The 144,179-nt window shown below is 38.5% G+C and overlaps 2 protein-coding genes and 1 non-coding gene across 13 annotated transcripts in view; 2 read left to right on the top strand and 1 right to left on the bottom strand.

The window, feature by feature from the left end:
- Positions 1-53,700, bottom strand: part of dgkzb (diacylglycerol kinase, zeta b) — a 71,893-nt gene extending 18,193 nt beyond the window's left edge. The window contains exons 1-22 of one of the 4 annotated variants that reach the window (XM_051952179.1): positions 23,942-24,081; positions 15,815-16,833; positions 14,106-14,205; positions 12,759-12,854; positions 12,096-12,173; positions 11,961-12,017; positions 11,804-11,872; positions 11,576-11,647; positions 11,367-11,483; positions 10,488-10,562; positions 10,253-10,354; positions 8,506-8,588; positions 8,011-8,071; positions 7,512-7,625; positions 6,652-6,792; positions 6,484-6,562; positions 5,288-5,343; positions 5,143-5,205; positions 3,922-3,995; positions 3,550-3,661; positions 1,367-1,566; positions 62-162 (exon numbers count right to left, since the gene is read on the bottom strand). In XM_051952179.1, the coding sequence (XP_051808139.1) occupies positions 62-162; positions 1,367-1,566; positions 3,550-3,661; positions 3,922-3,995; positions 5,143-5,205; positions 5,288-5,343; positions 6,484-6,562; positions 6,652-6,792; positions 7,512-7,625; positions 8,011-8,071; positions 8,506-8,588; positions 10,253-10,354; positions 10,488-10,562; positions 11,367-11,483; positions 11,576-11,647; positions 11,804-11,872; positions 11,961-12,017; positions 12,096-12,173; positions 12,759-12,854; positions 14,106-14,205; positions 15,815-16,800 (2,836 nt within the window). In that variant the 5' untranslated portion in view covers positions 16,801-16,833; positions 23,942-24,081. Of the gene's footprint in view, positions 1-61; positions 163-1,366; positions 1,567-3,549; positions 3,662-3,921; positions 3,996-5,142; positions 5,206-5,287; positions 5,344-6,483; positions 6,563-6,651; positions 6,793-7,511; positions 7,626-8,010; positions 8,072-8,505; positions 8,589-10,252; positions 10,355-10,487; positions 10,563-11,366; positions 11,484-11,575; positions 11,648-11,803; positions 11,873-11,960; positions 12,174-12,758; positions 12,855-14,105; positions 14,206-15,814; positions 16,834-23,941; positions 24,083-53,085 lie in introns of those variants that run through there. The other 3 variants (XM_051952181.1, XM_051952178.1, XM_051952180.1) reach the window with 3 other exon arrangements.
- Positions 53,701-83,194: 29,494 nt separating this feature from the next.
- On the top strand, positions 83,195-142,406 carry phf21ab (PHD finger protein 21Ab). 8 transcript variants are annotated; one of them, XM_051951643.1, is made up of 19 exons: positions 83,195-83,701; positions 93,939-93,978; positions 95,727-95,778; positions 97,619-97,708; positions 102,215-102,247; positions 102,335-102,400; positions 110,147-110,299; positions 111,836-112,072; positions 114,027-114,119; positions 116,245-116,586; positions 117,829-117,945; positions 119,769-119,820; positions 119,903-119,982; positions 124,138-124,198; positions 128,597-128,703; positions 129,106-129,261; positions 129,575-129,650; positions 129,735-129,838; positions 131,791-142,406. In XM_051951643.1, exons 3-19 carry the CDS (start codon positions 95,737-95,739, stop codon positions 132,532-132,534), a joined length of 2,553 nt encoding a protein of 850 aa, XP_051807603.1. In that variant the 5' UTR covers positions 83,195-83,701; positions 93,939-93,978; positions 95,727-95,736; the 3' UTR covers positions 132,535-142,406. The 8 variants fall into 8 exon arrangements, with proteins under 8 accessions (XP_051807603.1, XP_051807602.1, XP_051807604.1 ...); XM_051951642.1 differs by having other exon boundaries at positions 83,196-83,701; positions 111,833-112,072; XM_051951644.1 differs by lacking the exon at positions 128,597-128,703 and adding an exon at positions 128,476-128,498 and having other exon boundaries at positions 83,199-83,701; positions 111,833-112,072.
- Positions 142,407-143,873: 1,467 nt separating this feature from the next.
- Positions 143,874-143,945, top strand: trnam-cau (transfer RNA methionine (anticodon CAU)). The gene has a single exon. It is a non-coding gene; the product is annotated as a tRNA-Met (tRNA).
- Positions 143,946-144,179: the final 234 nt, after the last annotated feature.

The following is a 144,179-nucleotide window of genomic DNA, read 5'->3' as shown; positions in this document are numbered from 1 at the left end:
GAAGCACACTGGAGGTGTTCTTGATTCAGCTGTAATTTAACCTCCATGAACAGAAACTCACAGGCCTCCTTCAGCTGGTCCTTGTCGTAATGCAGAGCCTCGTACGCCGCCATGCTGATCCTGTTCACTCTGATCTGCAGCTTCTCAGGAACTGGCTGCTGACTACACACAAACACACATATGTTCATTTACATACTGAGTTATTTTCTGACAAAGACTGAGTGAAGACACTGGTCTGTGTTGGAGTGAAGCAGGATGAATTCCATTGACAGGCTTCATCATGTCCACCACAGCAAGCAGCTGTCTCACTGAGAGCATCCTCAACATGACCGTCACTGACATGAGGCCTCTGTTGACGGTTGAAGACAAAGGCTACACTACAATGATCTTATTTGCTCTGTCTGTCCAAATCTTCTATTTCTGAATAAAGATACACAAATTAAAAATGTTTTTTTTAATCCAATTCATCGATCAATCGAAAAAATTATCGACTGATGAATCGATTATTAAAATAATCCTTAGTTGCAGCCCTAGTTTAACCTTAAGCTTCAGTGTACCGCCGGCGGTACACCTACTAATTTGCATAGGAATTTCAAGAATGTCCGACGGCTGCAAACGCGATTATACAAACACTATACGCCGATGGAAAGCTTAGATTCTCATGAATCCGCCGGTATAAACCACTTTCAGATGCGATTACCACAGCGGGTGAGAAAAACACATTTGTCCGACAAAAACGAATATTCATCCATCCGTTCTCTATACACGGCTTCAACGCACACAGCGCGACTCACATTTCCGGGTTTATTATTACACACAAAAAAAAGATTCCACAAAAAACGGCCATAATCCAACCTTTTACATCCAGACAACACAAGCCAGTAAACTATTTTGTCCAGAACATGTCCTGAAGTTGTATAAAATCCCCGAATCGGTCATTTTCAAGGAAATGCACCTCGCGATGCCCGTCCAATATTCCCTGTATTTTTCGTAATTTTTTTTATTTAAAAATAGAATATTAGCGATTTTTTGTACTGAAAATGGCTGGAATTGACTGAAGCTTAAAGGGTTAAAGTAACACTAGCTTCTTTCAGCTAATGGTAACCTATTTAGACTAGCATTAGCTTGTTGCTGACATAGTGATACCACACAACACGATAAAATCAGTTTAAATACATTAATTTGACTAATTTAAGATTGCTTGTCATCAGATTTGAGAATCCTGAGAATTGTGGGGTGTTAATAGCACCAACTACCAAAACTAACTTTTACCAATTGGTGGCATGGACCTTTAATGAGAGTGTTTTCAGCTGATTCAGTGGGATAAATGGAGGGCTATCACTGCTGTCAGTCCAGTGGGTCTTACTCGTTGAGATGGGGCATGGAGATCCTCCTCTTGGCCTTCTGCACCATGTTGGCCTGGTTCCTCAGGTTGATGTGGATGATGGATGGAGCCAGCTTGCAGGGCTCGCCGTCCACCTGCATGGGGATGGACTTGAAGGTGGTGAGGGTCACTTCTTTACACTGGTGGAGACGCTCGCCGTGGCCGCCCACCTGCAGCGTGGCCTGCAAACAAACAACAACGAGTCGCATCAGGTGGTAATGTTTAGCTCCGAGCTGAGGGAGGAGGGCGTTTGGATGACATTTACGATGCAGATGAGTGTTCAGAATGTCTCTGCAGGTTCAATTTAACACCTTTAAAGACATTTAATGCACACTCACACATTCATTTTATGATTAACATCTGCTTAATGATCAAGCTGTGCAAAGTATTAAAGAAAACACCAGCAATTTAATGACATTTATAATAATATGATATTTATTAAGGTCTGGTATGGTTTTATGAGGAGATTTCTGCACATTTTTTTAACTGATAAATAACGTCACAGAACTAAACCCATCACCACCCTATCTACCTATCTATCCATCTATCCATCCATCCAATTTTGTGAAGGGACAGAACAGTTTGTGGCAGGACAATACAGATGCAAACTTTTAATCTTTAAATAATATGTATGTAGTATTCACTGACTGCTCCACTGACTATAATGCATGCTATTAGAGTCAATGGGCACATGACTGTACAGTTTGGGGTCAAAAGTTTGGTTTCACTGAGAAATGTCCTTATTTTTGAAAGAAGAGCTGTTTTTTTCAAAGAAGATAACATTAAATTAATCAGAACTACATTCTAGACATTGTTAATGTGGTAAATGACTGTTCTATGTGGAAACGGCTGATTTTTAATGGAATATCTCCATAGGGGTACAGAGGAACATTTCCAGCAACCATCACTCCTGTGTTCTAATGCTACATTGTGTTAGCTAATGGTGTTGAAAGGCTCATTGATGATTAGAAAACCCTTGTGCAGTTATGTTAGCACATGAATAAAAGTGTGTTTTCATGGAAAACATGGAATTGTCTGGGTGACCCCAAACTTTTCATCGGTAGAGTATCTCACTGGGAAATAGAAACACTGTCCTAATTGATCCCAAGTCATCTCAAACACACAAGATCTGGCTAGAGGTCATAAATCATCATTAAAGTCTTTGTCATGGTGCCCATTGCTAGCTAAACCTCCTCATTGCGGTCCACTTGCCAACATGAACCTCTTGTAGTCTGAATAACCATCTCTTCTGGTCTCTACAGTATTGAACAATACTAGTACAACCAGGTACTACAGCTAATCTGCAATATATTTTCAGACGTACAAACAGGTCTTCATCGTCTTTTGGAGCCACCTTCTCCACACCAAAGCTACACCGTGTCCCGAAAGTTCATTCTCCCCAGAAAAACGAAGCTCAAAGACTGAATATGCAATATAATCAATTTATTCAATAACCAGTATTTCCCCCTTTCACTTTGATCATAGCTTTCAGTCTTTCAGGCATGGAACGTACAAGGTTCTATCATCCCCCACCAGAGCTGAGCTGTTTCATGGTGGTGGGTGGTGGACTGGTAAAGATGTTCAGGAGTCCCCACTAGTTCTCACTTACCCTTACTCTTCGCCATGGTAACGCTTCCAAAGTTTGGTTGTGAGTGGAATGCATTTAGGTCAAGCAAGAAATTAATATATTGGGACCTGACAGTTTGACCAGACAAACAACCAAACAGAACCTGACTGACCAGGTGGAACCAGTTTTGGTGGCAAACAATCAAACACGTCCAGTGGGAAGAACGTGTAGACGAGGTTCATGACCACGTATTTAACTTTGAGGAACAGCTGGAATATAGAAATGCCGGATTTTTTGGAATGCATTACAGAGCTATTTAGTTGTCAAGCATATACACTGGAATGATTTAGTATCACAAAACTGACCACCTCCCTTGGTTACTATATTAAACAGTAAAATGCTCCACCTGGAGGAAGAATGAGGTACTACAGCCAATTCACAATACCTGAAGTGTGCATAGCCTAAAAGTATGGTATCTAGCTGGGGTTCAGTAGCAGCAGATACCTAATAATACACGACTAAAAAGAATTAGGGGCAAAAGAGCTTGACAGACATCTCGTTTATGTGGTCTGATTGTGTACAGCTGCTGTAAGCTCACCAGAGAAGTCATGGTGAAGCCGATGACTTCAATGCAGCCGTCATCGTGGCGTTGAGGTTCAAAGTCTTGATGCTCGCTGGGGTGACCCCACGGCACGGTGCCGGCACAGTACCTGCAGCAGCAAGAAAAAAGCCAATGAAGAAAAACATATAGGCTGCTGATTTCTGTTTGCCGTCAGTCAATTTTTAAAATGATTCATGTGAAAATCACGTGCTTTGGAAACTCATGCTCGTTGAGAGACATTATTAGAAAAAAACACCAGCTTGAAATAAATCTAAATTCTCCTTTAAGTAAGTCTATGCAGACACAAATATTTTTTATCCCATGAAGTATTTTAAGACGTGTACTGTAGTGTAGTAGGCGAATGAATACCTGGGAATATTGAGGAAGAGCAAACACTGTAGCTTCAGCTCCTGAACTTTGGCCGTCAGGTCTGTACCATCACACTGAGGAGGCAGGAAAACACAAACAGATCAGGGCTTCAGATTCTACTGATGTTAAAGGCTCTTAAAGGTTGGCGAAATGTCGACCAAAGACTGCATTTTTAGGAGGAAATACGGATCCACCCACATCCATATATATTTAATGAGTTCATTTGCAAAAACAGATAACTCCGTTTTGATAAATATTCAGAAAACTTTTTTGTTTATTGTTTACTTGAGATAATATCAATCAAACTGAAGTTGAGTGGATTTGACTCAGTAGAAAAATACATGACAAAATAGAGAAAAAATAAATTATTAGTGTTTTATTATTATTATCTCAAGTAAACAAAAAAATTTGTTTTCTGAAAATGGAGTTACCTGTTTTTGCAAATGAACTCTACATATAGTCACTTATTGGAACTTTCTGGGGTCACCCTTGTTTAAAAAAATGGCAATTTTTTTCCATTTTTAAGGACCAATGACTACAAACTAGTTTTCTGCTTAAGGTCTTCAATCATTTGTATCTGATGGGAACTATTTTGTCTAGGTCAATACTACATTTCACATCAGTGGGAGCTATATTTCTGGAGATACTGAACCCTTGAAACGGCTTCCTAGGGTGAAAACATAAAAAAATCCTCTTCTGACAACACATGAAACATTCAAAATTCAGCCACAAATATTTCACAAAACTCTTTCTTTTGGATCCCAAACAACAAAAAAGCAAACCCTGAATAAAATCTTCAACAGTAGAACAAAATCACACAGACAGATCTTTCTATGTTCACGCAAAACTGCTCAAAATGACACCATTTATCAACCAGGAACTGTAAAATCAGAAACAATCATTGGACATCCAATCGTCAGATGGTCCATGAACGCATCATGTGAGACTCGTGGTTCTATCAAGAAAATTAACCAAATCTAAGCTGAAAATTGTGACATTTTAAGATAAAATAATTCAGATAAAATAAATGCAAACAGAGAAGCAAGTTGTCGGAAGATACATTCAGCATGGGGAAACATCTTTGTAGAGTGAAAAACAGCATTTGTAGAGCCTGTAAATGTGTAAACAGTTAAATATCTTTATAATGTGAAGCCTCTATTTTTTTTCTTCCCCATTCGGTGCAAAGTTTCCTGTATATTTTCCGTTTTTGTCTGGACTCACCACCACTTTGATGTGCTTGGCGAGGTCTTTGGAGCTCCCTGATAGGAAGTCTGAGAAGGCTGTCTGAAACACACACGTGTAAAAACATCACTCACATGTTCTTATTAACACAGATCAACAGAACATGGCTGATCGGGACACTCACCCCTGCATAGAACATCTTATTCCTGAAGCGGCTGTTGAACTTCTCTGGGTTCGCTTCTGAAAACACCAACGCGACAGTCAGACGCTGCATCAAAGCCATTTAATAACAGAATAATAACCTCCCTGCCCACATTTCCATCCATCATGTGGCTTCTCTGCTTCATTATATGAGATTTTAATCTGATTAGATGCATGTTTATTGATCCCCTAAAGGCTGATCGGGTCACAGAGCAGCAGAGGGAGGAAGAAAGATAAGAACAGAACGAATGCAGCAGCAGCTTTTTAGAGAACATGACCGATAATTACAGCAGTGAGGATCATGTGTTTGACAAAGTGATCAACTTATTTTGCACCTCTTTGACCCCATGTTTTGTCTCATTTTATGCCTCTTTGTCTCCAAGTTTCGTCTCATTTTGCACCTATTTTCCCCGTTTTGTCTCATTGTACACTTCTTTGTTTCGATGTTTCATCTCATTTTGCACCTTTTCCCCCCATGTTTTGTCTCATTTTGCACCTTTTTGTAGTTTTTTGTTCTCATTTTGTGACCCATTCTGTGCTTCATTTTGCGTCTCTTTGTCAGCATTTTGCATCGTTTTGTGTTGCAGTTGTCACTCTCCATCTTGTTTTTTGTCTTGTTTTGTGTGTCTTTGTAAACATTTTGCAACTTATTTAGTGTCTTCTTTTGCTTCATTTTGTAGTCATTTTTTGTGTCCATCTCATTTTGTGTTTTTCATGTGTTCATGGTTATTCTACAGCTACACAAAAAGTCGCAGAATATCAACAAAGAAACAAAATTACATGAAAATCGAGCTGCAGGATGAAGTCAAACAGACAAGCAGGATACAAAACTAGATGTAATGTATTGTACTTATCTGTTTGACTTCATCTTTCAGCTCAATTTGCATGTAATTTTCTGTTTTTTTGTTGATATTCTGCGACTCGTTTAGTGTCTCATTTTGCATCACTTAATTGTTGTTTTTGTTTTGCACCCGTCTTATCATTTTGTCTCATTTTGTGTCTTGTTTTTCATTTTCTTTCTGGTCATTTTTGGCAAAAATCTTCGTCTCGCTTTGCATCTCTGTCAGGAATTTGGATCTCGTTTTGTGTCTCATTTTTCTGGCCTTTATGGTAATTTTGTGGCTGATTCTGTATGTTGTTTTGTTCACATAAAAACTGTGTTGCTGTGGAGTTACTGACCTCTGGATTCGTGGAAGCCCAGTGTGACGTGAGCGTCGAAGCCCAGACTGAAGTAGTTGTTGAAGACGTCGATAGGAAGCTGAGAGACAGCAGCAGAAGAAACGTATTTACGGTGTTAGAAGCTTCGTCTAGCTTGGTTTCTGTTATTCCAGCAGATGTTAAACTCACCTTGTCTGTCTGGTGTTCGTCCCTCTCCTCGGCTCGGGCCTCTGGATTTGCCTCCACGTTCAGGTTCCATCGGTCCAGCTGGACGATGTTTCCGTCCTCCACATGCGAGAGGATCTTTGTGATGGGTTCATCGGTGTAGCCCTGACAGAGGATGACAGAGTGAGTCTAAAACTAAGCGGCCATTTAAACTCTTGTCAAACTCCAGTTACTCTACAGTTAAACTCTGGTCAAGGTCAAGTCAAACTGAAGTTATTTTTAATTTAAATTCCAGTCAAACTCCAGTTATATTCCACCTAAACTCTGGTCAAACTTAATTTAAGCTCAAGTTAAACTTTATTTAAGCTGAAGTTAAATTCCAGTGAAAGTCTAGTAACATTCCAGTGACACTAGAGTGTCACCTTAGTCAAACTCCAGTCAAACTCAACTGAAACTCAAGTTAAACTTTAGTAAAGCTCCAGTTAAACTCCAGTGAAATTCCAGTGAATCTCCAGTAACACTCCAGTGACGCTCAGTTCAATTTCAGCTAAGCTCCAGTCAAACTCTATTCAAGCTCAAGTCAAAGTAAAGTCAAACTTAAGTTAAGCTAAATTTAAAATCAACTCAAACTCCAGTTAACTCCAGCTACATTTCACTTAAACTCCAAACTTCAGATTCTGTCAAACTCAATTTAAGCTCAAGTTAAACTCCAATCAAACTATTGTTAAATTCCTGTTAAACTCCTGTTAAACTCCAAACTCCAGTCAATCTTCAATCAAATTCAAGTCAAACTCCAGTTAAACTCTAATCAAATTCTAATAAAACTCTGCTAAATCTCAAGAAAAACTCCAGTTAAACTCCAGTCAAGCTCCAGCTGAACTCACCCCTCCCCAGTTGAGGGTCCTGGCCAGGTCATTTCCGGTCCCCAGAGGAAGGATACCGACGGGAGGCTGAGGACGGAGCTTCAACTGGTCCAGAACCGACAGGATCCAGCCCACCTGAACAAACAGACTTTTTTTTCATTTCTTTAGTCACCGAGATTACTGAGAAACTACAACCAATAGCCAACATTGCTGCTACTGGAGGTGCAGAGATGCTCAGCTATTGTGTTCAGTTTACAGTCAAATAAAACAGAGAAAAACATAATATGGGAGTAACTAGAAACACTAAAGATTTGTTGATTAAAAAGGTCATGAAATGTGATTAACTTTCTCGATTGCTAATTAAACATTTATTTAATTAGTGTTGGAGAGTAAAAGTGCACACGCTTCACAAACTGCACAGAAAATTTAAGAAATAGAAAAAGCAAAGGACTACAAAGTTTAGAAACAAATAAAAGACATTAGCTACAGGAAGACTGTTGGTGAGATTATGTAGGCTCACCGTCCCGTCTCCTCCACAGGCCAGGATCCTCAGGTTGGGCACTTTGGCATATAACTCCAACCTGCAGAAAACACAAAGCAGAAACTGAGATAAACCCTGAGCCAGCAGGAAAAACAGTAAGATGTGTGGATGAAAGTCACGTTTGGGGTTCCTCAAGGCTCTGGTCTTGGACCCATTTATGTCTCCAAGCTTACGTGAATTTAAATTAAGAAAAAAGTTAAATATCTTATCACAGTTGTGGAAATGATGCAGATTTTTAACAAAATTCAGTTAACGTTAGTAAAACCAAATATAATCGTTTTTGCATCAGAAGAATCATTAAAATTTAATGCTGAGCTTCAGTCGTTAATGTTAAAAACAGATCCTCTCCTGATCTGCTTTGAGACACATTTACAGGACTGAGTTTTCTCCATGATGTCCATATTTATTTCTGGATCATTACTTGGGCTGCAGATGGAGGATGGGGAACTCAGGGATTATTGTGTCTGATCTTACCCCTCTTTTGGACCTCCCTTTGTCAGGTCAAACACCTGCCGAGGGTTCAGGTACCACATGAAGGACTGGATGATCTTTGCTCCCTGGAAGGAAGTAGAAAACAGAGATTGAAACTGTTTTAAGTGAACAACACAGACAGAAGCATCTGGTGTCTTTTTTCCTACTTTCACTATGTAGATTGTCTCGATCAGACACTAAAACTACAATCCTGCTCTGAAAACCAGGAATCACAGGTCTTTCTATTACAACTAAGTCTCAACCTTTTAGAATTTGGTTAAGGTTTTAGATGCAGAAGTTGGTGCTTGTTTGTTGTCATATTTCCTACATTTTTCCCAGATGTTCAGTCCATCTGTACCATCTTTCTGCAGCCATTGCTTCCATCTGATTTTTCATCTTTTTACAGTCTCTGCACCAATAAAACACAAGGATTTTATGGCTCGTCTTTTTTATTCTGCTGACCTTGTGAAGCACTTTGTAAGCTGGAGCTTGAAAAATGTTCTTTAAATAACAATATTATTATTACTTTACTTTCTTTGGCTTAATAAACAATACCTTGGCAGTTAATGGCTTAAATCAAAGAAGGCACTTACAGACCAGTAAACGTAGCATAAAGCATTTTATCGAATGAACATTTGTTTTTAAAAATAAAGAATACGGCCTTAAAAGTGCACTCTATAAAAACACAGACGAAGGTTTGAAGGATTTCATTCTATTTCCTTGAGGAATTGTCATTGGGGTAATCATTACTTATTTTGCAGATTTTTTCCCCCAAAATATTTTTATTGTCCTTCTCCGGGTTTCTTTTGTGAGAACGCATTTAGTATTTTCTTATTCGGTTACATTTTAAATGAGGCTTCTATACCTTAGTATGTTCAAAGTTTAAATATAGGTCGAATAAACTAATGAATGCACCGATAAACAGTTAATTACCACAGATGTTTACGGGTGCTAAAAGTGCTATAAGTTGCTAATCATTTTGTTGTAAACACTAGCGTGCATATATTCATGTTACATTTCAGTTAAATTCCAGTTAAACTTTAGTCAAACTCTAATTTCTTGTAAACTTCAATTACACTCCAGCTAAAACTCCAGATAAACTCCAGTTCAACTCCAACTAAACTCCAATTAAGCTCTAATAAAAAAAAATGCTAAGACTCCAGAAAAACTTTGCATAAACTCCAGTTAAATTCCAGTTTAACTCTGCTAGAACTCCAGATAAACTCCAGTTAAACTCCAGTTAAGCTCCAGTCAAACTCAAGTTTAACTCCAATTAAACTCTAAAAAATTTTGCTAGAACTCCAGAAAAACTCCAGTGTAACGCCAGATAAAATCTAGTTAAACTACATTTAAACTCCAGTTTAGCTCCAGATAAACTCCAGTTAAGCTCCAGTTATCATAACTAATTATTTTGTTGTAAAGACTAGTGTGCACATATCAGGGGGCAGAAAGAGCATTATCTGTGTATATGTATTAAACCATACATATAACTGAATATTAATTGCAAATAAACACATATTTTCAATGGAGTTTGAATCCAGAAAGAGGCAGTAGTACTTTAATCAGAGTGTAACCTGAAGGAACAAAGTCTGTAATTCAATAACAAAATAAATGGAGGTGAGTTACATCAGTTTGTCTTCTCCTTCAGATGCATTTTTAACACTATTACGAGAAATTCTGTTAGGAAATGAACTTTAAGCTCTGAATATTGGTGTATAAAGCAGGATTTTAAAGCAGAGCGTTAAACTACCTGGTTGCCGCCACTCTTTGGGTTCACAAACACCAGCAGAGGCTTCATGAGTTGAGAGGGAACCGGCTTCACCAGGAAGGGCTTCCAGCGGCCATCCTGAACCTGAGACAGAAATCCTGTTAATATCAGATTTGGAACTGCTGATTAAATTCACAAAGTGACACAACATTGAGGCTCCACCAGCTGCTAAGATGCAACAACATTTAAAACCAGTGTTTTATTTTCTCCTTCTCACCTCTGCTCCCTTCTTGCTCGACTTGTTGCACTTCAGAGACGTCCTTTTCTTCTTTTTACTGGACTTTAGAGACGTCTGTAGGGAAATAAGGAATAAGGAATAAGGAATATAAATTCTCTGATTTGAGCTTCTTAAGTTAGAATATTTGCTGTTTTTCTGTCTTTATACAAAACAACATTAGTGATCTTGGGCTTTTGGAAGCACTAATTGATCTTTTTCACCATTTGTACGACATTTTATGAACCAAACAGCAGATGTTGTGAAGTGGAAACTTCTTGAATGAATCCAGAGAGACTCCGTTCACAACTCTGCTCATTTCATTGATCATTAAACGTTGCAGCTACAGAGGAACACTATAACATACCTTTTAATTATGGTGATGATGCTAATAATGATAATGATGATATCCATAGTGATAAAGATGTTAACAATGATAATGATGAAGTTCATAATGTTAATAATGATAATAATGTTGATGATGATGATGATGATAATGATGTTAATACTGATAATGATGATAATAATGACAATGATGATGTTAATGTTAATGATGTTAATGTTGCCGATGATGATGATGATGATAATGATGATGATGATATTGGTGATGATAATAATGTTAATGATAATGATAATATTGATGATAGTGATGTTAAAAATAATAATGATGATCATGATGTTCATAATGTTAATAATGATAATGATGATAATAATGATAATGGTGAAGATGATGATGATGATGCTAATAATGATAATGATGATATTCATAATGATAAAGATGTTAATAATTATAATGATGAAGTTCATAATGTTGATGATGATGATGATGATGATGATGATGATGATGATAATGATGGTGATGATGCTGCTGTGTGTTTGTACCTGCGGCCGTCGGACCCTGATGATCCAGGTGGGAGGGATGATGACGGCAGCGTGAGCTCCGAGAGAGCAGCACTCCTCGATCTGCTGCAGCATGAAGCACGTCACCTTGTTGTGGTACTGAAACGCAAGACAGGAAGTGACATCGCTGTGACAAGGAAACCACAGGAAGCCACCTTTTCTCTGAGCAACGGTTTAAAACGTGAACTCACCGCCTGTTTGCACCACGAGCAGCTGATGGCGACGATCTCTTTGCTGTGAAATGAAAACTTCTGCTGGAAGCCCTGTGGATCAGAGACAGAGAAAGTTATATGTTATGATGCGGTACAGCTTGTTTCTCCTGTTTTTTTTTTTTATTCCACATTTTTATTTTGCAGATTTATGTTCCAGTAAGCCAAAAATATACATAATGCGAGGACAGACAGTAAAAAAAGTCTCACCTTGCCACACTGTCGACACTTCCCGGTCTGACGCCTCCTGTGGACCCAGTGGTGTCGAACAACGTTGGGCTGGAAAACAACACGTGTGTAAGACAGATTGTAAATCACGGCTGCTGAATTCATTCTGATCATCCTGTGGATTAAATCAGGCACTGACCTCTCGAATGGCTCGAGATCCTGGTTCCCTGAATGACGGTTTGCACCTGAAATTAATCTGAACACAAAGAAGAGACGCCGTGAGGAAAAACAGGAGGGAAAAACCTGAAAATAAAGCCGCTGATGCACAGTTTACCTTTTCTAGCTGCTCCATGCACATCGTGTGCACCGATATCTTGCATCCGGCACATTTTTTCCTTGCAACGGACTTTTGCTGCAGAACACAGCAAGAGGTTTACTGCACAAAAACACCTGCTACTATAAAAACTATTCACTCTCTTGGAAGTTCCCTCCAATTCCACCAAGACACCTATGACTCCCCTGAAGGAGTTACAACCTTTAATGCAACTGTTGTCTGTTCTTCACCAGTCAAAATGGTATTTGAGACAAAGAAGCTCATATTAAATCTGGAATAGAGTTCACCAGACAGCATCATGATGTGAAGAATGGAGGTGGTATGCTTTGATGAGAATTTGATGTTGAAAAGCAGCAAAAGGTGGAAACTTCCAATATGTTTTATAGGCATCGTAGACTGGAACTGATTTTTGGACAGACAACATTTAAAAATAGTTTATTTATTTACTAGTGGCTAATTTATCAAGGATTAATGATTTAAAGATCTGTTCTAATGTTGGCTCCAGTTTTGTCTTTATTGAGGTAAACACAGCTTCAATGACCTGAGCTGCAGGAAATCCAGACCATAATCCATCACAAACTGATTTATAACAATAACCGCTGCAGATTATTGCTGGTTTAATCCTTTATTAACTTAAGCAGTCCGAGCGGTCGCTGGACTCACCAGAGACTTGGCGATGCAGTATTGCTCTCCAACGTAGCAGAAGTCTCCAGAGCCGCTGGTCTCAAACCAGATGTGGTCTCCGAACTGGGCGTTATCCTGCAACGAGAAAACACAGGAACCGTTTTTAACTGCAACAAACCTGCAGGAGATGTTCACAAAATGTTGAAATAACAAAATAAACCATTAGTCTTTACCATTATCCCAAACATTCATCATCCTTCTATTGACAGAGCTGCAGCTTAAAACTCACGTATGAATAAAGCAAGTTATTATTATTATATATTTTACAAGATATATATAATCCTCCTCCACGACAGTAAACTGAATATCTTTGAAGTAAACAAGACATTTTACGGTGTTGTCTTATTGTGTCAAACTCATTTTTTGACTCATTTTTAATTTCTTGAGAAAATCTTCACTTTATCATTTGCACATTACAACTTACAGATCACAGAGTATCTACTATGGCATGAAACATTCAGTCACAGGTATCTGGAACTAAAAGATATATTATTTTACTTCATGATCAAAACAACAAAAGTCAGACAAAAAAGATAAAAACAACAAAAACAAGACAAAATATTACAAAAATCAGGCGCAAAACGACAAAAACGATGCAAACAAAACAAAAAACAAAAGTTTGACTGATATATATGGAATCACTTTAGATACTTGTAGATTTTTTTTGGAAGATTTTTGTTCATTTTTTGAAAATATTTACAATTTTGATATTTTTAAAAAAAATTTAAATTTGTATTTCTTGCCAAATTTGGGGATTTTTTTTAAAAAAAGTAAAACTTTTAAAGGAAACTTTTAGGGAATTTTCTTCCTGAAAATTTTGCAATTTTTTTTTAAATTTGGGTAATTTTTTGCTGAATTTTTGGATTTTTTTCAGAGAAGGAAACAATATTTTTTGGTGCCGTAAATGAGGACAACAGGAGGGTTAAGACACTTAAGCTCGACAATCCTGGTAAAATACAGCTTAAAATAAGTCTTCCAGCTAATTTTAAGATCTCAGTATTCTAAATATCAGATCTTATTTCAAGAAATCTTACCAAGCCATTTTCACATGTTCTGTTAGCAGATTGTTTCACGTATTTCAAGGTAAAAGTTCCTTGAAATAAATTATTTTCCCTTGTTTTGAGAGGGGCATTTTTTCCAGTGTGGTTTTGGCCCGCGGACCTCATGTTTGACCCTGGTTTAGACTAAAACTTCAGCTGTGTTTGTGGACCAGCTGACAGGACAAATCCTATGTAGAAATGAACCACAGCTGATTATATGTTGCAGTTTTCCTCATTGCTTGACCTGATTGACTCGGTTTGCTGAGTAATGATGCGTTAAACTCACCGTCCAGTCGATGCTGCTGCTCGGCTCCTGCAGCGAGTCGCTTTGAGACACGTTGGGTTGAGTCCCGGCGTGCTGAAGGCCCGACTTAGCAATGGCTTTCCTGAAAACACAAGAAACAAGAGAGCTTTTGACCTGAAAACTGAAAAACAGTCTGGTTTTCTGTCATGTTTCTGTTTCTGTGTGAAGAACAAACTGAGGTTTTGCTGCACGACGTGAGAAATTAGGTTGAATTTAGGATATAAAGCCTGATTTTCCTGTTTGTATGAACATAACGCTGCAGGTTTCTCAACATCTCAGTGTTCAGAAGCTGGATCAGGACGTTCTGCTGCTCATCCGACTTCTTTGAAACCAATTTCTTCTTTTACATCACATCTGAAGACTTTTGCTTGTATCTGAAGGTTTTTTAATATGTTCTATTTGAACTTGCAGATTATGAATGAATGACATGAAGAAAAATAACGGAGAAAATTTCAGGTTTTTATCTTTAACAGTTCCTGAGATGTTGTTATTGAAACATCATCAAAGTTTCAACGTGAGAAAAAATTGCATAAAGTGAGTCAACGGGCACTTTTGAAAAAAAACAAAAAAACAAAAACATTCATCTCGGAAGCTAAAACTTCCCAAATACCGTTATAAATATATAAAAAATTTAAGGAAAATCAGAGATGATGGAGCAGAAATTGTTCTAAAAATGTGATGATTTGAGATAAAAATGCCCCCATTTAGAGATGATCAGATGGTGCTTTAATGTCTGAACTTTTTACTCCCTAAAAGTTTCCATTTCTAAGATGCTGAACACGACTTTTCACCATGCAGCTGCTGAGATTCCACCAAACACACAAACATTGATTAACCTGAGAATTAGAGCTGCGATCAGTCGATGAGTCACTTTCTTTGTTAACGTCGCTGCTAATGAGTCTCGACTGCACCGAGGACCTCTGACTCAAAAATCATCATTTCATTGTTTATTCATGACAGTTTATTCCTCCTACAAGCTGCTGGGCGTGTCAGACTACCAACGACACATACATAAAAATATAAGTCAAACATTTGCATTCTGGAATCTCAGCTGTTGTGTAAAAAAGAAAGTTGAATTATTAATTTTGCAAATTTAAAAAAACGCGGAATCAACATGAGCAACTTTTTCCCAAATGATCACAGCCATAACCAATAGTGGGACAAAACGTTGACGCTATATATAACAGATATAAAACAGCTTTAAGTTTCTGTGCTTGCCTCCTCTCCACTCAGTCTACACCGCCTGCAGTTCAGTCAAGAACTCAAAATTTTTGTCAAGCGACCGTAACTTCTCAGTTGCTCAGAAAAACCGGAATTTCTGGTTTTTTGCAAAATCTGTTTGGAACAAACATATTCTTTATGAGGATATTTTTATATGAAACGTGAAATAAAGTGATTTAGAGAAATATCCAATTTTTGAAGCTTATTTTTGGTCAATTTTCCCAAGAGAATTCTATGTCACAAGAATTGCTGTCAGAAAGTTTACAATCCAGTGATTCTTTCTGCGTTAAAAGTTTCACATCTCTGATAATTGGTGTCATTTTAGTGATTTTTGAAAGACGAGATGCCTTTCGAAACCATTGGTAAGTTTCAGGATTCAGAAGATTAAACTGTGATGGAAATAAAACAAAACAACACTAAACTGAAGCATGTTTCTCTCTGCAGCCCTCAAACTGTAGCTCTCTACATACAGCAGGAAGGCGCTCCAGCTCTCCAGTCTGGAGTCGTAGCTGTGGGCCCCCAGTGGGCTCAGGGCCCCGGGGCCCCTGCAGAAGCCCGGATGGTTGAGGTAGTAGACGGAGGTCCTGCGGTTGGGCAGCGGGAGGCCTCGGCCCGGCCAGGGGCTGCCGGCCTTGGATAGGGTGGAGATCCTCCTCCTCTTCCTCTGGCTGGAGACTCGGTAGCAGCTGTAGGGAGCCGAGTCTGCGGCGTGGAGCTGAGAGGAGTTCCTCCTCAGGCAGCGAGGGGCCCGGATCAGGGGCCGAGAAGCCAGCTGGGGCCTCTTCACCTCCAGGACGGAGGAGCAGGATGGGGTGGAGGCTGGAGAGCAGCGAGCCTCAGGAGACCAGGAGGCGGAGTCCTCCTCGGCCAGATGCTCCGCCTCTGACGGCTCGCTGCTCTCTGATTGGCTGCCGTCGGAGTAATCACTGCTGTCGTCTCTGTCTGAGTGGAGGCTGCTGGAGCGGGAAAACATATGGATGTTGTTGGCTCCGCCCCTCACCTCCACCTGCTGCTCGGCCGCTGGTAGCCCCGCCCCCTCTTCGTCCTCCTCCTCCTCGGCCATCTGGATGAGGCTGGCCAGCAGCATGGACGGACCCAGCAGGTGGGTGTCGATGGTGCGCAGCTTCCCCACCTTCCTCCTCCGCACAGCAAACTTGGGGTTGAGGCTGGGGGTGGTGGTGCTGGAGCGCCTCCGACCGTGTCCCGCCCACCTGCAGTGACTCGAGGTCTTCGCCAGGCGGCCTCCTCCTGCACTTGGAGGTCCAGCCGGCAGCTGGACGCTGGAGCGCCGCCGCTGGGTCAGAGTGGTGGACGGTAACCCAGCGCTGGACCTCCGGCGGGCCTTACTGGTCGGAATGGCCACACTGGGCCTCCGCTGGTGGCAAGACTTGGCTTCAGCTTCCAACTGCAGAGAAGATTCCTTCCTCTTAAAGTGACGGCGGAAAAATGTGTCCATGATGGATGCCTGAGGGACTCCAGAGAGAGTCCTCTGTGGAACCAAATAGCTGTTAGCCCGAAGTATAGAGAAAATTGGACTAGAAGCTAAAAAAGACAGAAGGAAAAGGTGCAACGATAGTCCAGGACCGTGCAAAGGGTTCAGGAACTAACAGGAAGTTGTCAGTCAGGACTAATGAGCAGAGGAAAACGATGAAATTACAGCTCCTTGTAAAATCGTTCAACTCAAATTAACACAGTTTGTTAGAAAAAGCTGCAAATTGGGTGTAATTTAATTATATTTCTGACTTAAACCGGCACAAATAAAACCAGAGTTGGGGTTTTCCTGGTTCCTTCCTCATGATTCGAGCGATGCCAAAGGAAACTTTTAGTCATTCACCCATGAAGACCAGATATTTGTGGGGTAAACTTGAACAGTCTGGAGGATCTCAAAATGGGAAAATAAACCCTACCGTTCAAAAGTTTGGGGTCACCCAGACAATTTCATGTTTTCCATGAAAATTCACACTTTTCTTCATGTGCGAGCATAACTGCAAAAGGGTTTTCTAATCATCAATGAGCCTTTCAACACCATTAGCTAACACAATGTAGCATTAGAACACAGAAGTGATGGTTGCTGGAAATGTTCCTCTGTACCCCTATGGAGATATTCATTAAAAATAAGCCGTTTCCAGATAGAATAGTCATTTACCACATTAACAATGTCTAGACTGGATTTCTGATTCATTTAATGTTATCTTCAGTGAAAAAAAATGTTTTTCTTTTAAATATAAGGGCATTTCTAAGTGACCCCAATCTATAATTCTATAGTAGTGTAAAATTGAAATGTTGTTTGCTGTTTTAAGGAATAACGTAAATAGAGAAAAGCCGAGGACCCAGAACAGAGCCCTGGGGTTCTCCTCCTCAATACAGGAATCCAGAACAGCACCAGACTGATCGATAACCAGACCTGATCAGCGATCCCTACTTTAATGAACAGACTGCTTGAAAGATATACTATACTGTGGAATAGTAAAGTTGTTCTTAGGGTTTCTAAAGATGTATACAAGGTCTAAAAGAAACAGGAAACAATAAAATATGAGATTTACAGACATGTAGCTGGTAGGAATTAATCAGTTTAACTTCATCCTACTCATTTGCAGACATTACTTTAGGTTCTGCTTTTTGCTTTTCCTTCATTTTGTGTTTTATTCTCTCTTGTTTCTGCATTGATGACACTAATAGCATGATTGAAATAAATCTAATAAATAACAAAATCAGAGCACACTGAGCAGGAGATGAAGTGATGCGCTGGCTTTATATAAAATGTACTCTCTCATGCTCAGCTCTGCTCATGTTCAGCGTTATCATCCCACGTTATTCCCACGACTAGTGGGAACCTCCTCCACTTTCTACTAGGTTCAGTAGGTGCATTATTATCCACTTGATCAATAAAAAGCTGAAAGTAACTTCGAATGCCTCGTGATTGTGTGAATAAGTGGAATCGTCCCTCTGTAAAGCTACAAAATGGAGTTTAGTACCATAAAGACTGAGTTGTAACCCCAAACCTTTTCTAAACTTTATGAAGCAGTTTTGGTGTCAATCTATGAATAATTCAAAATTACTATAATTAATTTTGTACCACACAAAGACTCCTTTCCAATAAGTCTAAAACTAATCCAAATTTAACCAATTTTGAACAACTTTTGAGTCATTTAGGGGAAATACTGGGTCATTTTGAAAGATTTTTGTCATTTTTTGTACAAGTTTTAATAATTTTGGGACAATTTTGTGTAATTTTGGACATCTTTTCATCATCAGCTTGAACACTTGTGCTTACGCTGCCAACCATTAAGTATGTAGAGGAAAAGCTAAAACTCTTGACTCACTGTAGTCTATTGGTTGAACATAATTTCATTCTAAGTTGTCAAAACTCAAGTAGATTGATTTAAACTGATGAATGTGTTCATTTTTTAGTTGTTGAGCTCAAATAGTATTTTTACAAGTGCATGTTTGAACGCATTAAGCAGAAAGGTTTAATAGTCCATCATTCTGACCATCAAACACTTTAATTATCTACATTCTGATTAATAATTATGCACCAATTTGTGCCTTTTCTGCATCCATGAGGAACGTTAAATAAGTTTTTCCAAATTCGAAGTTTTCACAGAGAGACAACTGCAGGTGTTCTAAACTCTGAAGGGTCTCAAACCGTTGCACAGTTCTGTACATCATCATCACACAGTAAACACAACAGCAGAACCACACAACTACTGGACCACCACACTGACCGAACGTGATTTTATGACGTGTTTTTATTGTTTTACAGGCAGCAAAGAAGAAATATTCACACTAGATGTTGTACTAAATATTTTACCACAAAAAAGCCAACAAATCAGATGCTAACATGGTTCTAGAGAGCTCAAGAAATTCGGTTTGGGACTGTAAAACCACACAGACTTCAACAATAAGACCTTTATTCACTCCATCTCTGCTCAGACTTCTGCTGAGAACCAACATCTTCCCTTTGTGTTTATATGGTTTGATATTTAAATTATGCAGCACTTTGATTCACCTCCTGCTGTTTCTAAATATGCATTATAAATAAGTGTGAAATTTAGCCCTTTGCTGCACCATATTTCCAACTTTTTCAAGGACTCTTTCACAAAGCATAATTTAGAAATCCAGTTTAACAAAAGGGTATAAAAGGAAATAAAAAGGTGTCCGGTATTTATACATTGACCGAGCAAGGAGGAGAAAGTGCATCTAGGTGAAGACACTTGTAAGTAATTCAGACAAATGCATGTTAGAGGATTTCTTCAACAGACCACAAGATCGATCACAGATTTACTGATGCTGAAATGGATGAATCTTCAAGTCCAGTCAGCTATAGTTGCTAATTTGGAAGAAAAGCCTCCACATAAAATTGTAAACATCCCCACTGTGAAGCACGGTGGTGGCAGCATCATGATGTCAATAGTATCATAATGTGAAGCACGGTGGTGGCAGCATCATGATGTCAATAGCATCATAATGTGAACCACGGTGGTGGCAGCATCATGATGTCAATAGCATCATAATGTGAAGCATGGCGGTGGCAGCATCATGATGTCAATAGCATCATAACGTGAAGCATGGTGGTGGTAGCATCATGATGTCAATAGCATCATAATGTGAAGGACGGTGGTGGCAGCATCATGATGTCAATAGCATCATAATGTGAAGCATGGCGGTGGCAGCATCATGATGTGTAGGCTAATGAAAGGGCAGCATAACACTTCAGGTCATGGACCAACTGTAAACACGATGGGATTGACGGCTATCTGAAGAGGATTAATCAGCGCTGGCTGTTAGCCTGGTGTGGAACTGAAACAGTGTCACGGCTAAATTCAGCCGAGGAAACCGGAAAATCCCAACTTTAATCTGCTCTTCAGGAGCTGGCCTGAACACACCGGAGCTGCAGCCAAAGGGTGGAACATGACCTGGAGCTGCCGCTACCTGACTCGCCTGCACACCTGAGCATTAGCAGGTGAGGTGAGGCCGCTTTTATTGGCTGAGCTCCATTCAGAATAATCCAGACATTGCACCAAACATGGAGGTCCTGATTTCCCTGACTCTCCTGAACACACCAGACTGAGCAGTGATGAGCTTCATTCAGCCTTCCAGGCAGATTTGGTGTTATTTATGTTGTGGAGGCGAGGGACCCCCGCAGCATCATGAATTATAGAGCAGTCAGAGGAAGTGTCGGCTTTTCTCCACAGGCCGAGCAGCACGACAACAGGAGGATGTCGCCGCCGCCGCTGTGACACACAACAACAACAGTAATTAAAGCTTCGACGACCCGCTGGCTTCCACAAATAAAAACATCACACCAGCAATTAGGCATCACCGATCGACAACCAGCAACACAAACACAACTGACTGAATCAGTCTGTACTTAAGTATTCTACTATGAGAACCAATGAAAATGACATAATACAACTACATGCACAAAACATTGGCAAGGAGACACAAAACGACCACAAAGACCTGCAAAATCACCACGAAGAGACACAAAATGACCACACTTATATGCAATACAACTGCAGAGAAATGCAAAATGGCACAAAACAACTATGACAAGATGTAAATTGACTACAGAAAGATACAAAAATGACAACATAAGAGCTACAAAATCACCACAAAGACATACAAAACAACTGCAAAGAGCCAAAACACGGGTACGAAGAAACACAACAGCACAAAGAGAGAGCACAAAGAGAGCGAGAAAAAGACAAAAGCAAGAACAAAGACAAAGAAAAATAAACTGTGAAGAGACACAGAGCAACTGCAACACAACATAAAATAAAATAAGTACAAAGAAAAAAAACAACCACAACGAGAGACAAAATGAATGCAAAGAGACACAAAACATGAAGAAAGACACATAAAACCACTACAAAGACACAAGAAATGACCAAAGAGTAGTAAAACAAGTACAAGTAGAAAGAAAACAACTGCAAAGAGACAAAAAACAACCATGCAAAACAGATGCAAAATGACCACAAAAAAAAATCAACAAAATGGAAACAAAGAGTCAAAGCTTATACACAAGAGACACAAAACAAAAATAAAGACATAAGACAATCACAAAATGACATTAAACAAGAAATACACACAAAACAACTGCAAATGGACACAAAAAACCACAAAGAGATAAAACGAGAAGAAAGACACAAAAAAGTGCGAAGAAAAATAAAACAACTGCAAAAATACACACAACAACCTAAAAGAGACGCAAAACAAGTAGAAGGACTCAAAGTAACTCCAAAAAGGCACAAACGAATTCTAGACGCAAAACATGAAGAAAGAAACACAAAACAACTACAGAGACACAAAATGGCCACAGAAACACAAAACAACTAAAAGGAGATGCAAAACAACCACAAATAGACACAAAACAACAACAAAGAGAAACAAAACAACCACAAAGACACAAAATGGCCACGGAACCACAAAACAACTACAAAGAGATGCAAAACAACAACAAAGAGACACAAAACAAGAAGAACGAAATGCAAAACAACCAAACGCACACAAAACGACCACAAAGAGACACAAAACAACCACAAACACACACAAAACGACCACAAAGAGACACAAAACAACCACAAACACACACAAAACAACCACAAAGAGATGCAAAACAACCACAAAGAGACACAAAAGAGCCACAAAGAGACACAAAACAACTATAAACAGACACAAAACAACCACAAAGAGACACAATGCAACTATAAAGAGACACAAAACAACCACAAAGAGACACGAAACATCCACAGAGAGACACAAAACAACCACAAAGAGACACGAAACATCCACAGAGACACAAAACAATCACAAGGAGACACAAAACAACCACAAAGAGACACATAACAACCAAGAAGAAGCAAAAATGAGCTCATCGTTCTCTACTGTGACTAAAACGTCTGAGTTTGAACAACTTTGTGGTTTCATGATTTATGTTTAAACTTCTCCTCTGATGGTTTCATTGTGTTCAGGTTCTGGTAAAAGGAGGACAGAACCTCTTACAGTATTTTGTGAGGTTCTGTCTGAGGTTGCCTCTGATCTCTGCCCTCAGATCCAGTGACGGCGGCTTCACGCTGCCGATTAGCTGATTAGGGAAACGAGTCTATTTATAGCAGCTGCTTCACTTTCACTGCAGCCGCTCAGGTTCCTGCTGCTCCACCGATCACAGGTAACAGGACGCCGAGCTACAAGGCCTCTGTCGTCAGGTACAAGATACAGCAGCTCAGAGGAGACGGTCAGAGGGGCGCCACAACCCCAACACCAAGCTGATAAATACATGAAACATCAGGCTGACAGCTGTGGTTACACATCAGTACATCAGAAAAAATATATTCAAATATTTAAAAAAAAAAACAGATTCTACTTTCGGTCTCTTTGAACAACATCTAAACTGTGATGCATTCACTGACAGTTGTATGAATAAAGAGCATTGAAACAGTGCTGCATTAATTTACTGCTGCACTAACTAAATGCATTTGAATGGTGATGCGTTCACTGATTGCTGTGCGTAATAAGTGTGTTTGGGCTACGGTGAATTCACTTACTATTATAAAAAAACTGCCTGTTTTACGAACTAAGTGTATTTAAATAGCGATGTGGTCACTTACAGTTGTATTAAATAAGTACATTTGAATGGCGATGCGTTCACTTACTATTGTGCTTATTAAGCGTGTTTTAACAGTGGTGCATAAACTTACTGGTGCCACAAATCAAGTGCATTTAATCATAATAATCATAAGTACAATCCTAAGTACAAAATATAAACTCGTAACTGTAAACCAAGGAATAGTGTCTAAAAATAAAATAAATATAAATAAATAAATAGAATGCGCAAATAAATAAAACAAGTAAATAAATAAAGTAAATGAATAAATAAAAATAAATAAATCGAATGAGCAAATAAATAAAATGAATGAATAAAATAAGTTAATAAGCAAATATATAAAATTTTAAAATTTTAAATTAAAAATAAAATTGCATAAGTGCTCAATATAAACTCTAAACTGCAAAAGAAGAAATAGTGTCTAAAAAATGAAATAAAAAAATAAGTAAATAAGTAAATAAATAAAATATAAAAATGTAAAAAATTAAAATAAAATAACATAAGAACACAATATAAAGTCTAAACTGTAAACCAAGGAATAGTGCCTAAAAAATAAACAAAAAGGTAAATATGTAAAATTTTAAAATTGAAAAAATACAAATAATTAGCAAAAACTACACAATCTAAACTCTAAACTGTAAAGTCAACAACAAGAAACAGACGGATAATCATTAAGAGAACTGAAAGCAAACAGATTGGATTGAAAAAAGTTCCCGTTCTGCCGCTTTGATTTAGAAAACGATGAATGAAAACTGGATAATCAGTGTGGGAAGTGGAAAAGCGACTCGTTCTGAAAGCCTTAGCCGGCTGCTAACGGGAGAATCGGAGCGTTGGAGACGGAAAAAGACTAATCTGAGTGTAATCTGTGTCACTAAGTCAGTGATTTAGCAGCAGGTCGACGCACGACAAACTACAGGTGGTCCAGCAGGAGGACAAAAACACAACAACAAACAACAACACAAACAGAAACTAGACTTTGTTTGGATACAACCTGAGAGGCGTTCGGTCGGTCTTTTCTGCTCGGATGAAGAACAAACACTGGGAGGAGGAGAGAGTTTTCAAATAAGTCCAGCAGCTAAACCGCTCAGAGCGACTGACCCCAGACCAGCCTCTCCTCCTTTTGTAATCGCTGCAGATGAATGGAGCCGCCAGACATCCCAGAATACTCTTCATTAACACTTCAAGGCCCCCGCTGCATTATGGATCAGTTTGAAAATGGGGGGATAAACCAACAGGAAGCTGCATGTTAATGCGTCCGGACGGCGCTCTGACTCACCGCTTCCTCATTAGTCGCTTAAACGAGCAAATTCTGCCGCTGGCTTCTGCCGTTGCTATGGACGGAGTTCCATGGCAACCGCATCCGACGCTGTTTGTCATTTAGCGGCGAAGATTTTTAACATCGCTCAGAGAAAAACATTTAACTTTAAACAAGGAAAGTTGAGTCGTTAACGTGCTGGAATAAGCGGCAGCAGAAGGAAATTAGAAATTAAGAAGTAATAAAAAATGCAAACTATGAGAAAAAAATTATAAAAAAAACTCTTTGTAACTAAAAAATATGTTAAAAAAATGAGGTTCAAAAACTGTAAAAATGGTGAAAACAATGGGAAAAAGTCTATATTAATAAATTCAATTTAAATTAAATTCAGCTGATTCAAATACAGTAAGAAATGTGTAAATTTACAGTCAAACATTGAAAAATAAATTATTTCCAAAAATACAGGTCTTTGATGTAGAAATTCAGCAGTTAACATGTAACTTAATACTTTTATCCTGTTAATTTTACTAGACATGAATTCTAAATTAAGAGAACAAGAAAAAAGTTGTAAAATAACAGGTGAAAAAAAAATCTTTTTCTGTCCCTAACATTCTTTTTTAACAAATATCCATAAAATCACATTTGAAAAGAGTAAAAATTGTTTACTTATCGAGGTGAAATGTTGTAAAACAATAAACTATTATTTGTAAAAATACAGATTTTTAATTGAACCTGATTCTTCTGTAGTTAACATTTAAATTAATACTTTTATTCTGTCAGTTTTACTCGATATTCATTTAAATTCAACAAAACAAGAAAAAAGTGAAATAACAGCTGAAAAACATACTTTAACATACTTTAAAAAATGTCAAATATCTGTAAAATTATATTTTTAGCTGTAAATGCAGTAAAAATTGTGTAAATTTATTTTACATTGTAAAAGCAGTAATTATTATTTCTACTTACCCATTTTATTTTTGATGGGAACATTTACATTCTGTCCTGTTTCTTCTGTAGTTAACATTTAAATTTAATTCTTTTATTCTGTCAGTTTTGCTAGATATTAACTGTAATTTAACAACACAGGAAAAAATGTTAAATAAAATATTGTAAAAGAACAAAGCTTTATTTGCAAAAATACAGATTTTTTTTCTTTCTTTTAATTATGTGGATGTTATTAACAGACATCTATATTAATAATATCTAAAATATAATTTAAAGGACCCACCACTTAATTGAGTGCAGAATTGCAAGATTTTGAAAAATCGAATTTCTGAGTTAAAAAAACTTTTAAATTGCAAATATTATTCTGATAAGTTGAGTTGACATTAATGTTGGTAATTCAACTTAATATTTCTGTGATTTTTACTCTAATTTCTGCGTTAGATGGTTTAAAACTAAACTTAAGTTGAGGCAAACTTAATAAAATGGTCTTAGTAACTATATTTTCTTCACTTTGAGGTCAGGATTTGCAAAGTTTTATGTTTTATCATCTTTTTATTTTGCATTTTATCATCTTAACAACTTGTGTTCAGAATTGCAGAAGTTAAATAAACGCCACACAAAATTAATTCCAAATAATATGAAAAAAAGGTTGCACAATTCATTTTTTGAGTAATCCGCTCAAAAAGACCTGAAACTGCTTCTAACCCCCCCCCAAAACATTCAGTCTACAGTCAAGTAATAGGAAAAAAGCTGCAAATTCTCACATCTGAGAATCTGAAACTGTATAAATGTTCGACTGCACATTAAAGAAATGAGCCAGAAAACCAAACAGAAGAATACTTGTAGTATAATTAACGTTTAAATTGTCTTTTCTGTCCATCAAATAATCAGAAATATGAGTAAAACATACAGATTTCTGTTTTTCTCTGCTGGAATGAACCGATCTCGTCTCCTGTTGGACGCTGTCTCCCCCCAAAGGTCGCTGAGACGATTCGTCGTCTGAATCCTCGCTGGTACGTTTAAATTAGGAGACAGATTTGAAACCTGGAAGCAGCTTAAAAGATCAGCAGCTACGGTTGGATCTCAGAGTTCACCTCCTTCAGGATTACTGGAGACACGACGGACGCAGCTCATTTTATATTTAATGCCGTCACAGCCAAATACTGGACTTTATATTTATTCTGCTGTCTCAGCTACAGTTCAGGTCGACTTTATGCGAGTGGAAGATGCAGCTAAAAGGACTTTATACACACAAAAAAAAAGCAAAACACAGAATAAAATAATTAAAAATCTAATATATGCACTGAAATTTGTATTAAAATTGAAAACAAGACAAAACAAAAGAAAAAATGACACCATTTATCAACCAGAAACTTTAAAAAAGTTTAAAAGAAAATATAATAATTATTAACTAACGGATTCATCATTTAAGTTTCTACTAAAAAGGTTTTTAGGTTTTTATGCAGAAATTAAAAACTTGCTTTAAAACCTACAAATGATTTTTAAAAGACATGTTTTACTTTTTATTAATCTCCTAAAGGACATAATTTATCAGCAAGAATATATAAAAATAAATAAATGAATACACAAAAATGTCCGATTTTCAATTTTCAAACAGTCCTTGAACACATCACGAGTGATGCGTGGCTCCATCAGGAAAACTGACCAAATCTAAGCTGAAAATTGTGATTATTTTATCAACAATCTGCTTCATTTTACACGTCTCATTGGAATTTTCTCCAAATAATGACGCATTTATACCAGATTCTGTCAAAAATAAAAAATTCTGCACTTCTCAGTACAACTAAGGAACTCCGACTGACTCGGCTGTGATCGACCATCATGTGGCAAAAATCTGAGTTTTTAAATTGCTCTAAATAACACAAACAAGACACAAAACAGCTAAAAAGAAGACAATGCTTCCAAAAAGACAAAACATCTCAAATAAAAATAAAATCACTCGTTTCTGAAAGTCTTTGCTTTTTAAACGTGTTGACAGGATCAGAAAGAAGCTGCTTGGATAAATGAGGATCTATTCAAGTCCTAGAATAAAGACAAACATCTGGAAACGAGCATCCAGATGTTAAACACACACAGAAGCAGTGAACCCAGTGAGTGTTTAATTCTTAATTCCTCCATATTGGATTCCCCTTAAATAATAGCAGCAGCAGGAGGAGCTCAGCTTTCACCGCCGTAAGCTGACCCTGGATCAGCTGGAGACTCATTAATCCGTCCAGGGAACAGTCAGAGAGCAACTGATCATATTAATATCAGCTGATCAATGCCTCTGATCGATCAAGACCTCTGATCAGCTGGATCAATACCTCCTATCGGCTCTCTGCTGGTTCTTTGTGAGACTCTGCTGCCACCGTGTGGATTCGTCACGTCGCTGCAGGACACAAACAAACTGCAGCAGCTTCATTAAACAGGTTTAAATGTTAAAAAAAATAAACAAAAAAAATGTTTAAATGTGCTTGAACAGGAAGTGACATCACAGCAGTTCAGCTTCTCTGATTGGCTGCACTGCAATGAGCTCCTGATGATGATTTTTAGAAACAATCTGACGACACTAAACGCCTCCTGTCTTCATCCTCCTCTTCATCGTCCTTCTATATAATCCAGGCCCTCCTCCTCCTCCTCCTCCTCCTCCTCCTCCTCCTCCTCCTCCTCCTCCTCCTCCTCCTCCTCCTCCTCCTCCTCCTCCTCCTCCTCCTCCTCCTCCTCCCTCCTCCTCCTCCTCCTCCTCCTCCTCCTCCTCCTCCTCCTCCTCCTCCTCCTCCTCCTCCTCCTCCTCATGATGCATTCCTCTACTTCCTCCTCACCACCTATTTTTCTCCTCTTCTTCATGACCTCCCTCCTCCTCTTCCTCCCTTGGAACCACAGATCTTTTCCTCCTCCTCTTCATCATCATCTCCTTCCTGTTCTCTTTTTCCACACAATCCTCCTCCTCCTCCACTTAATAATCCACTCCTCTTCCACCTCTTCTTCTTTTTCCTCCTCCTGACCCTCTTTTCCTTTTTCTTTTCAACCTCTCAACCTTCTTCTTCTTCTGTCACCTCCTCTTCCTTCCTCAGAGCCTCAGTTCTCCTCTTCCTCCAGACCTTCCTCCTCATCCTCTATTCCACACAGTCCTCCTCTTCTTTTTCCTCCTCCTGTCATTAATCCAGATAATCTTCATTTCCTCTCCTTTTTTCTTCCTGCTTCTCCTCTTCTTCATCATCCAACTCTTTCTCTTCCTCCTCCTCCTGACCCTCCTCTCCTCTTTCCTCCTCCTCATAATCATTTTACTCCTAATAATCCAGACCGTCCTCCATCTTTCCTCCTCTTCCTCCCCCTGAACCAACTCCTTTTTCTCCTCTTTCTCCTGATCTTCCACCTCATCCTTGCCTCCACATGATCCTCCTCTTCCTCCTTTTCCAGCTTCCTCTTCTTCCTTCTGACCTCCTCTTTTACCCTCCTCTTCCTCCGCACCATCCTCCTCCTCTTTCTTGTATTCTTTTTCCTCCTCACCCTCCTCTTCATAGTCCTCTAAATATTCCTGGTCATTTTCTCCTCTCCCTTTGTCTTCCCCCTCCTCCTACTAGTATTCCAACTCCTCTTATTCCTGACTTTCCTGCTCCTCTTGATGTTCCTCCTCTTCTGCTCCTCATTTTCCAACTCCTTAGAATCCTTTTACTCTTAATACTTCTGACCCTCCTTTGCTCCTCCTCATTGTCCAACTCCTCACCTCCTCTTTCTTGTCCTCCTCATCCTCCTGGCCTTCCTCGACCTCTTCTTCATCCTCCTGCTCTAAATTATCCAGGTCATTCTTGCCTCCTCTCCTTTTGTCTTCCTTCTCTTCCTCCTACTCCTATTATAACTCCTCTTCCTCTTGTCCTTCCAACTCCTCTTCTCTCTCCTGATTTTTCTCCTCATTCTCCTCTTCCTCCTGATATTCCTCCTCATCACTCCTGTCTTTTTCCTCCTCCTGACCTCCCTCTTCTTCCTTGACCTCCTCTTCATCCTCCTCCTCTAAATTATCCAGGTCATTCCCGCCTCCTCTCCTTTTGTCTTCCTCCTCCTACTCATATTTCGACTCCTCTTGCTCCTCTTTCACCTGACTTTCCTCCTCTTCCTCCTTCTCTTCCTCCCTCAGAGCCTCCGTCCTCCTCCTGGACCAGACTATTTATAGAAACAGGGCAGCGAGTGACAAAGATAGCTGCAGGAAATGGGTCTGTGTAATCCCTGGGTCCTGACTGCATCACACACACATCACACACATCACGCATCACACACACACACACACATCGTTCTTTTAACTTGGAGTGCATGTAAACAGATGCGTCTCCATGACAACAGATGAGGTTCATGTGATTCGGCTGAAAGTTGAGAAGCTGAAAACACGGATCTGGAGTCTGGAGCCGTTTAGTTGAACTAATAAAATAAATGAAGCACAGAACACAGAGATTATTTCAGGTTTTCGAGATTCTGGGGATCGTTTAGTTTCCCGTCTGTGTCTATAAATAGAAACCGCACATAAATGATGAAAATTAAATTAAATAAATCGAGTCAGGGGCCTGTTTTATATGAATAGAGAATATAGCAGTTTATCTTTCTCTGTGTGAAAACAGAACTGTGACTCTGCTTCCTGTACACAGCAGTGGAAGAAGCATTCAGATACTTTACTTCACTGAAAGCACTGAAAAAACACAATATAATATAAAATAATATATCAAAATAGGTTTAAAAGACAATATTGGAAGCGTTTCCTGTAGTAAAAGTATCTGCACAGCACCTTAAAGTACTCACTGTCAGCTTTATGTGGTAGAAATATCAGCTGTAAATGTGCACAAGAAGGACATTGAGTCTAACGAATAAGAATACTACAGTAAAAGGAGAAAAACTGCTGTTCATATTATCAAAAGGGCGGCACAATTAGTTGTTTGAGGATCAACACTGTGATGTAAAATGAGGCAAATTAACTTTTTTCGCTGCTCAATGCAAAAAGAAAACTCAAACAGTTCTTATTTTTCACAAATAATCTGACATTAGAACTCATTATTTCACTCAATTCAAGCTAATTTCTGTTTGTACAGCAGTAACTGATGGAGACTAGAAGCTTCTCTGTGCACAGCTAACTGCTAGCTTCTACTGTATCACGTACATGAGGCGTTTAGGGAGCATCTGTAAGTTGTAGCTTCCATCTATAACCATCAACTGAGATATTGACATTTAAAATGCTTGTAGAAAGACAGTCAATGTAGATAAAATCATCTGGTTTTAGGTAAATCTGACAATAGAATGACTTATTTCACTCCTTTCAAACTAATTTCTGTTCCTACTGCAGTAACTAAATGGAGACTAGCAGCTTCTACTGATGCATATGGAGCATTTAGGGAACATCTGTAAATTGTAGTGCCTATTTATTAGGAGATGTTCAGTCAGTGAAGCATTTTGAGTGAATTTTAATTATTACTTTGCCTTTAGGGTTGCACATTAGCAGGACTGCAGCACAGCATGAAGGTGCAATAAGAACTTTTTTTTTCTAAATTAGTGAGCAAAATAATTGTGATTTTTATTTTAAACATAAAGCTGCAGCTTGAGTCAGTTGTGTGGAAATATTTAGACTCCAGAAAGGATGCTGAAGACTAAAAACAGACCCTCTGTCTGCAGCGTTTTGCATTCGTTTATCGTTTAAATCAACACCACAAAGCAGCATCTGAATGCCATCCAAAGAAAAATACTATTCTGGGTTTCTTTGTCAGTGTTACACCGTATGAGAAAGGATCCAAACTGCTTTTTTTGAAATTATTTATGCCTTCTACGTGGATGCACTCCCCTACAGAACCACAATAATAGACAGTTTTGTTCAAAATCATGCTGCCCGACTATAAAATCCACGATTATAAGCAAAAGTCCTGTGATTAAAAGTTAAAGAATGTGAGCAGAATCCTTCACTGCAGCCAGATAAGAGTCAATGACGTGATGAGAAAGTCTCAGCGTGAGCCGATAACCCAACCAATCGACATTTAAAGGAGCCGCATTAGCTGCATTTAGCAACACAAAACCTCAGTATCTCCCATCGACACCGAAAGCAAAGTCTGTTAAACACAAAACGACATTAAAGCGAACTTATATCTGAGCATTAAAATGAACTTATTTCTGACAATATTTCTTTCACAAACCCAAAAAAATGATCCTTTGGGTGAGGAGTGTCCAGGTTATTGTGTCTTTGTAAAGCACAAGGTGTAATTGTAATATTTTTACGATCATTATTGTTGTTATCGAGTATATTTCTGCATATTTTGCAGGCAGAATGAGAAAGAAGTGAGAAAATGTTTAGTTTTTAACCACACTAGTTTACATTGGAGGAGATGTACCCGATAGACTGAACTCAGGGAGGAAAAATTGCCTCAAGTTTCACTTCAAGGCTTCCCTGTAAGAAAACCCTGCAGGCCCCGCCTCCACCGGTGATGTCACAGCAGGTGTTTTCCATCAACTGTCAAAAGGTGAAAGACCTGCGGTGACATCACAGACGGGGGCGTGGCCTGGACCAGTGTCAGGCTGCAGGGAAACGCAACAAGAGACCAGAGAGTCAGATTCACACCGAAACACCTGATCTGTGTGTGTGTGTGTGTGTGTGTGTGTGTGTGTGTGTGTGTGTGTGTGTGTGTGTGTGTGTGTCTGTGTGTGTGTGTGTCTGTGTGTGTCTGTGTGTGTTGTACTTATTAATGGACATTAATCCGTCTACAAAGTCACACAGTGAGAACTCTACTTCATTGTAGGGACAAAAAAACAAGGCTCTAGAACAGAAATAATCACATTTTAGGTTGGTTTAAGGTTAGATGAGGGTAACGTCAGAGCACAACCAGGTTAAAACTGAGGTTAGGGCTAAATTTAGGTTATGGTTATGATATAGGTGATTCCCAAAGATCCACAACGACAAAAGAGATGCAAAACACCAAATAATTGCAAGTAGAAACAAAATGACTACAAACAGCTGCAATATACCACAAAAAGATGCAAAACAACTACAAACGGGACGGAATGACTACAAAGGGATGCAATGAATCCACAAAAAGATGCAAAACAACCAAAACGAGACACGAAATGACTACAAAGGCATGCAAAATGCTCACAAAAAGATGCACAGCAATCACAAAAACACAATGAATGACTACAAATGGATGCAAAACAACCAAAAAGAAATGCAAAAAAACTGCAAAAGGATGCAATATGCCCAGAAAAAAGATACAAAACAACCACAGAGACACAAAATGACGACAAAGAGACACAAACTGACAACAAACGGATGTAATATACCATAAAAGATGCAAAACAACTACAAACGGGACATAATGACTACAAATTGATGCAAAACAACCAAAAAGAAACACAAAAAGACTACAAAAGGATGCAATATGCCCATAAAAAGATACAAAACAACCACAAAAAGGGTTGCTGGCCGTTCCGATGTGAAATGTTAAATGAAATTATGTGTGACCTTTGAGAATGAACTGTTATCAGTGTAAACAGTCTGATGGAAAGCCAAAACAACCAAACATGATCATGACAGAGCTGAGCTGCAGCTACAAACGCTGGCTGATCGGTAGAAACACGGAAACATTCTTTAAGGTAGAAATTTCTGAGACCAAATTTAACAAATTACACATAAAATGCTCACTAACAAACATTTACAGACATAAATGCAGTGAGGAATCTGTTGGTCTGCATGTTGCTGCTGCAGTACAGCAGCGTGTTTCTCTATTTTGTTCTAATATTCAACATTTCTCTCTCTGGGGAATTAATAAAGTTACTTAATCCTAAAGATGATGACAGCGCATTACTAGCTTCTTTAAAACATTTCAGTTAAAAAACAACACGAGCCGCAAAGCGACTACAAAGAGATGTGAAATAGGTACGACAAGCTACCCCAAAAAGATGCACAACAACTACAAACATAAGCAAAACAAACACAAGAGAGGCAATGTTACTACGACAAAAAAACATAAAATGACTGCAAAGAGATGCAAACTGACCAGAATATGATGCAAAATAACAACCAAGAGACACAAAATAACTACAAACACAAAACAACTACAGAGTGACGCAAAATGACTACAGAGAGACGTAAAAACACTACAAGGAAACGCAAAACGGCAAGAAATGTGACACAGAACAACCACAAAGAGACTCAAAACCATTGCAAATAAATGCAAAAAGAAGACACAGCAACGTAAAAGTACAACAAAGAGTGGCTAAATGGCCACAAAAAGATGCAAAACAACAACAAAGACACAGAAAACTACTACAAAGAGACACAAAAGGACTACAAGAGATGCAAAATGACGTGATGATAAACAACTACACAAAGAGAAGTGACAACAAAGAGACGCACAACTAGAGAAACAACTACAAAGAATGTAAAATTACCACAATATGTTGAACACAAAGACACACAAAAGTACTGTGAAAAGACACAAAACCACCACAAAGTGATGCAAAACAACCACAGAGAGACAGAAAAACACTACAAGGAACTGCAAAAAATTAGAAAAATGACACAAAACTACTAAGGAGATGCAAAACCACAATAAAATGATGCAAGACTACTATGAAAAGAGACAAAATGACTACAGAGGGACACAAAAAGACGATAATATGATGCAAAACGGCTACAGAGAGACATTAAAACACAACAAGGAAATGCAAAACGGCGTTAAAACTGACAAAAAACAACCACAGACACAAAACAACAACCAAAACACGTGAAATGACTACAAAAACCTGCAAAACAACTACAGTGACACAAAATTCCTACAAAGAGATCTAAAACTACTATAAGAGATGCAAAGCGGCTATAAAAATTATACAAAACAGCTACAAAGACACACAAAATGACTATAAAGTGTCAACAGAGAAACAAAGCAACCACAAAGCGATGCAAAACAACGACAGAAAGATGCAAAGCGACTATAAAAGGATACAGAACAACTACAAAGATGCACAAAGCTACGACCAAGCAACACAAACAACAACCACACGATGTAAAATGAACATAAAAAGATGCAAAATATCTTCAAAAAGACAAAAAAGCACACAAAACTAATAAATAATAATAGAACTACTATGAGGAGACACAAAACAACAACAAAGCACCTCAAAACAATTACAAGAGACGCAAAACTACTACAAAGCAACGTAAAATTACTAGAAAGAGACACAAAACAACAACCAAAAGACGGAAAATGACTATGAAATGATGCAAAACGACTACAGAGACACAAAATAATTACAAGATTGGCAATACTACAACTACAAAAAACACAAAACAACTATAAAGAGACTAAAAATGACTACAAAGCAACTTCAAACAACAACAAAGTGACACTAAATGACTACAATGTGAAGGAAAATGTCAACAAAAAGACAAAATAACTACAAAGGGACACAAAATTGCTAAAAAGAGATGTAAAATGACTATAAAATGATGCAAAACCGCTACGAAGACACAAAACAACTACAAGATGTGCAATACTACTACTACAAAAAACACTAAACGACTACGAAGAGACGAAAAACAACTACAGGAGACGCAAAACTCCTACAAAGCAACACAAGACGACTACAAAGAGACGTTTGTGACAAATAAAGGCAAATTATTATGATGCAAAGACAAAACCTGACACAAAAACACCACAAGGAAATGCAAAACAGCTACAAAATGATGCAAAAGCATGACAAAGAGAAGCAAAACAACAATCAGAAGACACACAATGAGTATAAAAAGATGCAAAACAGCTACAATACTACTACTACTACAAAAACAGCAAATTTTTATGAGCTACAAAGAGACACAAAATGACTGCAGAACTACAAAACTGCTCCTCTCTACAACGGTTCGTTTCATAAAGCTGCAGATCTTTAACAATCATCTTCAAGGACCAAAGCTTCTTCTCACAGCTTCCTGCTGGACTGAGCGACAGATCGACGGACTCCAGAGACCGAAGCGAACCGAAGCAGCTTTAATGAGGTCAGAGGAAGGCAGCAGGTCCATCACCATCATCATCCTCACTGATTAGTCATCTGGACCATCAATCACATCCACTGACGGCTGCAGGAGGAGCTGCTGCTGTTGGTGGTTTAATATCAGAGCTAAAAACCAATCACTGTTTCTGCTGCCGGTTTAATATCAGAGCTAAAAGACCAATCACTGTTTCTGCTGCTGGTTTAATATCAGAGCTAAAAACCAATCACTGTTTCTGCTGCTGGTTTAATATCAGAGCTAAAAACCAATCACTGTTTCTGCTGCTGGTTTAATATCAGAGCTAAAAGACCAATCACTGTTTCTGCTGCTGGTTTAATATCAGAGCTAAAAACCAATCACTGTTTCTGCTGCTGGTTTAATATCAGAGCTAAAAACCAATCACTGTTTCTGCTGCTGGTTTAATATCAGAGCTAAAAGACCAATCACTGTTTCTGCTGCTGGTTTAATATCAGAGCTAAAAACCAATCACTGTTTCTGCTGCTGGTTTAATATCAGAGCTAAAAACCAATCACTGTTTCTGCTGCTGGTTTAATATCAGAGCTAAAAACCAATCACTGTTTCTGCTGCCGCTGGTTTCAAACCACAGCTGGAGGACCAGAATCACTACTTTCCTGCTGCTCAACATCTGGATTCTCTTGACGTCACCACCACTTTAACCTCCAGATCACTGCAGCAGTATTTATCTGGTAAAACCTGAGCATTACTAATACTTCTCCATCAGTATCTCGACTGAGAAGTAACATTTATATGTAAAATATTCTGAATCTGAACGATCTGAACCAGTGCTTCTGTTTGTTTTGGTTTATTTTGACTTGTCCACTGATACTTCTTAAATGTTTCGCTGTTAAAACAATGCAGATTTCTCCACTGTGGGATTTAAAAAGATATAGCTTATCTCTCTTACATGCTACGTGATTGTAAAGGCAGTTTTTAGATTAATAAAAATATTAAAAATATGTTAAAAAATTTGTGAAAATCTGGCAGTAAGAAAACGCTGAATACTGTGACCTTCAAAAACTGTAAAAATGGTGAGAAATACTGAAAATATCTGTAAAATAATTAGATTTTTAGATGATTTATGCAGAGTTGAAACTGCAGAATTTATTATTTGTAAAACACAGCTTTATCATGTGTACATTATTTACATTTTTTGACTGTTACTCTTTTTTTAACCACGTTTTTAACAGTCAATGTGCAGATTAATGCTTTCTTCTGTCATTTTTATTTTATATTGTGATTTTTCAGTCCTCAATATACACAATTTTTCTGACAAATAACATCAAACATCTTAAAAAATGATGATATAATTATATGTTCAGCTGACTTAAATACAGTTATAAACAGTGGAATTTAATATTTTCTGTGATTATTCTAGATATTATCTGTAATTTAACAAAACAGGAAAAATCTGTAAAATATATTCTGTAAAAAAGTGCAATTTTTCAATCTTTAATATATAAAAATTTCTTTTAAATAACAGCAAATATCTGTAAAATAATTAGAATAATTATTTTTAGGTCATTTAAATGGAATTAGAAAGAATGGAATTTAATATTTGTTCAAAAAATACAGATTTAGTGTGTGGACATTATTTACATTTTGTGCCTTTCACTTTAAAATAATAATTTTGACAGTCAACGTGTAAATGAATACTTTTTTGTGATTTAGTTAAATAATATCTGCAATTAAACAAAAAACTGGAAACATCTGTAAATTAATAATTTTTCATTTCTTAATAAACACAATTTTTATTTCAAACAGCAGTAAATATCTGTTATTTTGCTGATTTAAATACAGTAAAAAGTGTAATTTCATGGTCAAAAGTTGTAAAGAACAAATAAATATTTGTAAAAATACAGATTTTTGACGCAGATTTTTTTTACACCATAAACTGTTTTATTGTAAATTAATACTTTTTTCTGTCACTTTACTAAATATTATCTGCAATTTAACAAAAACAGGAAAAATTGTAAAATATAAACTGATAAAAAAAATAAATTTAAACCCTCGATAGACGGAATTTTTCTAAATAAAATGTATTTTGCTGATTTAAACACATTGGAAAACAGTGTCAATTCTACGGTCAAATGGTTCTTTCTACTTCTGGTTCTGATAAACGGTGGAATTTGGTGATTTGTTTTTTTAAAGATGAAAACCAGGTGACAGTTTCTGGCATCCAGAAAGTGAAAACACCTGCAGCAGTCGACGATTTTTATTTATTTCCTACGTTAAATGAGAAACAAAACGCCTTTGGCTCCATCTAGAGAGGAGGAGAGCGACCAAGGTGGACTCCTCCTCCTCCTCCTCCTCCTCCTCCTCCTCCACCTCCTCCTCCTCCTCCTCTTCCTCATCCTCCTCCACCTCTTCGTCATCCTCCTCCTCCACCTCTTCCTCATCCTCCTCCTCCTCCTCCTCCTCCTCATCTTCCTCCTCCTCATACTGATCCTCCACATCCTCCTCCTCCTCCTTATTCCCTTCCTCCTCCTCCTCCACCTCCTCCTCTTCCTCCTCCTCCTCCTCCTCCTTGGAGATCTGCAGATTGAATCCTTCCTCCGGAGTGAAACTCTCCCACCAGGCCCTAAAAATGACCGCTTTTAATTAATTGCTCTGCCAATCCATTAATAGCGGCTATAATTAGAGGACCCTGGGAGTCGCTGGGAGATTAAACCAACCACCTGACTGAACTTGAATCTGCACTTGTTACCTTTTTATTCACAGCAGAGACAAAATCCAGGAGCCAAAGTCACGGAAAGCACGGTAATCTGATGGCTTACTGAAGTAGAAGGACCTCAAAATACTCGTTTCCCTAACTAAAAATACTAAAAACATGTTGTAACACATCAAAATCTGAAAAACAGTCATGTTCAGCAGCCAAAATCAAATAAAAAAATAAGTATTCTGACCGTTTAGTGAAGTAAAAGTACCTTAAAATGCTTGTTTACGTCACTAAAAATACTAAAAAAAACACGTTGTCACATTAGAATCTGTACATTAGTCGAGCTCAGCAGCCAAAGTCACGTAAAACGCAGTATTCTGATCATTTATTGAAGTAAAAGTACCTGAAAATATTTTGTTAGATTCAGAATATGAAGTATTATCAGCGTCATGTAGTAAGTCTGAGCAGTAAGAGTACACGAGAAGGATAATGTATCCAACAAGTAAAAACACACAGCTGTGAAAGAAGTATTCAGATACTTTACTTCTCTAAAAGTACTAAAAAAACACAATATACTGCTTTAGTATCAGCATTACAACATGTAAAATATTCGAGATCAGCAGCAGAAGTCACATTAAAACGCAGAAATCGCACCGTTTACTGAAGTAAAAGTACTTTAAAATACTCGTTTACTTCATTAAAGTACGAAAAACCACATTATAATCTGTGAAACAGTCAAGATCAGCAGCAGAAGTCACGTAAAAAGCAGTATTCTGCCCGCTCAAAGAAGTAAAAGTACCTCCATAGCACCTTAAAATACTGTGTTAGATTCAAAATATGAAGTATTAGCAGCTTCATGTAGTAAAAGTAAAGAAAGATGAGTCTGAGAAGAAAGAACACCACCAGAACTATGAGAAAAAGTGGTAAATATTTGAAGAAATGCTGCCCAGTACATCGTTTCAGTAGTTTCTGTTCTTTCTTTTTTTTAAATTCCTCCATAGAGAACAAATAAAACATCTAATATATTTAATTTAACATTTTTCATGAGACAGTATGTTTGAGTTTTTTTTAAATCGTTTTATACGTAATAATTTAGACTTTCCACCTCATAAAATCACTTTCAACTTCACACAACTTTTTTAAATTAGGCTTCTCTTTCTACACTCATACATAGAATTTATTTCTTGATATTTAGATGTTATATATGACATTTGCACATTTCTTATCGTACTTTTACAATGTTGTGAATGCACCGACAGGATCTCTACTTTATGAATTGAATTATTTTGTATAAAACATACCATAATAATCAGCACTTTGTGCGGTGTTTGGGTGACTAACACACACACTGATGTTACTCAGAGTTCACAGCGGATCAAAGAGGAAGTCCGACGTCTCTGTGAGCTCAGGAACACGCCTGATCCGTGTCCTTTACGTGTCTGCAGCCCTCTGAACACGCCAACATGGTCTGACGTCTTATTAAAGGAGATTCTGTTCATCTGGGATTCAGTTTCTCAATTAACCCCAAACGAACTCTGAGCAGCAGTTTCTGGGTGCTTTTATTTCGCTCCTGTCACATTTTTACTCACCGTGGGCTCATTTTACACCATAACAAAGTCCTGCAGCTCAGTGGAAACAGAACCACCATGAAGAAGAAGAGAGAATGAAGAAATGATGTCTTCTGTCAGTAAGACGCTGTTAGGATGACACAAGGGGACAAAAATAGCACGAAAAGATGCAAAAATTTCATGAAAAGATGCATAAAAATGATCCAAAAAGATGCAAAAGCGACACAAAATGTTGCAAAAACATCATGAAAAATGAAAAGTTCACAAAGATGCAAAAACGTCCCAAAAACATGCACAAATTTCATGAACAAAAATGCAAAAATGTCACTAAAAGATGCAAAAATGTCACTAAAAGATGCAAAAGCATCACTAAAAGATGGAAAACATACACAAAAAGATGCAAAGATGTCAGTAACAGATGGAAAAATGGCACAAACCATACAAAAATGACAACGAAAGATGCAAAAATTCCCTAAAAGATGGAAAAATTAGCCAAAAAGATGAAAAATTTCACAAAAAATGCAAAAATGTCACAAAAGATGCAAAAACGTCACTAAAAGATGGAAAAATGACCCAAAAGATGTAAAAGCATCACTATAAGACGGAAAACGTACACAAAAAGATGCAAAAATGTCACTAAAAGATGGAAAAATGACCCAAACAGATGCAAAATTTCACAAAAAAACCCACAAAGATATCACTACAAGATGTGAAAATGGCACAAAAAGATGCAAAAATGTCAGAAAAAGATGGAAAAATTACCCAAATAGATGCAAAATTTCACAAAAAAATGCAAAAATATCACAAAACGTTGCAAAAATGTCACTAAAGCATGTAAAAATGTCAGTAAAAGATGGAAAAATTAGCCAAAAAGATGCAAAATTCCACAAAAAATGCAAAATGTCACAAAAAGACGCAAAAAGGTCACAAAACGTTGCAAAAATGTTACTAAAAGACGGAAAATTACTCAAACAGATGCAAAAATCTCACTAAAAAATGCAAAAATGAAACAAAAGGTGAAAACATTAAATTAAAACAACAAAGAAAGTAACATTGCTGCTTTGTCTGAACACTTCCTGCAGTTCAACCTGAAAACTCTCAGATTTTTTGGTCATCAGACTGTCGGTCACAGTCATGAGTTTACAGCTGCACAACAGTGTGAAGTTTTTTAGTTTTTACAGAATCAGGTTAAAGCAAATAATACATTTTTGGGAATTTTTTTAAATGAGACGTTGAATAAAATTTAGATGAAATCATGATTTTCAGTTTAGATTTGGTTGAGTTTTCATTCATTTGTCATGGTTTTAAAAAAGGAAATGATAATAAAAAATTATTTTACACACGTTTGATGCAACCTGTCCTCCAATTCATACGACCGCATCGGTCGTTTGCACCGTGCACCGGAATATGACCTATGCGGTCGTATGAACGTTTGCGCCCCTACGGGGAAAACGAACGCATTACGGGATTTAATTCGCGAAACTGCTTTTCCGTCGCAAAACGGCTTTTTTCTCACTTTCCCAACACGTTTTTAGGGTTATGGTTAAGGTTAGGGTTAGGGATAGGGACAGGGATAGTGTTATCTAAAAGTTTGTTCATGATGACGTTTCACCTGCGACTCCAGAGTGTCGATATTTACTCAACCGCTAGAGGTCGCATAGTCAAAACGTAACACTGGGTCGTAATACGGGCATGTACAGACGACCTATGTGGTCGTTTTTGGTTTGAGGACAGGCTCGTTTGATGTATTCAGTCAGAATTTTGATTAACAACATGAAATTAATGACAAAAAGTTAAAATTGTGACATAAAAACAACTTAAATTTAGGACTGGCCCAAATAGTGGTTTCTGGCCTCCAAATATCCGGGTCCTATTAAAGGCGAATATCCGGATATTCGTTCCGCCCCGTAATGTCCGACGGGGGCGGGGCTTGTGGCTTGTGGCGGAGACGGCCCGAATATTCAGATCCGTTCGTCTGGTTTCCTGGGTCCAAATTTTTCCTTCGTTTCGTCTTCAGTTAAACTGAAGAATTCTCAAACAGCGGAGGTCTTCAGCATCTTGTCTTGTGTTTATGCAACGAAGTGAAGCGTGACGTCAGAGTCGGCAGCAACCCGGCCATTCGGGTGGTAACAAACACAAATGGAGGAGCCGAGATGAGCCGAGATGAGCCGAGATGAGCCGAGATGAGCCGAACACGGCGGGATGAGCCGAAGTGGGCCGAAGGCGAAGGGAAGAGACGAGCTCCGAATATTTTTGTCTGAGGGGAAGGAAGGAGTGATCACATAGACATATGTGTATATGTTTATGTGATCACATGACGATGTGAGCCGATATGAGCCAATGTGGGCTGAAGGCGGAGGGAAGACAGTAACGCAGAATATTAGTGCCGCCCGGTAATGTCCGACTGGGGAGGGAGGGGGGGCGAATATTCGGATACCAAAATTAAAATCCGGATACCGCCGTAGCGAACGGATATTCGGGATATTCGGGTCCAGCCCTACCTAAATTGATAATTAAAGTTGATTTATGTGGAATAAATTTGATAAGAAGCCAAAATTTTGGCTTTTAAGCTCTTAATTGTGCATTTTAATCACAAAATTTTAACTTTTTATCTCAGCTTTGAGCCTCATTATGAGATGTTTTTAAAAATATAACAAACTTTGATTCTTAATGTCTTTTACTGGCAGAAATCAGTTTCCACAGTTTTTTATCGTGGTATTTATCCTCCACAGCAGCAGCAGCTTTTAATCAGATCAGATCATGTAAATCTGCTGCAGGACGTCAAAACAAACACGTTGGGACCGAATTAAAACCAGAACCTGAGAGCAGAGATCAGCTCCAACCTGGAGGTAGCAAATTTACTGATCATTTAATGAAGTAAAAGTACCTTAACAGCATTTTAAACGTACACAAGATGGAAAATACACAGCTGTGGAAGATGCACTAAAAAACATGTTATAACACATTACTATCTGTGAAATAGTCGAGTTCAGCAGCCAAAGCCCCGTAAAACACAGTATTCTGATGGTTTAATGAAGTAAAAGTACCTTAAAATGCTCGTTTATTTCACAACAAGTACTAAAAAAAACAGGTAAAGTGTACTATTCAGACCGTTTAATGAAGTAAAAGTACCTTAAAATGCTCGTTTATTTCACAAGTACTAAAAAAACAGGTAAAGTGTACTATTCAGACCGTTTAATGACGTAAAAGTACCTTAAAATGCTCGTTTATTTCACAAGTACTAAAAAAACAGGTAAAGTGTACTATTCAGACCGTTTAATGAAGTAAAAGTACCTTAAAATGCTCGTTTATTTCACAAGTACTAAAAAAACAGGTAAAGTGTACTATTCAGACCGTTTAATGAAGTAAAAGTACCTTAAAATGCTCGTTTATTTCACAAGTACTAAAAAAACAGGTAAAGTGTACTATTCAGACCGTTTAATGAAGTAAAAGTACCTTAAAATGCTCGTTTATTTCACAAGTACTAAAAAAACAGGTAAAGTGTACTATTCAGACCGTTTAATGAAGTAAAAGTACCTTAAAATACTCTGTTAGATTCAAAATATGATGTATTCAGCTCCATGTAAGAAAACTATAAGCAGTAAAAGTCCACAAGAAGGAAGACGAGTCTGATAAGTAAAAATACACAACAGTTGAAGAAGTATTTAGATACTTTACTTCACTACAAGTACTAAAAAAACATAATATTTTGCTTCAGCATCAACATTACAAACTAGAAAATAGTCAAGATCAGCAGCAGAATACTGCCTTTCATAATATTAAAACACGGTATTCTGATTGTTTTATGAAGTAAAAGTACCTTAAAATACTTGTTTACTTCACTCTAAGTACTAAAAAGCATATTGTAACACATTACAACATGTAACAGTCGAGTTCGGCAGCCAAAGTCACGTAAAATGCAGGGATCAGACCATTTAGTGAAGTAAAAGTACCTTATAATACTCTGTTAAATTCAAAATGTGACTAAATGCTTCATCGCGAACAAAAAACAAAACAGCTTATCTGCAGCTCTGCTCCAGACTTCCTTCATATTTCTGCAGGTTTAAACCCCTAAAGCATCAGCGACTCTGTGGGGCTCAAACAGATGTTTACAGCTGGAGTTCAACACTAAACTAATCTGATCTTAATATAGACAAACAACTCAAAACGATAGTGAAACCTGCCAGTGAAAACAAGACAGAAAGAGCCACAGATCTCTCATAAACCTCCCATATAATCAGAATATTTCCAATGCAGCCCCGGTACCAGACTCCAGTCAGATTTTTGTTGTTTAAGTTGAAACTAAAGTTTAAAAATAAAAGAGATCCCAAACACCAAAAACGGCTCTTTGATCTGAAGGTTGAACTCCTGCAGACAACATCTGCAACATCTGGTTCAAGATCTCTGGATAAATGAGCTCCACTGTGCAGATAAAACATTCAGATCTTCACGATTTAATGTTGAGGATTAAACTGCAAAAACGGTTAAAATGTGAAGGGACCCTGGAGCTGAAGGATGCTGGATTGAAAATTCATTGCTTTCTTTTATAAATTATCATCCAATCCAAAAGCAGATTCATCAAACATCTCGATTGGTCAAAACGGAACTCAGAGGAATTCAGTTTCCTCCCACATGAGACCCAGAAAGGCGGAGATGAAGTCTGAGAATCCGAAGGCATCACAAGAAGCTCTGCAGGAGGAAACTCTGACATCTGTCTTCCTGAGAAAACCTCAGACACGAGACGTGACGGAAAACGGCAGGTTTCACTTTCGACTCTGAGCCTGAAGTCGACATCGAGGCTCCAAAATCTGAGATCGCTTCAACGAATATCAGATTATATTCAGTTTAGAATAGAAGTCCAGCTGTAAACATCTGTAAGAGTGCCACAACATCACTGCTGGTTTAGAGGCTTCAAATGGCAAAAGTATGAATGGACTCTGGTATAGGGCTACAACTAATGATCGTTCTTGTTCTAGATTTACAAAGCATCAGAAAACTGTGAAGGAAGTTTATCACAGCATTCCAGAAAAAGGAAAAATATTGAAGATTTTGTACATTTTGACGTGGTTAAACTACAAAATGGAAAAAATATGAAGGGAGTTTGATCAGAAAACAGTGAAAAACTCCAAAACAACATTCAAGGAAATGTACAAGATCGAAGATTCAGTTCATCTTCACTTAAAATTTTCTGCTTCAGATGGTCAAACTACAAAAACGCTAAAAACAGCCACAAATCAACAACAGACAACAGTCACGCAAAGAAAGAAAACTGCATTTTCCAGGTAAATTTCATACCAGGTCAACTCATCACCAGAAGTCTATTCAGAAAATCCACATTTTTATCCAGCGATTTGACTTCAGGATGGTCAAATTCCAGCTGACAACATCTGTATGAGCTCCACAGTATTACTGAATCTGCAGAAATACGAAGGAAATTTGGTGCAACTGATGATTCATTTCATTCCACTAAAATACCCCAGAACCTGAACTGACTTTGAGAATGTCTTATTTGTCTGACAACACTCCAAATATTCTGTTCAGTTCCTTTTTAGACAAAGAAAAGCAGCAGATTTACTCATTTAAGAAGCTGAAACAACCACAAAAAGCTCTGCCATTTCTGTTTCCTCCAATAAAATGCTCTTTACACAGAATAAAGACAGAAAAAAGCAGCTTAACGCAACCAAAAAATGACTTTATTTCTATAGTCATAATACAAACATGAAGAAATATGAACGGATTTTGGTGGAAATTATTCATTTTGTCCTCGATTCATCTGCTGATTCTTTCTTCTACTTTAATCAATTGAAGACAATTAAAAATTAACTGAAAATTACTCTGAGAATGTTTTGTTTTGTCCAACCAGTACGCAAAATCATTGCTCAGTCAACCGTAGAAAAAGAAAAGCAGCAAATTTGCACATTTAAGAACCAGAAACAACCTTATTGTTGGTAAATTTTCAAAGAAGCTCTGCCATTTATGTGCTCTCCTCTATGAAAATGTCCTTCACACAGAAAAAAATCCATAGAAAAGCAGCTGTAAAATGCAGAAAAATGACCTTTAAAATACTCCAGAAGCTGAGATGACTTAGAGAATGTCTTGTTCTGTCTGACCAACGCTCTAAATATTCTGTTCAGTTCCTTTTTAGACAAAGAAAATCAGCAGATTTACTCATTTAAGAAGCTGAAACACCCACAGGAAGCTCTGCCATTTCTCTTCTACGAAAATGTCCTTTACACAGAAAAAAAATACATAAAAGCAGCTTAAAACTTCATTTCTAGAGTCTCTTTTTTGTTTGGCTGCTTGATTTGAGGTTCACACTCCAGCTGACAGCATTTGTAGGAGCTCCACCGTGTCGTTAAATGTGCAGAAATAACGTAAAGACACTCCAGAGCAGAGTTTTCTAGCTGCCGTATGAAGCTTCACATCCTTCCTGTTCAAGGCGTGAAGAGCAGCAGGTTCAGGAACTCTGAATCAATGAATGAAACACAGAGCCTGAAGGCAGGGTGTTCAGCTGCTTTCTACTACGGCTTCTCCTCACAGCATCGATCGAGCCGTTTTCTCCTGTCAAACTTGTGTTTAGAGGCTTAGAAATGCTAAAACACAACAAAATCTGGTTCTAAATCATTATTAGGAGGTAAATACTGCTGAAAATATACTCATAAACCATCAGACAGCTGAAAAAGATCATCACAATGTTTTAGAAATTCATCAAACGTTTCATTTTGTGTGAACAAAAAGCCGGAGAAAATAAATTTACTACACTAAAAATTAGGGCTGAACGATTAATTGCATTTGCAATAATATTGCGATATGATAAAACGCGATTTGCTAATCGCAACGTGCGCGATTAAAATGTGGTCACGTGACACAAACAAATGTGAGAGGAGCTGTGACGGATTCACCAACATCCACTGCCCTTTGCCTTAACCTACTGCGCAATGGCCTCTGGTCCTCAGAAACTACTGAGACATTAGTCCCGAAGAGGCACAGCACATCAGTTGTGTGGGATTATTTCGAATTTAAAAAAGATGATGCAGCGCAAAGTCGAGTGTTGTGCAGAGCGTGTCCTGCCACCATTGCCACAACTAGAGGTAACACAACAAATTTGTTCCAACACTTGAAAAAATATCACTGTGCCTCTTATGATGCCTGCAAAGCGAAAATGCTGAGCTGAAGTACCGTTACGCCAGGCACCAGACAGGAATCACTCCCCCAGATGTTTGAGAGCGTTACTCCGTATGAGCGCACTTCAAAGCGACACGGGGAAATCACACGGGCAATCACTCACTTCATGGCTAAAGACATGGCACCTCTCAGCGCGGTGACCAAGCCTGGGTTTGATAAACACCCTGGATAAACGGTACAGGATACCCTCCCGTACATACTTTAGTCAGACTGCCATACCAGAGCTTTACAAAGATAAAGTCGCTGCGGAGCTTAAAACTGTGGACTTTTTTGCTGCAACAACCGATTTGTGGTCAAGCCGCACAGCTGAGCCTTACCAGAGTCTTACAGTACATTTTATCAAAGATGATTTCACCCTCAAAGCTCGCTGCCTACAAGTCACCTACTTCCCAGACGACCACACCGGGGAAAATATTGCAGCCGGCCTGAGAGAGGGGCTTGCCAGCTGGGATCTCCCGGAGGAGAGAAAAGTCTGCATCACTACGGACAACGCATCAGATATGGTGCTGGCTGCACGGCTGAATGAGTGGATGAGGCTCCAGTGTTTTGGGCACAGATTACATCTGGCCATCGGTAAGTTGTCATTCGAGTGTGTGTGTGTGTGTAAAAGGGAGAGGAATGCACTAATTTAAAGTAATTAATGTATGCCTAAGTATAAAAAATCGAATGTGTTGATTAGTATTCAGACAGCCTAATAATAATAATACACATTTTTATTCATAATGCACTTTTCTGAAAAGTGATTAAATTCATACTTTCTCCCACTCCTTATGTTAATTGAAATGTGTATTGATTTTAAGTGCTCATGTGTCTGTATGTGGTGCCCACCTGCATTTCTCCTTTTATTTGTTTTGAAAGAGGACAGTAGTGTGGATGTATTTCAGAATGACAGAGAATTATATCAGAGTGCAATGATGACTCATAGCCTTGTATCACAAAACTCAAATTATACAGCTTTTTTTTTTTTAATTTCTTTCAGAAAATGCACTCAAAGATGACAGAGTGTCAAGGACAACAGCACAGTGCAGGACGCTGGTGGGGCACTTTTCCCACAGTTGGAAAAAAAAGGCTGCCCTGACAGAGGCACAGAGGAGCCTCAAGCTTCCTGAGCACAACCTCATCACTGAGTGTCCACCAAGACGGGGATCTAAAGAACTGATGATTGCCAGAGTACTTGAACAGGCCAACCCAGATAGCAAACTATGGGTGAATCAATGTTGAATCTATGTTGAGACCTAACATCGAAATTATACAGAAAGCGCAAGGTTGATAAAATGTTGAGTCAACGTTTGCTTACATAGATTACATGTTTGCAAACATAGATTCAACATTAATTAAACATTGACCTGTCAAACATTTTAATTAAACCAAAATACAATGTAGATTCAATGGTATCTTTTAAACACAAACTTCAATGTTGACAAAATGTTGTTGAATCAACGTTGATCCAACCATCAGTCTTCAACCGTAACCAAAATTCAACCTTCTTAACCCTAATTCAACATTGATTTAACATCTTTTGCTATCTGGGTAAAGTGTGATTTATGGTTGAAAAGCAAACGTTGGCTGAACATTTTATCAACCTTGCGCTCTCTGTATAATTTCGACGTTAGGTCTCAACATAGATTCAACATTGATTCACCCATAGTTTGCTATCTGGGAAGCCATCTCCCAGGTATTGTCCGGTGATCGATACGCACACTCCCTCATCCCAACTTGGCAAGACATAGATGTGTTGGAGTCAATCCACAGGGCACTGCATGCTCTACTTGAATTCACCGATGCTCTTTCTGGAGAGGAGTATGTGAGTATCTCCTACCTCAAGCCAGTGCTCCACCTTTTTGCCACTTCAGTCCTGGCTGAAGATGTTGAGGACACTGATCTGACAAAGTCAATCAAAAACAAAGTCCTGGCATATCTCAACAGGAAATATGGAGAACCAGACATCCAGGAGCTCATGGATGTTGCCTGTTTCCTGGACCCAAGGTTCAAAACAAAATGCATCAGCTCTGACAACATCCCTGTCATCAAAACCAGACTGAAGAATGAGATGGTAGACGGGGCTAAACGTACATATCATCAGGTAAATTATAATTATATATTTCACAAAAATGTTTCTGTAAAATCTAACTGGAAAACTAATAGCTGTTTTTATCATCTATTAGGAGAAGAGGTCTCGTACCGAACCAGCTCAGGTGCCTGAAAGTGCCCAGCCTGTCGGGGAGAAGGTGAAGAGGTCTCTAGGCAGTTTTTTCAAAAGCAGTGCACCCTCCCCTTTGCCTGCAAAACCTGAGGACATCGCAGAGGCAGAGATCAGCAGCTATTTGATGACTCCTACCATTGATGGAGAGGATGATCCCCTGGCTTGGTGGAGGGTACTCAAGATCAGTTTCCCACAACTGTGCACCATGGAACGCAAGTATCTCTGCATACCTGCCACAAGCGCTCCCTCAGAGCATCTCTTTAGTACAGGAGGGAATATTGTCACTTGCACTCGCTCATCTTTGAAGCCAGCCAAAGTAAATATGCTGATTTTCTTAGCAAAAAACCTGTGAGCCACGAGAAGAACACTGTTGAATCATTGTGGCTGGCAGTGCCATGCTCAGTGTGAAGTTTAGTCTGTGTTGTGTGGTATTGTAATGTTCTTTTGAAAAGTAAGGTTGATATTTATAATAATATTCAAATTGGTTTATTTTTTTTTGCATTTGTTTTTTATTACCTCTATGATTACCTATGTAATCACCGGAGTTTGTCTGTCTGTCCGTCTGTGTGTGTGTGTGTGTGTGTATGTGTGTGTGTGTGTGTGTGTGTGTGTGTGTGTGTGTGTGTGTGTGTGTGTGTGTGTGTGTGTGTGTGTGTGTGTGTGTGTTAACAGCATAACTCAAAAAGTCATGGACGGATTTTCACCAAATTTTTACAGGATGTCCGGAAGAGCAAGAGTAAGAATCGATTAGATTTTGGAGGTGATCCGAATCACCGTCTGGATCCAGGAATTTTTTGAAGGTCGAAAATGCCCTCAAAGATGACAGAGTGTCAAGGCGGCCATCTCTCAATTGGACAGAGACGGGACATCCTGTAAAAATTTGGTTAAAATCCGTCCATGACTTTTTGAGTTATGCTGTTAACAGACAAACAGAGAGACACACACACACACACACACAGACGGACAGACAGACGGACAGACAGACAAACGGCATGGCGGAGGTATGCGCTCTCCGAGTGCTTTTCTAGTTTATAACTTTATTCTGATTCTACAAAATATTTTCGAATAGAGTCAAATTCTATGCTTCAGTTGTGTGAAATGTTACTGATTTAGGAGCAGTAAGATGCCCTATTATTTTATATTTTTTTTGTTAAGTTGGTAAATTTTGCACAGTTTTTACAAAGTGCTTGTTCTTATGTTTCTTTGAGCATTTAAATAAAAATCCCATTTATTTAAAGTCGTACATCTTAGAATTTTATTCAAACAAATGGAAAGAACATTTTACACTAAATGGATTTCATGTTGTGTTGGTCATATTTAAAACAAACATTTTTGGCTTTTTGCTGGAAAAAAGAAGATAAAATAATAAAATCGCATTTTAAATCGCAATCGCAATATTTGGGGAAAAAAAAATTGCAATTAGATTATTTTCCCAAATCGTTCAGCCCTACTAAAAATGACAACTTTAACTGAATTCTCCTTGAGTATCAGATGGTGTCGGACCTAAACAAACATTTAAATTAATAAAATGTGGTTTTACAGCTCTAATGTGCAGCTCTGAGTTAGAATTAAGCAGCTAAATATTATTTTTTTGGTTGTTGAGTCCCAGATCCTTAAAATGCAGGACCGACAGGACGAGAAACTGCTTTTTCCCACGGTCATTCAGACACCTGATCTCAACACAATAACACACAGTGTCACATTTAACGGTTCTAATGCTGCTTACGTCCAATCTGCCCAGAATGATTCCACCTTATTACATTTCATTGACCTCCCACACGGTGTTGCACTCATCTTGCCTCCTTTGCAGATGTTGTCATTCTTAATATAGTCCTGTTTTACATGTGCATTTGATTTTATTATTCATTGTTGTTATTTCCTGTAGCTTCTTATCAGTGCTCCGTCCAGTGGCAGCTATTTGTATTTCCGTCATGCCCCCATTTATGATACAATAAACCTCTTCTATTCTATGTTTAGCATTAATGTGTGGCGAACAAAGAATCAGCCACTGAAGTACACTGTAAAAACAAATCTTGTACAAAAAAAAGAGGAAAATGTGAAAACTACGTTCAAAAACAGTGAAAGCACGGGCAAATATCTCTATAGTAATTATATTTTTAGCTGATTTTACCAGTAAAACTGCTTAATTTACAGTCACACGGTGTAAAATAACAAACTACAACTTGAAAAAATGCAGATTTTTATCCCAATAGAGCCCTGCGTAGGGATTTATGATTGGTTGGTGGTACATTTAAAACCATTTAAGATTGACCGATCTATGTTTTTGCATATAAAATCTGAGGAGTTCTGCTCATATTTCACGCATTCACCAGGACTCAGAGCACTTTTTCGTGAACGAATCATAACGAGAATCTTTATAAACGACACTACAGGAAACTGTGCAACTTTTCTACATTTACAAATGTGAGGGATACAGCGATGACATTTCTGGATTTTGAAACATGTGAAAAAAATAATCTTTTTTTAGGTTTATTGCACTTTAAAGCAATTTATTGTAGTAGTGAAGACACAAGTCAATATATATTATTAAAACTTGGGATACAAGCATTATATTGACGTAAAGCAAATAAAAATACTCCAAATAATTGCACTACAGGATGTAAAAATGTAAGAATGTAAAGGGTTAATGCAAAACTTATGGACCGTTTTGCCTTGTTTTTTATAGCCAATATACATATTTTTTATTTTTCTTCAATAGTTCAGTTTAATTTCATGTATATAACTATATTTGTATATTTATATATACTTATTTATATTTATTATATTCACATCTCACAGTGACCATACAAATTTATCTGTATTTTACACAAATTCGAAAAAAATATCTGTAAATGTAAATTTACAACAGAAAGATTGTTCACCATTTTTGAGTCCTAATACACAGAATTTTTTGTGTGAAATAAAGAAAAATATGTGCTTTTTGACGTGGGCGTCATGCACAGTTCTGGTCTGTGTTTTTTCATGGATAACATGTAAAATAATTCTTTATTCCGAATTCTACTACAAATCATCTGTAATTTAACAAAACTTATAAACAGGTAAAATTACAGTGAATTGTTGCAAGAAAAAAAAAGTTAAATAATACAGATTTGTTTGATGGTGTATTGATTTTTGTTGCAGTTTTAATGTTGAATGTTTACCATCATTGTTTGTGTTTTTTATACTTATCCTCTATTTGAGGTATTTATATTTATTGAATAAGAAACCGTGTATATTAATAATAAAAAAGGTAAATAATGTATAGGTTTTACAGATTTTTCCTGTTTTGCTGAAGTGCTAATAATATCAAATGAAACGATAAAATATAATGACTTTTTTACAAACAGTAATTGTTTTTGTACTGGAAAATTCCTGTTTTTGCTGTATTTAAATGAGAAAAAAATCTTATTTTACAGATGTTTTCCTTATTAGAAAGAAAAAATGTATATTAGGAATTGAAAAGTGGTAAATATTTGATTTAAACTTAATATTTATTTAAATCATGGACAATGAAATATTAATTTACCTGTTTACTGTAAAAAACTGTAACTGTAAAAACCTGTATTTTTATAATTGATCATTTGTTCTTTTACAGTGTTTGACTACTGAATTACAATCATTATCTTTTAAGATATTTTACAGTTTGTGAACATTACATTATTCCACCAAGTTTTATTTTTTTCTGACAACCTTGATGTCAAATTTTCATTGTTTTTTTTACAGTGTAGTAAAGTTTCACTGGTTTCTTCCTGCAGCTTTGAGTTTGGAAAAGTCAGACATTTATTTGCTTTTATTAGTCGTAGTCGAGTTTTTACTACAAAGATTCAATTCTTCTGCAAAGAGTTTACCTGAACAGAGATTTACCTGCAGCTCAGTACAGGTGAGTGTGTGTAGTTGAGTGTGTGTCCTGTGAGAGAGTGTATATTTGAGTCCAAGTGTCCAAGTGTGTACAGGTGTGTGTGTGTGTCCAGATGTGTGTGTGACCTGGTAAGTGTGTGTCCAAGTGTGTCCATGTGTGTGCAGGTGTGTCTGTGTCCTAGTTAGTGCTTCCAGATGTGTGTGTCCACATGCATGTGTCCAAGTGTGCGTCCACATGTGTCCAAGTGTGTGTCTCCAGGTGTGTGTGCCCATAGGCATGTGTCCAGGTGTGTGTGAGTCTTCAAGTGTGTGTCTCCAGGTGTGTGTGTCTTCAGGTGTGTGTCTCCAGGTGTGTGTGTCTTCAGGTGTGTGTGTCTTCAGGTGTGTGTGTGTCTTCAGGTGAGTGTCTCCAGGTGTGTGCAGGTGAAGCGGACTCACCTCCTGCCGAAGATCCGGAGGCCGGTGAAGGTCCTGCTGTTGTGCTGGCAGCGGGGGGCCGCGGGTGTCTCCGGGGGCGGCTGCGTGTTGGAGGGCGAGGGGGACGACGTGGAGGTGGACGTGGAGCTGGACTCCTCCGCTCCGTCCAGCTGCTCGGGCTGCGGCTCCTCCCGCTGCTCCATGGCCGCCTGGGTGGCTCCTCTCACAGGCGGAGCTGCTGCTGCTGCTGCTGCTGCTGCTGCGGGGTCATCGCGGAGCTCCGGCGGCTGTTCTCTCCCTCCACCACCATCCTCCTCCTCCTCTTCCTCCTCCTCCTCCTCCTCCTCTCTCAACTTTCAGCGCTCTTCCCCGCAGCTTCTCTTCACCTCACACCAGGAAGAGGAGCGTGCTCTCGGCCCGGGGTAGGAAGGAGGCCGGGGCCGGAGGTGGGGTGAGAGGCTTCCTTCCTGCCTCCTCTTCGCCTCCCAGCCTGCAGCCTCTGAGCTCCCCGCTCCGCCTGAACTCCGCTCCGGGTCCAGAAGTTTGGAGCGGCTCCGTCCCGTCCTGCTCCTCCTGCCTGTGGACCTGTTGCTGCTCCTCTGCTGTTCTCCGCTCTGATCTCTTCTCTTCTTTACTTTTTATCTCCGCTCTCAGCCCGTTTCCTTCGCCCCGCCCCCCGCCGGGCTCCTAGGCTTCTGATTGGCTGAGAGCGCTGAGGTAAGAGCCACCTGTCGGTAGTTCGGAGTCTGTGCAGCGACTAAAAACAGACACATGAGGAAATGAACTCATTTTCTCCTCCAGCAGCAGCAGCAGCTTCTTCTGGTTTTTAACCCTCTGAAGCCCAAAACTGCACTTTCTGAGCGTTTTTTTGTTGTTGCTGCTGACACGTTTTTATTCACTGTGACGTCTGTTTTCACCGCAAAACAATCCGGAAACAGGAAAACCACAACAAATAAAATGCAATTAATCAATAAAAAATGGAAAAAAAAGATCATTAAATTAAAAATATAAACAAGTAAATGTTGCCACCACCTGGAAGTAGTATTTTTTTAAAAATGCTACAGTAATTTTTATATTAACAAAGGTGCGCTTGCAATGTTGTGAGGATGTTTTGGGAAGGTTCCTAAGGGAGCAAATCATAGAACACTCTTTGATCTTTATATGTTCCATGACAATAAAGAGAGAACGTTTGTAAACCAATATTTATTTAATGTTTTCCAGATGTTACTGAGGCCTCAGATGACAGAACATTCTTTCTAAGACATTCTGGTAATGTAATATGTTAACAAAGGTGGAACATTCTGGCTGCAGTGTTCTGAGGATGTTTTGGGAAGGTTCTTGATGGAACACATAGTAGAACATTCTTCGATGTTCCATGATAACAGAAACAGACATTCATAAACCAATATTTATTTAATGTTTTCCAGATGTTATTGAGTCCTCAGATGATAGAATATGAATATTAACAAAGGTGCAACATTCTGGCTGCAATGTTCTGAGGATGTTTTGGGAAGGTTCTTGACGGAACACATCATAGAACACTCTTAGGTCTTTACATATTCCATAAAAACCAAGGAAAAATGTTCATAAACCAACATTCAAAAAATGTTTTCCAGATTTTATTGAGACTTCAGATGACAGAACGTTCTTTATAAAATGTTCCTGTAATGTGATATATTAACAAAGGTGCAACATCTTGGCTGCAAGGTTCCGAAGATGTTTTGGGAAGGTTCTTGATGGAACACGTCATAGAACATTCTTTGATGCTCAATGTTCCATGATAACAAAGGAAAAACATTTGTAAACCAACATTTATGTATTGTTTTCAGGATGTTATTTAGACTTCAGACGACAGAACGTTCTCTATAGCACGTTCCTGTAATGTGATCTATTAAAGGCAGAATATTTTGCCTTTTTGTTGAGGGACTATATCATAGAATGTTCTTCTATAAGACATTTCCATATTAAAGTTAGAACGTCTGTAAATCAACATTCATTTAATGTTTTCTAGATGTTAACGAAGACTCAGATGACAGAACGTTCTCTATAGGACGTTCCTGTACTGCAATGCAATGACAAAGGCGGAACATCTTGGCTGCAAGGTTCTGAGTACATTTTGGGAAGGTTCTTGACAGAATATGTCATAGAACTCTCTTCGATGTTCAGTATTTCATGGTAACAATGGAAGAACGTTTTCCCCATGTTCTTACAGATAACATACATTTCAACCTTGCTGGTGAGGTCAAAGGGTTAATCAGTTTCCTTGAAAAGTCCTGTGATGTGTCTTTTTCTGAATTGTTCCCATCAATGTTTGAAAGTGTGACTGGGACTGTCAGCAACATTTTGGTTTTAAGATATCGTCTAAAAATGACAATAACGACTCTTGTTATCGTATCATCTGCTGTTATAGTCACACTCAGTGTGTCTCAGTATGCGTCATTACTTCCTGCAATTCACCTGAGAACTCTCTGAATTATTATCTCGTAAATGTTGGTCACAGCTGAGTCACTAATGGTGAACTGATTGTGTCAAAGGGTGCAGACTTTTTTGTTTTTTAAGGAATCCAGTTTGAGCAAACTTTGTATTTTTGGTGAATTTTTAATTGCGATATTAAAAGCCCAGATTTATTTCCTGACAGACACATCACAGTTTCTATGATGCTATGATCTGTTTTTAAGCAAAATTCAGGTCAGATTTGGAGCTAAATTTACAAGTTAAAGATCAGAAAATGTCTGAAATCTGTGAACTGGTTTAGTTTTGTGCCGCATTTGAAGCAGCGACAGTTGGAGGGTTCAAAGTCATGCAGATTCTGACAGACGACGACATTTAGGTCACAGAAGAAACCGAGTGAAGAACTGACCTCAGAGATCAGAGGAGCTGTGACAGAAAAAACACACAAGTATATGTCCAGTATTATTTATTCTATTCTATACTTTAACTACAGTATATAGAGCAGTCTGCACAAACACCATGCAACAGTAACAATGAATATCACATAAATAATACAAGAAAATATGAAAAATTCAAAGTATTTCTGGATGATTTTGAGTCCATTTTTACTCATTGTTGTTTCCTTTTTTACTGCAATCTAAAGTCCTTCACCTCTATCGCACCAGAATAACCATGAAGAAGCAGAGAGAACTTACTTTAACATATTTAAGTTACATTACAACCACTCTCTCTACTCTGTTCTTTATCATCAATAGAAAGGTGTTTCTCCATGCTGAATGTATCTCCAACAGAATGCTCCTCTGTTCACTGTTTCTGAGCCATGCTGTATTTATTTATTCATCCAGTAGCTTTGAATTTCCTCTCAGTCTCTCTTGTTGTCTCAGTTTCGTGTCTTTTTGTCACATTTGTGTTGTTTTATTTCTAGTTTTTTGTTTATTGTGTCTTGTTATGTCTCGTTTTTGTTGCTTTGTCTCTTGTTTTTGTCGTTTTGTCTTCATTTTATGTCATTTTGTGTCTCTTTGTGGTGGTTTTGTCAACGCATTCTATCGATATTTAACTGTTTCCATGTTTCCAGCCTCTACAAACTCTCTCTACTCTGCTTATGATCAGTAGAAAAGTGTTTCACCATGCTGAATGTATCTTCCAACAACTTACTGTTTCTGAGCCATGCTGCATTTATTTTATTCATCCACTGTGCTTTTCTAAATCTAAAATCATCCAAAATGATTTGAAACTTGCCAACGTAACAGAAAATTTCCAAAATTCAATGAAAAATTTGTCCAAAATTACTTAAAACTCCATCAAAGTCACATAAAATTCTCCAAATTGACTTAAAACTTGTCCAAACTAAATCCAGAATTGTCCATAATAACTTTAAAAATACTAAAAATTAATTTAAATTTATTTAAAATTGCTCAAAATGAGTTTAAAATGATAATTTTGAAGTCATTTTGGACATATATTTTATCATTTTGGTCAGCTTTGAGTTACAAGTACTTTGTTCATTGTCAGTAGAAAGGTGTTTCTCCATGCTGAATATATCTTCCAACAACTTGCTCCTCTGTTCACTGTTTCTGAGCCATGCTGCATTTATTTTATTCATGCAGTAGCTTTGTAGCCAAGCCACGCTAGACAACCCACAGCAACGAATTTAATTCTCTGCCAGGGTGGGTCTAGTTACCCTCCATAAGGCTCGAGGCTGGATTCTCCTAAAACTGGCCGGACCAATCACCATGAAGTGTAGAGTCAGAAGGCGGGCGTAACGAAGAGACGACAGAGGCGCGACGATTCTGACAGAAACAACCAGCGCACAATAAACAGTTATCTTTCGACTCGGCTTTGGCCACAGCACTTAAAGATTTGAAGCTAAAATTCAACTTGAAAGATAAACAAAGGACGGCACTGAAGTGTTTCATTGAGACGAAAGACGTATTTGGACTTATGCCGACGGGATATGGCAAATCCTTAATATACCAGTTGGCTCCGCTGGTTGGGAAGCTAATGGGACTTAGTCACAATCCGGTGCTCTTAGGAACTACGTCAGCCTATTCGTTGCGCTGATTGGTTGTATACCTACCCAATTGCTGCAGAGTGATTTGATAGACAACCTTTTAGCCCGCCTCCCTCCCTGTCGAGTGGTCTTAGACCCTTGTGCCTTCAGAACATGGGTCTAGCGCGGCTAGGCTAGTAGCTTTGAATTTCCTCTCAGTCCCTCTTGTCTCAGTTTTGTGTCTTTATGTCACATTTGTGTTGTTTAAGCTCTCATTTTTGTTGCTTTGTCTCTCATTTTTGTCATTTTGTGCCTTATTTATGTTGCTTTGTGTCTCTTTGTGCTGGTTTTGTCTCCACATTCTATCAAATATTTAACTGTTTCCATGTTTACAACCTCTCCAGAGTTTCTCTCTCTACTCGGCTCATCATCTGTAGAAAGATGTTCTCTTTGCACAGTGACTATTGACTGTGTTTGACTGTGTTTTTACTGTCTTGGTTGGTTTTTATTGTCTGTATACTTTTATTCTGTACTTGTACTGTTGTTTTATGGTTTTATGCCCTGAATGTTTTTATTGTCTGTGCAGCAGTACCACTCGTAATCCGAGAAATATGAAGAACTTTGACTTGACTTTTATAGCCTCTGGTGACTGAAAATGCTTTATTTTGAACTTTTTGTTAACTGACATATGTAGAATCAAGTGATTTTGGTGAAATACAGAGGATAATGGTTTACGACGTCCTCGATCTATGGTGTTTTGTCGTTACGTTGGAACTGGTTACGTGGAACTAGTTGATGAGCGGAGCGGATGAATACAATCTAAGGTGCTTACATTCTCCGGTTGTACACCACCTTAGATTGTGCTACATTCACTAACTTTTTGCCCTTCATTACAGCTCTCAAGCGTAAGTCAGACTCTTCTGATGCTTCAAAGAAAAGGAAAGCCATCTCCATGGAGATGAAATCAGGTATAATAAAACACTGAAGTAATAAAAGCAGGGCAACGTATTCTGTTATGTTCTTGTAAAATGACTCATACCAAACCTCATACGTGCATGAAAGTGATTGGTATTTATGACTTTTATGTAGAACTGATCATATTGTGATGCATGTAACAGCTTTCTTTACATTTTCACCCGAGTTTCGACTTACAGCAAAAATCGACTTTTGTCGATCCGTAGGAATGGAACTCCAACATGAGTGGAGGACCCCCCCGTATATCATGATTTTAAGCTTAGACACAGTCATTTTCCTAATAGAACCACGCAGGATTAAGTTGAAAATCTGATGATTATTTCTGTTTTTGCGGTTTCTGGCAGATAAATGGTATAATTTATTGATTTTTTTCATATTATTTTGTTCCTGAAAATGCATTATTTTGGTATTTTTCAAACTGAGATCTGTAAATTAAAGTGATTTTAATGAATAATTGTGATTTTAAGCTTAGATTTAATTCATTTTCAGTCCTGAACCACAAAGGATTAGGACCAGAAAGGTGTGAAAGCTGAAAATCTGGTTTCTGTTTGTGCAGTTTCTGGCAGATAAATGGTGTCATTCTTGTGTTTTTAAAGGTAAACAACCCTCCGGCGGTGAGCGCTGGGGTTGGGCGGGTTAATACAAACAACAGAAGAAGGATTTGGGTCCCGAGGAGTCAAAGTGAACGCGGTGCGATGAGGAGATCTGCTCCTGCTGCTGCTGCCTCTCACTTGGATCACATTCCTGAAGCGCTGCTCTGCAATGTGCCTCCTCCCACATACAGCAGCTTTTACATAAAGATGCCGAGCGGCCCACACCGCCAGCGAGGTTCTGCAGTGAAGCAGAGGTCGCGGGCCGCACCGAGACCCACGCAGAGTTCTTCACCGTGAGCACGTGGCGGCGGCGTCCCCTGGGCTCCGGCTCCGAGGTGGAACTCAGGTTATTTTTGACAGCCAATTAAAAGAGAGGTGCAAGAGGACGGCTGCTCAGAGTCACTCGTTCCCCCTAAAAAAAGATCCTCCTCCCCTCCCAGATGTGTTTTAAGACTAATAAAAACCGCTCATGAGCTTCATCGTGAAGATCTGCCGGTTTGTGACTCACTTTCATAAATACTGAGCGAGTTTGAAACACATCTGGGATGTTCTGTTTGCTAAACGTTACACGGGGTTTCTCTAAACGCATCTTTTTTTCGAAAGGTGAGCCAGTTCCTCAGTCGTGGAGGATCTCATTGCACCTTAAGTTCTCGTCCAGTTTCATTAAGTGTCTTTCAGGACAGATGTGAAGTGTTCTAAATGTTTCCAGGATCTTTCCTTCCGGTTTTGTAGAACCCAACAGGTTCCAACGACTTGCTAACTCCAACTGAACCAAAACAACAACAACTAGAAGCTACTTGATGTAATTCTGTTCTATGACCACACAGGAAGTAGAACAATGTACTCTACTGTTCAAAAGGTTGGGATCACCTGGGCAATTTCATGTTTTCCAAGAAAAGTCACACTTTTATTCATGTGCTAACAGAACTGCACAAGGGTTTTCTGATCACCAGTTAGTCTTTCAACACCATGATGGACGCCTGAGGGACTCCAGAGAGAGTCCTCTGTGGAACCAAACAGATGTTAGCTCAAAGTAAGGAGAGATTTGGACTAGAAGCTAAAAAAAACAGAAGGGAAAGGTGCAACGATAGTCCAGGACTGTGCAAAGGGTTCAGGAACTAACAGGAAGTTGTCAGTCAGGACGAGTGAGCAGAGGAAAACGATAAAATTATTGTTCCTTGCAAAATCACTCAACTCAAATTTCATCCAATTTAACACAGTTTATTAGAAAAAGCTGCAAATTGGCTGTAATTTAATTATATTTCTGATTTAAATAAGTGTAAATAAAACCAGAGTTGGGGGTTTTCCTGGTTCCTTCCTCATGATCTGAGCAATACCAGTGGAAAATTTTTGAAAGCCATTAACTCGTACCACCATGAAGAGTAGATATTTGTGGGGTAAACTTCAGGAACAGTCTGGAGGATCTCAAAAACAAACCCTACCATTCAAAAGTTTGGGGTCACCCAGGCAATTCCACATTTTCCACGAAAACTCACACTTTTAACCATGTGCCAATATAACTGCACAAGGGTTTTATAGTCATCAATGAGCCTTTCAACACCATTAGCTAACACAATGTAGCATTAGAACACAGGAGTGATGGTTGCTGGAAATGTTCCTCTGTACCCCTATGGAGATATTCCATTAAAAATCAGCTGTTTCCAGCTAGAATAGTCATTTACCACATTAACAATGTCTAGACTGAATGTCTGATTTATTTAAAGTTATCCTAATTTCGTTCAAAAATAAGGACATTTCTAAGTGACCCCAAACTTTTGAAAGGTAGTGGTATTTTGCTAGTGATGTGATGACGACAACACGATAGCATCAACAGGACGGTACAACTGTAGTGTGTCATCAGCAGTGTTTAGTCCTACGCAGCAGTTTTTCAGAGTTGTTCAGAGGTGCCTATTTTGGGCCTGTTGTATAAGAAACACAAAGAAAAATGTGATTTAAAGTCCAACACCTGACTTAAACAAACCAAAAGAAAAACACCTGTTGGGGCTAAAGCGGTTCCATAAAGGTCAATTTAAGGTCTCATAGTCAGGCTAATTCGATTCAGGTTCAGGTAGTCGGTATAATTGCCTCGGCATGCTAGTCTTAGGTTTATTGTTGGTGAGCTAATTAAGTCAAATAATACGATATCAGACTAGAGAGTCGTGTTAAAGTCCTGAGTTTGCTCTTGGGTCAGTGTCTTATTTTTGTCATTTTGTGTTTTGCTTTATTCGTTGTTTTGCGTGCTGTTTTGTGTTTTTGTCTCGTTTTTGTCGTTTATCCATTTTTACCTCCGCCAGGAGGTTATGTAATCACCGGAGTTTGTTTGTCTGTCCGTCTGTGTGTGTGTGTGTGTGTGTGTCTGTTTGTCTGTTAACAGCATAACTCAAAAAGTCATGGACGGATTTTCACCAAATTTTTACAGGATGTTCGGAAGAGCAACAGTAAGAATCGATTAGATTTTGGAGGTGATCCGAATCACCATCTGGATCCAGGAATTTTTTGAAGGTTGAAGGACAATTGAGAGATGGCCACCAGGCCATCTCTCAATTGGACATGACTTTTTGAGTTATGCTGTTAACAGACAAACACACACACACACACACACACACACACACACACACACACACACACACACACACACACACACACACACACACACACACACACACACACACAGACAGACAGACAAACGGCATGGCGGAGGTATGCGCTCTCCGAGTGCTTTTCTAGTTTTGCTTTGTAACATGTTTGTCTAATTTTGTGTCTCTTTCTTTGTTTTATTTCGTGTCGTTTGTCTCATTTTTTTTTTTGACATTTTGTGTCTCATTTTTGCAATATTTTGTCTTGTTTTTGTTAGGGCTTTTTTTTTTTGCTTTTTTATCTGACTTTTGTCGTTTTGATCATATAGTAAAAACTGGTCTGGCATACTTCAGATCAAACTGGGCTGAATGTGACCCCTGAACTAAAATGAGTTTGACACCTCTGCTTTATGGGAAGCAGCATGTCCTGAAAACAAACATCATTTAGAGAAATGTCCATTTTCCACAACTCCAGGTCCACTAGCTCCCCTGATTAACCGCTGCTGTGGTTTAAATGGACTCTATAGCTCTTCAGGTTTCCTCTTCCTCCTCCTCACCTGCAGCTCCTCTTCCTCCTCACCTGCAGCTCCTCTTCCTCCTCCTCACCTGCAGCTCCTCTTCCTCTGTGCTGGCTGCTGTTATCTAACTCTGCGGAGGCCACACTATCAGCTCTCAGCTCTCAGTTCAGAGCTCCACTGAATGTTAGTGATGCGTCGGCTCAGCCTGAGATGCTTTTAACCTTTAAGTCTCCAGAGCGTTCACCGGGCCGCTGCAGGCCAAAAATGAGCAGCTCAACCTTTCTAAGTCTGATATCCGGTTTTCCTGCTGCCTCTTAGATGTTCAGGAGAGGTTTCTTTTCTTCTGGTTTGGTCAAAAACAACAGCATGTTGCTGCGACACCAGAAGAAAGAACAGCAGATCAATTTTACACTCTGAGATAAGATAAGAGGAGTTTTCAGTCCCAAAGGAAATTCTTGTGCCAGATATTGTCCAGAACAGCCAACACAGACACAGAACAACCACAAAGACACACATATTGACAACAAAGAGACACAAAATTCATTAAAAAGGCACATGACAACTTCAAAGACACACAAAACAATAACACAAAGACATAAAATGACCACAAAAAGACACATACTGACAACAACTAGACCCAAAATGCCATACAAAGGCACATGGCAACTACAAAGACACACAAAATAACCACAAAGAGACATATGATGACTACAAAATGACAACAAAGAGACACAAAACAAACACAAAGACATGCAAAATATCAACAAAGAATTGCAAAATGTCATAAAAAGACTAGTGACAACCACAAAGAGACGCAAAATTTCAGCAAGGAGACGCAAAACACCATAAAAAGACACAAAACAACTTCAGAAAAAGACACATAATGATCACAAAGAGACACATACTGAAAACAAAAAGACACAAAACAATCACAGAGATACATGTTAACGATGAAGAGACACAAACTGACCATGGAGAGGCACAAAACAGTCACAAAGGGACACAAAATGTCAACAGAGACGCAAAATGCCATAAAAAGACAAGTAACGAACACAGAGACACACAAAACAACAATACACAGACATAAAATGACAACAAAAAGACACAAAATGACAACAAAAGTCACAAAACCACCACAAAAAGACACAAAAAAACAAGATAGGGCAAATACCACAATGAAAGACACATAAAAACCACTAAGGGACACAAAATAACAATAAAGAGACACAAAGTGATCACAAATAGAGACAAATGTGGACAACAAAGGACACAAAGCAACCACAAAAGACACAAAAGAACAACTAAGGGACACAAATTAACCACAAAGACACAAATATAGACAACAAACAGGCACAAAACAACTGCTAAGAGACTCAAAATTACAAATAATAGAAACAAAATGACCACAATGAGTCAGAAAAGGGCAACAAATAACATAAAACAATTACAAAGAGACACAGAGAATTGCAAAATGTCATAAAACAGAAATGTGACAACAACAAAGACACAACCAAAAAAGGCAGAAAATGATAGCGAGACACGCAACATACCACACAAAGACACATGACAACCACAAAAAGACACAAAACAACCACAAAACGACAGAAAACAACCACAAAGAGACCGAAAATGACAACTAAAACACAAACCAATTTGAAAAAGACACCAAACAGCCACAAATTGAGACAAAATGAGCACAAATTTGCACTAAACAGCCACAAATATGCACAAAATGTCAACAAAGAATCGCAAAATGCCATGCAAAGACACATGACAAGCACAAAACAACACATAATAACCACAAATAGACACAAAATAACAACTAAGAAACACAAAACAGCTTCAAAGAGATACAAAATCACAACAAATGACATAAATCAACCAGAAAGAAACATAAAATGACAAGAAAGAGACACAAAACAATCACAGAGACTCAAAATGACAACTAGGAGGCACAAACTAACCCCAAGGACACAAATATGGACAGCAAACAGGCACAAAACAACCACAAAGAGACACAAAATGTCAACAAAGAAATGCCATAAAAGAAAAATGACAACAACAAAGACACAAAACAACTAAAAAGAGACACTAAAACAGCCAAAAAAAGGCACAAATTGATAGCGAGACACGCAAAATGCCACGCAAAGACGCACGACAAGCACAAAAAGACACATAAAACCACACAGGGACACAAAATGACAACAAAGTAAAACTGCACATAATAATGAAATATTATCCACAACAGTGAAACTGATATGAAAAGAAAACATCCCAGATGATATCAGTACTGCTGCTGAGTGTTCAGAGATGATTCATGCTGCAGAACAGGGAGGAGTTGGTTGTAAACAGTGAAGAGTTCAGGTGTTCAGAGGTTTGTTCTTTAAAGAAGCAGCACGGTCGCTGCTGGAGGAGCTTGTCCAGGTGAGGCTCTGAGGCTCTGAGGCGGGAAGAAGCAGCTTTTAGCATCCTCCTGTGGGTCAGCGGCTCGGTTTGATCTGGATGAAGTGCTTTAGCGCGGCAGTGTGGCGGTACTTTCTCTCTGCATTAGTCACTCCTCACCCCGGTGTGAGCACCATTCAGCGCTCAAGTAGTAGTAGAGTGCTGCTTCACTCCTGCAGCACAAACTCCAACACACCGCTGAGAATAACTGAAGTTTCACCGAGCTGAGGAGAGCCGAGAGCTGTGGGCTCCATCTAGTGAGAACACACGCCTTCACACTCACATGTTCTGCACAAACACACTAAAATCACAAATGCAGCAGAGTTCGGTTTGACGTGTTATTCGTCCCTCCAAGGTCAGTTAGAGGTAACAACAATGAAGAAAATGTTGGATTTCGACTCCATGTGTATCTGTCCAAATAGCGCGGAGCTGAAATCTGCATTTAAGTCATGTATGTAGATAAAACATTTACCATTTACCACAAAAAGACGCAAAATGACCACAAATAGACATAAATGACAAAAATCTACACACAAAGGACCAAAAAACTGTCACAAAAAGATCCAAAAAATGATCACATATGGACACAAAATGTTCACACAGAAGACAAATGACCAGAAAAGACAGAAAAAAATGACAAAAAACAACCACAAAAAGACAAAATGATCACAAGATTACAACAAAAAGACACTGAAGAGAAAGAAAATGAAAACAAAAATACACAAATGACTTCAAAAAGATGCAAAATAACTATAAAAGGACACAAAATGACCAGAAAAAGAGACAAAACAACTGCAAAGCAACATAAAATGACCACAAAGACCCAAAAATGACCACAAAGAGACACTAAAGGGAAACAAAGTGGTAATAGTACTCAAATGACTAAGAAGAGACACAAAAAACACAAGGAGACACAAAATAATAAAATTACAACAAAGGGCCAGAAAATGACCACTAAGAGACACAAATGATGAACATATACACGCAAAAGGGAACAAAAGGGAACAAAAGGGAAAAAAATAACCACAAAAAGACACAAAGTGACCACAAGGAGACACAAACTGACCAATAAAAGATACAAAATGACCACAAAGAGACACAAAATGACCACAAAGAGACACAAAATGACCACAAATAAATACAAAATGGGTGCAGAGACACGAAATGACAAGAACAGACATAAAAATAGACAAAAACAACCACAAAATGACCACAAAATTACAGCATAAAGATATAAAATGCCCACAGAGACACAAACTCACCATAAAGAAACAAAAAAGTACAACAAAGACACACAAATGCTTAAAAAGACATGCAACGACCACAAAGAGACAAAAACTGACACAAAGAGACACTAAATGACAGCAAAGAGACATAATAAGAAATAAAAATACACACAAAATGACCACAAAAACACACACAAAGATGGAGAAAATGTTGTCTTAACATGTCGGTCTGCTCAGAGTCTCAGTCACTAATGAATTGTTGTCGCGTTGTTGTGCTGTTGTTGTTGTGTTGTGCTGTTGTCGTTCTGCTCAGAGTCTCAGTCACTGATGAATTGTTGTCGTGTTGTTGTGCTGTTGTGTTAACTTGTCGTTCTGCTCAGAGTCACAGATGAATGCTGACATGAACCATGTTGTTGTGTATAATGTGATCAGCTGCTGTTGTGGGTCTGTCTGCTGAGCCTTGGAGTTGTGCAGCAGTCCTCTCTACACACAGACACACACAGAGCGCAGTAATCTGATTACTGCAGCAGTAACACACGCTGCTGTTTGATGTGCAGTAATCAGATTACAGTAATGAGCTGGTGAGAAGCTGCACGACACCAATAAAAACCGCCAGCAGCTTTGTGTGTCACAGTGTGTTGTTAATTGTCATCTTCTTCATGTCCCGCTGTGTGCGACCGTACATCAAACACTCCGAGAAGCCTGTCTTTGCTTTTGTTCGTTGTTTATTTTCCATTGTGTGTCTCTTTGTGGCTGTATTGTGTCTCTTCGTGGTTGTTTTTGTCTCTTTATGGTTGTTTTGTGTTTCTTTGTAGTTGTTCTGTCTGTCTTTGTTGTTGTTTTGTCTGTCTAGTTGTGTGTCTCTGTAGTTGTTTTCTGTCTCTTTGTGGTTGTTTTGCATCCCTTTGTGGTTCTTTGGTGTGCATTTTTTTGTGGTTGTTTTTGCATCTCGGTGGAGGTGATTTGAATCTTTTCCTGGTCATTCAGTGTCTCTTTGTGGTCGTTTTATGTCGTTTGTTGTTTATTTGCAGCATTTCTCCAAAAGTTACCTTAGAATTATCCAGAGGGGCATTTTCCCTTCGCTGTCTCCTGCAGGTACAGTTGCATATTTCTCCATTCCCTGTAACATAAACACACCTTATTGATTAATACTGATTGCTTGTTATCTGTTTCTTGCTGCTGGATCTTGTTCCTGTGACGTTGCATTGAGCTGGAGGAGAATGTATGGACGTCGGGGCTCAGCGTGGATTCAGGTGTGGATGCTCCAGTCCTCCTCCGGCGGTCCTCCGACAGTCCTCCTCCAGCAGTCCTCCTCCAGAAGGCCTCCTTCAGAAGGCCTCCTCCAGTGGTCCTCCTTCAGAAGGCCTCCTTCAGAAGGCCTCCTCCGGCGATCCTCCTCCAGCAGGCCTCCTCAAGCGGGCCTCCTCCGACAGTCCTCCTCCAGCAGTCTTCCTTCAATGGCCCTCCTCCAGCGGTCCTCCTCCAGAAGACCTCCTCCAGCGGTCCTCCTCCAGAAGACCTCCTCCAGTGGTCCTCCTTCAGAAGGCCTCCTTCAGAAGGCCTCCTCCGACAGTCCTCCTCCAGCAGTCTTCCTTCAATGGCCCTCCTCCAGCGGTCCTCCTCCAGAAGACCTCCTCCAGCGGTCCTCCTCCAGCGGTCCTCCTCCGGCGGTCCTCCTCCAGAAGGCCTCCTCCGGCGGTCCTCCTCCAGCAGGCCTCCTCAAGCGGGCCTCCTCCGACAGTCCTCCTCCAGCAGTCTTCCTTCAATGGCCCTCCTCCAGAAGACCTCCTCCGGCGGTCCTCCTCCAGAAGGCCTCCTCCGACAGTCCTCCTCCAGCAGTCTTCCTTCAATGGCCCTCCTCCAGAAGACCTCCTCCGGCGGTCCTCCTCCAGAAGGCCTCCTCCGGCGGTCCTCCTCCGGCGGTCCTCCTCCAGAAGGCCTCCTCCGGCGATCCTCCTCCAGCAGGCCTCCTCAAGCGGGCCTCCTCCGACAGTCCTCTTCCAGCAGTCTTCCTTCAATGGCCCTCCTCCAGAAGACCTCCTTCAGCGGTCCTCCTCCGGCGGTCCTCCTCCAGAAGGCCTCCTTCGGCAGTCCTCCTCCGGCGGTCCTCCTTCGGCAGTCCTCCTCCGGCGGTCCTCCTCCAGAAGGCCTCCTCCGGCGGTCCTCCTCCAGCGGTCCTCCTCCAGAAGGCCTCCTCCTGTGGTCCTCCTCCAGAAGGCCTCCTCCGGCTGTCCTCCTCCAGTGGTCCTCCTCCAGAAGACCTCCTTCAGCGGTCCTCCTCCGGCGGTCCTCCTCCAGAAGGCCTCCTTCGGCAGTCCTCCTCCGGCGGTCCTCCTTCGGCAGTCCTCCTCCGGCGGTCCTCCTCCAGAAGGCCTCCTCCGGCGGTCCTCCTCCAGCGGTCCTCCTCCAGAAGGCCTCCTCCTGTGGTCCTCCTCCAGAAGGCCTCCTCCCGCGGTCCTCCTCCAGAAGGCCTCCTCCGGCGGTCCTCCTCCAGTGGTCCTCCTCCAGAAGGCCTCCTCCTGTGGTCCTCCTCCGGCGGTCCTCCTCCGGCGGTCCTCCTCCGGCGGTCCTCCTCCAGTGGTCCTCCTCCAGAAGGCCTCCTCCTGTGGTCCTCCTCCAGAAGGCCTCCTCCGGCGGTCCTCCTCCGGCGGTCCTCCTCCAGAAGGCCTCCTCCGGCGGTCCTCCTCTGGCGGTCCTCCTCCAGAAGGCCTCCTCCTGTGGTCCTCCTCCAGCGGTCCTCCTCCAGCAGGCTGCGCTGCCCTCCCTTACATAAAGAGCGTTATGAAAGCCGTCAACAGTCTGCTTTGACTCACAGCAGCCCGGTCATGAGTCACTTCCACCAAGGCTGCTAAAAGTAATGTTATGTCATCAGAGGGCAGCGTTTTGGGTATTTTTTCCCAGCATGCAGCTGCAGCATTCAGGAGCTCTGTGGGCCGATCTCAGGACACTTCAGTGTCATTTTCACTGCACACCAGCAGCTTTTATCCTTTTTCTCATGCAGACTCATCACTTTTCCTCGTATTACTCATTTTTTTAATTCAATGTTTATTCATTTAATAATTACATGAATGAAAATTAGCAGAGCTGCACAGTGGAGCAGTGGTTAGCACTTTTGCCTTGCAGCAAGAAGGTCCCCGGTTCAAATCCCGGCCTGGGCCTGGGATCTTTCTGCATGGAGTTTACATGTTCTCCCTGAGCATGTGTGGGTTTTCTCCGGGTACTCCGGCTTCCTCCCACAGTCCAAAAATATGCTGAGGTTAATTGGTTACTCTAAATTGTCCGTAGGTGTGAATGTGAGTGTGATTGTGTGTCTGTATATGTAGCCCTGTGACAGACTGGTGACCTGTCCAGGGTGTCCCCTGCCTTCACCTGAGTCAGCTGAGATAGACTCCAGCACCCCCCACAACCCTAGTGAGGATAAAGAGGTGTAAAGAGAGTGGATGGATGAAAATGAGCAGAAACTGGTGAATAAAAAAAAAAATCTGATTCAAAATCATTTTGTGTGTCCTTATGGTTGTTTTGTGTCTATCTGTGATTCTTTTTAATCTATTTTTGGTTGTATTTTAATATCTTTGTAATTAACTTCTATGCCTTTTTGGTAAACCTGAGGTCGATTTGTCTCTTTGTGGTTGTTTTGTCTTTTTGTGATACACTTGTCTGCCTTTTTGATTGTTTTGTGTCACTTTTTGTTTGTTTTTTGTCTCTGTGGCAGTTTTGTGTTTGTTTTATGTCTTTTTGTGATTTTATTTGCATGGCTTTGCAATCATTTTGGGTCCCTATTTGTAATTTTTGATCTCTCTGTGGTCATTTTGTATGTTTTTGTGATTGTTTTATGTGTCTTGGTGGTGATTTTGTGTGTCCTTGTGGTTGTTTTGTATCTTTCTGTGCAACATTTATCTGCTTTTTTGGTTGTTTTCTCCCCCTTTTTGTTTATTTTTGGTCTCTCCAGTGGTTTTGGAGTTGTTTTGTGTCTTTTTGTGGTTGGATTTCTGTCTGTGGAATTTTTTGCGACGCTTTGGTCATTTTTGATCTCTCTGTGGTCATTTTGTGTCTTTTTGTGGTAGTTTTTTGTCTCTTTGTAGGACTTTTTAGTGTCTTTTTGGTTGTTTTCAGCCTCGTTTTATTTCATTCTTGGTCTCTGTGGTGGTTTTGTATCTGACTTTTTGTGACTGTATTTGTGTCTCTGTGGATTTTCTTGCAATGTTTTGGCATTTTTGATGTGTTTTCTGCTTGTTTTATGACTCTTTGTGAGTCATTTGGGGTTTCTGTTATTATTCTGTGTGTCTTTTTGGTCATTTTGGGTTTTTTACTCCTCTGCAATCATTTTATATGTTTTTGTGGTTCTTTTATGTGTCTCTGTGGTGATTTTGTGACTCTGTGGCTGCAGAAGGACTCCATATTGTCATTTCCTGTTTTTTTTTGTGGTCATTTTGTGTGATTTAGATTTTTTTTTAAATCTGTGGTTGTTTCATGCGTCTTTGCTGTAGCTTTGTGTCTCTTTGTGGTTGTCTTTTTGTGATCAGATGAACATTCTGTCATTTCACATTTTCTGTAGACTTTTTTTCTAAAAACTGTCAGTTTGAATGACCTAAAACATAATGGTGTGTGGATGATGAGGCCAAACAAAGACAAAAATGTTCATTTTGCAGAAAATCTGTATTAGTGTGGATGAATTACTCAACCAGTCCTTGATTTTGATCCAAAATAACATCAGATTTAACAGTTTTTAATTGTGTTTTGGAAAAACACGATGCTATTGTTAATTTAGCTCTACAGTAAATTCTAACATTCAAGACAAGCGGCAAATAAAAATAATGAGGCATGGCGAGAGCAGCACACAATATAAAAAGAAGCCAGTGTGTGTCTTGAGAGAGCATGTAAACCAGATCTTGTGTCCTATTTGTTTTTTACTTTGAAGATTTTCCACTTTCACGGCCTCATGGCCTCTGGCCAGACGCTGCAGCTCATAGCAGCATGAAAGCCCCCCGATTGGTTTAATGTGTTTAAATTCAGATCTGAACTTCCATCTGAGACGAAGCTCCTGAGAGCAAAGAGCCAGAGCTGCTCTTCAAAGGAGAGCAGATGCAACTGGAAAACTAATCAACACACAGAGCCGAGGAGAGCGCAGGACGGTAACATTGTTAGTACGACCTAATGAGGCCAGGAAGTTATTATCCTGCACATGATGGATCCGCTGCGCTCTGATTGGGTTACACCGAGCACAGCTGTCAGTCACAGCACCGAGCCAGCTGATTGGTCCAGGAGCATAAAACTGGGTCTTCCTTTGGCTAATACAGTGATTACAGAAAGTATTTACCCTCCTTAGAAGTTTTGAATCACGGTCAACTTAATGGAACTTATTTGAAAACAACATACAAAAAAAGAAGAATCTTGGTTGTCAAAGTGAAATGTTCAAATAAGTATTCACTTCCTTTACACCAGTATCTAGAAGATGTGTCTTTGACTGCAGTGACCGCATTAAGCCTGTGTGGAAAAGTCTCAGTCAGCCTTGAACAAACACACCGTCAGCAATGTGAAGCATGATGGTGGCAGCATCATGACGCGAAGCACGGTGGTGGCAGCATCATGACGTGAAGCACGGTGGTGGCAGCATCATGACGCGAAGCACGGTGGTGGCAGCATCATGACTTGAAGCACGGTGGTGGCAGCATCATGACGTGAAGCACGGTGGTGGCAGCATCATGACGTGAAGCACGGTGGTGGCAGCATCATGACGCGAAGCACGGTGGTGGCAGCATCATGACTTGAAGCACGGTGGTGGCAGCATCATGACGCGAAGCACGGTGGTGGCAGCATCATGACTTGAAGCACGGTGGTGGCAGCATCATGACTTGAAGCACGGTGGTGGCAGCATCATGATGTGAAGCACGGTGGTGGCAGCATCATGACGCGAAGCACGGTGGTGGCAGCATCATGACGCGAAGCACGGTGGTGGCAGCATCATGACGCGAAGCACGGTGGTGGCAGCATCATGACTTGAAGCACGGTGGTGGCAGCATCATGACGTGAAGCACGGTGGTGGCAGCATCATGATGTGAAGAACATGAAATGCCACCACCACGCTTCACAGTGAGGGAGGTGTGTTTGCGATGATGTGCAATGTTTGTTGTCCACCAAACATACTGTCTACACAAATGATAACACACAAACGATCCTCCTCGTAAACATGGAGTTTGTTTAGAACAGCTGATCTGTCGGACGTGTAGAAGAACACAGAACATTATTCAATCAGATCCTGTGTTCATGAAGGACCCGCTGCTGTGCCAAATGTGTAAAAATGATTTTTGATCCAGTTTTTGAGCCGATGTGGTTTAATACTAGTGGAGTTGCTGTTTGTTCTTTTCTTGTGTTGAATTATTGAATTTTTGACTATTGTACTTCATTTAGGTTTGTTGTAGCATTATATTTGAATGCAGATGTGATTTTTTTCTGAATAAATGATGGATAGAGCTGCTTTTTTTGTAATAAAAATAACTGCGAATGGATTAGTTTAATGGTTTTTGCAGAATTATAGGAAAACTATGAAAGAAAAACTTCATTCTGAGGCCAAATATTGTTTTTTTCTTGTCAAAGAGCACAAAATCAGGCTGCTGGGATCTATTTGTCTGTGTTTTATCGCCCTCTAGAGGCTATTTTCAGTCATTACATCCAAATGCAGGGCAGATTCTCACAAAGTAAGAGAAAAACTGAAGTAAAAGTGTACAAGACAAAGAAAACAACATCTCAGGGCCTCAAACCTTCAGAAGCAACAGGTTTACACCATTTAGTTTTGAGTCATTCAGTTAAAATCTAGTATTTTATCTCTTTAGCATGTCCAGATGCTGCTTTTATACGCTAAAATGTGTGTAATAAGTGCCACAAATGAGCATTTTCCATTGAAACCTCAGTGATACTTCATAATTTTCTAAATACAGATGCAGATTCCTGGAGATTCAGTTGTAAACAAACTTGAAGAACCGACCTGTCAGCGTGCAGGGTGGAGCCTTTCATCATTAATCTTTGTCGGTATTACATTCCAGTTTGAACACGCATGGCTGTGTTACTCCAGCATTATAACTGATCAGTGTGTGGATCTGAACTCTGGAGAGAAAACTAGGGTGGAAAGAAACACCTGAGACATTTTAAAGGCAAGAACGGACAATTTTCATGGAAGAAAGTGTTGAAATGTGTGAGTTTGATGCACTGAGATGGATTTTTAAGTGTTTAATTGATGACTAAAGAGGGAGTTTAATTAGAATTTAGTTGTAAATATCAGGATGTCCGACGTCTTGACCTGCCTTCAAACCAAAATTGTTTAATTTATGTTGTTTGTTGTTTAATTGTGTTTTGTGAACAGAAAATGGAGCCTGTAAAGTCGTACTAAAGGAGCACAGGGGAACTGTGAGGCTGCTACTGATAATTATCTTCATTATCAGTATATATCTGAAAGGTATTTTTGTAACCTCCTACACCTAAAGTGCTGCCTGAAGGTTGGAAAGGCATGATAACTTTAAAAAAAATGACCAAAATGACATAATTTATCAACTAAAAACTCAAATATTCATCTTTCTGATTACTTATGTCAGCAAATTCCAGCTTAAAATCATAACACTTCATCAAAATCACTTTATTCTACATGTTTTATTTAAATATTCTATAAAAAAATAAGGCATTGCATCTTATTCTGCAATAAAAATGTCCAAAAGCATAAAAATCCTTTCCAAAATAACTCAAAAACTGTTACTTTAAACACATTTTTCAATTTTCAGACAGGTTTCAAGTAATTTCGGACAGTTTTTGGTTGATTTTGGACTACTTTTGAGTAATTTTAGATTAGCTTTGTGTTTTTTCAAATAATTAAAACCTACGGTATTAATAAAATAAATGCAGCATGGTTCTAAAACAGAGAACAGAGGAGCAAGTTGTTGTAAGATACATTCAGCATGGAGAAACATCTTTCTACAGATGATGAACAGAGGAGAGAGAAAAAGTCCTGTAGAGGCTGGAAACATGGAAATAGTTAAATATCTGTAGTATGTAAAGACAAAATGATGCAAAATGTGTGATGAAATGGTAAAAACAAGATAGAAAACAACAAAAATGTGACACAAAATGTTGAAAACAAGACACAAAACAACAAAAAAAGAGAAATAAAACAAAAACTGAGATGAAAATCAAAGCTACTGGATCAATAAAATAAATGCAGCATGGCTAAGAAACAGTGAACAGAGGAGAGAGTTGTTGGAGATACATTCAACATGGAGAAACATCTTTCTACAGATGATGAACAGAGACTGAAAACTGGACAAAAAAATGTTACAAATTCTAAAAGATCTCGTCCAAAATGACTTAAATTGTCCATAACGACTCAAAAACTGCCATTTTAGCCAAATTTTGAGTTATTTTAAAAAAGAAAAACAAGAGACAAAACAGCAAAAACGAGATATAAATGGACAAAAATAGAAATAAAATGACAAAAACAAAATGCAAAACAACAAAAATAAGACATAAAATGATGCAGACGAAGACAAAACGACACAAGAGACAAAGCAACAAAAACGAGACACAAATAGACAAAAATAGACATTAAATGAGAAAATCAAAATGCAAAACAGCAAAAACTAGAAATAAAATAACAAAAACGAGACAAAATGACAAAAAAGGAACAAAACTGAAATGACAAGAGAGACTGAGAGGAAAACCACTCATACTGGATCAATGAATAAATGCAGCATGGCTCAGAAACAGAGAACAGAGGAGAAAGCTGTTGGAAGATGCATTCAGCATGGAGAAACATCTTTCTACTGATGATAAAGAACAGAGTAGAGAGAAAAAGTCTGGAGAGGCTGGAAACATGGAAATAGTTAAATATTGATAGAATGTGGAGACAAAACCACCACAAAAAGACACAAGCTGACATAAATAAGATGCAAAACAACAAAAGATGCAAAATGGCATAAAACAAAGACAAAAACAAGATGCAAATTGACAAAAAATAGACACAAAATGACAAAACAAAATGTATAACAACAAAAAACAAGAAATAAAACAACACAAATGAGACAAAAGGACAAAAAAGTGAGACAACAAGAGTGACTGAGAGGAAATTCAAAGCTACTGGATGAATAAATAAATGCAGCATGGCTCAGAAACAGTGAACAGAGGAGAGAGTTGTTGGAGATACATTCAGCATGGAGAAACATCTTTCTACAGATGATGAGCAGAGACTGAAAACTGACTAAAAAATGTCCAAAGTGATAAAAAAAATCTTGTATAAAATGACCCAAATTGTCCATAATGACTCAAAAACTGCCATTTTCACCAAATTTTGAGTTATTTCAAGCAAGTTCCAAGTAATTTTGGGTTGTTGAATGACAAAAAAGAAATACATAATTACTAAAACAAGAAACAAAGCAGCAAAAACGAGACACAAGCTGAGAAAACAAGACACAAAACAACAAAAAACGAGAAATTAAACAACACAAATGCGACAAAATGACAAAAAAAACGACCCTGAGCTAAGACAACAGCGGAGCTCATCAGTGATCTTCAGGCTGATTTGATGCAGGATTCTGTTGTTTTCTCTGCTGCTCTCACACTTCCCTCTCTGTGTAAATGACTTTGTGTATATTTTCCTTCTTGGGCTGGATGTGTCCTGACTTTCCTCTAATCCGCCGCTGACTCACCTCCTGTTTGTGCTCGTGGACACGGTTTGGCTGACAGAATGTGAAGCAGCAGCTACCTGAGCCTGACCTCACACCTGATTACAGAATATTAAAACACACCTCACACTTCCTCAAACCCGTTGTGTCATCTCTGCGCTTTGAACCTGATCGATGTGAATGTTTCAGCTGAAGCTTTGCCCTGATTCTCCTCCAGGATACGGAGCGGCCTAATGTGCTGCATTTGTGCATTTTGCTGTGATGTGCGCTCTGCTGTCGGGGATTCCTGTTGTTTATTGCACGCTTTAATGCCGCATTTTAACCTCTTTGTCAGGTTTTGTGGCTCAGATGGCTGCTTACCTTCTGCATTTTCGCCTTCTGTTTGTGTTCCTGAGGATAAAGTCTCTGATGAGTCGCTTTTTGAAAGACTAAAATCCTCAAAAAGTGGATTTTTATTGCAAACATAAATGTTGGAAGTACCCTGGTCACTCAGAACACAGGAGTTTACTCTTGAATGTCTTCATCTGCACTACTCTCATGTAGCCCCATATCATCACACTTTCCCCTCCGTTCTTCACTGTCAGGACGATGCATTCACTGTGGTAGTTCTGACCGGACAGGAAGTACTGTGATTCAAACCTCCTGTTGTCCTCATTTACGGGAACCAAAAAATATCGTTTTCTTGTCTGAAACAAATCCAAAAATTCAGCAAAAAAAATCCCTAAATTTCAGAAAATTTGCAAAACCTTCAGGAAGAAAATTCCAATAATTCCTTAAAAGCTTCCCTTAAAGCTTTTTTTTTTTAAACAAAGAACTGCATTCAGTCTGGCTGCACATGCGGCAGAATTACCTCCTTACTTATTTTTCCTCGTGCGTTGTTGGTGATAGTTTAGTGCCTCATGGACATATTCCATAAAAGTGGACGGAAAAAAACTGATCATGTTTCTGATTGGCCTCTCTTTGAGGAAGTTTCCATTAATCCCTAATGAAATGCATTGAACACCAGTGGGCACAGTCCATATATTATATTGATTTATGAACACGAAGCAACTGGAAACAAGAGCAATCCGAGATTTCTGACCTCCGCCAAGGGAAGATGTGGATGGTAAAGTTGGAAAATCTACATCCGGATCCAGAATCCAGATCCTTATCCGGATCAACACAAAATTTGAATGGAGTCTTCCCTGGGCCAAGATCCACCTCTGGTGCAAATTTCATGAAGATCCGACAAGTAGTTTCCGAGAAATCCTGTCCACAGATACGCACACAGAAAGACAAATAAATAAACGGACCCGATCGCATAACCTCCTTGGCGGAGGTAAAAAGCTGTTCTGCTGCCCTTATTGGTCCTTTAAGTCTTTCTCATGTGGTCTCAAATCGAACATTTTTCACATTAGTGCATCAGAACAACACAAACAAACGGTAGATGCTGGACTTCACTCTGATTCTAGAACTGTGGAGGCTGTAAACTTACCACGTAAACCGCCCCTGTAGAACCTCTTTTAGGAGACGCAAAGCATAACTACTCCATGGGAGGAACTTCTGAGAAAAGCTGATTAGTTAAACTTGGAGACGACAACAAACTCCATTTTTTGTCCTCTCAGTGTCCTCGGCTCTAACACCACCTTCAACAACACAAAAGTAACTTACAGATGCCGACATAAGAACCAGAGTTAGGTCCATTAACTATTTTTTATGGTTGTTTTGATGCACTCAGAGTTAATTTTGCAGTCGGAAACAGAAAGACTGTCAAGGTCAATTTGGGGGATGGTTGTGTAATTGTTTCTGCTGGTTTTCAGTTTTTTAGAGAGGAGATGACTGCCACTGGACGAGGATATCAAGAGGACAGAATGTGAAGTTTGTTCTCCTCTTGGGCGGTTCAGTAGCTCCTACTGTGGAGTGACTGGTTTCTGTCCTGAAAGAAGTTCTACAAAGGTCAAAGGTCAGGCGTCCCTAAAACAGCCTGCAGTAGAAAACAGCTTCCCGATCATCTATTCCAGGTGTTGCTGACCTTCATGTATCTGCAGCTGCTTTGTAGATCAGGAAACATCAGGTTACACTTTCCAGCTTTTCTGTTCTTCTTCTCCTGTAGTATTTTCTACAACTTCATGGTCACACCTGTAGTGAACGGTCACGTGGAATTACAGCTAGAAATGCAAAACTGAAAGCCTTCAAAAACACGTAAAACGCATAAAAAGTTTCCTAATGAAGACTTCAGTTTCTTCACTCCTGAATGAGTTTTGGTGTTTTGACTGACAGCGTGAGGTAGAGGAACCGATAGAACCTGAAGAAAGCAGATCAAACTAGAACCGATAGAACCTGAAGAAAGCAGATCAAACTAGAACCGATAGAACCTGAAGAAAGCAGATCAAACTAGAACCGATAGAACCTGAAGAAAGCAGATCAAACCAGGTAACAGTCAAAGAGTTCAGGTAAGAAAAGTCTCCAGAGCTCCATCAGTACCAGGGACCTCCACGGTTCTCAGTGACAATAAAACAAATACAAGTTCAATAATAAATCACGGTTAAATTAGAAATGGCAAAACTCAGAAACAGAATCCCAACTAGAACCAGATAAACATCAGGAAATAGAAGATATAAGACTGTAAAACATGACATTTGACCTCAAAATCAGAACGACAACCAGCTTTATGAATCTGTTTTATTCTTAAACGCATTAAAATGAAATAATGGACGACTGAAACTAACTGCTGAGTCTGTTGGCCTGAACTGTGACTCCAGTCAAAGCCTTAAAACCTGAATTATTTCACTTCATATTGGGTTAATTTTCATAAAAGTTGTGTTTTATGAAACGTCCTACATTATTTTTCTGTGTATAAAGAGACACTAGACACATGAAAACAATAATTCATTAATTTATTCAAACATTTTGCCATCAGAATGGCAGAAACCAGCAGTTTTCTTCAGTATTATTGTCAATATTTCTGAACGTGGGTTTTGTTTGAACACTGGAGGTCTTCCTACACTTAATTTCCTACATTTTGGTGAATTTCCAGCACCAATTTGTTCCTTTTCTGTATCAGTTTATGATGAAGATATATTTATTATTTAATGTCAAGGAGAACATAAAATTCAAAAACAATGAGAAAATGTTAGTGTTTTTTTTTTTAAGAAAGATCTTTATGCACCTGACAGTTATTTTCTCCAAAATTTCCTCTTTTATTGTTCCCTAAAGCCTAAACAAATGTATTCAAGTATCTTTTTAACAACAGTTAAACAATCTTAAAAAGCACATTTTAGAAGAAGGAGAATGACATTTGAGAAGCTGCGGATGGATTTTTAGTAATAAAATAATAATTTCAGCTCCTCAGTGCTGCTGGGATAAAACACTTCGAACTCGAAACTGAAGCTGCAGAAACACTGAAAGCAGAAATACGAGCAGATGAACCGACAGCCACCAGAAATGTGCTGCAGTTCTGTAGAGCAGCAGCTCCTCTCACCTCCATGTCCCACTTCCACAGTAAAAAACATGAGGTTAAATAAATGATGACATCGTGGCACAGAAGCTGACGCAGGAGAAGCCAGCAGGGTGAATTTATTTAGTTTACTAACCCTAAAAAAACTAATTTATGGGCAGTTTAACCACAGAATGACTTTTTAGCTGACATTATTCACTTTAAATTCGGTTTAAAGGTAAATTTATGCACTAATTTATGAGAAAAAGCTCAGATTAAAGGAGAAACAGCACCTTAATGTGGTGCATCAGCAGCATCTTTCCATTGTCTCCTCTCTGCAGCGCCCCCTACTGGATGGATGCTTGTCAACCAAATTTTTCTACAAAAGGACAAATTTAAAATGCAGTTAAACATATTTAGAAGACTTAATGTCGGAATTTGTAAATGCATCATATTGTAGAATCTCATTATATGATGCTATATGTGTAATAAATAAAATTATCGGATTTTATGTTTATATTTGTTGGTTAAAATCATAATTTTAATCCTATTCATCTATTTTCATAGCACTTTGGGTCGATGTCTGTTGTTTTAAATGTGATAAATAACCAGCAGTGATGCTTCATGTGTAAAATATTAATGTGAAAAGAAACTTTAGTGGAGCATAAATGTCCTAATATACCATTACAAGTGAAAGTCCTGCATTAAAAATATCACTTAAGCAAAAGTATGCAAGAATAAATAGGAAAATGTCCTTAAAGTTGCCAGTTATTCTTTATTTATGGAGGTAAATTTATTCTGTTTAAATAACAAAAATAACAACTCACAAACTAAAGTTCAATAAAAGCATTATTAAAAGTAAATTTAAGGTCACATTTAAAAAAATGCAAAAAATAATTTAAAAAAATATAAAAAAATTCAAAATTGCAAAAAATTATTATAAAAATATCAAAATAAACGTGGAATTATAACTGTAAAATAAGAATGAATATATAAAATGGAAATACTTGATTAAAATACCTCAGAATATGTCATTGTTTATTCTTTTGGATTTTTCTGCTAAAATTATTCTGCTGACACAACGTAACAGAACAACTCCCAAACAAAAGTTAATAAAAGCGCTGTCAAAAGTAAATTTAAGGTCATGTTTAAAAAAAAGTACAAAAAAATTATTTTAAAAAATCCAAAAAATTATTTACAAAAATACAAAAATAAATGTAGAATTTTTCATATTAAATAAGAATAAATATATATAATGGAAATACCTAATTAAAATACCTCAGAAATATCATTGTTCTTTTGGAGATCATCTACTGGATTTATTCTGCTGAAATAACAACAAAACGACTCACAAACTAAAAGTTTAAGAAAAGTGTTATTAAAAATAAATTTAGGGTCACATTTAAAAAAAACACAAAAAATTATATTTAAAAATACAAGAAATACAAAAATAAATGGGGGATTTAAATTATAAAATTAGAATAAATATATAAAATGGAAACATTTTATAAAAATACCACAGAAATATCATTGTTTGTTCTTTGGGGATTCTTCTGCTGAATTTGTTCTGCTGAAATAACAAAACAACCCACAAACTAAAGGTTTAACAAAAGCGCTATTCAGAATAAATTTAAGGTTAAATATGAAAAAACACAAAAAGAGAACACTAAAAATTATTTAAAAATACAAAATACAAAAATAACAATTAAATGTTAATTATAAAATATGAATAAATATGTAATACGGAAATATTTGATTAAAAATACCTCGGAAAATGTTATTGTTTGTTCTTTTGGGTTCATCTGTAGGATTTATTCTGATACAATAGAAATAAAAAAAAGAACAGCAGAATAAATTTTTAAAAAACAACAACAAGAGCAACTTGTAAACTGTGAATAAACATAAATTTAAGATGAAATTATTTAGAAAAGAAGTAAAAATATAGAAAAAATAACTACAACTAACAGGATAATAGAAAAAATAGGAAAATGTGCTATAGGTAAAAATATCACAAGTACAACTTCTCAATGCAGAAAAATATGACTAAATATTATATTTACTGAGGTACTTTGATGAGTTCATAACATTGTAGAGTATAAAAGCACCTCTAAGTGTCATACAGTGCAGAGAAAAATAAAGTAAAAGTACTCAATTACAAGTGAAAGTCCTGTACTAAAAGCATTATTTAAATAAAAGTGCGCAACTACAATCAGAGAATGGAAGAATTCACTGCAGGAAAATGGTTTTTAGATTCATTATTTTGCTCCTGCAGGAAACTGGAAGCAGCTTGTTTGTGTTGAAGCTGGTTTAGACGAAGGATAAACCTCCCATCGCTAATAAAGAGCGTTTATGCCGACGTCCTCGCTCCGCTCGGTGGATAATTTGTTGATGTACACAGAAACCTTCGAGAGCTTTCATTGTTTTATAAATTGTGATCAAGGTGTCCTTGTGAAGAGAACTTCCTGCCAGCGGCCCTCCCTGTTTAAAAAAAGGTTAAAGAACAACAGCAGATAAAAACACAGGATAAAATACATAAAATCTAAAATAAATGTGAGGTTAAATAAAAATACGAGCAATAAAGGGCATTGGAAAAAGAAACAGAAAATAGAAAAAAAAATAAAACAAATGTTGCACATAAATTTATGTTAATTTATTCATGTAAATAAAAATACATTTATAGTCAAATATTTTATAGAAAAGAAAGAAGATAAAAATATGAAGTTTAGAATAAAATACCAAAAATAAAACTTGCAAAAATGAAAATGCAAATTAATTTATAGGTAAATATTTTGAAATAATCAAATGTGAAATATAAAATAAGTCTTAATGCATTATTTTTTTAGAAGACTAAAATACAAAATGCAAATCATCAATAAAAGTTCATTAAAATACCAAGTTTAGCCTGACTGAACGAATATAAAAGTAAAATTGTATGAAAAATACCCAAAAAATTTAACTTGTAGCTGTGAATACAAATAAATGTAGGGTTAAATAAAATAAATAAAAGCAAAAAAATACATAAAACGAGAATAAAAAACTATTAAATGTTAATTTTAAAATAAAACAGAAACCTAAGAATATTTTATTGTTTGTTCTTTTGAAGTTTATCCAAATAATTTATCCTGATGTAAAGAAAATAAAAATAAAATGTAGTAAAAATACAAAAAATAAAGCTGTGAATACAAATATATGTATTGTTAAATAATGAACGGTAAAAAGTAATAAATTATTATTATTATTATTATTATTAATAACAACAATTATAAAACAAAAATGAAAGAAAATCAAAGCAATAAAGGACACAAGTCTGAAAAAATCTTTAAAAAATGATAATTAAAAATATAATCTTTGTTGTAAAATAATATGGAAGTTTATCTACCCAATTTATCCTGATGTAATGAAGACAAAAATAAAACTGTAGGAAAAAATATAATAAATAATAAGCTGTAGTCTGTGAATACAAATAAATGTAAGGTTAAATAATAATAATAACAACAATAATAATAATAACAATAATACAAACTTAAAGAAAATAAAAGCAATAAAAGACACAAGTCAAAAAATATATAAAAGTAAAAATATAAAAAATCAGAATTCTGAAATAAAATATAAACCTGGGAGTATTTTATTATTTGTTCTTTGGAAGTTTGTCTTCCTAATTTATCCTGATGTAATGAAGACAAAAATAAAACTGTAGGAAAAATACAACAATAATAATGACATAAACCTGAGAATATTTCATTGTATTTTTTTTTTTTTTTACAATAACAAGGATCAAACATCAAACGGAAGTAGTTGATCTCAGCACCTCAGAACACGTCTTTGTTTGTTGTTTTGGGATCCATCTGCTGCTCTGAACTGATTCAGAGCCAACAAATGTGACTTTAATCGCTTACATTCCTCCACTGATTCATTTATTTGTCACCGTGGAAGTCAGTGAGGAGAAAAACAAGAGGAGCAAGAGGAAAAAGGCCGAGCCACCTGTCCTCCTCTTCCTGCTCCTCCTTTGCTGCTTCTTCTTCTTCCACAAAGTGCAACAGTCCGGCGGCTCCAGCAGCAGCGAGCAGCCGAACATGGAGGCTGATCGGCGGCGGGCTGGCAGCGGACGGCCCGGCTGTGGAGGCTCGGAGCCGAAACACGGAGCCAGTCAGCAGCAGCAGCCGCCGCCGCAACACAACAACAACACAACAGCACAAGCAAGTGCTGCCGAGTTTCACGGTGTGTGTCCGTGGCCGTGTGTGTGTGTGTGTGTATGTGTGTGCTGACTTTCTCTCCATAGAGTTTCACTGAGTTTACATCCGGGTTTTTCCCTAGGCAATGGGAGTCGCAGCACCGCCGTTCCTTAGGCAAAGTGAAATAAATTCGCCGCACCGACACAAAAAGTAGTCCGCTCCTCGAACACCTCTCCCCGCCGCCCCGCCTCGCTCATCGGCCCGATTTAACGAACTTTAACGGCGACCCACACCGACATCGAGCCCCATGTCGCGGACGGACGGGCATTAATGGGACGTGCGGGTAGTTTTTGTCCCCCTTCCTCCAGCTCCGGAGCGCAGGGATCTGTGCTGTGCTGAGGCTGGAGCTGAATGAGATTGAAGAAGAGTTCTTCTTGTTTTGTAGCTTCAGTTTCTCTGTTTTCACACAAATTTCAGCAAAACTAAATCCAAAATACGACAACTGAACGCGGCTCTGCGGGAAGGAGGCGGCTGGGCTGTTTGTGTGCTGTTATTCCACGGCGGATCGGCTTCTTAGAGATATATATTTAATTAATCTAGAGGAGGACTGCTGCTGAGTAAGTAGTGCACATTGGGGCTTTTTTTAATTTCATAACTTTAATTTTCTCCCCTGTCAAACTTGCCTGCTGCTCGGTCGCCTTTGTCCCGTGTGCGAGCGGCTGTGTGGCGGCAGGTGTGTGAGCTGGCAGCCGGTGTGGGGCTGTGTGTTCCCCGGCTGCTTTCTGTGTGTTTAGCTGGTGTGTTTCTTATTCTAGGAGTTGATATTCTGGAGGACAAGGGGCCGATATAACTTAGACCCACCAACGCCTGCTCGGTGTCAGGGAGATATTTTATTATTATTTTTTTAGATGTTTTTTCAGAAAGATGGCGTCTTTCGGGACTCTTCCTGACACCGTTTCTCGCCCCTCGCCGTCCGTTTTTTCCGCCTCGCCGCCGCCGGAGACGTTAATATTTATCTTTGATGGAAGTTATCAGCGTGGCTCGCAGCGTTAGCCTAGCAGGACGGTTAGCTAGCGTTAGCTTTAGCCGCGGCTAGCACTTGTTCTCCTGGTAACGTATCGCAGCCTCTCTCTCTCTCTCTCGCGGAGCAACGTCGGCGGATTCCACGGAGGTTTTTTTTCTTCTTTTTCCACGCCGAAACACCCGAAAAAAACCCCACGATAAATCCAACAAACACCACCACCACCTCCCCCCCACCCCTCTCACCACCACCACCACCACCACCCTTCCTCCACCTCCTCCTCTCCTCTCCTCCGTGGAGAAACGTGAGAGTTCACGGTGCCGAGAGAGGACGCACCGAGCGAGGCAGGTCGGCTGGCTTCGTTGGAAGAAGCTCCAGACGGCCATAGTGGCTCAATAAGAAGGTTATAAAACATTCATCTGTGCGCTGGAACAAGGAAAACACACTTTTTGGAGTGTTGCAGCGGTATCGGCTCCGTGTCCAAACCTCCATTTTAGCTCCGTTTGTCGGCTCTCGGCCTCTGCAGCGGCATGTGATGCTGATGGAAGTTTATCCAGACAACTTCATGTCCCACCCAGGGAGCAATTACTCCAATTAACCGGCCGCCTTTACAAACTGCTGCGAGTACCACAGTACTTTTACTCACCTACTCGCCCCGGGGACGGTCTGCAGGTACTTTACTACACCCGAGTACTTTCATTTTCTGCTACTTTATACTTGCTCTCCACTACACTCTTTAGTTGTTTTTGTGTAATAGCAATTTGTGTGATTCTATTAAGAGTACAGCATGCAGTTTTTTGGTATCCCTATTGCAGTACTTAGTTTTAAGGTACTTGGAAAATGGAAGTACTTCAGTATCTTTCTTTTGTGTTGCTTTATACTTGCCCCCACTACACTCTTTAGTTGTTTTTGTGCAATTGCAATTTGTGTGATACTACTAAGAGTACAACATGCATTTTTTTTGTCAGCACTAATTTAGTACTTTCCCTTTTCTGGTACTTTATATTTGTGCTCCACTACACTCTTTAGTTGTTTTTGTGTGATTGAAATTAACATGATACTGTTTAATAATACGAAAAGCAGTTTCTTTGACAGTACTAATACAGTAGCTACTTTGTGTATAGGTACTTGGAATACACAAATACTTGAGTATTTCCATTTTCTGGTTCTTTGTACTTGCACTCCACTCCGCTGTTCTGGATTCTTTAGTTGTTTTTTGTGTAATTACATTTTACATGACGCTTATAAGAGTACAACATGCATTTTTTTGTCAGCACTAATCTAGTTCTCTGTTTATCGGTACTTGGAATATGAAAATACTTGAGTATTTCCATTTTCTGCTACTTTATACTTTCACTCTCTTCTGAATTCTTTAGTTCTTTTTGTGCAATTGCATTTTACATGATGCTATTAAGAGTGCAACATGGCAGTTTTTTTGGACAGTACTGAGTGTGTATATACTTGGGAAATAGAAATACTGCAATATTTCCCTTTTCTGCTACTTTATACTTGTACTCCACTCTTTAGTTGTTTTTGTGTAATTGCAATTTGCATGATACTATTAAGAGTACAACATGCAGCCCTAATGCAGCACTTAGCTTTTAGGTACTTTTATAATAGAAATACTTGAGAATTCCCACTTTTCTACTTCTGTATGCACATTTCTTAAAGCTTTATTTACTCAGGTGTCCAACTTAGATACACTATTTGGTTTTTAGGTACTCCTGAGTATTTCTATTTTTTGCTACTCTAATACATTCATCTGAATTCTTTAGGTACTGTTGTGTAATTACCGAGTACTCTGGTCCCCTTATTGTACTTGTTAGGTTGTGTCATTTAGTAAATAAGTAGTATTTCACAAGTAGTAATACAGTACTTAGCTTTTAGGTACTTGGGGATGGAAATAATGAAGTATTTTTCTCCTCATACTCCACCACATCTCAGTCAAAGCTTTTAACAAAGTACTCAGGTGTGTTGCAGGTTTCAGGATCTGTCTTTTACTAATTAGGTCGGTTTTTGTCAGCACTGCTATAGTACTTTATTTATTGATACTTGTAATATAAAACTACTTGCGCATTTCCATTTTTTCTACTTTATACTCGTACTTAACTACATTCATGTCAGTTCATAAATGTTTTATTGTGTAATTGCAATTTATGGGATGCTTTTAGAGTACAAAATGCAGTTTTTTTCCATCACTCATGCAGTACTTAGTTTGTGGGTACTTGGAAATGGAAATCATTTTTTAAATACTCATACTCCACTACGTTCTCTGGAGAAGCTTTTAGCAAAGTACTCAAGTCCTTTTATTGCTGGTTTCAGGCTCTGTCTTTCTCTAATTAAGTAGTTTATTTGTCAGCACTAATAAAGTACTTTGTTTATACGTACTTGGAAGATACAAATACTTTTCCATTTTCTGATACTTTATACTTGCACTCCACTCTTCTGGATTCTTTGGTTGTTTTGGTGTAGTTTATATGATGCCTTAAAGAATAAATAAATAAAATTCATTCAGGTTTTAGGTACTTCCAAATGAAAGTACTTGAGTGTTTTTATACTTGTACTTTACTGAAATTTCCCTAAAAGTTTTTAGCAGAGTACTCTTGTCTCTTTATTGTAGGTTTCAGACTGTGGCTTTTACTAATTCTCTAGTAAGTTCTTAGTTTTTAGGTACTTTGAGTATTTCCCTTTCTGATACTTTATACTTGTACTCCACTGCACTCATCTGGATTCTTAAGTTTTTTTGTGTAACTGCAGTTTACATGATGCTTATAAAAGTACAAAATGCAGTCTTTAGGTACTTGTAAATTAAAGTATTTGAGTAGTTTTGTATTTATTCTGTACTACATTTTTGTTTGTAGGAGCTTTTTAGAGTACTCTGGTGGCCTCCATGCAGGTTTTATACTGTGGCTTGTGGTTCAAAAAGTCGTTTTTTTATCTGGTTCTAATGTGGCATTTAGTTTATAGGTTGATGAAAAACAGAAATACTAGAGTATTTCTATTTTCCGCTACTTTATACCTGTACTTCACTGCATTCATCTTAGTGCTTTACTTCCTTTTTGTTTAACCAGAAAGCTTTAAGGAAGCAAAACAAAAGAAGTCGAGTACACAGTACAGTTTTAAGATACTTGGAAATGGTAGTAATAGAGTATTTTATACTTTCATTCCATTACATGGCTATTAAACAGAGAACTGAACCTCTCTTCATGCGAGTGTCAGGCTGTGGCTCATAACAACTAATTTACTAAGTCCTATAATCAACTAGTTTTTCTCTAGTACCAAAGCAGCTTTTTTTAGGTACTTTGAAATTAGAAGTACTTGAGTATGTCCATTTTCTGCTGATTTATACTTGTATTACGTTAAACTTAATGGAGACGCTTGGTACTTTTACACACACACACACACACACCGTACAAAACTTTAGAAGTTCCCTTATTCCTGCTTATTCCTGGTTTCAGGTTTGGCTTGCAGTAAATAGGTACTGTAGTACTTCTCAAGCAGTAATACAGTACTTGGTTTTTAGGATACTACACTCCTCTGGATTCTTAAGTTTCTTTTGTGTAATTGCAATTGACATGATGTTTTTAAGACGCGACACAAGAAGAAAGAATCCAAGATCTAGTTTTTATGTACTTTGAAATGGAAGTAATGAAGTATTTTGTTCTCCTACTTTACTACGTTTTCCTCAGAAGCGTTTACAAAAACTGCTTTGGTGCCCTTGCTGTATTTTATGGTAAAATAAGTACTTTCTGTCTGATTCCAATACAGTACTTAGGTTGTAGGTACTTGGAAAACAGAAGTACTTGAGTATTTCTATTTTTTGCTACTACATACTTGTATTCTACTGCATTTATTTATTTTATCTAAGTGCTTTTGTGTGATTATGTATTTCTACTACTGAGTACTCTGTGCACCTTATTGCACTTGTTAGGTTGTGGCTTTAAGTGAATCCGTAGTATTTCTCAAGTTGTAATGCAGTACTTAGCCTCTCAGTACTTGGAGATGGAGGTGATGAAGTATTTTTGTGCTCATATTCGCCTATACTTTGTGTAGAAGTTTTTAACAGAGTACTCAGGTCCCTTTAATGCAGGTTTTGGGCTGTCTTTTACTCATTAAGTACTTTTTTGCCAGCACTAATGCAGTACTTTATACTTGTACTCCATTACACTCATCTTACTTCTTTAGTTCCATTTAGTTAAATTTCATTTTACAGGAAGTTTTTACGAAGCAAAACAAAACAGCAAAGTGGAGTTTTTAGTACTAAAAAGTACAATTCCAAAAGTATTTCCATCTCTTTTTAGATTTTATGTAGCAGAGGAACATACAAGCTTTTATCAGAGTACTCTGATCTCATTGTTACATGTTTTAGAGTGAGGATTCATAACGGCTAAATACTTGAAAGTACTTCCTGCTGTACTACAGTCATGTAAATACTTTGTGTACTTTGCTTCAAGCTTTTAAAGACTAAACACAAAACAGAGTACTTGGGGTCACAGGCGTCATCCTGTGGAGTAAAGTGTAGTTTTGTGGTACTTTTACTTCATTACATTTCAGAGGGAAATACTGTACTTCTAACTGTACGACACTCATATGAATACTTTAGTTAGTAAGATTTACTTTATAAAAACAAACATTTTAGAAGTATGAAACAGAAATCAAAGTGCTTTGAAGCCCTACTTTGTTGCAGGTTTCAGGCTGTGGCTTACAGTATTTAGCTGGGTTTTCTTCAATATTAGTCAAACACAGCGGTATATGAGTGCACTTTAAAGTAGCTGTAAGTGAGAGGACTTGAGTATTTCCATTTTCTTGTACTTCACTCCATGTCAGGCAGAAATATTGTACTTTTTCTCAGAGTTCACTGTGAAAACAAAGAAGAATATTGTACTTTTTACTCCTTTGCATTCAGTACTACGTCTTTAGCGCTTGTTTTTCTTGAATGCTGACAGAGTACAGCCGTGTATGAGTGCAGTTTTGTGATAACTGATAAATTGAAGTGCTTGAGTATTTGTATGCTGGTATGTGATGATGTGTGGTACTTTTTACTGCACTTCATTTCTCTGACAGCTGCTAGTTTATGTGTAAATACAATTAATGTGCAATGAGTAGTGTTTTTTGTAAATATTAATACAGTACAGGTGTATTCAAGTACAGTTCTGTAGTATTTGTAACTTTTCTGGTACTTTATGCTTGCACTCCTCTGCATTCATCTGGATTCTATGCTTTTAAGATTACAAAACACACTTTTTAGGTGTTTGGAAATGAAAATACTTGAGTATTTTTGTACTTGTACTGAGTCGTACTCAGGTGTCTTTATTGCAGGTTTCAGGTTCTGTCTTTTACAAATGAAGTAGTTTGTTTGCCAGTAATCTGCAGTTTTTAATGTTTCTTGGTACTTTAAATGTAAAAATACTGGAGTATTACTTGTAAAGTTGTACTCCACTACACTCATCTGCATTCTTAAGTTGTTTTTGTGTCATTACAATTTACACGACGCTTTTAAGAGTACAAAATGTAGTTTTTAGGTACTTTGAAAAAGAAGTACTTCAGTGTTTCTATTTGTTGCCACTCTGTGCTGAATGTTCTGAATGCTTGAGCTGATTTTGTGTTTTATTGCTGTTTCAGGTTCTGTCTTTTACTAATTAAGTAGTTTATTTGCCCACAGTAGTAGTACTTGGAATATAAAAATACTTGAGTACTTCCCCTCTTCTGCGAGTTCATGCTTGTACTTTATTACATTCATCTGAATTCTTAAGTTGTTTTTGTAGTATTGCAATATATCTGATGCTTTTAAGTGTACAAAATGCATTTTTTTGCCATCCCTAATGCAGTACTTAGTTTTTTGGTATTTGGAAAATGGAAGTACTTGAGTATTTCCATTTACTTTTTCTAGTTTATTCTTGTGCTTTACTGCATTCATCTGGATTCTTTAGTTGTTTTTGTGTACACGATGCTTTTGATAGTACAAAATGCAGTTTTATGTACTTGCAAATTAAAGTACTTGAGTGTTTTTGTACTTGTACTCTACTGAAATTCCCCTAGAAGTTTTTAGCAGAGTACTCAGGTCTCCTTATTGTCGGTTTCAGGCCGTGTCTTTTATCCATGAACTCGTTTTTCTCTAGTAAGTACTTAGTTTTTAGGTGCTTTTAACTTAGAAGTACTTGAATATTTCCCTTTTCTGGTACTTTATACTTGCACTCCACTACACTCATCTGGATTCTTTAGTTGCTTTTGTGTAATTGCAATTTAAATGATGCTCTTAAGAGTGCAAAATGCAGTTACTTGCAAATAAAGTGCTTGATTTTTGAGTGAATACTATAATTTTACTGCACTAAATTCATCTCAGTGCGTTAAATTAGATGTCACTGTTCTAAACATGTAGTATTCTTATAAAATACGACACAAAGTTAAAGATTAAACTCATTTTCTGGCTCATTTCCTCTTTAAACTTCTCAGATGGGTTGGAGATAAATAATAAATCATTTATCCAGTGACCCTTGGGAGGAATTTGAACTGTAGACCGGCTCTAATTTCACACAGTTGTGACCTAAAAGTTGCTTTTAATCCTGCAAATTGTATTCATAAAATTCAGATTTGGGTTTGTTCTCATGTAACTCCACCAGGGGGCGCTGCAGAGAACTGTTACAGCCACATAGGATGTTTTTCCCTCCAATTTTTAGCTTTTTTTGGCACAGTTTCACCTCTAAAATGCCTTTAAATGAAACAAGGGAAGCTGAAATCTCCCTGTGTGGCTGTAACCGGCCCACTTCAGTTTGTTTTAAAGGGTCACAGGCGATAAAAAACAGCTAAACTTCTCACCTGGTCGTATTTAGACGGTCGTTGGAGGCGCTTTGTGGAGGCGGAGTGGGAGGAAGTGTTTCTAAAAGAATTACTGTCTGCATCGGTGACTTCAGGGCGTCTGCGTGACAAGTAAATACATCAGTGGAGGAGTGTAACTAAGTAAAATCTGATTTGTTATTATAGCAGGATTAAAAAAAATCCTCTAGATGAATCCCAGAACTCACATAACCGGTTTTGGAAGTACTTAAATACACTTTAGAGGGGATTGTACTTTATTAAACTCCATTCTAGGTGTTATAGTCGTACTAAACTGCATTTCAGGGTAAAATATTCAGAGTATGATAGATTTTTACGCTTAATTTAGGTAAACAAACATCCTGTCTTTAAGAAAAATGAAATATTAGATGAAAAAAATGAGCTGCCGGAGTAGTTTTTTCAGTCGGACATGATATTTTCTCAGTCACAGAGTACTTTAAAGTACATTTTATCGATGTTCATTCTGTAGTTAAGCAGAATTGTGAATGCAGGGTTCTTGCTTTTCATGGAGTTTTTCTGCTGAACTAAAGGTTTTGAGTGTGAGAGGCTTCGGGCTGTTTTAAAAGACTAAATTTATGTGTTTAAAATGAGCGCTGACTGAACTTTTTCTCGAGTACTCAGTCACATATCGAGTGACTTTTACTGCACAGCTGCTGATCCAATGATAGTGATACTGTAATACAGGGGTGTCAAACATGCGGCCCACAGGCCAAAAACTGGTCCTCCAGAGGGTCCAATCCGACTGTGTGAGGTTTAAAAATTCCAGAGAAGACATTAACTGCTAATTGTAAATTTGTAAAACTATAAATGTAAAATAATTTCTAGAGCATGACAAGTTGATTTGATCATAAAGTAAAACAATAGATTCTTTGTTGTTCTGTTGTTGTTGTGTCTTGTTGTTGTTTTGTGTTTTCATTTTGCATTGTTTGTCTATTTTTTGTCGTTTTGTTTCTCGCTTTTGTCATTTTTGGTCCTTTTGTCGTTTAGTCTTTTTTTGTCTCGCTTCTGTCGTTTGTCTCATTTTCTGTTGTTTTGTTTCTGGCTTTTGTAATATTTTGTCTTCTTTTTGTTGTTTTTTTTGTCATTTTGATCATAAAGTAAAATACTAAATTACTCATTGTTCCTTTGTCGTTTTGTTTGTCGTTTGTCATTTTGTGGCTTCATTTTTGTGTAATTTTTTCTCATTTTTGCTTTCTTTTGTGTCGTTTGTCTCATTTTTTTGTCGTTTTTTTCTCGCTTTTGTCATTTTGTGTCTCATTTTTGTAGTATTTTCTTTTTGTTGTTTTTTGTCTGACTTTTGTCGTTTGTCTCTTGTTTGTCGTTTTGTTTCCTTTTTGTCTCACTGGTGGGGTTTTTTGTCTTATTTTTCTGATTTTGTGTTTCACTTTGTTTGTTGTTTTGTATGTTGTTTTTTCATTTTGTGTTGTTTTCTCGTTTGTCATTTTGTGACTTCATTTTTGTCTTATTTTTTCCTCTTTTTTGCTCTCTTTTGTGTCGTTTGTCTCATATTTTTGTCGCTTTTTTAATATTTTGTCTTGTGTTTGATATTTTGTGTCTTTTTTTTGTCTCATGTTTTTGTCATTTTGTGTTGCCTTTTTGTCTCCTTTGTTTTTTTGTCTTATTTTTGTCTTTTTTTTTCTCGCTTTTGTCATTTGGCATCTCGTCTTTGTAAAATTTTGCCTTGTTTTTGGTATTTTTTGTCTGACTTGTGGCTTTGATCATAAAGTGAAACACTATATCATTCAGTTCCAGATGTGACTAAATGTTGTGTTCCTTTGTGGACACGCTGTGAACTGGAAGTCGTAATGTGGAAATGATGAACATAATGTTGAGACATAATGCTGTTGAAATTGAATTTACTTTGTTAAAGACATTTCAGGATGTGCATGATGTTTTATAAGAAGGTAATTCCTTAAATCTGAGCATTTTTTTCACTAAAACAAAGGAATAATGTGTGGTTGTGTTTTTTATTTATAGGTTATTGCTCTCTGGTTTTATTGGTCACTTGAGATCAAACTGAGCTGAATGTGGAACCTGAACTAAAATGAGTGTGACACCTCTGCTTTAATGACATGAAGCTGATAATAACTGTACTTATGTGGTGTTTTGGATGCAGGATTTTCTCTTGTGATGCAGTACTTGTATTATTTATGATCTACTAATCAGGGCTCCAGTCAGCTAAAGGAAATCTCAGTGTTACTGAAATTATAGCGACTTTTCAACCAATCGGTTGATCGTTAGGGGATAAAAATCAGCAGAAGTCCAGAATCATTAGCCTCATTAAATCCTAAATCAACATTAAAAGCCAGTGTTTGCAGCAGCATATTAAATAATCTAACCAGTTTAATTTATACAGATGATCAGCGCTTGCATCTGCTTAGTTATTCTCAATGAACTCCCTTTGACCCATTTAAAACTTAATTGTAACCTGTGTCATCGAGTTGTATGATGTGTTTAAGTGACAGGAATGAGTTAAAATTAATTCTAAAGCCACATAAAAAGCTAACATTTGCAGAGTATTTAGTCATTTAGTCTGGTTATTTTTTTCTGAAAAGATAAAAGACTCTGAGCTTGAACCTGTGATTATTTATCCAATTAAGAATTTGCTGCTGTCTTTAGATGATTTATCACGTTGGTTATTGATCTGTGATGTACAATTTGCTGTTACCAAAGTTTAAACTCGACTTTTTGTCCCTCCGTTTGACAAAACATGTGAGTTAGTTGCCATCGACTCCACGTAGCTCCTTCCTCTTTATAAAAGTAACGCCAGAGATGGATGTGAACGCATCGACCGGCCGACCCGGAGACTTCCAGCTCAGACCGGTTAAAAATACTTCCCCTGCTGGGACCATAAAGTCTGACGGACTCAGACCAGAGCTCCAAAGACCTGGGATGTGCCTTGGAATAATTTCTGACTTTGTTGTTGCTTCTTGCTGCTGTGAACCTGCTGCTGTTTGTTGGAAATACTTTCTCACAGGGTGCGTTTGTTTGCTTCACAGGGCAGCACAGAGGGGTGGAGTCCAGTCCCACAGCCAGGTGGTGAGTCCTGCTTCATCATTTCTAACATAATAACATGACTTCTACTTTATTAGAATACATCCTAGGTGCTCTACTCAAACTGAGCTGCATATCAGGGGAAGCATTCAGACTACTATAGATTTTTAAGCTGACTTTAGGTAAACAAACGTCCTGTTTTTAAGATAAATGACAGATTAGATGAAAAATGGAAACACTTTTGTGCTGCTTCAGTTGTCATTTTCAATCAGTATTAAGTCAAATAAAATATTTTCACAATCAGAGTACTTTAAAGTACATTTCTGTATTTACAGCACATTTTATGATAATAAAGTGAAACGCTTTGATTAAATGAAATAAAATCTAATAAAGTTTATTTCTGCAGCATTTTTAAAACAATTGAAGTCGACCAAACTGCTGCACACGTCATGCTGTATTAAAAATAAATAAAATAAAATAGTGTATATTCTAAAAACAAGGCAAAACATTATGAAATCAAAGTTTAAAATAAAATAAAATAAATTCAAAATGCCAAAAATTCAAATGATGAAAAACTACCAAAATCCATTGAAGACATGTACCTTCTTTTTCATTTATTTAAAAAAAATACTTTTAATATTTTATAGTGTTTTATTATTTTAACTAATCTGATTTCATGACACTGTGAGCATTAGTCTGGTTTTCTATCTATGAAACTTTAAATCACTTTAAATGCTGTTCATTTGTTTTGAAAGGCGCTATCTAAATAAAATTAGATTTTCTTGTTACACTATCAATGGAGGAGGAACTTCATCTTCATTAAGTAATTAATAATCTATTTTATATGTAAGCTATTCAAGCATGAAGTGAACAGAGTTCTATTTAAACCTCAAAATATTCTTTTAATGAAGTACTCATCTTGACTTGTAATGGAATAAAAGTGATGTTTATAGTAGAGTTGTACCCAGTTTCAGTTCATATTCAGTTTATATGTTTGAGTTAAATAATTCAATAGAGGTACATTCATACTATTTAAATTTAGTAAAAAAATATGTAAAAGGTGGTAAAGTAACTTTATTTACAAAATTAATGTGTTTCTTAGGAAAAATACCAACTTGTTTCATTTAAAACCACAGCTCATGTATTTAACATTTACTGTGTGTAAAGCGAGCAATTAAGGAAATAAACACTAATTAGGGAGCTTTAATTTCCCGGCTAATTAGCTTTTAATAATGACGCAAGTAGCATGTAGTTGGCTTTAGTAATTAAATACATTTATACTGTGTGAAGTCAGTAAAAACACGTTATTAGTTGAAAAATAATGGTGTAAAATATGGTAGCATTCAGTTTATTTTTACAGATATTTTACCTGTTTGTAAGGGTGGTTTAAGTAAAGAATATAAGAGACATGATGTGTTTGATAGCACAGAAAGTAAACAAAGAAATCATTTAAAAAATGTCAGAAATGATGTTAATAATGAACTAAAAATAGGAAACTAAGGTAATATCTTTATGATTATTATCAGATTATTTATTACATTGTAACATTTTAGATACAAATTATTGGTCCTAGTGATAAAATGTTTTTGTTTTTTGAAGTTCTACATAATAAGTTAGTAGATAGTAAAACTTCCTAAAAGTGGAGAGACTCGTCACTAAATATATTTCATTTATTTCATTATACAGAAACATTTAACATGCTTTAAAATTAATAAAACATTTTTTGTGCACTCTGATTTTTATTAAAGTTCCATGTAGTCTGTTTAATTAATTTTCTGTTTGTTTGTTTCCAGCGGCACTTTAATGCTTCAGTTGGATGGTTTTCCTACTGGAGACGGTGTTAAGGTAAAATCACACATTTGTATTCATAATTACCATAAAATGTCCACATATACAGACCTGCCAACCTGTACGCATTTTGCGTAGCAGGTACACAATTTGACATCAAAATACGCTGGTACGCTCCGCCTCATTAAACTACTCAAAAAGCTGCAGACATCTGTGAGTGCTGTTAGAAATGTGGACGTGACAACTGACAACAGGATGCAGCAGTGTAGTGGTGCAATTTCAACCAATCATCATAGAGTAGCGGAGAATAACCAGTCTGCCGAACCCTTGTTGGCCCGCTCCGCCTCTCTCCCCGTTCCCCGTGCCCCCACCCGCAGCAGCTGATGGTTAAAATGGTAAAATGGTGTGTGTGTGTGTGTGTGTGTGTGTGTGTGTGTGTGTGTGTGTGTGTGTGTGTGTGTGTGTGTGTGTGTGTGTGTGTGTGTGTGTGTGTGTGTGTGTGTGTGTGTGTGTGTGTGTGTGTGTGTGTGTGTGTGTGTGTGTGTGTGTGTGTGTGTGTGTGTGTGCGTGCGTGAGTGTACGTGTGTGTCTTTTGGCAAATATGTACTGTTAATAACGTTACTTTCACGTTGAAAATACGATGTCATATCGGGGAAATAAGCACCGAGAGTTTTTTTTCCTATCGACATGAGCGCGAGCTGTGTGTGTGTTTGCGCGTGCGTGTGTGAGATTAAGTGGTACGCAAAATATTTCGCCAAGGTTGGCAGGTCTGCATATACAGTAATAATAAAGTCATAAAAAGTCCACATATAAGTCCTAATGACAGTAATAATGCATCAATATATACGGTAATAACACATTAAGAACATGTTTACATATGTCTGTGTGTTACAGTATAAATGGTAATGTTATATGCACACATAGAGTAGCTACAGTCATAATATGCCCACATATGCAGTGTTCATATAGTAATGTATCCATATATGCAGTATTAATTAAGTAATGGTATATGGTCTTAATTACAGTAGTAATACATAATGCAGTGATGCAGTAACAATACAGTACTATGTCTACATATATAGTTTCAATTACAGTAATAATGCATCAACATATGTACAATAATGTTGTGCTGATGTATGCAGTATGAATATAATAATGCATCCACATTTGCAGCATTAATTACAGTAAAGATGCGTCTACACATAATTTTAATACAGTAATGTGTGCATATATGCAGTGTTATTGCAGTAATATGTCTACATATACTGTATCTAATTGCAGTAAGAATATATACACCTATGCAGCATTATTTACAACAATGATGCATCTACACACGGTTTAAATACAGTAATATGCTCATAAATACTGTATTAATACAATAGTATATCTACAAATACTGTATCTAATTGCTGTAATAATGCATCGACGTATACAGGGTATTTCGTTGACTTATGCAGTATTAATACAGTAATATTAATTACAGTAATGATACACATAGTTGTAAACAGTAATATGTCCATGAATGCAGTGTTAATACAGTAATATGTCGACATATACTGTATCAGTACATCAACATATACAGGACATATACAGTGATATTGTGTTAACTTATTCAGTATTAATCATACATCCACATATGCAGTATTAATTTCAGTAACCATACTGAGTAGAAGTACTTTAGAGCTAACTGTATCCTGAACTTCATTCCGTTCACGGCGGTGATGATGTTCTGTCTGGGCCTCCCGTGACCTTGTTTGACCTTGACGTTAAAATGTTACGGCCCGGTATGATACGGCTGCACGTCACGTATCCATGACGACAGCCGTGACCGCGACCACAGAGCAGGTGATTCCCGTGGAAGCTGCTGTTTACACCTCCCCGCGGTGTTTGTGTGCAGGCTGATCGATCGGCTGGCAGACTGACTGGATCCATGATGGAATTACAGACGTTACAGGAGGCCCTGAAGGTGGAGATCCAGATCCATCAGGTGAGACTGGCTTCCAGGCTACTGGGTTACTGGGTTAGCGGGGCCACTGGGCTCCACGCTGGGAGCTTTTCTTGTTCTGACGGTTTCCTGAAGAGCTCCGCTTTAACTTTGGAACCTGCATAAAGTGGTTTTTCCACATTAACACACTAAAAGCCTGACTATCTTCACTTTGACTGATTGGTTTTGAAGTGGTGAATACTGGTTGGGTTGACCAAAATCTGGACTCACAGGTAACATTAGTTTATGAGTAAAACATTGGTGAAGGAGGTGGGGTCATTTTTGCTGAGCATGGTGGTGGCAGTATCATGCTTTGGATCAACGTTTGAAGTGTTGTAACTTGAGCAGTGAAGTAGGTGGAGTCCTGAAATTTAGCAGGATCATTGATATCTACATGTAGTCGTCAACGGTTCAATCTTTTCATGAAAAAATACACACCAGTTACATGATGTTTTCATGTACTCTGATATCCACCAATGCAGGAATCTTTTCTTGTTCTGACGGTTTTGTGTGAGCTTAGCTTTAACTTTGTGAAGAGGTAAAGGGCCATTCTGCCTCAGGTCACCTAACGCCCCACACCAGACCAAAAGCTGTAAATTTTGATGGTGTTGGGCTCATATGTAGCATTAGCTTTTGAATTAATGTTGATTTTTGTGGAGCACGGTGGTGGCAGTGTCATGCTGTGGATTGGTGTTTACAGTGCCATAACTTGAGCAATAATGTAGCTGCAGTCCTGACATGTTGCAGGCTCATTGGTATGTACAGCTGGTCTTCAATGGTTCAACCCTGCTTTGATAGAATATTACAAACCAGATATATGATGGTGGCAGTGTCATGCTGTGGATCAATGTTCAAAGTGCCATAAATTGAGAAATAATATAGCTAGATTCCTGAAGTTTTGCAGGGCCATTGATATGTACATAAAGAATGTATAACATAAAGAATAATACAAAGCAGTTATATGGTGGTGCAAATTTGGTCAGAAAATGTCCAACAACATTGAAGGAACTCAGCCAATAATCACATCCATGCTGGCTGCAAAAGATCCGGTCTTAAAGAAATGTACTTCATCATTTGTTTTGTCCACAAAGTGTCAGAAAATGGCAGAAAATAAATGCAGTTCTCATGTTTGTAAATCCGAATCTGAAACCTAAAAATGTAGACAATTTACATGCGATCGCCAAACTGATGAGAACGCTCAATAATAATGCAGGAAAATTAATAATAAAAAACAATGAAATAATCATTTTAAAACTAGCTAAATAAAATATAATCTTTGCTGCAGGTACATCTCATGCTCTCTTCCACCGTATTTTCTCAGTTTCCACATTCACTATTAAATGTTGGTGTAAATATTTGAAGACAGATAAGACAGATGCAGATAAAACACTGGTTGAACAATTAAAACAACAACCACAAAACCTTCAAATTTGTGACAGAAATCAGCAAATATTAATTATTGAAAAAGCAAACATTTGCTATCAAAATCAATGTGGATCAATTTTCTGTTGATTCCACAGTAATAATTAGAGTAACAATACGTAAAATATCCATTAATAATTTTTAATACAGTAACATTACATCTATATATGCAGGATTAGTTCAGTGAACAGTGTTAATATAGTAACAGCAGTATTTATATGTTCACAAATGCTGTCTTAATGCATTAGTACATCCACTTTTAACCATGTTTATGCAGTCACATGTCCACATATACAGTATTAATTACAATAATAACAAGAAAAGAACTTAAAGAGCGCAGTTCTCCGCCAAGGCTCCTCAGTCGTACGATTTTCTACGGATAAGTCTCGATAAGGATCAAAACTGAATCGCATGACCTAAATACATAGTGGGCGGAACTGAATTGATGGGACTTTTGAAACACCCCCACAATTTAATCAACTGTTCCTTGTATTATTTCCAACAGATAAGTCCTGATAAGTCCACAGTGGTGGATTTGTAGTAGGATCACAATCATGTGATCGTCAGCTGATAGCTGACGTAGTGTTCACTTGTTGTCATGGGGAGATGGAGAATGTCCATAACGTGTGCTCAGCTTACCTCAAGAATAGGAATAATCAGGGTGCCCAGGTAGCTCAGCTGGCTATCATAAACAGGGGCTATAATCCCCAACGCAGCAGCCTGGGTTCGATTCCAGCTCATAGCCCTTTGCTGCATGTCCACCCCCCATTCTTTTCCCTACTTTCCTGTCTAATAAAGCCAACAAAAAGGCCAAAAAATAACTTGTAAAATAATAGGAACAATCACAATTCTCCAGATATCCTGGGCTCAAAGAATATCTGAAGAATTTAGATCACCTGCGTTTGATTCATTTCAAGAATAGGAAAGAGCTCAGTGCAAACTGTGTCTAGAGAATCTGGATGTCTTGTACCGGGCTCTCGTCAAGAATAGGAACAACCACAGAGCACAGGATATCTGGAGAATTTAGATACCATGTGCTCGACTTACGTCAAGAAGAGGAGAAATTGCAGAACACACAATATCTGGAAGATTTAGATATCTCATACGCAGCCCAGATTAAGAATAGGAATAGTCACAGGACGCAGAATATCTAGAGAGTTTAGATGTCCTGTGTTTGATTCATTTCAAGGAAAACAAATCACAGCGCACAGGATATCTGGAGAATTTAGACACTGTGTGATTGACTTACCTCAAGAATGGGAATAATCACAAAACACAGAACATCTGGAGACTTTAGATATCCTGTGTTCTACTCTTTTCAAGAAAAAGAAAAATCACACAGGATGTCTGGAGACTTTAGATATCGTTTGCTCGACTCACCTCCAGAATAGGAATAATCACCGGCTCTGCTACAGCCTAGTCTGCAGAGTGAGAGGCTTTCAGAAACACCCACAGGAGTTTTTCTGTTCGATCTCGGGGGCAAAATGACCGTCTGCAGCAGCCCGACGTGTTCCTATTGTAGTCTAAATAAAACCACATCTGCCGCTCGCTCCGGCCTTAAAGCTGCCTGTTTTAATTCATCTTTCTAAGAGTTTCATTCACTAAAATGTCCTGCTGGAGCACAGGGAAGGATTTCTCACTGTGCAGCTTTAAGACGACAGACAAAATGTTAAAAGTCCGTCTGTCAGAGCCGAGTCAAAGGCAGACAAATGTCTTTATGAAGCAAAGAGGTCGTGATTAATATGTGAGGCGTCAGGAGGCCGACAGTCACGGAGATATTAGATGGAGAATATTACAGCCTGTAATGGTTCATCTTTTCCTCCTGAACTGCTCCTGCTGGACTTCAGCTTCATTATGAGGCTCCTGGAACAGAAACTCTGAAGCTCAGGGTTCCACCTGGACGTTTTGTCAGAGCGTTATTTGCTGCCTGTCAGCTACAGAAAGCAGGTAGGGTCAGCTTTTAACCTTTTCTGCTCTACCGCTTATTTTAGAGCAAAACTACCTTAAAAAGCACCCAGAAAAAAAGTAGCTGTGGCTCTGGAACAACTCCGTTTGTTTGAAAGAAAAGCCTTTGAAGTGACAGAAACAAAGCAGACGCTTGTTATCCTCCTGAAATTTAACATTATGCATTTTCCAGTATAGATAATTTATGAACCCATCAAAATGCAGCAAAACTTGACCGACAGAGTTCAAGTGTGAAATAAACTTTATACATGAAGTAACCGACTATGAAGTAACTGTACAAACTTTTATTTTATGCACAAATGTATCAGTTATTAAAACTGGTTTCAGTTGTTAATGGGAAAAAAATGACAAAAAAACTTCACATATTAGTGCAGATAAACAATTTTTGCCCAGTCAAACAAACCAAATTTTTTTTTTAAACTTTTGAAATTAAATTCACATGAAAAATGTGATAAAGAAATAAAATAACGTCAGAAATCATTCATAGTAACTAAATGATATGACTGTGGTCTTATTATTATTACAAAATGAAATTGAAAAAAGATTGTTAAATTAGTGTTTATTTTACCAGTTTAACCGTTTTGCTACACTGACAAACATACACACTAAAGTAAAAATGAATTTTTTGTCCACTTAATATAAAAACGTATTTTCCAGTAAATATTCTTTCTATACAGTTTATTATCCTGTAACTGTCACTGTAGAAATGCTGCTAAACCTGATGAACTGCATTCAGTGTGTCTTTAGGGGGCTCTTGTGCAAAATATGTCAGAATAACAAAAAAATCAGCTGTTTTAGTGAAAACGCGGACTTCTTGGATGCAAATATCTCTGTGTTTGCTGATGTTCGTGAGCAAATCAGACAAAAAAAAGATGTTCATAAAGCTGCAGAAACTGTGCGATTGATGACCGCTTGTGTTACTACCTGCAGCCAGAACCCGACAGTTAAATAAAGGTTATTCAAACAAGATGGCCGTGTCCTGGGTGTGAACAGAAAGAGAGAAAAGCGGCGTTTAGTTTGTGCAGCTGCTCGGCTCACAGCTCTCACTTCCTCCTTCTGACCAGCAGGTGTCACTGCTGTGGTTTCTCTGCTCCTGACTCTCCTTTTCTTCTTCTTCTGCAGAAACTGGTTGCTCAGATGAAGCAGGACCCTCAGGTAAACGCCCACCGCAGGTTTATTTGGCTCTGAAACGCCACGCTGGGTCTCGGCTCACACTCAGAAGCTCTTTCTTTGCTTTATCAGAACGCAGATCTGAAGAAGCAGCTCCATGAACTCCAAGCAAAGATCACAGCGCTGAGCGAGAAGCAGGTAGGTTCCTCTGCTAACAAGCAGCAGTCCGTCTGCAGGGAGGTGAAACGAAGAAACGCCGCTTTTAAAGGGGAACTTCACGTCTTTAGAGTCTGAACGTTGCAGCAGCTCAGCCACTAATGACGATCAGAGAGGAAGAAAAAAAAGATCTAAATGTGTCTGATCAGAGTTGTTAGAAAGTGGTTTCAGCAGCTCCGTGTATAGTTTTTAAATGAGATTCTGAAGTCCAAAAATACAGATGATTTACAGTTTTGCGTCCTTTTGTGGTCGTTTTGCATCTTTATGTTCATTTTGACCTATTTTATTGTCATTTTGAGTCTGTTTTTGGATGTTTTGTGTCTCTTTATAGTCATTCTGCTGCTCATTTAGGCTGTTTTGTGTCTCTTTGTTGTTGTTTTATGTCTTTTTGTGGTCTTTTGCATTTCTGTGGTCATCTTGAGTCATTTTACATCTATTTTCTGTCATTTTCAGTCTCTTTGTATTCATTTTACGTCTGTTTTTGGATGTTTTTTGTCTCTGGCTATTTTATGTCTTCGTGATCGTCATCCATCTCTGGTCATTTTGAGTCTGTTTTTTTCATTTTACATGTATTTTCTGTTGTTCTTAGTGTTTTTTCTGTTATTTTGGTTCTATTTGTACTCATTTTGCATCTATTTTCTGCCATATTAAGTCTCCTATTAGTCACTTTGCATCTATTTTCTGTTGTTTTTATTCTCCTTGTACTCATTTTGCATCTCTTTTCTGTTGTTTTTATTCTCCTTGTTGTCATTTTACATCTATTTTCTGCCATATTGAGTCTCTTATTAGTCACTTTGCATCTATTTTCTTTCATGTTGAGTCTCTTTGTAGTGACTTTACATCTATTTTCCTGTCATTTTCAATCTCTTTGTAGTCATTTTACATCTATTTGTCGTCATTTTGAGTCTGTTTTTGGATGTTTTGTGTATCGTGGTTGTTTTATGTCCTTTTGTCATCGCTTTGCATCTCTATAGTCATTCTGAGTCTGTTTTTTTTAACTTTACATCTATTTTCTTTCCTTTTCCGTCTCTTTTCGATCATTTTATATCTGTTTTGTCGTTTGAATTCTGATTTTGGGTGTTTTTATAACTCTTTGTTGTCATTTTGTCTCTTTGTAGTCACTGTGCCACTCAGTTTGGTCATTTTGTGTCTCTGTTGTTGTTTTATGTCTTTTTATATTCGTTTTCCATCTCTGGTCAATTTCAGTCAGCTTTTATTCATTTTACATCTATTATCTGTGGTTTTGAATGTCTTTCTGTGTGGTTTTGTGTCTTTTTGTGCCATTTTGGGTCCCTTCATGGACGTTTTGTGTCACTTTGGGGTTGTCCTGTGCTTTTGTGGCTGTTTTACATCTTTCTGTTGGTCACTATGCTCGTCTTTACGGTCATTCTACATCGGTTTGTGGTTGTTTTGCATCTCTTTTTGGTAGTGTTGCATTTTTGTGGCAATTTTACATCTTCCTGTGGTTGCTGTGTGCCTCTTTGGTGTCATTCTCCATTTGTTTGTGGTTGTCTGACGCCTTTTCATGCTGTTTGAGGATCATTTTCTATCATTTTGAATCCCTTATTAGTCACTTTACATCTATTTTCTGTCATTTTAAGTCTGTTTGGTTTCTTTTTGTGCTGATTGTGGGTCTGTTTGGGGACGTTTTGCGTTTCTTTGTGGTAGTTTTGCATTTTTGTGGCCATTTTATATCTTTCTGCGGTTGCTATGTGCCTCTTTGTGGCCATTCTGCATCGGTTTGCGGTTGTTTTGCGTCTCTTTAGACTCTTTGTGGTCATTTTGCTCCTCTGTGGTCATTTTAAGTCCTTATTTATTTTACATACATTTTCTGTCATTTTGAGTCCTTTTTGAGTCACTTTCCAAAATCTTTTTGTGTGGTTTTGTGACTTTTTGTTATAGTTTTGGATCTGTTTCAGGACGTTTTGCGTTTGTTTGTGGTAGTTTTGCATTTTTGTGCCCACTTTGTATCTTTCTGCGGTTGCTATGTGCCTATTTGTGGTCATTCTGCACTGATTTGTGGTTGTTTGGTGCCTCTTCGTACTCTTTGGACTGTTTGTGGACTTTTTATATTTGTTTGTGAACATTCGGTGCCTCTTTAAGGTCAGTCTGACTTTCTTCTTGGTCATTTTAAGTGTCTTTTAAGTCATTTTTCCTTCATTTTCAGCCGTTCCACCTCTCTTTTTGGTCATTTTGCATATTATTTTGTGATTATTTTGTGTCTGTGTGGCCATTTTGTATCTGGACTTCATAATCATCCTTGTGTTGTAAATATGTGCCCGTTGTTGCCGTTTCAGACATGAAAAGATGTGATTTCTTGCCTTTTAGACGCTCACAGTTTCAGCAGCGGCAGCATGAATATCTTTGGCTAAAGACTCTTTTGATTCGCAGCTCTTTTGTTGTTGCCTGTGTTGTTTTTCTGTGTCTTGTGTTTTTATTTTTAACCACTTTCAACATGCCTCCTATTTTTATCTGCTCGCCGCATATTCCACCGCGTTTGTTCTTCTTGTGAAGCACTTGGTCCGAGGCGCTTCCACACGAGAATTAGTGGCTTTTAGAGGTGCGTTCGATAACACCTACAGGTTTTATGAGGTGTAACACTTTGTACAGCTGCGAGAGTCTGAATGGGAACACATTAGTCAGATTATTGGTAAAAATAGAAGGCTGGGTTTGTATTTGTGCACACAGACTGCTTACATAACACTGAAGGTGTCTCTGCTCCGTCTGTCACGGTGCTGATGTTAACATGCAAATGAGATGCAGGCAGGAGAATCATGTTAACGGCTCCACGCTTTTATCACCTATTGGACTGTTTGTCACCAACGCACAGCGGCGTGAGTATGAAAGCACGGAGATCCTAAAGGAGAAGCTCAGAGTGTTGGGAAAATATTCCTGTTATTGTTATTATTACTATTATGAGCTGTTTTCACACAAAGTTTTAATTTTGACAGAAAAAGTAAAATAAAAGTACATTCTAAGAAAAGAATAAAATAAGTAGAAAAAAATATATTATTCTGATGATATGAGTACAATAGTCACAATAAAATATTAAGATAAAATGACAACAATAAAATTGAATATGTAAAAAAATAGAACAAAATATAATAGTAAAATGAGAAGAGGAAAATAAAGTCTTAGAATAAAATTTATAGAATAATTTCATTTTAAGATAAATAGTATAAAATTAAATGTGATAGAACAAGAAATAAGTTGAATAAAATTGAATATTGTGATTAAAAAAGAGTAGAATAGAATCAAATACAATGTGATGATAAAATGAGTAAAATTTAATAGAATATTTGGTTAAGCTTAGTAGAATAATAATACATTTGAAAATAAAATAAATAGAATAAAATATGATCAAATAGGATATTAGTTTAACATTTGTAGAATAAAACTGAATACTAAGATAAAAATTAGTCAAATAAAATATATTTTTTAAATTGCTTTTTAACAATCTATGTATGTGTAAAAATAAAATATTATATACATTCACACTGTAAATATATGTAATTTTTTAATTTTTATGTTTTTTATGTATAGAATTAAAAATATATATCTTATGTTTTATAATGTATTTATTTTTATACATACTTTTGCTGATTTTTTTCTATATTTTTGTTTTACAGGGTTAAGATAAAATCAATAGAATGGTAATAAAATATTAGGATAAAAATACATAAAATAATGAAATAATAATAAATAAAATATTGGGTTAAAAAATGTGTCAAATAATAAAATGTTAATGATACATAAAATAAGTATATCGAAAACAAAATATTACAATAAAAATGCGTAAAATAAGAACATATTAATAATTAATAAAATAAGCATTGGAAAGTAAAATATTAGAATACACTGAGGACACTAAAATATTAATATTGAACTGAATGTCTTTAGGTTGTGGACAAAACAAAAGACTCCATTTCCAGAAATCGTGCAAAAACAACCATTTTCAGTTAAATTAATTCATTTGCTGTAGCTCTTTGTTTAACATTCCAGTTTTCTGGGCTAAAAACGAGTCCTTCACGTTGCGTTTATTGTTTACATCCCCTGCAGCTTTATGGGAACTGCAGTTCACAAAACTTAGTGCCATTATTTTCAAAAAACTAACAAGACAGAATCATTTCCTGGGGCTTTTGCTGCAAATTCTGCTTCTGTTGGAGGCTCAGTTTACCTCCTACTCATATCTGGAGGTATTTCTGTTCTTTAATGTGAACTATCTGCTGCCACTGCAGAACAACGGAGACAAAGTTTTACTGTTTCACTTCATGTTGCTCAGAGCGTTAAAAAGAGACGTTTAAAGCTGAAACTTCTCTCTGGAAATAGATTAGTAATAAAAGTACTAAGGAACACATACATAGTATACAGGGGTATTTAAAGTTTAATAAACCTTTTTTAAACCTCCTGTGTGTGACGAGTTTGAAGCAGAAAGTCTGAGTGAACAGAGAACGTTGAAAACCACCTTCATACCTGTTAACTCTGACTGAGGAAAGTCTGTTAAACTGCCTTCATAGTTCAGCCTCTGATCTGATAAACAGTAGAACAGCTGCTCCAGTTCAGATAGAAGCGTCCTGTCAAATTAGAAATGCCTCATCATTTCTTTATCATAGGTCCAGATCCACGTAGGATGAAGTCTGGGGTCTAGCATGGAGTGGATTCAATGAAGCCTTGATTCAGAGGGTTTTGTCTCGAGCAATTTCAGTAATCGAACAACACGAGAAATCGTTTCAGAACTAATGTGGAGTCACTGCTTCTCTGGTGTTGGTACAAACGTTGTACATGTTGATTCCAGTTTTTTTTCTTTACTTTCTAATGATTTATTGCAGGGGTCACTGAGCGTAGCATGAAAGTACCGTCCTTCCACTGGTCCCAAGCAGCCACACACACACCTTCTCAAAGAAATGAAGTGTTTATTTTACAATAAGGTTGTAAACAGAAACAATGATGATGTGTAACTAAAACCAAAAACAACAAACAAAACCTCACTAGTCTGATAACCAAGAATGACCAACTGAAACAAAAAGTGGTACCACCCCATCCTGAATTAAACAAGAGAGAAACCAGCTCACTGCTTCTGTACTAGACCCTCCCAAATCACAGACGACCAACTACCAAGTGTGCTGGTTGGAAGCAGGGTGGGATGGATGATGCCATCCGGCCCGGAGACGACGTCACCATCTGTACTACCGCCTCCCTGGTAGCACCAACCAGCCCTGGCCGTGGTGCGAAACAGTCCTGTTTGATTATTTGATAGGCGAATAAAAAGAAAGACACGGCGCATAGAAAACACCGTACATACCTAAACAACCGCAGACGTAACAGTCACTAACTGGTGATCCGGATATTACAAATGAAAAAGAATAATGGTAGAAAGAAGAAACAAAAGAGAACAAAAGCAGAGAATACTGTGATACATTGCACAAGCCAGACAGACAATTACAAACGCAGGATAAAAGATACATAAACAGACAGAGAGAAAAATAAACAACAAAAACACTGTATGTTGTGACTGGAGTAATGCAGTGTTATTGTGATGTAGTTATACAGGAGATGCTGACACTGCTGGGGTCTGCACTGTGTCGTGGTCCGTTCTTATGTGGTCCAATCTTTAATTGTAGCTGGATTTTAAATTTGACGGGTCGCATTTATTTTACAGTGCAGCTTTTGCCAGCATTAGTTTATCAGCTCAGGAAACACACAAACCAATTAGGTACGAGTTCAGCCATCCCATGAGATGCTGCTCAGCCAGTGAAGTCTGTAGGGGTGGACGCAGATATCTGGATATTCGGTCGTTACGGTGGTATCCGAATATGTATTTTGGGATCTGAATATTCCGATTCCCCACCCCTCCAGCACTGGATGACGCTGGGCGATCGGTATTCAACACCGAGAGAAAAGTAGCCCTGAACATTTCTTAACTATGAACATAATCCAAACTAAATCTGGTTCCAGACTCTCCAATGAGCTCCAAATGTGTCTGAGAACGACTGACACCGTTCAGAGCACTGGCAGGACGAGCTGCAGCTCAGTTCTCCTGTTAAACAGCAGATATGAGGGGAGAGATGGAAGACCGGAACAAATGGAAAAGAGTTCAACTGTTTACATTTCTTTAGATTTAGGTATTTTTGAATAGAAGTTGGTTCATGTTGTTCACTTGTTATTTTTCATGTTCTGCACTTTATTTTAGGATGTACAGTTACATCAAAAGTTATTTATTCATAAAATGTTTTTAAACCGTACTGAATGTAGTTGTTGATTGCATGCAGACACTAATTAAACTGCCAGCTTCCATCAACATTTATCACACTAATTCAGGTTAGACATTCTCATGCTCTGGACCTTTGTTTTAATTTTTCTCTTTTTCTCTAAATTCAAAGAGATCCACCTCTTTCAATTTTAATTGAACACCCCTGATTCCTTACATTCCCACACAGAGGTGCAGAACTTTATTTTAAAGTTGAAATGAGCCCACAGTGAGTAAACATGGAGCAGTAAATGTGTAGAAAGCGTCTGTGGTTCAGGGGTGTGAGTGTGAGCAGAGTGCTGATGACTGATGGACTCTGAAGGGTTAAAGTTCCTCAGCAGCAGCTATCAGCAGGTGAGGCTGTGATTGGCTGCAGGCTCCGGGTCAGGCTGCTCTCTGAGACGAGAATCAGGCACTTTTCACTGCTTTTTCTTCTCCCGGCGTCTTTATGATTGTGTATCGTTGCATTAAGTTGCTGCTTGAGAGTCAAGTGTTGCTAGGCAACAGACGGTGTTCGTCAGCAGCAGCTTTGTGTGCCGCCGAGCTCCAGCGCTCCACATTACAGTTTGCACCGCCGTCCTGTTCCCCCGTCTTCTTCTTCTTCTGTCTCTAATCTCTGCGGGTTCATAACGAGACGCAGCCAATCAGATCGCAGCTCAACTATTGATTATTGATCTTTACAAAAGTCAACTTTGTTTGTCTAGCACCGAGGCAGCGAGACGTTTCAGTGTTTTAGTCCGTAAAAACACACACTAAAGTAGGATTTATTATGAAGAATTAACAGTTAAGATGATATGAAGGTAAAAAATGGACGATAAATTAATAGTTTAATTACTAAAAAGGTGCTGAAAACAGGTAAGATGGTGATCAGACGTCACTAATTTGCCTCAATCTCCAAACAGGCTTCAAAATTCTTGCTCCATTTGTTTACATTTAAGAATCAAAGGTATTTTTCTCCATGAATCTGAAAATACTGTGAGGGAAAAAAATCAATTTTCTTCATTTTTTAAGGAATAAAATGATCTGTAAATCAGCCTGTAAATAATGCATGAACAAACTTCTCTGTAAAAAAAAAAAAAAATGCTAGAATATCGACAAGAATAAAAATTTGTGAGTTTGATGAGTGAAAGAGCTGCTGACATGAGATCTGGAGAAAAAACTCAGCATTTAGACATTTATTGTAAAATTACGCAGATTTTTACTGGAAACTACTATTTGAACTAACAGTTTAATTTAATATACACCTAGTTTCATAAATGTCCAATAAATTAACACCTAAATGTGTTTATTGGATTTTTTTTACACAGTGGAAGCTAGAAAGACAAAGATCAATGAACTGACCAGAACATGAAAACCTGTTCCTGCCTCTCGTGTTTAACCTTTAAAACAGACGATCTTTGACTCGATCTGTGCGACTCTGTGTTTAGTAAAACCGAAGCTGCAGCTGAGAAATAACACGGGTCCCGTCCTGTCCTCTGCAGAAAAAGGTGGTGGAGCAGCTGAGGAAGGAGCTGCTGGTGAAGCAGGAACCAGAGGCCAAGCTGCAGCTGCAGGTCCAAACTCCTCCAGCAGGCGGCGACATCAAGCCGGCGAACCTGCTGCAGAGCCAGCAGATACCTGGAGGACTGCAGCAGGTGGGAAACTCCTCACACAACTGGTTTATACCTGCGATTTATATGAAGAAGAAAGAGTTTTGTCTGTTTTTATGCACTTAGTAGTTCACCACAGAGCTGAAAATGTCAAACAAAAAAAAGATTTCACAACAATTTGGATATTTAGTTAAAATTTTGAGTCATTTTTCAAGCAAAAATAGCCAAAAAATTGCCCTTTCTATCTCTGCAGATATGAAACATAGCTATAAAAGAGGTGGAAAGTGGTTTTAAAACTGTTGAAACAAGCAAACAAAAAATAATACACTTAAAGAGTTTAACTGTGTTTTGACCTGTTCTTTTTTAACACTCGTCATTAAATTAACTGTAAATTAATTCTCTATTTTGAGAGTTTTGTAGATATTGTCTGAAATTAGGCAAAACAAAACTCTGGAAAATAACAGTTTCTAAAGTTTTTCACCATTTTATGTTTTAAAATAATTAATTCTAAAGTTTCATCATGTGGACATTACACATCAGAAACTGCATGTTTTGGCCTGTTTTTTCCTCCACTCTGCAAATAATAAATTAATGCTTTATTTCTGTGACTTTACTAGAATCATTATGTCTCAATTTACCATTTACACACTACTACTTACAGATCAGAGTGTTTCTGTAAAGGAACAAAATATTTATTCACAGATATCTGGAACTGAGCAATCTAGTGTTTTACTTTATGATCAAAATGACAAAAGGCAGATAAAAAAAGACAAAAAACCCACAAAATATTACAAAAACAAGACACAAAATTTCTAAAAATTGCAATTAATTACCAAAAAAAGAGACAGAAAACGACAAAAGTGAGAAACGAAATGACAAAAAATGAGACGAACTAAACAAAAGAGACAAAAATTAGACAAAATGGTTAGATAGCGACAAAAAAATGGACAAAGGACAACAAATTGGTAAAAAAATTGTCAAATGCGATAAACAAAATGACAGAAAATAGATTAACAACACAAGCAAGACAAAAAAACAAAACGACAAAAACGACACACAAAACAACGAATAAAGCAAAACACAAAATGACAAAAAATAAGACAAAAAACACAAGCGAGACAAAAGGAAACGCAAAGCAACAAAAAATGAGACAAAACACGAAACTCAACAACAGTCAGACAATAAAAAGACAAAATATCACAAAAATGAGACACAAAATGAGAAAAGCAAGAAACAAAATGACCAAAAATGAGACAAAAGACACAAAATAAATCAGACAAAAAAAAACAACAAAAAGACAAAATATTACAAAAAGGAGACACAAAAGAACAAAGAGTACTTTATTTTACTTTATGATCAAAGCAACTTGTTGTGGTCCTTAAATCATTTTAAATTTATAGTTGTACTAATTTACAATCTGCTGTTAGCGTCTTCTCTGTCATTTTTAAACTTTACAAAGTCGTCCTGTGGGCCCGATCGGACCCTCTGGAGGGCCGGTTTTGGCCCGTGGGCCTCATGTTTGACCCCCTGCTCTAACGTGTCTCCTCTGTGTGTCTCTCGGGTTAAATCGTCCCTCAGCAGACCCTGACGGTCACGCCGGTCCTCACCACGAAGACTCTACCTCTGGTGCTGAAAGCTGCCGCCACGCCCGCCCTGCCCGGCTCCGTCCTGCCGCAACGCCCGCCCACCGTCGCTATGGTAACCACAGCTATCACCAAACCCGACTCGCAGAACGTGCCCATCAACCTGCAGGTGGCCAGCAAGCTGACCAATCAGAGCTCGGAGCCCGTGCGGCTGGTGTCCAAGAACGCCATGGTGGTAAGACGGCCCGCCTCCTCCCCGTCCCTCTGACTTTACTGAACAGTTTGTGTTGTGATGTGTAGAGCCGAGGGGAGCTTCAGAGCGTAGACGAGCGGTTTGTCGGCCCGCAGGGGGGAAGGAAGCGGCAGGATGTTGCTCTGAAAGCAGGCTGTGGTGTGAGTGGTGGCCTCGCAGCAGCCAGACGGGTCGGGTTCATGTCACCGAGCCAAACGATCGTGCAGAACAACAGAGAAGCCGTTACCCAGCGCTCCACACAACGGCTTTAACATTCTCCTCATCCACCCGGCCTCACAGCTGAGTTAATATTTTCTCAGGCAGAAACTCCACAAAGCTCCGAGCTTAAGGGGTAGAGCTGCACGATATTGGAGGAACTGACACTGAGGGGTTTGGGTTTTTGCTGCAATATATTTTGGAAAAAATACAGGATTTTATCAGCAGACGACTTGAAAAACTGTATCTGGATGGAATTAATCCATCTGTGAGATTTAGTAAGGGAGTGCATTTGCATAATAGGATAAAAATGATTCATTTGGAAGCTTTTTTAAGAGCAGAAATAGCTTTTTACTTGGTATTAAATGTAAATTTGGCTGCACTTGTGAGCTTTGTGGTGCTGAAGTTGTACTTTTTGGTTAACATCATTGTTTCTGTCGCTGAAATATTTTCATAAACTGCATGATTATGGCCAAAAGGATAATTCTGAGGTTTTTCTTTAATACTAAGATCATGATTCTTTAATGATTGTAGGGAGAAAATCTATTTCTGATGTCTAAAAGACATCAGAAATACCTTTATACTCTGGATTAAGCTGCTGCACTGGTGAGCTCTGTGGCCAAACTAATTAGTTGCATTTTTTTGTTCATCCTTTCTGTAGCTGAAATATTTTTTGCATGATTATGGCCAAAAGGATAATGATGAGGTTTTTCTTTAATACTAAGGTCACAATTCTTGACTGATTTTTGGGAGAAAATGATTTTATTGCTCTTTTACATAAACAAAATGACGCTTTCACTTCCATGTTGTGCTACATTGCTAATACTAATGCACACATATTTGCAGCAAAATAAGTCTTGAAACAATCTTTACCTGAATTAATGTGCCTCCTGGATGCTAAATATTAACAAAATATACCCACAGCATCCCACTGTGGCTAAACACGGTCTCTGTGAACGCCTAATATGCAGACTACAGTAGAAGCTAGCTGGACAGTTGAGTGAGTGAAATGAGGTGCTTTGCTGTCAGATTTATCTTAAAATCAGCGAAAATTATCTAGAAAGCTGCCTCAGATGCTTTCAGAAATATTTTTCCCTGGAGTGTTTTTGAAATAAAAGAGAAAGTTTGCGGCCCGCTGAAGCTCGAGGGCTGTCATGTGACAATGCTGTGGCCCACTAGTGACCACCCACCATGTGTGCAATTTCCATGCACCTTTATAGCTCTGCATGACGCCGTATACATCTGCTCCGCTTGTCAACGTAATGATGAAACGTTGTAGGTCAATGACGTCCTAAACTGAGGACCCCTGCATTAAATCTGTGTCAATTACATTCTATCAGACTGACTTCTCTTGTAGTTTGTCATGAAAATAGAGAACTATCTGAGGTTTTCTGTTGTATTAGTCACTGCATGATGCGTTTGAGTTCATTTCGCACATTGCAGTGTTTATCCTGACACCATATATCGTGCAGCTCTACTTAATCGGTTATGTTTTAGTGAAATCTTTCCATCTGAAACTGTCCAAGACCCAAAGATCTGCACTTTACCTCCACGTAAGAAAAGCAAAATGTCCAAATTCTCCACCCTGAGTCTTCCAGTCCCTCACACGTTGCCAGATTGACTGCAGCTCTGTTGTTGTGCACAAACGTTTCGTCACAGTCCTGTTGAAAGTGCAGATGTGAGCTGACAGCAGCGGCCAGATGTCGGCACAGATCCACCATCTGCTGTGGTTTTGTCTCAGGTGCAGGCCACCACCACCACCGCCCAGCCAATCAAAGTTCCTCAGTTTGTCCCTCCTCCTAGACTGACGCCTCGACCCACCTTTCAGCCACAGGTGCGTCCCTGTAAGACCCGCCTCCAAACCCTAACCCCCCTCAGACCAGTGTGTGTGGCCCGCCGCTGTCCAGCAGGGGGCAGGAGCGCACCAAAGCAAACACTCATGCCTTGCTCCGTGGCACTAAAACATTGTTTGCTCTGTGCTGCCTCTACTCATCTCTTCTCCTCTCGTTGTGCTTCTTTTTAATTTCCCAACTGACCCGTCAACAGGTTGTTTTTCGAGGTTTCCTGCCTGCGTGCGAGTGTGTGTTTTTCACCTTTTTTCGTGGTGAGAGCTTGTTTTCCTGCAGCTTCTTGGTATTTTGTGTTCCTGGCTGTTGGTGTGTTTTTAACCCTTCACGTGGAGACATGTTGTTTGTGTTGAGTAACGCCACTGGGAGCTCTGGCTGCGCTGGTTCAGGCAGTTTTAGTCACATCAGCTGATATTTTACCCTCTCAGAACAACAGATTCAACCCAAACCCTCCAAAACCGGAATAAATAACACCTCAGGGATCAGAGAGGCAGAGTGGACTGGATTAAAAGTGTGTTAGGCAGCTAAAAAGGGCAAACACAGATGAAGAGGATCGACCAGAAAAGACTTTGAGCCGCTGTAGAGTTAGCAGGATCTGGAGTATTACCAGTAGTTTAGGGTTTTCTTTTTGCTTTTTGGAGGGCTTTGGGGGGTCGATTTGAATTTTTGATATTTAAATATGGTTGCTATTGATACTTTAGCGTGTTAGCATCCAAATTTTTCAGTCTTATGTGCATTAAAATATGGATTATTGATTCTTTGGTGGATTAATATTCAGTTTTTTGCCACTTTTGTGTTTTGCAATTGAGATTATTGATACTTAACTGTCTTAAGGTCAAGATTTTTTTTACACTTTTGCACCTTAAAATTCAAATTATTTATATTTTAATGTGTTAATATTTAGATTTTTGCCACTTTTCTGCATTAGAATTCAAATTATTTATACTTAACTGTGTTAATATCCAGGTTTTTGACACTTTTGTTCTTTAAAATCCTGATTATTTGTACTTTGGTGCAGTAATATCCAGGTTTTAGGCACTTTTGTGCATTAGAATTCAGATTATTTATACTTTACTGTGCTAATATCTACATTTTTGACATTTGTTCCTTAATATCCAGATTATGGGTACTTTGGTACAGTAATGTCCAGGTTTTTGGTACTTTTGTGCTTTAAAATTCAGATTATTTATTCTTTTCTGTGATAATATCCTAATTTTTTGCACTTTAGTGCTTTAAAATTCAGATTATTGATACGTAACTGTGTTAAAATCTAGAATTTTTGTCACTTTCATGCTTTAAATTTCAGATTATGGGTACTTTGAGTAATGTCCAGGTTTTTGGCACTTTTGTGCATTAAAATTCAGATTATTTATACTTTTCCATGTTAATATCTAGATTTTTGACACTTTTGTGCTTTAAAATCCAAATTATAGTTACTTTAGTGGAATAATATCCAGGATTTTGACACTTTTGTACCTAATGTACTCGCCCCCTAGTCCACCTGGAGAATAAAAACATAGTTTAGAGCTGATTAAATATTTTTTCTGTGCATTTGTTTGCATAAAAGCGTTTAGGTGCTGCGATCAAGTCTTACAATAAGAGGGAAAACCATGTAGTTGTACTTTCAAAAGAGTAAAAGGAGAGGACAGAAGTAAACAAATTAATTCACAGACTTTGGTCACGGAGACAGATAAACATTTTGTCTGGAGTATCTGCAGCAGTATCAGCAGTAGTTGTAGTTTTATTGCAATTTCAGCAGTAAGTATAGTTTCATGAGCAGTATCACCAGTAGGTCTAGTATTATTAGTGGTATTAGCAGTAGTTGTAGTTTTATCAGCAGTATTAGCAGTAGTTGTAGATTTATAAGAAGTATCAGCAGTAGGTTTAGTTAATGGCGTAATAGCAGTAGTTTCTAGCTTTATTAGCAGTAATTTACTGCTTTATTAGCATATTAACAGTAGTTTCTAGTTTTATTAGCGTATTAGCAGTAGTTTATAGTTTTTATTAGCAGTGTTAGCATAATTAGCATCGGTCAGCCTGAGGCAGTGGCGTTACCCAGCAGTGTCGAGTCGTTTCGGTGCTGTTTTCTGATTGGCTGTCTGTTGTCACCAGGTCAGGCCAAAGCCGGCCACGCCCACCAACGTCCCCATCGCCCCGGCCCCTCCCCCGCCCATGATGGCGGCCCCCCAGCTGCTCCAGAGGCCCGTCATGCTGGCCACCAAGCTGTCGTCCTCGCTGCCGTCGGCGGCCCCCATCCACCAGGTGCGCATCGTCAACGGCCAGCCCTGCAGCAAGACCGGCTCCACCCCGCTGACGGGCATCGTCATCACCACGCCGGTCTCGGCCACGCCCACCCGCCTCGCCAGCCCCGCCCAGGCACCCAACCCTGCCCCCGTCCCCACCCCGACCCCAGCCCAGCCGATCCAGATCAGCAGCCTGACCACTGAGCCCAAGGTAAGAGTACACCTGAGTACTGCGTCAGTACTGCGTCTAAGCTGTACTACAAAGTCTTTCATTGCTGTGGATCAGATTTTACTGGTATTTACTCAGTTAGTGCACATTCAGCTTCAGTAATTGTTTGTTTTTTAAGTGAATCATTTTCATCACATCTTTGGTTCTGACTGAAGATCTTTAAAAACTGTCATTTTTACTTTAACGTGTTAGCATCCACATTTTTTATACTTTGTGCATTACAATCTGCATTGTTGATGCTTTTCTGTGTCAGTGTCTACATTTTTGCCATTTTGTCCATTAACAGCTAGAATTTGTATACTTTACTGTGTTAATGTCTAGATTTTTGACACTTTTGTACTTTAAAATCAAAATTATAAGTACTTTGGTGGAGTAATATCCAGGATTTTGACACTTTTTTTTGCATTAAAAGCCAGATTTTTTATATTTAACCTTGTTAATATCTAGATTTTTTGACACTTTTGTGCTTTCAAATCCAGATGACGAATACTTTGGTGGAGTGATACTCAGGATTTTGACACTTTTGTGAATAATAAACCATGTAAATATCAGGGTTTTTATAGAAGTGGAAAGGACTGTTTTGTGGAGACACAACAGTCCTATTAATGGTAAATACGGTGGTTTAAATGCATTGAAACTTACATGTATAATCACAGAATTTAAGGCTGGTGAAGATGTTTCAACCTACAAAATGTTACACAAATTAAAAGACACGTTTAGTTTAAGATGTCACTGGACTAAAAGGCTAATTTTTAGGAACAGTTTAGTCCTTTAAAGGATATTATTAACCACGCCTGACGTACGTCAGCGGGGTTACTGCATTCGCTTCGGTATCTGGCTGGGTAAGTATGTATGTGGGTGTGTGCATATGTCTGGTCAGATATCTCTGCAAGTGCTGAAGTCAGGATAATCAAACTTGGCACTGAAGATCAGTCTAAGGTCCCCTGCTCAGTTGTGGAGTTAGAGGTCAGCAGATCAAGTAGGAAGGGAGATACGTAGGATGATCAAAATTGATACAGAGTATCATGCATGGGTGTGGTTCTGCCCTCTACTGAGGGCTCGTCTAGTTTAACCTCTGTTGTTTGGTTTGTGCTTCAGTTCAGAGAGTTCCACTCCCCTGTATTTCAGGAAGTGGATTTTTCCACCTAATGGCTCGTCTGTGATCGATTGTTTTGATTTTCTGCGTACTTAAACCTGCCGTTTTCTCCCTCCTCTTCTTCTCAGCAGACTGTTAAATCAGGAGGAGCAGAGCAGAAGGCCGTCGTCAGCCTCCCTTCCTCCTCCACCCCTCCACTGTCTCCTCCTCCTCCTCCCAGACCCAAGAAAGAGGAGAATCCAGAGGTAGGAACCGCAGACTGACGACTCAGCATCAGCTCCAGCAGTCAGAAAACGTTTATTAGGGCTGCAGAGGACCAAAGACTGAAAGCTTACACTTATTTTGGTCTGTCATTTGATCTAAATGTAGAAACACTGACATCGTCTTTAACATGGTGTCTAAGAAGAAGTTCATTAACTGATCAATAAGAGAGTCCTGGAAAGGCTGTTGATGTCGAGCTTTTCTCCTTAGTGTTTACTGCTTACTATTTTAATACGAGGAAACTATGAGAAGCTTGTAAGATGCAAAGCTTTACTAAAAATTAAAACTAATGTATATCTTTGGAAGATATTCATGTGTTAATATCAAGGTTTTTGACACTTTATTGTGCATTAATATCCAAGTTAATACATCTGTTACTACTCAGGTTTTTGGTGCTTTACTCTGTTAATATCTGGGTCATTGATACGTTTGTGTGTTAATATTCAGATTTTTTTAAACTTTTGTGCACTAAGTTCCATGTCAGTGGCACTTTTATGTGTTAATAATCAGGTTATTGACACTTCTGTTTGTTAAAATCCAATTTATGGACGCCTGCATATGCTAATACTCAGGTTGTTGTTACTTTTGTGCATGAATATGGAGGCTGTTTCCACTTAGATGGTTTTTTTGCACTTTTGTCTGTTAATATCTGGGTCATTGATACGTTTGGGCGTTACAGTTCAGATTTTTCAAAACTTTTGTGCACTTAGCTCCATGTCATTGGCACTTTTATGTGTTATTATGCAGGTTACTGAAACTTTTGTGCATTACTAACCAGGTTATTGACACTTTTTTGTGCATTAATATTCAGGTTTTTGCCATATTTGTCTGTTAATATCTTGGTCAATGATACATTTGTGCATTAATATTCAGATTTTTGAGACTTTTGCACACTAAGTTCCATGTCAGTGGCACTTTTGTGGGTTCATATTCAGGTTCTTGTCACTTTTGTCTGTTAGTATCTGGGTTTTTAAAATATATGTGCGTTATTATTCAGATTTTTTTAACCTTTTGTGCACTAAGTTCCATGTCAGTGGTACTTTTGTGGGTTCATATCCAGGTTTTTGGCACTTTTGTCTGTTAGTATCTGGGTTTTTAGAATATATGTGCGTTATTATTCAGATTTTTTAACCTTTTGTGCACTAAGTTCCATGTCAGTGGTACTTTTGTGGGTTCATATCCAGGTTTTTGGCACTTTTGTCTGTTAGTATCTGGGTTGTTGATGCATTTGTGCATCAATATTCAGATCATTGACACTTTGGGCCATTAAAATCCAAGTTATGAACACTTGTGTATGCTAATACTCAAGTTTTTGTTACTTTTGGCCTTTACTGTGCAGGTTTTTGGTACTTTTGTCTGTTAATATGTGGATTATTGACACATTTGAGCATGAATGTGCAGGTTTTTGCCACTTTAATGCATTAATATCCAGGTTTTTGGCATTTTAGTCTGTTAGTATCTGGGTCATTGATATGTTTGGGTGGTTATATTAAGATTATTTGAACTTTTGCACACCAACTTCTATGTTATTGGCACTTTTGTGTGGTAATATCTGAGTTATTGATGCATTAATATTCAGATCATTCAACTTTTATGCACCAACTTACATGTTATTGGCACTTTTGTACATTAGTATCCACATATTTGACTCCTTTGTGCTTCAATATGAAGATTATTGTTACTTTTGTGTATTAATATTCAGCTTTTTTGTGTGAATTTCGAGGTTATTGGCACTTTGTACATGAATGTCTTTGCACATTTCTGTTTGCACTTTATGAACTAAAGGCTGTGCTGGTCTCTCTTCCAGAAACTGGCCTTCATGGTGTCTTTGGGTCTGGTAACACACGACCACTTGGAAGGTGAGTTGTAGTTTTAACAGCAGCAGGATCCTGAAGCTGCTGCTGCACATCTGTAGTCAACCTCTGGTGTTTTCATCCGCAGAAATTCAGAGCAAAAGACAGGAGAGGAAGAGGAGAACGACGGCCAACCCGGTGTACAGCGGAGCTGTGTTCGAACCCGAGGTACGTTCAAGATTCTAGCAACACAATGACGTTTTATTCAGAGTTATCTGATGAGCAGTCCTGATAAAACTCAGTCGAGACGTAATATTCTGTCTTGTGTTCGTGCAAACTGATTTTAGTTGTGGTTGTCAACTTTGAAACTCAGTTTTTGCAGCTTGTGGCTTTAATTTTGCTCAATTCCTGCAGATTTATGCCCACAAAACCACCTCGTCTACATGTTTTGTCTCAGATTAGTCTGTCTTAGCATAGAAATACTTACTGAAAAATCTGTTTTCACTACAGTTCCACATTTCAGTGGCATAATATTTTCTACAAACAGATGTCAGAAAGTCAGATCCTCATTAATTCTTCCACCCACTGAAACTTTTAGGTTGTTCCGTACCACCACGCTGCATCCATTAACAGCAGTTTAAAGTTGATTTGTGAGCCGCAATAAACCACAAAAGCTAATTAGGATGAACAGCTTGCGTTAGAAACATTTCTTTTTATCAAAGCCAAATTGATCGATTGGCTCCGACTGCTTCCGTCTCTCCTGCTGAAGGAAAGGTTTGTGTTAATTTAGCAAAACTCTCAAATGGATTCACTTGAAGGCAGAAAAAATATCGACTAGTTGGGTCATGTGTTTCTCCAAAAAGCTGTGTGAGCGCTTTAATGACAGCTGATTGTTTTCAGTTGAGAGTTGATTTATGTGGAGAATATTTTGCACTTTACAATATTTAAAGCCTGGAGGTCGTCTTGATTAAACTCAAACAGGATTTTGTGGTTAAAATGAGTCGTCGCTGCTTCAGTGCATCTAGAAAATGGTCCAACATTGCCATGGTTGTCCCAACAGTTCACCAACCACATCATATTCAGTGGACGTTTGTTGCTTCGGTCACATTTTTATTCCTTGTGGGACCATTTTTCAAGTCCTGCACCTCTGTGGAAGCAGCACAGCCATGACTAGACGTAGAGACAACAAAAAAAGTTTTATGTACGATTATACACAGTAAAAAATGGAATTCCACATGTTATTAGTATTTGTTTACATTTTTACAACCTAATCTACACACAACTTTCTACTGTTCATCATCTATATAAAGATGTTTCTCCATGCTGAATGTATCTTCAACAACCTGCTCCTCTGTTCCCTGTTTCTGAGCAATGCTGACTTTATTTTATTCATCCAGTAGCTTTGAATTTCCTCTCATGATCATTTTGTATGTAAATTCATTTACTTTGTATAATTTTGGACAGATTTATGTCATTTTGGACAAATTTGTCAACCTTGTGGATAAATTTTGAGTCATTTTGATATATTTTTTTGCTGATTTCCGATAACGTTATGGAATTTATGGAAAATTAATACATTTAGGACAGGTGAAGGGTTTAGTTCAGGCAACTGGACTTATTCTTGTGATCTTGAAGACGTTTCGCCTCTCATCTTCAGTTCAAAAACTAGTTTGGAGAGTCCCAGGTATTTAACCATTAGAGGTGTAGATGGAGCTAAGGCTGATGGTATCTACTGAAAGACTAAAGAAATCTTTCAACAACAGGTGTTGAATCCCAATCAGGTATTAATATGCTAATATAGGGGGCCTGATGAGTCGTTGATTTAACGGCCCAATGAGTCGCCTCCTACCTCATCATCATGTGAGTCGTTAGGCTCACATGATCCGCTGTAGAAAGATGTGTCTCCATCCTGAATGTATCTCCAACAACTTGCTCCTCTGTTCACTGTTTTAGGGACATGCTGCATTTATTTATTGATCCAGTGCTTTGATTTTCCTCCCAGTCTCTCTGTGGAAACACTGCCTGCAGTTCAACATAAAAACTCGTGGAATTTTTGTCTCATAACTGTTGGTCACAGTTGAGTTGGTAGAGGCTTCACATTTGCACTGAGATACACCGAATTTTTAGTTTTTTACAGAATCTGATCAGAGCAAACAGTGTATTTTTGATAATTTTTTGAAAAGTGAGATATTTAGAAGAATTTTAACGATTTCAAACTTCAATTCTGTTGATGTAACTGAAACAGAAGTCACATGATACTTTCATGGACTGTCAGAAAGTTGTACAGTTGTAAAGTTTCTTTCTGTCTTTACAGTTTTCTGCTGACAGATTGTGGCATTTTGTGGATTTCTTTTGAAAGAAAACACGTATTTCAAACCCATTAGCTGGTTTTGGGCTTTAGAGCACCAGTCTCCAACCTTTTCTGCACCACAAACAAGACGATTTTTCTACAAACCGGTCATCATGCAAGTAACAAATAGTAATCTTTGTTTAAATTTAAAAATATGTCCTAAACGAATAAAATTATTGCTGAATATATATTTAGTTTTTCTTCTGTTTTATCATCAAATCTCTCTGTCTTTTCAAAGAAGCCCTCCAAAGACGTTTGCTTTTTATTAATTTTGGCAGATGGTAGATTGACGACTTCATTTATTGTCAGGAAACAAGCACAAACGGAAGTGACAGGAAGACGATCCAATCATTTTTCAAAATAAAACACCCTGCAGACTCCGCTGGAAACAAATTTAACATGTTCATTTCAAATACAGTGAAGTAGTCAGCTTTATTTTTTGCAGTTATTACACAATACTGCACTTGGGGGAGCGCTGCAGCTGCAGCCAGGTGGACGCCGCAGCGGTACTCTCGCCTCAGAGAGCGGGTCCGGCTGAATCAACTGGAGCAGTTGGGGGTGGGGAAGGCTCGCGCCGGCGCTCTTCTCCTGGGGAGCACGGCTGTGGTGGCCAGAGACGGCTGGGGACCATGTCCACTGCTCCGTAAGGCTGCTCCGTCGGCTCCGTCTTTCAGGGTGTTTCACTACATGGAGACCAAGGAGAGAAATGATCCAGTGCTCCACAGCAGGCAGCGCTGGCCTGTATGGCAGAGGAGACAAGGCGCGGAGACTGTTCACGTTGGTCAGTCCCTTAGCCAATCAGGATGCAGAACACAATGCACTGTTAAAAAAAAGCGTAAAAAACTGCACTAAAAAAATCCGTGAAACAGCGAAGTCGTTAAAGGTGAACCGCGTTACAGCGAGGGTTCACTGTAATTACAGAAAGAAAGAACGCATTTAGTCACACCTTTCTCAGCTTCCTAATTTCTGGCACACCAGTAACTCTGATGAACAGTGAACCCCAGTAGGTGGCGGTAATGAACCTAAAGTCTGTTTTTCAGCTGGGAGGAAGTTACAGGGGGTATGAATCAGCGCGCAAGAAACTTTGATGAACAGCGAAGAAAGACGAGATCATATTGAAACTGTTAACTTCTTTAAACCGACAATTCAGAAAAGTTTGTTACCTTGCTGACATGTTTCGACAGCTCCTGCGGTCTTCCTCAGAGCGTCATCTGATGTTTGGTGACGTGTCCTTTTTATCATGTGGTCAGTTTGACAGATCTGTCAGAATCTGTCAAACTGACCACGCCTCCCGCCGTCCATGTCAGCAAGGTAACAAACTTTTCTGAACTGTCGGTTTAAAGAAGTTAACAGTTTCATATAGTATATATCGACAAAAGGAACTTAATACAACTGAGGTCATATTGAGCTTTTTGGGCAGAAAGTTTTCTTTTAAAAATCTTCCCGATGGCAGCTTGGATAAAAGCGTGGTTGTGTGTAAATTGTCCAGCAAAGAGTTTTCTGATCACCTCAATGTAAAACATGTTGCTGTTAGCACCAGAGCTAATGTTAGCTAACGTTGGCTAACGGTGTAGCCATCCCATAATAGACAACTTTAGAAGACACTGACAGTGTTTGAGTTTACAAAAAGTCGTAAAATGTTGAATGTAATTGCTATAATTGCACTTTGAGTTTGCAGTAATCTGTGAGTGTAGCAGGCAGATGAAAAAAGCAGATAAAAATAAATGAAACAAACATTTTTGTAGTTTAAGTTCACGTGTATGTGTATTCATTGATTTAGTTGTCAAACAAAATTAATTTGATAAAATGCGATTAACCACGATTATTTAATTACAAAACATCTAATTAGATAATTTTTTTAAAATTGCGTCCCACCACTAATTTTGATTCTTCCTGTGTGGCCTGATGGTTGGAGACCGCTGCTTTAGAGTTACACTCTCTGAGAAGCTGCAGGGAAAGTGTTACAGATGAATATGTGTGTTGTGTTTAAATTCAACTAACCTGGTGTTTCTCTGCTTTTTTTTTTCTTTCAGAGGAAAAAGAGTGCAGTGAGTTACCTGAACAGCCCTCTGCACCAGGGGACCAGGAAGAGAGGTCCGTATGAAACACTGCCCAAAGACGGTAGAACCAGAGCAGACACCGGTAGACTCAGACAGAGACCAGTGTTTGGTTTTAGCGAGGCTCAGAGCAGTCGACAGCCGTAGATCTGGTAGAATAGAGACTAATCTGCTCAGCACTAATAACACGCTGTGAAGCTTCCCTTCTTCTCCTGCTTTCTGTTTCCTGTCGCTTCAGTCGGGTTTAAAGCCGGATTTACGCTTGTTTGTCAGAGAACTGCTCACATCAACCACCTCGTAGTAAGAAATATTTCAGCTCGGGCTGCTCCCGTTTCATAAAAGTGAAGACAACAGTCGGTGTGTTAAAGAAGGCTCAGTGTAATCCCTCATTCTCTGATATTATGTCCTTCAGTAAAGCTTCTTATCGGCGAGCCACAAAGTGAATGAAAGGATGTAAACATGAACGCAGGACACGGCTGATTAATTCATCATAAACTGGAGTTAGAAAGCAAACACAGAGAGAGTTTAACTGCAGAATTAGAGTACAGGACAGATGAAATATGTAACAGTTAAATCAGTTTTAATTTCTTCAAGAGAGAAAGAAAACCCTCCACATTGAGGCAGTTTTATTTTACAGATGCAGGTTCAGAATTTAAATAAAATGAAGAATATTCTGACATGGAAACATAAATACTAACCAAGAGGATCAATATTATAAATTTAAGTTAGAGAAAGTTGATTAGTTTCCAAAAATACAACAAAATAGTAAAAAGCATGCTCTGAGCTGCCACATAAAGTTAATTGTGATGCATTTTTATTTATCTGAAGGATGTTTTGGGACATCTTTGTCAAATGCAACATTCTGTGATGCAGTTTTCCTTCTTTACTGTTTGTAATGACTTGTTTTGGATCATGAATTTTACCTGAAGTTTAAGCGCCTGTAAAAGTCCTTTGATTGACACTTTGAACAAAGACGTCAAACTCATTTTGGTTCAGGGACACATTCAGCCCAATTTGATCTCAAGCATGCTGGACCAATAAAATGTATATGATCAGAATGACAAAGACAAAAAACAATAAAAACAAAACAAAATGTTACAAAAATGAGACACAAAATGACAAATGCAAGCTACAAAGTGAGACAAATGACAAAAGTCAGACAAAAAAAGAACAAAAAGAAGACCAAATGTTACTAAAACGAGACACAAGATAACAAAAGCAAAAAGCTAAATGACAAAAATGAGATAAATTAAATGAAACAACACAAAAAGATAAAATATTACACAAAAAAATACAAAGTGACAAAAAATGGACAAATGCCAAAAGCTAGAAAAGAAATTACATGACACAAATGAGACAAAAAATGACAAAAGCGAGAAACAAGACGACTCATAGACAAAAAACAGAAGCAAGACAAAAGGAAACACAAAACAACAAAAGCATGAGATAAATGACAGAAGTCAGACAAAAAATGACAAAAATAACACAAAATATTACAAAAATGAGACAAAATACCAAAACTAAAAAAAAGACCAAAAAATTAGACAAAATATTTACAAAGCAATAAAAAATGAATACAAACGAGACAAAAAATGAAGAAAACGACAAAAAACAGACCAAAAAAGACAAGCAAGACAAACAAGAAACACAAAACAACAAAAACAAGAATAACTCAGTAGAAACAGTGAAGATGATCATTAATTATCACATTTTTATGATCTGTTCAGTTCTGAGCTGTGAAAAGGATCAGAAATTTGTATTTCAAGAGCTGAACAAGTAAATAAAATCCATTTAAGTCTGAACCTGATCAGACAGAAGAGCCACCAGCTTGTTTCCTGCTTCCAGATGCACATAATTACCTCCGCCAGGAGGTTATGTATGTTTGTCTGTTAACAGCATAACTCAAAAAGTCATGGACAGATTTTCACCAAATTTTTACAGAATGTCCGGAAGAGCAAAAGTAACAATCGATTTGTTTTTGGAGGTGATCCGGATCACCGTCTGGATCCAGGATTTTTTTGAAGGACTCTGTACAATTGAGAGATGGCCGCCAGGTACAGAGTCCTTCAAAAAATCCTGGATCCAGACGGTGATCCGGATCACCTCCAAAATCTAATCGATTATTTCTTTTGCTCTTCCGGACATTCTGTAAAAATTTGGTGAAGATCCGTCCATGACTTTTTGAGTTATGCTGTTAACAGACAAACAGACAGACAGACAAACAGATGGCCTGGCGGAGGTCTGCGCTCTCAGAGTGCTTTTCTAGTTTGTTGTATTTTTCTGGTCACAAGTTAAATCTCACTGCTGAAAACTCCATTTTGTGGATCAATCTACCAGCCGACACTTAATCAATAAATTCCCCATCAGCGGAGGTCTCTGCTGAAATATACACCTGTGCTTGTTTGTGATCTGACCTCGATGAAGAAGAATAAATCTGGTTACACCTTCACCTTAAAGCCAGTTTAGCTTCCTCCGGGTGTAGTTGAAGTGCATCCTGGGAATCGTAGGCAGAATTAATTTCTGTTCGTTATCACTGACTGCTTTTCTGAGTCACACTGACGTTTAACTCGACTAACAGGAAGCTCCTTCTGTAACTTCACACCTCAAAAATACTAAAACTGACTCTCAGAAGCTTCCGTTTTCTCCTGTTTATTTCTGACTGACTTCAGAGGTTTAACATGAAGCGTCGATGTTTCCTTCACAGCCTCCGTCTGACTTGTTTTCAGCAGAAGACGCTTAATGTTGTCATGTGTAACTCTGTGTCGGATTTTAGCACATCGGTCGTCATCCTCAACAGTTTGATTTCATGAATTTGAAAGAAGATGTCTCGGGTTGTTCATTTATCTCCCTCTGAGAGAAACAGCTGCACCTAAACTTTTGCTTTAGAGCTGATAAAAAGCAGAATTTATTGGTCTGAATGTGGGCATGAAGTTTAGATTCATGACCTCAGTGTTTCCACAATCCTCCACTCTTTCACTTGTTCAGAAAATACCAGACATGCATGTTAGAAATTGTATGGTAGATTAGCTGTAGTACCTGGTTACACCACCAGGTGGTGCCTCTTCCTGTTTAACCCTCCTGTTGTCCTCATTTACGGCACCAAAAATATTGTTTCCTCATCTGAAAAATATCCAAAAAATCAGCAAAAAATTCCCCCAATTTCTGAAAATTTGCAAAACCTTCAGGAAGAAAATTCCAGTAATTCCTTAAAGGTTTCCCTTAAAAGTTTTATTTAAAAAAATCCCCTAAATTTGGCAAGAAAATTCTTGTAAATATTTTAAAAAAATGAGTAAAAATCTTCCAAAAAATCCTAAAAATATCTATAATGAGTACATATATATCAGTAAAACTTCTATTTTCTTTAAGAACATTCACAAAAAAAATCAAACAATTTTTTTTTTGATATTTTAATGTGAATGTTCTTAAGAAACATTTTTAAGGTCAATGCTTTGTGGAGGGTTCTGGAACATACCTTAACTTGTGTTTATTTTGATGAGCACTACCACATATGCTAACAGATGAACTTTACCCACATCCACAGGACAGTTACTGCTCTAATGCTCATCAAATTAATTTATGACATCGAATAAGGCTGACAACTACCGGTTAAGAAAAAAATTCTAAATTTACAGCCCTAATTGGTGCTTACTGATGTTTTTCAGGTATTCTACAGTGTCCCTAAAGTTTTGGACACAGAAAATCTAATTAAGTGTAATTTTTTTTGCCTCAACAGATTAAACATGGCTTTGTTGAAAGGTTAAATTCATCCGCTGTCTTTCCATACGTCCATCCTTTACATCTGCTGAGAAGTACCAGTTCAACTCTTTCTTCTTTTGACAGTCATATTTAATCTGTAGAGTCAAAACAATTCTAGTCAATGAGATTTCCTGTGTGTCCAGACTTTAGGGACACCCTGTATTTAGCATTGTAGTATGGATACTCATCATGACCATTGAGATTGGTTTAAAGAAACTCAAACAAGCCAGAATGATTGTCGGGTGCAGTCAGACCATTCTGTACTGCAGAATGAGTTTCAAAAGGGACACAAAAAGCAGCAAAACATCAGTAATAAGCACCTCGGAGCAGCATCTGCCTCTCAGCTCGACATCTAATCCTAAACTGCAGCTCCAAGTTAAAAGACACGAGGCCATGACGCCTGTCCAGGTGACTGAGGTGTGCTAACGTCTGACATGAGTCCATCCAGCAGGTTTGTTCTGGTGCTCAGCTTCAGCTTGCAGTCTCCTGCACTAACACTGCTGTCTGTGCTTCTGACTCCTCCTCTTCCTCCCTCACCGCTCCCCTGACTCATGCTAGCCAACGAAGACTCCCTTTCCAAGGTATGTCATACAGACTGTTTGTTTTTGTTTTTCCCCCCTCTCCATCTTTCTTTTTTTTCTTTGTTTTCCGTCTTTGTCGTCTGTCTCATTTCACCCAGGTCGCCCACCCAAATACAGCAGCGTCCCGGAGCTGGGCAGCCTCACCCCGACCTCCCCCTCCAGCCCCGTCCATCCCCTCCCCTTGCCCAGCCCCAGCTCTGGGGATGTAAGTAACGATGGGGGAGACGGACAGTTCAGAGGGTTGGACACCCCGTCACACACAGTCCTATTGGCCCAGTAGCTGTCAGTCATGTGCACCCCAACACGTCCATTTGGTTTGTTGTGTCCATGTGATAACCATCAGCCATCAGTCGGTTTTACTTTGACTCAGCCTTACAAAGTGAACAGTGTCCTGTAGCCCATTAATAACTAGAACACACGCTAACTCCCAGATGTCCAGTAACCTTTCTGTGGGCTCAGTGATTAACACACCATGTCCATTAGACATCCAGACAAGGCCAGCTGTAAATTAACAGATCACGGTGCCTCCCCCCGCCTCGCCTCTCCACGGATGGTTGGTGGGGCTCCGCTGGGCAGGGAAACTGATTGGTCCAATTCTTCCTCACAGGGAGACATCCATGAGGATTTCTGCACTGTGTGCAGACGCAGTGGCCAGTTGCTCATGTGCGACACGTGTTCTCGTGTTTATCACCTGGACTGCCTGGATCCACCCCTGAAAACCATTCCTAAAGGCATGTGGATCTGTCCAAAATGTCAAGATCAGGTAACCACAGCAGCCGAGACTGATCCTGAGTCAGGGGGAAGGGGGTACCTCAGTCCAGAGAGGAGCCTCTCAGGGCCTGTAGCTGTACTGTAGGACTGTTCAATCCTTTGTAAGCATACACATGATGCAGTATTGTTTTTTTGTGCTTCTGTTTCACTCATTGTGTCAGTAAAGATTGGCATCTCACATCCATCCACTCCATTGCTTGTCCCTTTTCAGCCCCACCACAGGGTGGCGGCTCAGTTTCTCCTCCTCAAGTCTTTCTTTTCCCCGAGTCTCAGCCTCTGTGACAACTCCGAGCTTCTCTCTGCAGATCCTGAAAAAAGAAGAAGCCATTCCTTGGCCCGGCACCCTGGCTATCGTTCATTCCTACATCGCTTACAAAGAAGGTGGCGACACATTGTTTTCTCTAAGTCGTACGTCCGGCTCGACAAACGAGGACGCGCTGACTCTTCCATGGTTCTGTCTTTCAGCTAAAGAAGAGGAGAAGCAGAAGCTGATGAAGTGGAGTTCTGAACTGAAACTGGAGCGAGAGCAGCTGGAACAGAGAGTCAAACAGCTCAGCAACTCCATAACGGTGAGGAACTCTCTGAAACGGCTCAGCAACACGACAAATACAAAAAAATTAAATTAATTAACCAAGTGGAGGCATCACTGATAGGGCTGCCACTATTTTTCTTTCAACTAATCTGTCAACTTTTTTACTGATTAAACAAATATTTTTTCTCCCAAAAAAAGCCAAATTACCCAAGTTCAGCTGATTTTAACAGACAGTATGTCGTTGTATAATGCTGCACAATATGAAATGTCAACAAAAGTTTACATATTAAAATGCAAAACTATAGAATTAAACTGATAAAAAAATAGCTAAAAGGGGGTTTATTTTTTTAAGTCTGTACAGCAGCTCCAAAAGCAATCCAAGTTTATATTAACCCCTTAAGAACATAAAGAAGTTCAGTCTCTGGATGCTTTAACCCTCGTGTCGTCCTGCGGGTCAAATTGATCCGTTTTAACGTTTCAAAATATGGACGAAAAATATTTTCACAGTGAAAATTCTGATGTCTGAATTTTCAACATTTTTGGGAAATCTTTGAACATTTTTGGTGGAAAAAAGAAATGTTAAAAATGTTTCTTTAAGGACATTCACATAAAAACCAACCAAAATCCAGAGAATTTCGCTGGATTTTGGTTGAATTTTTTTTGTGAATGTTCTTAAAGAAAATATTAAAGTTTTACTGATATATATGTAATCACTTTAGATATTTTTAGGATTTTTTGGAAGATCTTTACTCATTTTGTGAAAATATTTACAAGAATTTTCTTGCCAAATTTGGAGGATTTTTTAAATGCATTTCTTAAGGGAAACTTTTAAGGAATTTTTGGAATTTTCTTCCTGGAGGTTTTCCAAATTTTAGCAAATTTGGTGAATTTTTTTGTTGAGTTTTTGGATTTTTTTCAGATGAGGGAACAACATTTTTTGGTGCCTGTAAATGAAGGCAACCGGAGGGTTAGAAACTAAAGCAGCTCATTTTTTTAAGCTTTTTTTTAACTTATTTTAAATTTTTAAATATCACAGACTTCAGTGCACATCACTCGTCTTTAACTTCAGTATTGTGGTTTTGAAATCGTGACTTCAGCAGTGCAGCAGCAATTTGCTTTGTATGGAGTCTTCATTTGCATTTTGTTTTTCTGCTGCTGCTTAAAACTTGTGCGTAGTTTTTGAATAATTCGACAAACTGTTAAAGCTTGCTGAGCCTCAAATGGCTTTTGATGTTGGAGCAGAACTCTGGGTTTGAGTATATCTTCACAGTACGCATGCCAGAGGAAGATGATTTCCACTTCTGCCTGCATCATTTGAATTCAAGACCACATTTCTTGTCATTATTCTCTTCTTCTTTTTTTAAATCGCAGTTTGTACAACAGCAAGTTCACATTAAAAGCAGCACTCTGTAAGACCACTTACAAGTAAACACCAGTGTGTTTCTACATTGTTAATCTGAAGAATATCATGAAAGTCCTCAAACTACTAGTCCAGTCATTGGATTCACAGGTGTTAGCATTAGCTTCGCTGCAGTTCACAATGTTTGTGCTTCCAAAAAATGTATATTCAGTGCTTTCACTGAATCCACAAAAAATGTTCATTCAGCTCTCTTCTCTTTGATTTAGTCATTTCAAAATATTGAAAGTTAGGGATACATCTGAAAGCAAATTATCCTCCAGATTCAATAGAATAACGACTCGAATGTTCTCACCGCAGAAGAACAACCAAATGTTTCATCACCAGGTAGAGGTGAAGCACGAGAAGGAATAAAGATTCATCTAAAATCTCAAAGCATGCCCTGTGACAGACTGGTGACCTGTCCAGGGTGTCCCCTGCCTTCGCCCGAGTCAGCTGAGATAGGCTCCAGCACCCCCTGCGACCCTAGTGAGGATAAAGCGGTGTATAGAGAATGGATGGATGGATGGATCTCAAAGCATACGATTCATTTCATGTGGTGCCAAATCTGACCGTTTTTCTTGTTTCATTAGAAATGCATGGAGACCAAAAACACCATCCTGGCTCGGCAGAAGGAGATGCAGATTTCCTTGGACAAAGTCAAACACCTGATTCGCCTAATCCAAGCCTTCAACTTCAACCAAGCCCTGGCAGAGACGGAGGGTAAAGACGTCAGAGTGCAGGACAGTGCTGAGGCTGCAGGCGCCTCTGAAGCTGCACCAGAAATCAACTCTGTGGAGAAACCGAAACCAAGCAGCTCCCCAACAAGCGGCGGTACCGATGGAGGCGACAAGCAGGAAAAGAAAGGAGCCGCAGAAAGCAACCAGACGCCCGAAGCCGATGGCCAGCCTGACAGCACAGTCCTTGCAGCGGATAACAGCCCCGGTGGAGAGGCGGGGGGTAAGGCGGGGCCTGGGGCAGGGGGAGGGGGTAACACAGGGACCAGTCTCCAGCCGGAGGTCGTGGCCAAGCCTGAGACTGAGGCAGCTCCGGTGGCTGACGTTCCCGCCTCCTCAGCGGTCGCGTCTATCGCCACCACCAACGGCACGACCGAGCCGACCTGCCCCGACCACAGCCCCACGGCAGGCTGCCCCGCCAACGCAACCACCAACTCTGAGAACAAGATGGCTGCCGTCAACCCTCCAGAGACAGCGGTGGAGAAGAAACAGGAGGAGGTCACTGACAGTGACGGCAGCAACACCAACAACAGCAAAACCTCAGAACCCTCCCAGCATTCTTTGCCAGCTCTGGTCAGCAGTTTGGACAATAAAAAGTAATGCTACGTCTCTGGAGTCGCGGGAATTCAAACATATATATTAAAAAAAAAAAAGACTTTGCTTGCACCGTGAGGTGCCCTGAAGTTGCCAATCTGTATAAATGTTGTTTGTTTGCATTGTATTGTCAGACTGTGTCAATGGTAGATATACAGCCCAAGTCACATGACTCTGGGAAGACGTAGGCTGTTCCACCCACAAAAGCTGGGCTACAGGAAGGCGTACGCACCAGTGTCATCATGCCAATTAGTGATAGACGTCATGGTGGGAATGCTCAAAGGGAGATTTAATTCATCATCACACCAGTGTGTGCCTGTTATAGTGGCCCCTGTGTTCTCTGGTGGGGTGGGGAGACGGTTCACATGGGTGCAAAGATAACCGAGAACGTGGAACCAAACATCTGTCAGGGGTTACTGGTCTAAGAAGCAGTGTTGTGATAGTATGAAAAGAGAACCTGTTCATCCCCTCGTCCCAACGAGCTTAATGTGAACAACCTCCTGCAGCTCGATGATCTCCTTAACGTTTGAACTGTCCTGAACCTTAACCATCAGTCCCAACCTGTTCCAGTTAATCCCTAACCCTAAACCAGCCATCGTCCCTGTCAATCCACGACTAAACCATCCTTCCCTGTTGAACCTGATCTTCTAGAGACTGACAACAAAACAACACGACCGAAAGGGTTCAGTATGCTTCAAACAAAGTGTCACCTGAATGCTTCAAACAAAGTGTCACCTGAGTAGAGATACTCAAAGGCAGCACAAAAACTTGCAACTAGTGCAATTAAGGCTGGAAATGTGGATAATATTTTCAGTTTCACCTTGAATATAGTCATATCAAAAGTGTAACAAGAATGAAAAATACCCTAGATGTAACTGTCAAAAATTCTACAGATACTTTGATCCTTTGAACCTTCCAAATACTAATGTTGGAAAGCTTTGAGCTGAGAGGAAGGTTAAACACTGTTTGATGGCCTTTTATTAACCAATAGCAGTAACTGTAACCCAGTACAAGTTTTCCCCAGTACAAGAGTTATCCACAACCGATGAGCACATCCAATGGATGTTTCATCAGAATTTAAGTCTTCTGAGAAGACTTAAATTCTACCAGTTGCATTATTGTTGGATATTTAGGTGGTGTTGGAATAAGGGCTTACAGACATCTCATCAGGCACTTAAACTGACATCCTTATCTTAATGATCTTCAATCAGTCAGGTAACATGATCAGAAGCAGTAAACTTCCCATCCTTCTTATAGCTTTGCCCACGCTACCTTGTGGAGTGTTGTGGGGGGTAACTAAAGTAGAATGTGCAATTCTAGGAAGGATTGCAGTCCGATTGCTGGAGGCTGTTGCAGATTATATGCAGTCGCTGCAGCTTGTACATTTCAGATTCTGATATAAAACCTGCAAAACTTTCCACTAATCCTTAAAAGTTAGAGTTTATCTCCAGTCAGCCGTTGATTTTAATTATTAGCATTCTTATTAAACCCGACAACCCAACCAACCCCCTTTCCCAGCAACCAGTAGTTCACCTTTACATTGCCTCCCTTTGGAAAACAAAGTGCTAGTCAAACTAAAATCTTGCCTCAGAACAACCTCTATATACCTGTCAGTTGCTGCGTAAAGACTTAAAGTGTTATTGAAGCATACTTACACATTTAAACTGAGGTATGCAAGCAAGACAAGAACTTCTACTATAACTGAGAAGACTTTCCGATGTTTCAGGTCAACTTCTTTGTCATTTACAGCTTTGTACAGATTGTTTGAAGCATTCTGATGCCTTTAAACAGACTTTCCAAACACTACCTACAACTTAAACCATGACTAAACAAAACAAACATGACTTTCATGACATAACAAAAACATAAATTTAGCCGTAACTCAGCTAACTGAAGAATCGTCCCCTCTCCTAGTCCTCTAAGATTACCCACAGAAAGTATTGGACACATGTTAGTGAAGCCTACTGATACCTTTAAACTGAGTATCCTAAGTTCCCCATCAACCAATGACGTAAGTCCAACCTTGCCTTCAAAGGCCTGCAAATGATTTCTGACTGTTTTCCTGAACCCAGAAGGCTTCACTGTGCTTCAGATCCACTGCTTTGAGCAAAGTCTTGTCTGAAGTGTTGTCTACAACTTCGTAAATGTCATCTGAAGCACACTGATGTCTTTAAAAAGACCAAACTTAATGACAGAACACCATGATATTCCCTTCCTGACTAAAATCTGAATTTAGCCCTAACCCGGCTAACTGAAGAATCCTCCATCTCCCAGTCACCCAACAACCTAACGTTACCCGCAGAAAGTGTTTGACGTGTTATTGAAACATACAATACCTTTAAACAGGTATCCAACTTCCCCATCAACAAAGGCCTGCGAACAATTTGTGACCATTTCCTTGAAACCGAAGACTTCAGTATGCTTTAGGTCAACTGCTTTGAGCAAAGTCCCGCCTAAAGTATCGTTTACAAATTCGTAAAGGACATTTGAAGCACACTGATGTCTTTAAACAGACTTACCAAACTTAACGACAAAACACCATGACTTCCCTTTTAGCCCTAATCCTTTGCCTCCCAGTCACCCAATGATAAAACCACCAACCAACAGTCCCAGTTACCCTGCCCTCTCCCCATCTCTCCCCCACTTGCATCCCTGAGCTCAGGCAGAAACGCAGCTGAGCATCGTACGGAGGACGAGGTCGAACAGGCGCCGTAGCCTAACAGATGTTTTCAGTGGTGTCGGTCAAGTGTAGTGATTGAGTTTTCATTCGTGAGTCAAGTGTGTCAACTGTGAGCACTAAATGTGAAATTGCAATATTGCAATGTCAACACACACAAACTATATCTGGGCTGTGTTTCTTTTTTATAGGAAAAGATATTCAGGTCTTCCTAGTCTTCAGAATAAGTGCTTTCTGTTCCTGAACCTGCTGGACTGGCATTATCAACACAAAAAGGAGTCCTCTTTTTGAAGTGGTGATCTTCGCATTCTGTGCATTTCTGTTGAATCCTGAACTGCCAAAACGATGTTGTATCCAAATTCAGCAGGGACAAGTCCACTTACTGTTTTGAAAGATCAAATCATTTGGCGTTGTAAGATATAGATGCTACCATTTCAGAAATTGGAAGTCCCCAGATTGAGACAGGAAAGCTTATTAAACAATAACATTAAAGGAACTTTTTGTCCTTGAAATGGAGGATTTGTCGTACGAACCTGCTCCTGCAGACGGATCTCAAAGGACGATACCACAAATCCTGAGATTAAAGCACAAGCTTGCTGCATTACAAAGAAGTGCTGAAGAGCTTTTTGTACGTTAATATGGAATTAAACAGAGTATGCATCTCTTTGTCGTGATGTGACTTATCCCCACATTGCCAATATTTTTCTAGGAGGAAATACAAACCTCTGTCTGACATTAAGGCTCAAGTCTAGTTCATGTTTTAAGGAGGAGTGCCCGGGCTTCTGCCGTCTCAGAAACCCCTTCATCCCCTCACAGACATCTCTTTTCTTTCTGGAGCATGTCTGGGCTGAAATGTGATGCTGTTGTCCATCGGCTTGGTGGCTGTCAGTTCGGGTCTGTCTTTGTCTGGGGAACTGATCATGACTTCTGGCTTCTTGTTGGGTATGGGGTGGTTGCAAACTCTGGTCTGTTCATTAATGGTGCCTCTGGTTGTGCTGGACTTTATTTTCTTTCTTTTTTGCTATATTGGAGGGTTGTTGCTTATATTTTAGCCGTCCAACAATGTATTTCACTCCTGATGTGTTGAAATCTTCAAACCTGTTTTTAATCTATGTTGTTTTATTGGTATGGGTTTTACGGCCATGCTAGCTGCACCTGTTCACCGTCTTATGCATCTGTCCAATTAATTACTATCATATTCATGTTCTCCAGTGGATGAACCCGACTGATGTTGGTGATCCTCTCACCAACATTTTAATGTGTCCAACACTTTGGTTTATGACCAAACACCTGCAGAAAAAAAGACATTCCCATTATGTGGACCACTGCTTAGCTAATGATAGCATGCTAACATGCTAAGCAAATGTGGCAACTATTACTCTTGCTGCAGACTCAAAGTCAAAATAAGTGACTTGCGCAGGCATTTTGCACAAGCCTACAATCGGTACTAGCAAATATAATGGCTGAACTGCCAGCTGACGAAATCTGTCACATGAAATTATTCTGCACGTGTTAGCATGCTGACATTTTTGCTCAAAGCACGACCGTGTCTGAGGCCAGTATTGTACTTTCCGTGGGTTTGAGGGTCCACGAGATGTATGTTTTAGCAACTCCTTGAGAATCCACACAGACCTTTTTATGAACGTTCACAGGCTTCCCAAAATTTGTGTTTATGTGGCAACGACTCATCAAAGTCAGTAGTGTCAGCTGGGTGCCCATGGTGTCTGCTCGTGTCCATGTATGCTTCCACAATGGAGTATAGTGAAGGCTTAAAGCTGCATTCATTTCGCATCAGAGAACATACATTTCCAAGTTGAGCATTCCAAATTCAAGCTTGAAGCATTCCCGACTCATAGCGCCAAACTATCAACAAACTTGTCTCCAGGTATCTGGAACAGCAACAACTGAACCAAATAAACATTTCGTCAGATCGTTACAGCCGACCACAAACGCTACGAAGCATTTTATCTTACGTCATTTACTAACATAGCCTCAGTAAAGTTTGGCTTTTGTGGACACTTGTTCCGCAGACTTTAACGTCGAGACTGTAGACTGTATTTAAACAATGGATGTAGCCACGGTGACAAGTGCATTTGGCCATCGACGTTTTAGCCTTTTAAAACTGGACATACTGAGCGAGAGATGGATCTAACTTGAGAACTTGACGACAAGCCCATACAGTAGCAAGCTCCCAATCACAAGGCAGTCCTGCCCTAAAGCATAACCTGCTTTGTTGTTGATTTTCCTCTAAATAGGACTATAATTCACAAATTAAGTATCATGCTCCGTTGAAACAGACTTAGAACTAGCAATTGAAACCATAAAGTGATTAGGAAAATGGTTACTGAGGTAGCGGATCAAGTGAGAAGTAGGCTCATTTTTTTATACGATCAAACGTCTTTTGCAACCAGAAGAGTCGCCGCCTGCTGCCTACGTCTTTACCTTTTATATACAGTCTGTGCTTTTGCTCAAAGTATATCTGTGTCTAAAGCAGAGTGTGATTCTCATTGGGGATCAGAAATTTTAAAGTTGAACGGTCCAAAATCCAAGCTTGAAGCATTCCTGACTCATGATGTAAAGAATTAACAAACTTGTCTTCAAATATCGCCAATAGCTGCAAAGTTTAACTGGATACAGCAACAAAATTAAGGAGGCTAATGACAGATATTGTTTAGTTAGAACGTCACACATACAGATGACCACTGATATTACCAATTCCAGATGCTTCTTTTACTGATAAAACTTCAACAATGGTCACTTTTGTGGGCTCTGTCATACAAGATGCATAAAACTGGTCTGACATCCTCACATGGAGTTTCAACTTGAGTTGTGCCTTCAAGTAGGAAGTTCTAGGAGCTGCTAGCATGGTCACAGAGGGTTGTAGACCCTCAGTTCCTCCTTGCATCAGGATGCTGTGCTGGTAGATGTGGGTGAACACATTGTTGGACGGCTACAAACTTCTTTTTTCTTTCATATCACGTGGACTCTGAATCAGCATATCTGACACCTGGTTCTCTGACATCAGCTGTACAAACTGCCTTCATTCAGAAGATCCCAGAAAGTGTTTGGCCACAGTGTGATTGATGATGTGATTAGTCTGCGATGACGAGTTTAGCCGGAAGGAAAACGAGAGCCAGAGATGCAAGTCTAACAGAAAATGGCAACTAATGTGTCCTGAGTTTCTTATGAGTATCATTATTGTGTGTTTTGTTATTTGTCGGCGTACTCGGGTGGATGTTCTTCTTCTTCTTCTTCTTTCAACATGTCAGACTGTGTTCACTCGTGGATAGAGCAGAGTAGTCATCCAGTCTCTTCACTGAACAACTTTCAAAGAGCCCAAACTTGTTCCAGACAAACTGGACCTTTCCCTTCTGTACAGTAGGTACCTCGAGTGCCTTTCTTCAAACAGCAGATAATATTTGTCTCTTGACTTGCACTGTGACTTGTAGAACCTTACTAACCCTCCGGATAATCCTCCCACCCGACCCGACCCGACCCACCCACCCCGTTCCCCAGGAGCTCCCCTCCAGACTCCGGAGCACAAACCCGGTCCCTTCACCTCAGGCTGCCAGTAGTCAATGCAAGTTGAAACTACATTTCATATTATGCCGTTTTAAAAATCGACCAGATAGTGTTTTGTTGTTGTTTAAAATAGGAGTTGCCTTAAATGTGTTTTAATTTCCTTTTTACATTCGGGGGGTTTAAAAAAAAAGAGGATAAAATAAAGACGCTGGTGGAGGTGGGAGGCAGTTTGGCAAGAAGCTGTTGATGATGATGAGATCTCACTCGGAGATGTTTTTGTGATGCACTTTTGGTTTGACCAGTATTATATTATTATTATTATTATTATTTTTATCAGAAATCGGGATCCGTCATGCATTTTCTAGCTGGACTCGGGAGCTCGTTTGTTTTGTTTCGAAAGGTCCGCCGTCCCCTCTGTGCTGTGGTTCTTCTTCTTGTGTTTTCGGAGGAGGGGTGAGTTTGCTAAATCAGGTCATGTGAGCCGGAGCCCGTGTGGAATGAACAAATCAAAAACCCATCTAGCAACATCTGTCCACTCGGTGTGGTGGAGCGCATGCCTTCTTATGCAAATTTTTATACAAGATTTGTCAAACCTTTTTTAATATGCATTTTGCTTTTGTTGATTTTTTTAAGTTTTTATGTGAAACTCAAGTCACCTTTCTTTCTTTCTTACTTTCTTTTCTTTCCTTCTACCTTTCGTTGAACATTCTGGCGTCCGGACGCCAAACGTGTGCAGTTTCGGTGTCGCGGTCGCAATTAACCTTCGAGAGGAGACGTTTCTTTCTGGTGTCGCGTTTTATGGACGAAGCTGCGAAGGCTTCAGCCGTGGATGTACGAAGGAGAGCTTGATTTAACAAGATCCTAAAAGTCTCTTCGCTTCTAGTGTTTCTATCCAGCTTATTGGCGTCACCATTGATAGAACCACTGCAGGAACTTGCAAGTCAGATTTAGGACAGTCCGAACCTTTTATATGTGTTCCGACTGCAAAAACCGACCCTTTAGAGCCTCTTTCAGGACAGAAAAACCACATACACCAGGTTAGGTACTTCTTGAGAAACTTCTATGTGAGTTTCAAGCTGGTTGGTTAAATTTGGAGAGAATATCAGATGGCAATTTTCAGCTGTCTTGATGTCCTCGTCTGGTATCAGTCTACATCAGCATAAACTAACATAAACGTCTAGGTCCTACGTGATTATAGAACTCGAGTTTTGTTGTTGTTTTGGACGCAGAAACAGAAAAGTCTAAAAGGGACGATTAAGGATCCATTCCTGCAGTGGAACGCTGCCATTGGAGTTCAATTCTCATCGTTCAAAGCTCTGGTGACGTTAAAGACCTAAAGTTATCCACAGCCATTCCAAATGTTGACTTATAGTTGAGTTTCTTCTGCCTGGAAATGACATAAAAATCATACAAAAGACAGTAAGACGTTGTGTTATAGGTGCTACTGATGAATCTTAACTGTTTCTATGTTCTTGTTTTTACTAGATATTCCTCAAATTGCTACCACATAAATCAAGCAGTTTTATTGTTGACGTGAGATTCGTCAGCCTTGTCTTGGTGGCGATTCTTCTTGGCCTCTACCAAGACGTCGATGTTATCAGGCCATTAAATGACCTGTTATCATTGCACATCATTCAGTCTAGTGGGACGAAAATGTGATCTTATCCATTCATTGATTGGATTCATGGATCCAGTCATTGACAAATGGAAAATAAGCCTGATAACGTTGGCAAACTTTTGCAGTCTTGTGAATCTATGGGTTTGAAATCTCTCTGTGGCCCTGTAAAGCTACAAAATGGAGCTTTGTAACTTTAAAGGTTTTGTTTTAACCCAAATTATGATATTTTCTAAATCAAGTCATTCTGGAGCCTAAACTAAATATTGACAAAAAACTGCCGAAGTTTGATTCCCATCTTTGTCAAAACTAGACAAAGATGGGAATCGAACTCGAGGCTTTTGGTGAAAGTCTGTTGATTAGCATATCCAGTTTCTAAAAATGAAGTTTAGTTCCTCCTAGTTGCAACTGTATTGCAAAGAATTGAGGCGATAATGGCCGACTAACCTGATTGCCTACATAAATTATAGTTCAAAAGTTTGGAGTTGCTTAGAAATGTCCTTATTTTTGAAAGAAAAGCAATTTTTAGACATTGTTAATGTGGTAAATGACTATTGTAGCTGGAAACTGCTGATTTTTAATGGAATATCTCCATAGGGGTACAGAGGAACATTTCCAGCAACATTTCCTGTGTTCTAATGCTACATTGTGTTAGCTAATGGTGTTGAAAGGCTCATTGATAATTAGAAAACCCTTGTGCAATTCTGTTAGCACATGAATGAAAGTCTGAGTTTTCATGGAAAACATGGAATTGCCTGGGTGACCCCAGACTTTAGAACAGTAGTACCTGGATGTGACTGATGTGAAATGTTTTGTCCAACAGCATCAGCAGCAGCAGTTTAAAAGTACCATTTTCTCAAAAATTTGCACCAGTTTCCACCAATTAATGATTTTAGATGTGGCGTTTTTAATTAAAACCAAGGAATATTTCAAATTTATCGTTAACTTACCATTATATGCAACTTTTTTATGTCATTTCCAGCCAAGATTCAGTAGAAATCAATGGTTTTCACGGCTATAATAGAGTTAAATCCCCCAATAATCAGCTCTCTGGTTCCATCCACGGCTGCAGCTCCTTGCTTTAGGTCTTAATTTGAACTTGACTAATGCACCATGCTGAATGTTGGGACCCGGCAGAGCTGCGTCGGAGGGTCGGGGGGCTCGATCAAGTCTTAAAAACTTTGTATTACCGAGCTCTCAAAGTGAATTTATCCAAAGAACACTGCACATGTTTGTTTGGACGCCTTGTCGCTTCATATCATCACCTCGTTGGTTTCCCGTGTCAGCATCGCGTGCATTCACCAAGCTGGAAGACGTCCCGTTTCAAGAAAATAAAGACAAAACTAAACTCTGGTTCCCGTGAAGCAGCAGTGGTTCGCTCCGACTCGAGTCTCTTTTCATTTTCCTCTCTCCGTTTTAAAACGATCAAGTCATGATTGTGGCCTTCTAGTATTCTGTCGGTACATGACGTCATTAATCGGTTGTTTCCCGCTCAGCCTCCATCCTTCCTTCCATCCTTCCATCCTTCCTTCCTTCCTTCCTTCCTTCCATCCATCCTGCCCGGACCCAACTGTACACCTGCAGCTTCTTACCTCATCCACAGCTGATTCCATTTGGGGGGTGTGTTGAGTGCAAAAAAGAAAAAAAAACGCGTTTAAAAAAAAAAACAAAATAAAAGAAGTCTTTTTTAATCTTCCATTTGGTGAGATGCATTGTAGCGATATGAATAAAGAAAAAGTTCACCTGGTGTGCTGAATAATGTGTAAATTGGTAATTACACAATCTGAATATTTGTATAATTGTTTGTATTTTTTCATAATGATTTTGGAAAGGAATGTGTTTATTTTTTTGACTTCTGTTCCAGATGTGTCTTCTGTTGGCCTGACATTGTGACTGGTCTGGTGGGATTCTTACCTCTGTATTGAGCCTCTTCTGTGATGAATTCTTTGTATGCAGTGTTTAGGAAATACTGTAGGGAACATGGGGAGGAGTTGATATTAGGAGCATTTGATCAATTTGTATTTATTTATTTTATCATTTTGTTAATAAATTGTGAAAAGCAGAGCGTCTCGTCACTTTGTTTTTATTCACAGCCTCAGTTTTGTATTTATGATCCATAAGCTGCCATTTTAGTTCATCTCGTGTAGAAAACATTTTTTTAATTAATAATGCAAGTACTGATAAAATTCACTGACATCTATTAAAATGCAATAATTCATGAATGAGGACATCAACAATAAAACAAATGTTTGTGGTGAAATTTTAAACATAAAACAAGCTGAATTCATGATGATAATTAAAATCTAAAATTGAAACAAATATATCTGGTGAACATTCAAATAAAAAAAAATCTGTTTTATTCAGAATGAAAATTAAAAATGCAAAATGAAAAAAAAAATACAACAAGCTGCATTTGTGATGAGAATTATACATTTGTAAAGAAAATTAAAGTATAAAATGCAAAAAAGATAAAATGTGACATTCGTGATGGAAGTTAAAATAGAGGTGAATAAATAAAGACAAATTTGTTGTATTTAGAGAAAATTTTTAAGTACAAATGTTAAAAGAAGAAAAAAGTTATTTTTTCATTAAAACTAAATTATAAAATGGAAAAAATAAAACGTTGCATTTGTGATGAGAATTATAAAATGAAAAAAGACAAATTTATAAAGAAAATTAAAGTATAAAAGGAAAAAAAGGGAATACATTTTGGATTAAAACTGAAATAAAAAAAGGAAATAAATAAAATAACGTCAGCTACATTTGTGATGGAAATTAATATAGAGATGGAATAAATAATATAACATTTGTTAAATTTATAATAAAAATTAAAATTCAAAATGGAAAGAAGGAAACCAAAACTTGCCATTAAAATTTAATTATTATTTAACGAAATCCATGCATGGAAAATAAACAAATAGAATAAATAAAGTTCCACTTTTTTTCTTTTTTTAAAAAACTTTTTACATGAATTGTAATATATATATATATATATATATATATATATATATATTAGTGATGAGTATTAAAATTGAAGGTGAGAAATGAAAACAAATTATGGGAAAAAAATAAATGGAAAAAATAATTAAAAGAAGCTACATTTAGAATTAGAAATACAGTTTGAAGAATAAAACAATAAATTAAACAATTACTAAACTATGTGGACTATACAGTATTTATTTGTCACCCATTAAGCAACTATCCATCCATTCTCTATACACCGCTTTATCCTCACTAGGGTCGTGGGGGGTGCTGGAGTCTATCCCAGCTGACTCGGGCGAAGGCAGGGGACACCCTGGACAGGTCGCCAGTCTGTCGCAGGCTGTGGCTCCTAATCGACCGTCAAAGCAGTCCATTTCTTGCCAATCACAAAATTGGCCAGCTCCATTTCTTACCAATTGAAACGGCGCTGTCGATTTCTCCTTCCATTTCTTGCCAATCAAACGAGACCCCCTCTCCATTTTTTTTTACCGATCATGAATCATCTTACTGTTCCTTTAAATACTCTACTGTGGAGCGGTAGTATTGTGAAGCAGAGTGGCGCAGCGGAAGCGTGCTGGGCCCATAACCCAGAGGTCGATGGATCGAAACCATCCTCTGCTAAAACATTTTTTCCTTTCCTACACCGTTTTAACGATTTATTACATAGAACGGCACAAACTTCATATACGAGGTGAACATTGTAGAGTTAAAAATAACTATAAGCTAAATGTGTGCAACGTTATAGTACTATTAGCTATTTTACAAATATCCTCAGCTGTTATTTAACTTTACAAGACTTTCGACTTGTTATAAAAAAAATCCATATTATATATTATATAGGCTCTTAACCTGTCT

The sequence above is a fragment of the Acanthochromis polyacanthus genome, chromosome 8, assembly GCF_021347895.1.
Source record: "Acanthochromis polyacanthus isolate Apoly-LR-REF ecotype Palm Island chromosome 8, KAUST_Apoly_ChrSc, whole genome shotgun sequence".
NCBI classification, from domain to species: domain Eukaryota; kingdom Metazoa; phylum Chordata; class Actinopteri; family Pomacentridae; genus Acanthochromis; species Acanthochromis polyacanthus.
The sequence above is the reverse complement of the archived record's forward strand: the minus strand, read 5'-3'. Positions and strand labels throughout refer to the sequence as shown.

Coding starts and splice junctions, on each gene's coding strand:
- phf21ab (XM_051951642.1), top strand. CDS start 95,737: ATGCTTCAGTTGGATGGTTTTCCTACTGGAGACGGTGTTAAG. Junction 97,709..102,214: donor TGGAGATCCAGATCCATCAG/GTGAGACTGGCT, acceptor CTTCTTCTGCAG/AAACTGGTTGCTCAGATGAA. Junction 112,073..114,026: donor TGTCCAAGAACGCCATGGTG/GTAAGACGGCCC, acceptor GTTTTGTCTCAG/GTGCAGGCCACCACCACCAC.